The sequence below is a fragment of the Hippoglossus stenolepis genome, chromosome 2 (genome assembly GCF_022539355.2).
Source record: "Hippoglossus stenolepis isolate QCI-W04-F060 chromosome 2, HSTE1.2, whole genome shotgun sequence".
Lineage (NCBI taxonomy): Eukaryota > Metazoa > Chordata > Actinopteri > Pleuronectiformes > Pleuronectidae > Hippoglossus > Hippoglossus stenolepis.
Genome location: NC_061484.1, coordinates 4,938,605 through 5,079,151, shown reverse-complemented (window position 1 = coordinate 5,079,151; position 140,547 = coordinate 4,938,605). Strand labels below are relative to the sequence as shown.

Genomic DNA, 140,547 nt, shown 5'->3' with positions numbered 1-140,547 from the left:
GCAATTGTTATATTTCCATTCATTGGTTGTCAGCACTGAAACTGGGAGTGTGCAGGATTTTGAGACAGGGGAGGGACCAACTGAATTTAACACTAAAACAGCCGTTAAGTAGCAAGCTAGAGTCACAAGCATGAATCTTGGCCCTGTATCTACACCTGAGCTGACAAGCCAGAGCCCACTGACCACCTAACCAGGCAAAAGACTGGAGAAAATATGAACAAAATATTTATTGCATTTTCATTTCACCTCCACATCAAGACTACATTCTATTATGTTTTTGTTTAAAAAACGGCGTTTTCAAAAATAATGTATTCAAACTTATCACTCAAGTGTTTTGGCTCAGTATTAGTATTCAATCCCTGTCCATGCTAATATGCCTGAAAACACATATCCTGTGACACCTTACGCACACTGGGCATGCACATGCTGGTGTACATAGGAAGCATCTGGTTATTAATTGCAGAATTGTCGCAGATTGCTCAAATAATACAATAAGCATTGTAAAATGTATAATTTAACAGTAAAACAGCTGTTAGCAAAGACAACAGAAACACTTGGAATGGATTACCCATGTTGCATTCTACACTGGTAGCCGAGGGAAATGCCAGTGTTGTCGTCCGGGGTCATGTAATATGAGCCTGACGAATCAGCGAAGGCAACGGAGTGACCGAAAAGACCAAATCAGCAAGCGGTTGTGAGTGTCTATGTTATCGTTTCCAAACTTCTCTGTTTTAGCATCTCTAAAGCCGTTTTCAGACATTATCTGCGGGTAAAGTCCGGAGAATTGGTTCCAGTCTTTAATCGCAGTTTGCTTTTCACACATGCACAACACAGTGGGAGGTTTTCTGCACAGACACGATCAGGACAGCATCAAATCCTTTGCATTATTCAGGCGAGAGGTGGAGCAGCCGGGTGCAGCAGACAGAGGCAGGAAGTGACGTATTAACTCCGCTGCAGGGATCACGTGATTTTCTTGACAACACACAGACACCTGTGTCAGCATTATCACCACAAACTCTCTTGACATCTTTGTCAGTGTGTCAACGTGTGTGTCACTGCTTTTTCACCGGGAGATTTTTTATTTTTAAATTTTTTGTCTGTCGCATGTTAGAAGGGTCATCCACAGCGAGTGAGTGGGGATCTCTCATTGGATTCTCCTGACTCTCTATGGACTTTATACTAGGAGGCCAGGCGGAGAAACTAAATAATCTGGAGCTTCTCACCTGGACTTTTGCGTTCACACATGAACCTCCTCCAGAAAAAATATGGAGGATCCTCGTTCAGTGGATGTCTGAAAGTAGCTTAAAACTCCAGAGTAGAGTAAACGTAAGGCGCATTCGTAGCAGTTGAGTTTCAAACTAAAACGTAAAAGTGTGGTTGTAGCCTTATTACTAGGGAGAGAGAGTGAGTCAGAGTAGACCCTCTCTCTCTCTCTCTCTCTCTCTCTCTCTCTCTCTCTCTCTCTCTCTCTCTCTCTCTCTCTCTCTCTCTCTCACATACACACACACTCCTGCAGACAGGAGAGAAGTTCTTCTCGTAGATTATCTCACAGTTCGGTGTTCTTATTTGCATGCAAGCATTGTCCAGCTGATCCAGGAGCACAAATATAAATTCAGCAGGTTATTACAAAGATCAGTTCTACATGTGAGTGATGAGAAAAGAGCAGAGGAGCAGAGTCTCTTGTTGACCGATGCAGACTAATGCGCCTCAGTGGGGTTGCAGATGGGGGCCAGGCAGGGTCCGCCTGATACAATAACACCCAGGCCAGACTGGCTGCGTGAGCTGCGCATGTGCAACGCAGAACGTCTTTCTTTTTATTTCTGAAATGCAGATCGTCCACAATGCTCCTGTGGACAAAGATTGTTTTAGTCTGAAAAAGCCTTTTTTCAAAAACCCAGTTTTCAAATGAAAACACAGTAGTATGGATGTAGCCTAAAACAAAGCTATATGGAGTCTGAGAGATTAACATTAACTTCTTGTCTGTGCATGTGACTCTGAAGGTTACTGTAAACTTAAAATATGGGTTTCCCACCATGAAGAAAACAGCTACAGCTTGGATATGATGCATCATAACTGTGTTTCCTTCAGTATCCATGAAAACATAGTAACATAGTAATATACAGTACTGTATACTTTACTGAGCAAATGTATAATAGTACTGTCAAAGAACTTTAACACTCTCAGACAGCCAATGGTGCCTATTAATAGAGTAAAGTTGTTTGGAGAAGTTAAGTGACCATTAAGAGAAGTTAATAGCTGTTTTCACTGGATCTGCCTCTTTGTGGTTCAGATACACAAAAGCACAAAGGATAATTTGTTGTTTCCTTTGAACAAGGTAGAGACATACTTCTTTTCTTCTGTCACTGTCATGCTGGTTTGTCTGCTCACGACTTCAAGTGTGGGAGGTAAAGAACGAGTTTACACAAAAGGTACGGACACACACACAGATAGACACACACTCAGGGTTGTGAAATAAGAGCTGGGATGAAGCAATGAGCAGGGCAAACAGTGATGTCTGTGTACCTGTCTGACTGCTCTGTTTGTTACTTCAACCAGATTCAGACCAAGCACACAAGGATAAGAGAAATGTGTTTCACCTAATTTGAGGATTTCCTCCCACACTGACACCACATATCTCCTCTTCCACTTACTTTTCTCTGCACACGCCACATCGACTTCCACGGCTTTGACATTCAGACCGCACTGCTCACCCTGCGATGACCCCCAACACATGCTCAGCAATACCCAAGGGGGAGAAAGGGGGCTCCCCTACCCTTTCCGGCTCTTCCGGAGACTCCCCTCCCTGGAGTGGCAGAGAGGAAGAGAGAGAGAGAGAGAGAGAGAGAGAGAGAGAGAGAGAGAGAGAGAGAGAGAGAGAGAGAGAGAGAGAGAGAGGGTCCACCCTGACTCACTATTTCTCCCTCTCCCTCAGTGGAGGTTGCCGGGCTGTTGCACTAGACTGTCTGTCTCTAAATATTTAATGCACACGGCACTGTCTCGGAGAGTGAGATAAAGAGAGAATCAGGGAGGTTGATATATTGATGAGCCACAGGGAGGGCAGAGGATTGAATGGGAGGATGGAGGAGGGTGGAGAAATGGAGGAATAAAAGGACGAGGGAGGACAGAAGGATGGGAGAGACAACCTTGTCAAGGACACACTGATGGTAGTTATTAAGAAAGTGGAGAGAATCATTTTTTTGTCGTTCACTCCCGGATTTATATAATAGTTTAATTTATATAATAGTTATAGCACCTTTACAACAATTTTAAAATGCTGCAAACACATTTCAACTTAACTGTTTCTGCACTTTTATCTAAACCATGAAGTGAAGAGATATTTCAAACTCCACTGGGTAACGTGACCAAACAACAGACAAGAGACAAGAGACAAGACTTTGACAAAATAATATAAATTGATTCATTTAAATGTCATTCAAGCCAGGACCATGAATGTCTCGATGATATTTCATGGCAATACAACCAATGTCTGTCAAGATCCTTCAGTCTTAACAGCAGTGGATCCATACCAGTAGCGCTGCCTTAAATCCATCCTGAACCATTAGTCTGCAGCCAGAGGACGACAGCTCAAGGCTGCAATGCACTGTACTGTCTGCATTTCAGTTGCATTTTGGGTGATGTAGGCTCCAGATTTGGAATAATATGAATAAGGAAGAATAATTTGTCGAATAAAAAAGATGGCATCAATTGATCTGTTGCATTTGTTTTGATTGTAACTGTCCATTATGAGACTGACTGTGTTGGGAATGCAGTTCTGAATCAATGGAGTACTTTCTGGTATTTTATTCAGTCGGAAGATGAGGCCTCATACACATTAGCTTCACCTTCACAGCATGTTCTCTCAAAATGAATACAATAATTGTATTTCTAATAACAATATAATATAAATAGCCTAGGCTATAATATTAAATGGTGAATTTAGTATATCAGGTATCCACACAGCCGGTCATTGTACCTGTACTTGTTGATCTTTTGTGTTATACTTTGCTCTTACTGTATTACTCTACATTTATATTCTGCTCTTGTTCGGATGCTTATTTTCATGTTATTGCATTTCCAACTATATAAGTGCTGTGCTGTGCGTGTTGCCGGTTCATTAGAAACAAGTCCGAGCGTGTCTGGTCTGAGACGACTACAGAGGACAATCAATGACTGTAAATAGAAGCAAGCCGGCACACAACACAATACAGAGTATAGAGGTCATTCTCACAAATATTATTTTACCTTCTTCAGAGAGATTCGTCCTTTCCAGAGCAAATGTGATAATTAGACAGCACCAGCAGGCCAAGACTTTCTGAAATGGAAACACATCTCAAGAGAATTATGTTACTCCTGCGTCACCATTTGTTGATTAGATCCTTTTCCCTTTAGGGAGGTGGAACTCACAAAGATTAAATAACCGACTGAGATGTAAGACGTGCAACTCAACTAATAAATTTGCTTTTAAAGTTCCAGTAGTCATCGAATCATGTTTCTACAGTAGCCTACAATGGACAAACCAAACACTAGCTCTCTTATGTTACTTGAAGGCAAATGTATAGGTTCTCCTCATTGACTGTTAATAATGATGGACAATGTGACAGCTCCTAAAAAGTGAAGCTAAAGCATTTTGATTAGCCCCCTAGTAGCTGGCTTAAGTATAAGTATGTCCAAGTACTCATTCTCTGGTAAGTTTGGTTTTAATTAGTAATTTGATGCTATGAAAACGGGGTGAGATCAATAAAAATTATATTACAACTGTATGGCATTTATCATTCACTGTTGGCTCTGGAATTAGCACTGGATTATAATTTTCCTGCGTGTGATCAGTGACCATATGAAGTTTTCTCTCTTACCTCTCAGCCAACACGACTAAAGCTGCTTTCAGACGTGCACTGAAGTCCGGACATTCCCGGAAAGAGTCAGATGCTCCGGACATTTTTTCATAACTTTTCCTGTCAGCCCACTCGCAAATTGTCTGGAAAATGTCAAAGTAAGCAAATGTGAGAATACAGCAGGAACATTTTTGGAAAATTTACAGTGAGCGAGCGTGTTGATGATTTTTGTAACACGTGATATCTCAGGAGGAAAAAGAGGTGGTCTACACGGTGACTAACATGTCAACTTGGAAAGACAACAAGCTTTTGGTGATAAGGACCGACGCTGGTGCCGATGAGTTGTAAACAAGAACACTTCTGCAGCGGACACTATATGTACAGTTATATATGCATGTCCTGCCCATGGGACCTGCCTCTGACATGCAGTATCCTGGCACAGCCCCCTCACCTGAATGTTCCAAACATTTTCCTGTGTATGTGTCTGACAAATTCTCTGAACACTTTCATGTCTGAAAATAGAATAAGGCTGATTTTCAGACTCCATCCTCCAAACTAGACAAGTCTTTGTCTGTATATCATTATGACAGCCTTGCAGGTCTCATCTTAGGTCTGATATCTTCATGTCTTCATGTCATGTTGCTCGTGGACTCATGGGAAATGGTGAAAAAGATCAGGATAACGTCAACAAAAAGAAATCCCTCAGAAATCAATTGGGTGACAGTTCATTGAGTCTGTGAGTTGGACTCTGACATGCTGCAATAACCGAAACTTAGGAATGCTATTGTTACCCAGACATACACACACAGTTACCACAATGTTTACTTCTTTTGCACGGTGCCGCGACAGTTGAAGAACTCGGGCTGGGAGAGGGGAGGAGGCGACCGCACTCGCTGTGAGGGCTGGAGATGAGATTGTTTTCTACCTAATCAGCTGTTTGAGAGGGGTCAAGAAGCAAAACAGAAAGGATTTGTTCGCTGAAAAATACAAAGTCACCGGAGAGTGTCTCTTTTTTTTTATCGTTACTGCTGATTATGGTGTGAGGACGTGGGGGTGGACTGTTAATGACAAGAAAGAGGCAGAGAAAAATTATCTCCCCAGTAAATACAAACACACACACAAATACGCACTTCCACTTGTGTGTGTCATGATGACAAAGGATGCTGGGTAATTATGCTAATGATGCCATAATGAGATGCATATGCCCTCACTCATTAAGAAATGACATCTTCTTTCCTTTCAAAATATGTAAATTTCTTAAGTACCATGTACATGCCACTGAGACATGCAAGGACACACACAGACAGACACACACACACACACACACACACACACACACACACACACACTACCGACACATCTCTTTTGGTAGTTGCCTGCATCTTAGCCCTGTATATATGCACATACACAAAAATAAAGTGCCTACACCTTTACAAACACAGAGATACTGTATAAACAAGAAGCACTATTTGCACATGAGAATGATACACTGATGGACACATGGAGTCAATGGGTTTGCAAGGATGTAACATTGGAGTTTTGTGAAAAGCACAGAAACAGACACGCACACACACACACACCCATACTTAAAAATCAATGGATAAAATTGAATTTACAATAAATTTCACTGATAACTTTTTTATTCGACAAAGTCTGTGAAAAACCTAAGGTGTCCTGTCTGGGTCAAAACAACCAGGATTTCTGAGACACACAATTACACACATGCTGACACATGACGATGATGATGTCAGACTCCTCTATTTAGATCATAATATCTGTTTATGACCTCACGGTGCGTTTATGACTTTGTGACACCATCGAGACATTCCGTGTCTACATAGGTCAGCTGAAGCAAAGCCGCTACTGACTGATGTCAATAACTCAACCACAGGCACACACACACACACACACATTGACTACCCAAATGCTCCCAGAATATCCCCTAATCACTGTTATTTGGCACTTTCTTGCTATGTCACGATGACACAACGTGGGGAGAACAATAAAATACGACTGCTCAGTCTTTGCAAAACAGAAAAACAGAGAGGTGGGTCACACTGTGCAGCACTGAGGCCAAGATGAATCATTCATCATTTCTTTTTTATTCCAGATTTAATGATTTCAAACACAATTTTTTGACAGTGTTGAACCTTACATTTAATCGCACAGCATGAAAAAGACAGGTGTAAACAGATGACTGCAAAATGTCGTCAAATAGAATCACATTTTCTGGAGGTTTGAAAGAGCAGCTGTTTGTGTGTTCTTGTGTGTTCTTCTCAAAGTCACACAGGTGTCACCATAAAACAAGGAAAGTGGGTTGATGGTGAAGGAACTAGGATCAATGAGAGTAAAGTGCCAAACCCTTCTACCTGCTAAATGCTTGAAGAATCTGAAATTAACAATTTTGTAATAACAATTAACCCTTGTGTTGTTCCTGGGTCGAATTGACCCAGAGTGTGTGTGTCTGTGTGATCATCTGCAAGCCCTGGCCAGTCAAGGTTAGGGTTAGGGTGACCCAAGGATTGTCATTATCCAATTCTCCTGGGGTAATTGAGACCAATAGATTGTCATTCTCGATTCTCCTGGGGGGTCATTTAGACCCCCAGAGAGGGCGCTGTGGTGCTCTGTGGGGTCATTTAGACACACACCTGATTCCAATTGCAATCTAGGGGGGTACATTAGACCCACACTGAAGCCGGTGTGCCATTCTCCGTGTGCCACCCTCCCTGACCATGTCACGATGTCACGTCAGGCGCATTTCACCAGAGAACAGGTTCTCCAACAGCCATTCTCCCAGAAACCATCATCTGAACCCAAAGAGGACGCGAAAGAGCCAGACCGAGAAGCGGACGGACAAGCAGATGGAGAAGCAGACCGAGAAGAAGACAGAGACAACGGCGACGACGACGACGACGGTGACGAAGACTACGACCCAGTGGGTGATGCTTCTGCAGATTCGTCATCCTTGGAAGAAGAAGAAGAAGGACAAGACCATGGCAGCACCACCACCACCACCGGACTCGTGGAAAGAGAGACCTTCCCGTCAAGAAACGGGGAAATAACATGGTCGCTGCTCCTCCTCCTCCTCCTCTGCTGCGGCTCAAAGCGGGGTCCCCCCAGGCCCCACGATGCACGCGACATCCCGCGCCGGTGACCTAGCCTCGACGTTCGCGCCGACGGTAGAGAACATCATCCTGGAGATGACGAATCGGGAGGGTCGTCGAAAATACGGCGACGAATGGAAAGGGATGGACGAGACCGACCTGCGCGCCTTTGTAGGGCTGCTGATCTTAGTGGGCATGTACAGGTCCCTGGGACGCCGAGAGCAGCCGGGCGATATTTCGTGCCACGATGCCCCTAAAACTCTTCCAAACGTACTCCAGACTGCTGCGCTTCGACGACCGCGAGACTAGACGAGCCACGGACAAATTCGCCTCTACAACCCGGGGCCCGAAGTGACCGTGGACGAGCAACTGGTTCCGTTCAGAGGTTAGTCTTTTTTTTCGTTTTTTTCAATATTATTATTATGTTATGTTATTATGTTATGTAGATAGCGGCTGCTAGTCCTCGTCCTCATCTCCTCTCCTCTCCTCTCTTCTCCTCCTCTTCTTCTCCCTAGGCCGGTGTCCTTTCCGACAGTACATGCTCAGCAAGCCGGCGAAATACGGGATCAAGTCGTGGGTGGCCTGCGATGCAAAATCCAGCTACGCTTGGAAGATGCAAGTGTACACCGGAAAGCCGAGCGGCGGACGCCCAGAACGGAACCAGGGGTTGCGGGTAGTGCTCGATGTAACGGAGGGACTGCACGGTCGTAACGTCACGTGCAACAATTACTTCACCTCCTACGAACTCGCGCGGCAGCTCCTAGAGAGGAAGCTCACCGTGGTCGCACTGTTCGGAAGAACAAGCCTGAACAAGCCCGAGAAAAACAGGAATGTGGTGCTCCTGAGCACACGGCACGCCGAGGCCGACGTCAGCGACCGCGAGGACGGGAAACCGGTCATCGTCCTGGACTACAACCGCAACAAAGGTGGCATGGACAACCTAGACAAGGTGATCGGAACGTACAGCTGCAGGAGGATGACCGCACGCGGGCCCCTGGTCGTCTTCCACAACATCCTCATCGTCTCTTCGTACAACGCCTTCGTGATATGGAGAGAGATCAACCCCGACTGGATGCCGGGCAAGCGGAACAAGCGGAGGGTGTTCCTCAGGCAGCTGGGAAAGGCTCTCGTGACTCCGTTCATCACACGAAGGGAGCGCATCCCCCGCACGGAAGCGTCCGCCGCGGTTGTGAAGGTTGTGAAAGCCGCTGCCGCCGCCGCACGGAGAGCTTTTGACCACGACGACGACGACGCTCGACCCGAGTGTCTGGCCTCCTCCATAGCCCTAGCAACAGCCCCACTCGGGGCAGAGGAAGAGGTGTCAGATATGCCCCAGGAAAAAGGACTGTAAAACTCACACCGTGTGCCGCGGGTGTAACAAATACATCTGCAAGGGCTGCTCACTTGTCTATTGCCCTACGTGTGCGTCCTAATATGGGGTGGGCTATGTGAGGGGGCCAACAGCCGGGGGAAGCAGGGACAACACAAGGGTTATATAAATGACAATATGTGAGAACTTATTCACCTTATGTTGAGGTTTTATTGTAGCTATTTGTATTGTTTATGTGCGAGATGCATGTTTGTTTCATGTTTCATATTCTTTTTCATATAGGTGATAGATATTGTTCAGTGTTGTTAGGAAATACATACAGTATTCGCTGTTGGCTATTCCCAGGCTCCCCCTACAGGTGGGATTCACCATCGTAAATACGAGTTGTGGTCTGAGCCTCCCCTTTGTCTTGACTGGCTCAAAGCCATAATAAAAGACGGGAGAGGACGCAAAAAGTTGGCGTGGTCAAGTGTGGCTGTCACGACAATCAGTAGTGTCAAAATGTCAAAATGTCTGTATGAGTGACAGGATGGTGTGTGGAGTGTTGCATGAGATAAAGGAAAGACAAAGATAAACTCGAGGAGTGTGGAACACTAGAGGCAGAGTTCCCTCTTGAAATCTCTCCCCCCATCACAGCACAAATATACTGGGCAACGTATTACTACTACTATTGCCCTAGGTGTTCTCAATAATGTCTTGACAACACCGACTAGGCCAACTGATCAAAAGTGGAGATTTCACACATATATGACAGGTTTGAAATGTCTTTACCTGGGTTCTGATAATAAACTTGAGTCGACAAATTCTCTTACACAGCCTAATGTCAAGCAGAACAGCACAACAATGCCATGTCTGCATCTTTTGGCCTAGAGTGAAATATGCTCAGATATTGAGTCTTGTTCGGTTTCTTACTCAGTCACTTCCTCTTTTCCTCTTCTTCCAACAACGTCCCATTTTCTTTGGTGCCTCTGCCATGATGTCCACTATGAGAATGGTGAGTTACTTATAGCTAGCTACTAGCTCCGGCCTTGGTTGTTGGTGGGTGGCATTTGTTTTAAAGCAGATCCTTAAGTTCTAGCACGGTGAGTTATATAGTGCAAATCCGGGTGTCCAGGGGGCGCTGTGGCACTGGTGGTTTGTGTACCATCACAATATTTTTGAAGTTTTTGTTATTTTAAGGTATACAAACTACCTAGAGTTGCTTTGATGTATATTCCTTTTATATATCATGCAACACTGACCACTGATTTTTCTCATGCATCTCAAGTGCATTCACAACACCTGCTTGGCCTTGATCACCCTGAACCGACTGAAACACCTGTAAGTAAAATACTTTTAGATACGTTTATAGACAGGACAGTTTTGACCCAGTCACACTCTGAGATACAGTTGTAGTCATTCAACACCATGCAGCTAATGGTGGTGGATGGATAAAAGCCCTGGCCCCTGAATCTTAGGGGCCCTACATGCATCTGTTGTCTTTGTGGAAACCTTTGTGGTTTCTAAATGTCACCTTTTTAAGCAATGAGATAAACAGTCTTGTTTTTTTAGCTCATCAAACATGTCTGATTAAGTTCACTCCTGGGTTCTGAGGGAGCTCAGTGAGTCAAAGTATCATTAACAAGTCTTCCACCAAAAAGAAGGTATGAGAGTTGTCTTATTCAGTTGAAGGTATAACATGAGATCTGTCAGTGATGTTGCAGTGAACAGAAAGATGATATTGTGGACAGTTGTGCTGTTGACTTTATAGTATTTACTTTATCTTTATTTGATATTAATTGGGAACAAGGAAAAACTCCACTTTAAATTTCCAAATCAATTACTTCCCACAAGTTGTATCAAAAATAACCTGTGGTTTTAACCCTAACCCTTTTTGTGAAAGTAAAATACTAACATGCTATTCTTCAATTTGGTGTAATTTGAATAAAAGCCATTACTGGGTTCAAAACTTTCCAACAAGTCCTCTAAATTAAACAACAACCTACCTACATCATTGTCCATGCCCTGTGGAATAATACAGCTTCTTATCTGATGCATCAGTGGGATAATATCAATATCATTTGTCTGTGCCTGCAAAAATCGAATGTTCCACATCAATAAAAGAACAACTGTTGGGTTAGTTTAGGTGCAAAACAACTTGTTAGGTTTTAGTAAGATCGTGGTTTGAGTTTTAATAAGTATTTTTACAGAATCCACACAAAGTTGGCGAAATAGGATGAACAAGAAAACAGCCATAGTAACAACATTGTACTAAAGCTGTTCAAAATAGTTAGCCCTAGAGCTAACCTCACACTATATAAAGAGAACACATGCATATCTTTTGTTGCATTTTATTTGTAGCAATATAAACCAAGTGAATCAAACAGCTTATGGCCCTCATAAACTGAGCTGAATGGATTTTTATTAATGTTGATAATGGATTTGATTTTGATGTGAGTTTTAAGTGTGCTGCATTTGCCATTCTGCCATCAATTTGTTGATGTGTGTAAATTTTTTAAACAACTCAGACATATCTGTCAGAACTTAATTATCTTCAACTCAGAATTACAAGTGCAGAGGTTGACACATCAGATTTTTGCTCTTGGCTGTGAAGGTAGCATTTTGTTTCAAGTTGTATAAGTTAGGGTACCTTTTAGGACAATGCTTTCTTGTTTGGTTCAGTAAAATAATGAGGAGGGGTCTTACATTAATGGAAATAGAGAAGGATCTCTGTCGACAAGAAATTACCATCAACTTCTTTTCACTTCCGTTTTTGCACTTGTCCTAACTTCTACAGCCACTAGAGGGCTCTGTCCTTTGAATATAATGTGAACTTATTGCATATGGACCAATGTCACGGTTTTTTCTCAATATGAGAGGAACACAAAAAAAGAACAAAAAGTTTCTAAAACATCAGTACTGCATCTTACACTCTTTCATTACTTCTATGGAAAATCTGTTTGTTATGTGTTACTGTGAAATGAATGCTGATTATACAGTATGTGTGTGTGTGTGTGTTTGTGGTCCAGGTATTACTCTTGTTGTGGGGACCTGGATCTGCTTTAACAGTCACATTATGGGGACTTGTCTTCCTTCTGGGGACAAAAAGTAATTCGCCATAGGTTTGGCAAGCAGTAGTTAAAGTTAAGGTTAAAGTAAATCTTTAGGAAATGAATGTAAGTCATTGTTAGGTCCTCTGAAGTCATGGAGACGTGTGTGTGTGTGTGTGTGTGTGTGTGTGTGTGTTTGTGTGTGTGTGTGATTGTGTGTGCTCCCCCAGCAGAGTGTGTGAGTGAGATGAGATTCGGGCAGGGAGAATAGAATGAGGGAGAAGGGGGGAGAGGGGAGGTGAAGGGGAGGAAGCATGTATGGTGGAGATCATAAACCAACACTGTAGCCTCTCATGGCTGCCTGCAAAGCCTGGAGGGGACTTTTACTGGAACAGGATTGATAGTAAAATAACTATTTATCTTTAGGATTTATGACACTACATATAATATACTATGAAAATGGTTATATTTTTAAGTGATGAATATGTGAATGCATATGTTTAAACACCAGTCAGAAAAAATTATGCAATAGTCAGCCAGATTTACTTTGCTACATGAAAGTCCTCGGCAACTCAAAAAACTTGCATCATGAGTTGAGAACTGACATTAGAGTTGATCATATTTCTGCTCAAATCCACACTGATCCTACATCTTTGTGTGGAAATGTCAATACACCAACATTTTCTGTTGTATGTTAGTTTTGTACACGACGGCCAAGATATATTAGACAACATCTGCTGTTTCGGAGGAAAAAAAAATTTGATAATGAAAACAATATGCCATTATATATCCTCACAGAGTAATCTGCCCCTGCAAAACTCCTTCTCATTGATCCTGACAAAGGCCAGACTGTAGACTGCATTTAAAGATCAACGACACATCTCCACTTCCTCCCACTAACTAGAAATGAGACCAAAATCTCCAGTATATGAGCACTGTCATCTTATGCCGATGAAATCATTTGGAGCTAGAGTCTGTGCAGTATGGATCAGAGGGATGGAGCCGCAGTATTGAGTTCCTGCACACGCTCAACCAATCAGGAGTCAGTCTCAGCTGTCAATCATGTTTTTATGACAACAAATGCATAATTAAAACCCCACTTACATGAAAAATGAACACTCTGACATACAAATACATATATCAATGTGATAAGAACTACCTAAAATGACAGAATAGCATCTTTGAGCAAAATCTATTTGATACTGTGCTTTTTTAATTGGTTCCATGTCCAACCCACTAACACGGTTTAGGCAGGATTTATGGTGTATGGCAGCTAGCGACCAGGTGGCGTTTGAGCTCTTTGGTTTCACTTTGGGGAACTGTCATGTCATCCTTTTTTATAAACAGTCAATGGGCCAGGCTGTCATCTCTGTACATTAACTATCTCAGCATGGCCGTAACATCTTTCTGAGTGAGTCAGTTGACAACTTGTCCTTGAATGTAACACCCCCTCTTCAGACCAAAACACAAGGATAACTGTCCAGTAAAAAAAATGAATAATGTTTTTGTTTACTTCATGGTGTGTCTCTTCATTTTTCATCCATCCAATCTTTCTGTTGTGTACTTATTATCACAACCTCATGAAGCTGCTATGGTGTCTATAGAGTTCTAGTTGCTGAGCCTTGTGGAAAGAAGATGGCAGAAGAATGAACATTCTCTGTAACAGAACACGAGAGAGGCCTATTTGTTAGAACATACTTAAAAGTTACATTTTACCTAAACTAATTCGTTCAAGTTTTCACTAAAAAAGAGAATGTTAGAGAGGAGGCAATGACACACGACTGATAAGCAGCTGTAAAGCAACATATCCAAACACATACAACAGTATATTAAGTCATAACAGACCAATCTGATGCGTGTAGTATTGTATTGCAGTTAACTTGTGGCAGTCATGTGCGCCTAACATGATAGAGGTAAACACAGTGTAATGGCAAGGTGCTCTGACATATGTGTTCTGCATTCATTCAAATTCAAATAACTTATAACTAATTATTTATCCATTAGGAACTTACATGGTACACATACTGTATATTGCAACAACATGCATCATACTGCATACCCTGTACTACTACATCCAGAGGGCAGTCAACAGTGGCAAGTTCAGCTTGTAACTGTAAAAGTAATAAACAATAAATAGTATTAAAATGAACAGTGTTCAAATGAATAGATCACCCATTGATGAGTGTGATGGGTGAAGGCACAAAGCTTGATATGGTTCTCTTACTCCTGAATGTGAGGGATCTGTATCTCCAACCTGAGAGTGAGTGGCTGTCTTGGCTGTGTGATACTGTATGTGTGTGGTGCCCGAGGCTTTTCCATACAGTTGCTGTCTCTTCTGTCGTAACCTGAACCATCTCCTCATTATGAATCAGAAGAAAATGAAATGAATATATCAGCAGGTAGCAGCTTTTTGAAAGTGTCACATCTCACAAGTCTCTCCTGATGAAAAGAGGAACAACTGTTTCAAAAACAACCAGCAAATCAGTGAAAAGAGGAACAATTATTATTTATCACTCTCTGTAGAATGTTGTGCTTGTATTGCTGAAGTTAACCCTTAGGGCACTATGGGGACAGTTTTATAATAAAGGGCAGATATCCAGTATCCAGAGGTAGAAAACTCAGATTAATAATATTGTGCGATGTTATAATTCTCAGACAAACATGCATGTGCACATGTGAACTCAATGCGATATTACAAATGAAACCCCAATTTTGCTGTGAATTTTCTGAGCATGCAAAGCTCTCAGTGTGTGTGTGTGTGTGTGTGTGTGTGTGTGTGTGTGTGTGTGTGTGTGTGTGTGTGTGTGTGTGTGTGTGTGTTGCTAATCAGTGACATATACAAGGCTGTGATAATCTCGAAAATACAATATACATATTTCCCCCTAGTATTTGTGTTTGTTTTTCATATGGGGGGGATTTGAACACAACATTTTTGGGCAAACTGAGGGCTAATTTGGATGATGTTCTCAGTCACAAACAGACAAGGCTGCTCGCTTACTGTTGTGTTTTTACTTTAATGCTATCTACAGAGTACAATACCATTTTAGGTGACAAAGCCTACCCTTAAAACCCTGTTCAATGTAGGCCCCCAAGGTCCCTTTTGCCTGGGGTCCCTAAAGTGACAGCTGCCCTTAACTGTAAAAAGGGAACAAAAGTTGTCGCTAATGTGGGACAGACACAAACAGAAACCTAAGATGAGACAGTTAATGCACCGAAACACAATTCAATTCAAAGATTTGGACAGGGAAGGGATTATTCTTACGTCATAACTAGTTTAATGATCTCAGTTTTCATAAATACATTTAGTTATTGGACAATTTGTGTGTGTTTGTGTGCGTGTGTGTGTATTTATGCAAAGAAATGTCTTCCATATGCAATGAACTCCAAAAACACAGCGATGTGGATTCATTTAGAGTTACACCTCAGTCTTGTCACAACACACCCACATAACCACTCTGCTTTTCCCGACTGCTCAGTGACATACTTTAACTGTCCGTCACATGTGCTGTGGCTGGCAACAGCAAAGTACAGTAACATGATGAGTTGGATTACAACCTGAGATATTTTTACTGTAGAGAACAATGGCCACTTTACACCTGAAGAGCTTGTTCCATATTTACAAAGGTGTTTTTAACTATGAGCATGTGTATAGATCTTTCCAGAGGGAGTTAGATGTGAAGGAAAGTCTCAGTCTTGGTCTTTAGAGATTCTATTTAAAGTTTGTTCAACATTCTGACTGGTGAAACCTCTACACTGAGCAGTTGAATAAATGAGGCTTGATCCAAATGAAAAGAAGATACTACTTTGGAAAAATGAAGGTAGAAAAGGGATAAGTGTGGAAACATAATTGCTGAACAGTCCCTTGAGGTTTTACCTGTGTTGTCTGCCAGAGAGATGTTAGTGACTATCCCATCATCCTCGTCTACGGCAGCCTCCATGTTCTGACTACCCTTGTCTTCCTCCAGCTTGGTTTCCTTTTGTCTTATTTTCGATGTCGTGTTTCGATTTTCTTGCCTTTGCTACTTTCCCTCTGTTTTTGTTTAAACTTGGCCCTTGCTCCTTCACTCTGTCTCTCCTGTCATTCCTTTGGCCCTGCCTCCTCACAAAAGCAAAACACAAGATGAACTGCCCCAGCAGAAAGGGGGTCAAAGTTTATACTCCAGTAAAGTCACGTGAAAATGAAGGCCTCAAAGACACACACACACACACACACACACACACACACACACACATACACACACACACACTCACTGTAGTTTGCTGTTCAAACCAAAAGGCTTCAGTGCAGAGTTGACCTACAATGGCCGTGAAAATGAAAAACTGCAGTCATTGTTTGTGTGGGAGCAGGCTGCCCTCTTGTGGTTACTGTTGAACACTGCAGACAATGACAGCCACAGGCCTCAGGAGCTCCATTATGTTTCAACTCTGAGTCGCCTGCACTGACAAACACAGCAATGAAGAAAACCTCTGTTTGCTCTCATAAAAATCTGTCCCCTAAACTTGCACGAATCACAGCAGAATGTGCTGTTGTGGTCTGTTTGTGTTTCTCTGTGCAGGTTATGTTTTTATTTATGGATTCTTGTACATGCACACTGAGATCTGCAAGAGCATCCTCAGAGTCCACAGCTTTAGTCGTCACTATGGTTCTTCATACTATGTCGGCCATTGTAAAACTGATCTGAGATCAGCAGCAGTGCTCAGAGGGAGCTGATTGGCCTGCAGAGGGAAGGTTTGGATTACCAGCAAACTGTTATGTGTCCCTTCTCTGTGATATTGTTAACATAAATGTTGGGTTCACCCTGTGTTTATGAGGCAGGTGAATCCTGTGCAAACACACAGACACACAACTGACCATAAGCACAGACAATCACATATGAACAAGCAAACAGAAAAGAGCACAAATGCCCCAAAGATTAAACCTGTGGTGTCATTGTCTGCAGTGTTTAGCAGTAACCACCAGGGTGCAGCCTGCTCCCACACAAACAATGACAGCAGTATTTCATTCACAGCCATTGTAGGTCAACTCTGCACTGAAGCCTTTTGGTTTGAACAGCAAACTACAGTGTGTGTGTGTGTGTGTGTGTGTGTGTGTGTGTGTGTGTGTGTGTGTGTGTGTGTGTGTGTGTGTGTGTGTGTGTGTGTGTGTGTGTGTGTGTGTGTGTGTGTGTGTGTGTCAGTGTCTTTAAGGCCCTCGTTTTCACGTGACTTTACTGGAGCATAAACTTTGACCCCTGATAGTGCTGGGGCAGTGCGTCTTATGTTTTGGTCCAGCTGTCACCATGGTGACCAATTCCCATGACGACTCAATAACCTGAGGCACCAGACAGGTAGGGCAGGTAAACGTGACGATGTGAATTATTCAGGCAGCAGGTTTGTGAGGAGGCAGGGCCAAAGGGATGACAGGAGAGACAGAGTGAAGGAGCAAGGGCAAAGTTTAAACAAAGAAAGAGGGAAAGTAGCAAAGGCAAGAAAATCGAAACACGACTGAGCGACACTGGGAGGTTAAAAGAAGACAAAAGGAAACCAAGCTGGAGGAAGACAAGGGGAGTCAGAACATGGAGGCTGCCGTAGACGAGGATAATGGGACATTCACTAACATCTCTCTGACAGACAAAACAGGTAAAACCTCAAGGGACTATTCATCAATTATTTTTCGCCACTTCTCCCTTATAAAGTGGCCATTGTTCTCTACAGTAAAAATATCTCAGGTTGTAATCAAACTCATCATTTTATTGTACTTTTAGCTGTTGTCAGCCACAGCACACATGACAGACAGTTAAAGTATGTGACTGTGCAGCCGGGAAAAGCAGAGTGGTTATGTGGGTGTGTTGTGACAGGACTGAGGTGTGGCTCCGATTTAATTCACATCGCTGTGTTTGCATAAATACACACACACATACACACACAGATAAATTGTCCTTAAACGAAATCTGTTTATGAGAACTGAGAGCATTTAACTAGTAAGTTATGACCTTGGAACATCCTTTCCCTGTATGTTAGCACATACACACTTTTCAGTCTTTGTCTCTGTTTATTACCGTCCAACATGAGTGACACACTGAAACAAACAGGTACAAGTATGAGGTGATGTTAAGGTGAGTTCAGGTTGGTGGTACAGGTTCTAAAATGTGTCTGTTCATGAGCCTGGTTATTAAATTCCAGCTGACCACAGGCACAAATATGTTAACTTATCACTAACAGACCTATAGACCTTATTGACACGGCAGTCGTCTTTTTCCTCTGACGTCATGGTCAGGGTGGGAAGCTCAAATTCAGTTGTGAACAGAGTAATGTTGTGCTGCAGTGATGTTTATAAGTCATGTTACCACAAAGAATTTGTCAAACAGTTTTCATTTCACTGATTTTAGTCAAGATTTGTAAATGTCCAATGTCTTTTCAGCAGCTGATCAGATTGGAAACAGTGAAATAAAAGCAGTTTGTCCGATTCTCTGTGTGTGATCACAGCAGTGCAACATTACTCTGTCCATAACAGAATTTGAGCTTCCCACCCTGACCAGGATGTCAAAGGAAAATGGCCGCCAAGTGAATATGGTCAATTGAGCCATCACAAATTAAGTTCACAGATAATGAACATACATAGTTGAGAGATTTATTTGCCCAGACTGGCAGGAATCGTGACAATGGGATGTCTTTTCTAAGCATATAAATCAGCATATATATGAAAAAACAAGATGATATTGCCAAAGTCACCTTATGCATTTGGACTTGAGTGATGCAAATATTCCCTCTCAAATTCACAGTTATTTCAATGATAAACCGAAACCAGTTAACACAGTAAATGTTTGGAACATCAGGGTCACGGGGCCCTTGGGCAGACTGCATGGTGATAGCAACAACCACATGTCTTATTAGAGCTTGTTGAATTCATACATTGTTACTCCATGTTCTTCTGCATTGTCCAGAGCCTGCAGTCTTTCAGTAACAGGCATCTGTATTTTCAGGTTGGCACAAAGAAAACTACAAAAATGTCAGGCAGTAAATACATGTAAAAGCTGGGAACATGACAAGACCAAAGAGGACTGAACTGAACCAACACGGAGGCACAGGTGTGACATGTTAAGGTGCAACAAAGAAGCAGGAGACAACAGGAAGTGAAGTGTCCAGTGATGACACACATGAGAAACAGGAAGTTAAGATCAAAATAAAATAGGAAATGACACAACATGAGGCATCACAAGAAAGTAACTAAACAGGCAGAGACACACAAGGAAGGGTAACATTTAGACACAGATTATACATCCAAAACACAAACATTCAAAGCAAACTACAAACACAAATCCATAGCATCAATCAAACGTGCAAAAAGTCTATCAAAAGTTCACAGGAGCATAATCATTAAGGGGCCTTTGAAGACATGATGGAAAGTTCTGTCTGTCGCTCAAGAATCAGAATGAACCCTTCATACTCCAACACTGGACAATTTCCACCAAGGTAGAAGATATGATGACTCCTGTAGAAGTGACAGATCAATATCATGATCCTGTTCATTTTAGGCAATTGTACCTTGTCTTACATGAGTAACATTTAACAAATGTTTGTTGAAAGAAGACAAATAAAAAGTTTCGCTTACAAATAAAAGTAAAACACACTTTTGCTCAATTTTATTCAGTCAAGGATTTTGCCTCCCCAGCTTCACCTGGTCTGGTATAACTTTAGCTTTTGGGTGTGAATGCTAGCTACGTTAGCTAGATACAGACTTAATTATTCTTCGCCACTTCTGCTACCGTTAACTGAGCCTATATTTTGATATGTATCATTAAAGAGAAAAATCACAAAACACGTTTCTCTACATCTCTCTACGTCTTCTCTCACAGCTTTGCCATTACGAACATGTCTAACAGAAAGGCCTGCAGAGCCCATACAGTATTTAGAAATGTTAGCAGTTGGGCGCAGCACTGTTTTCACAGTTTTAGCCAGCGACATCTCACAGGGTTTGGGAATCAGACAGGAAAGGGAAAGATAGGCTGAGAGAAAGATGGAGGCGGAATAGTCTGGGCATGGAAGTGTGTTCGCTGAAACAGCAGCGTCTCAAGGGTTTGGTTTGGCTAAGGAGAGGAAGGAGCATATGGACGCCTTGAGCTGAGACAGTGCATGCGCGAACACACACACACACACACACACAAAAACAAACACACACACACACACACACACACACACACACACACACACACACACACACACACACACACACACACACACACACACAAGTCGAGGGACTTACATTGACTTACATTGATTTCCTGAAGACTTATAACCTTAAAGGGATAGTTCACTGAAAATTGAAAATTCACTCATTCAAATAAAACAACAGAAAAAAAGCATTAAATTCCTCCATACTGCTCCTGTGGTCATCAAAGTGTCTGTAATCCCCGACATTCATATTCGACTCGAAACAGCGTCATTTGCACCATGTTTTTAGCCTAAATGTCCACCATTATTCTGTTATTGGTACCATCAATAGATCTGCTGATGAAGACCGTAGGGGGAGAGAGGGAGTGTAAGTCCATGTGTAGGAGGTATGTGAGGTAACTTGGTGATAAATTATCAGTGGCTTTAAAAGATAACAGAAGGATTTTGAAGTTGATGCGTTGTGATACGGGGAGCCACTGTAATTGAACAAGCAGAGGATTGACATGTTCAGTGGATTTTGTACATGTAATGATCCGTGCTGCAGAGTTTTGGATGAGTTGGAGTTGGTGAATGAGTTTGTTGGGGATGCCAGTAAGGATTATCAATGCGTGATTTGACCAGGACATAAACAAGAACTTCTGTAGAGTGCTGTGTTGAGGCTGGGCGTAATCTGGAGATGTTTCGTAAATGGAAAAAGGCAGTCCGCGATACATTATTTATATGGCCGGAGAAGGAAATAGTACTGTCCATGATAACACCAAGGCTCCTAACCTGTGTGGAGATGGGTATGAGGGCTTCAGCTATGGGGAGTGAGTGGATATTCGTTTTTGAAAGTGTGGATTTGGAACCAATGAGGACTAGCTCAATTTAGTTACTATTGAGTTTTAGATGGTTGTTTGTCATCCATGTCTGTGGGTCCTTGAGACAAGCAGTGAGGGTACTTGGGGGGAGAGTAGATGTGGGCTAAGTGGACACATATCATCAGCACAGGAATGAAAATGGATACCATGAAGATGTTGCCAAGAGAACCTTGCGGAACTCCGTGGTGGACTATAGAGCTTTCTGATCAGTAGTTCAAAATTTGTACGTACTGTGTCCTGTCTGTAGGAGACTAACCATTTAAACACAGTGACCCTGATTCCAAGGCTGGCAAGATGGGATATGAGGAGCTGATGGGATATGACATCGAAGGTGGCGGTGAGGTCAACAAGGATGAGGAGGGAGAGTTGACTAAAATCAGCTGCATGGAGGAGATCGTTGGTGATCTTAGCCAGGGCAGTTTCTGTGCTAGGTTTGGTGGGGAAGCCTGATTGTAATTGTTTGAAGAGGTTATTGCTCTGGAGTTACCTTTGGAGTTGAAATGTGACTACTGTCTCAAGGATTTTGGAGATAAATGGTAGATTGGAAATAGGCTAGTAGTTGTTTTGGTTGTTGGAGTCTAGTCCAGGTTTATTTAGGGTTGGTTTGATAATGGCAACTTTGATTAAACCTTGGTCTTAGTGTCGAGTCGAATTTGAATGTCTGGGCTTTAGGACACTTGGTAGTACGGAGCAGTGTGGAGGCATTTTATGTTTTTTTCCTGTTGTTTTATTACGTTTGAAGTTTTGATCACCAGTTACTTCAATTGTCTCTGCAACACTGTTGTTACCCCTAAAACTCCAAAAGTGTTTTGTGGACTCAAACACTTCACCCACCCCTCCATCGGCACGGTGGTGAATAGATGAGTTAATTTTCCATTTAAGTCAATGAGTGTCTTCACAAGCATAGAAAGACAAACGTGTGTGTGTGTGTGTTGCGCCCCCTGTCGGTGAGTGTGCTGACGTGCTCTCAGTGAGGTCGTGATGACGACATCGACGGTGCAGTCCAGCTAACATCAGCCCCTCGGAGCCTTCGGTTCGTTTACTGGGTCATTTCTTACCTTAGGTGAGTTGAAACGGGTCACTTGTGTTGTTGTTGTTGTGTGCACTTCTAAATGCTGTGTAGTTAACCTCCAACCAGCTTCTCTGATCAAATTTAAAGCTAAACGTAGCTAGCTAACAGCAGCACCGTTAGCTTGTGGGCGTTAGCAACGAGTCCCCGGCCTATGTCGTTTTTTAATTGTAATTTAGTCAATGAGTTGCTTTTGAATATGAGCCTAAGTACGCTAACTAGTTGTAGTTACTGCTAGTGAGACACAAACCTCACACTTGGTGTTGTTATTGTTCTGTTTAGCTAACGAGAGAGCTGGGTTACGCGTCCATTATCGGACACCCCCGCGTGTGATCCGCTATTGATCATTAGGTTTGATAGATGTTTTCTGACAGTCTCCCCGCCGATCGACCCATGATCTCCTTCTACGTGTGACAGTGTATTTTCAAGTGTAGCATGGATGCTTGCGTGTTTCCATGGTGTAACATGGGAGTCTGTTTACGGATATCGCACAGTGGGAGGCTTGTTAAGCCGAGATGAAGATGGATCAGTAATCGGTCATCAAGATGATCTAAATCCTCAGTAGTAAGAGATCACTGACAGAGACACTGGCTGCATGATGTGGAAATGTGTGAGTTTATTAGGTGCAGGGATAGCGCCTCAGCACTGGGCAACAGCATCATCACAGCCTGGGTGCGGTGCCTGCTTCCAGCCAGACACCACGCACGCGCACAGACAGACACAGAGGCAGGACTTCCACATCTGGACAAATTCTCGGTCGCATTCTGAAAATACTGGAGCGAGGACACAGCCAGAATCCGCCCAGATGTGGAAGTGTATGGGTTTGACTGGGGCTGAGAACACAGGTGCCTGAAGCTTTCACTAGAATAATCATGCCATCTGATTTAGCTTAGAATCAACAACGTGTCACCTCTGCTAACATAAGAAAACAGATACACTTATATGGAAGTAATCTTTAAATATATGTAAAAAAGGCCTCTTTCACACAATTCCCTGTATCGGCTCTCTACTTAATTCATTGGTCATAATTTACAACATCTGTCTGGACCAGAGTGGCACACTTTTTCAAAACAAGCAATGATGGAGAAATCCTCAAGTTCCTGTATTTGTGTCTTACGTAATTCCATCTTATCATCACTGCTATAGCTGCTTTAATGGAGCTCTTCCACTTTTTTTTCAGAGGACGGTGAATCTGCAGTCCTGTATACTAAACAGGAGAACGAGCTTTCCATCATGAACTGCGACATAGATGGTACGTCGGCTCACATGTGCAAAACAGTATGAGAACATGAGATATGTGTTGTATTTGTGTCTAAATGTTTGTCACACCGTTTGTGTGTATTTTAGGAGACATGGAGAACCAGGTGGAGATGGAGGAGAAGACGAGGTTAATAAACCAAGTTTTGGAGCTTCAGCACACACTTGAAGGTAAAACACACACATCACTCTGTATCTGTGTCTTCTTTGGGGTGGTTTGTTAAAGGCTCCAGAATACAACAGATCTAACTGGGGGGTCTGACTTGTTAACAGTCAGACCCTATTTTAATCATTTGACATCAGAGGGAGCACTGTGTGATATGAAGAAAATCACATACCCTGATGGAGGTCATTTCATATCCAGACCTCGTAAAATTTGGGATTTGTGACAATGAAATAAATGAGAATAATAGGAAACAATATACATTTCCTGTTGTCTCACCATATACATCATCATCATATCTCACCTGATGAGAAATCTCTGAAAGTCTCTCTACTCTCGACCTTAGTATGTAAAGTGCCTTGAGATGATGTATATTATGAATTGGCGCAATACAAATAAAATTGAATTGAAAGTCTTAAATGTAACTTGTAGAAAACTGTGCTTGGATGATACAACTTTCACGTCCCAGTTCTACACAGACGACCTCAAACACTGTTTCAGCATTGATGTTTGAAAATGCTGCACGTTTCACTCTGTGCTGCTGCTCTGCTCTCTTGATATAATCATCAGTGCTAATGCACTCACCGCACTTCTGCTTTGCTCGGTCTCATCCCTCGTTCACACACAGAAAATACCACGGAGATAAGCACGTGGTTTTGTTCAGTAGATGACAGACAATCTCAGTTCAAGTGATGATAGTTTGAATGTGATGGAAATCTTTTTCACACAACAGTCAACATCATTTAATGTTTAGTGTTGTGACAAGAAAACATTGAGTAAACTATTGTCTGTACTAGTGGCTGTTTACTCCCTTACTTTACTTTAGTTTATAGGGTTATTGGTAAAGCTTACCTCACGTATGCCCACTGTTGCTTTGTTTATGTCATTGCACTTGTGTGCCAGAAAGGACTTTCTTGGATAAGGTGACAAAACAGATGTCAAATAACTATAAGACGAGATATAAGTGAAGAAAAAGATGAGCTACTTTTGTTTCGAAGTTACTACGGCCAATAAGCTCACTGAACGTGCTCATTAAGTTCTTCTCTGGTGACAAATGGTTGATGTACACTTTATGGCCACCTACTGGCTCGGCATGCTTGTTTGCGCTTTTGCAGTCGTTTCTTTGTGGTCTCGTCTGGATGAAATATTTAGTTTAATAAAAACGTTTGTGGTTGGGGATAGTTTTTTGAAACTGAGGGGAATATATCCTTTCAAAAAGATATCCACAGTAGTGTAGACAAGGCCTTTGGAAGATTTATCAGCCACACTTATTGTAGAATCAGCCAGTGAAGCTAAAAAAAACTCTAAAATGTAGAATAAACTTAAATGTTGACATGAGTCATCTATTGGTTGAGTAGCTTCAGAATGCTCTCTCATACTTCTTTCTCTTTTCTACTGTAAACTGAGCCTAAGAGAGGGCAAGTAGATAGCACCCGTGTTACAGTTTCCTGTTGTCAATTTCTGTTCCAGACCTGTCGGCACGAGTCGACGCAGTCAAGGAGGAAAACCTGAAGTTGAAGTCTGAGAACCAGGTCCTCGGTCAGTACATCGAGAACCTCATGTCGGCCTCCAGCGTCTTCCAGACCACCGACACTAAGAGCAAACGGAAGTGAGCTGTGAGCCGATATAAAACCTGAGGTCCCAGGTCCGCGGCTGGGAGAGGAAACCCAAGACATGGAGAGGGGTTTGTTTTCTCAGCGGACCTGACTGTTTCCTGTAAACTCTCTTACCTGAGTCCAAACTAACTAAATCATTCAAAACATTAACTGACTTTATCGCCTGTCCAGTGGCTCAGAAATTGATAAATATCATGTTTGTGTGGCCCCAGGTCTTTTTGGCAGACAAGGTAGTTTTTAAGTGTTTTAACGTGTTTAAGGATCATTTGTACCATGAGTTTCTTCTTCGTCTGTAAAATAATTCTTAGCTTTGTTTCGCCTGCTTGGTTTTCAGTTTGAGGACAACTCTGACATTTCTGTGGTTTTTCCCCAACATTCTCAGTGTTCTCGTCCCGGCTGATCTGTGAGTGGGCTTAAACAAACCATTAAAATTACAAGTAACTGTTGGACCACCAACCTCACTTTCAACACTGATTTATTTAATTTATTATTGTACAGTATTTTCTACGTCAGCTGGAACTGAGTTTGTAGTAGCTCTCAGATGTCATGGTGTCTGTGTAAAGCATGACCGTATTCCTCCAATTAAAAGCTGAGAAACTGGACAGTGTTACTGAAAATGAAAAAAAACCTTATATGGCATGTGTGAGTCATACAACTCTGAAATGGTTTTAATGGTTTAGCATATCTAATGAAATTGCATTAAAATAATAGTCATTGAAATTAACTTGTTAACAAATAGTATGTGGATACAACTGTACATACACGGAGAGCTCTGCATCAGTGAAAGTAAAAGCACAGTGAAACTAAAGGTTTTGTTAAAAAGCACTCGTTAAAGGTGTAAAGCTTGACTAACATCAGTGATGGTTTGAATTGTTAGTGATGGAGTTTGAAATCACCAAGACACTGTTCAGACCTGGTGTTAATATCCGTCCTCAGAGATCTGATCAGAAGTAGACAGCTTAAAATACGTGTTTCACACCTGAAATTAAGATGCGTCCTGAATGTGTCTCACTTCCCTGCTCTATACACAAATAATCATGCACGTCATTTATGCTCATGAAGTCGAAATAATGTCATTTTAACCCAGTCTGAGTTTACAGATGTGTCTGGTGTCGGTATGAGAGACACTGAGTTAGCAGCGATTGAGTGATGTTCGTGGTGTTGGAATAATTGGAAAAATTTGTTCCCAACTGGGAAATTTCATGCTAAAGGGGACATAGCATGTCCATTTTACCACAAGTTGATATGGTTCCTTGGGGTCTTAATGAAATGTCTGTAACATACTTTGGTCAAAATACCACAAGGATCATTTAAAACAGCACCCTTTTTACCCTGTATAAAACAGCCCTCCACAGAGTGACCTGTTTTGAGTGTTCCTTTAAATGCTAATGAGCCAGCTCCCCCCTCTCCCCCCATGATTTTAAACGATATAAATTACATATTTTATATGATATAAATGATCAAATATGCATCCCATACTTTGTATTCCCCTTCTGTTGTCCTGGAGTTTTAATTTCCCCAATCACATAATTAAATGTCCCCCTCTGCCCATCCACTACAAGCACACAAGCAGACAGACAGAGAGAAAGAGAGGGGTGGGGGCTATGAAGACCATCATTTACCCCCGAACCCCGACATTCAACGGGTACAACAACAAGCGGAGAAAGCAGAATCGCGGGCTGACCTTATATATACAGTCTATGGGGCTGACCAGCGGAGAAATGCACGTCCCGTGTGAACAGCCAGGCGGCTGCGTGCTTGGGGGTGAGGTGGGGGGTGGGCCAAGACCATGTAGGGAGACTTCCAGTTCCTTGTTACGACACAAAACCCAGGAAGCTCAATCGAGTCACTCAAGCATGACGTTTCTGACTTAGAGGAACCATAACAAAATGCGCGAGTGTTTTTTTCCCAGAGTTTTTGGGTTGGTAGACATGCCAGATACCCACATTAATGTGTGGAAGCACTAACAAAGTGGAATTTGCATGCTATGTCCCCTTTAATGCCACCTCAAGTCAACCTGGAGAGTCCCTGAATAATTTTGGGATACAAGTTGTGTACTTCATCATAAACTAATGAACATAATTTTACAATCAGCTGTAAGTAGTAGCTTTTAATGTGAACTACCTGTCCATCCATTACACTACATTTTTTTAGTCAATACAGATGTTCTTATGATTAATGTTCAGACGTTTTAAAGTATTTAAATATGCCTGTCTCACCTGATCCTTTTTTTGCTCTTCGTTGCTATGAAAATATTGGAAAGAGGTGTCACTGTTTTGTTTAAATGCGCGAAACACATTTAGTTTTACACCGTTAATGTTTTTCTACATTCTGACTTGGAAACACAAGTCAGGACAACAACGCAACAACTCACAAAATGGGAACCTCTGATGAGCATGTGAATGCACAGTAACTCAATTAACTGTGTGCAGCTCTGCTACGGAATAATATTTCTAAAATAAAAGAAATCAATGTGGTCAACGTTTGAGCACTGAGAATAAAAATACTGACAGTTCATTGTAAAACTGGAGCAGGTCAGAGGTAGACCGGTTAGTAGGCTCCTTTCACGATCCTTCATTTGTGGTCCAGGATGCATTTGTGCAGACACAAAATAATGTGGTCACACCTCGGAATGTGATCAGATCTAAGGACAGGGTTAGGACGTTTGGCTACGTTCACACATGTACTAAAAGCTGACCACTGGATCACTGAGGACAGATATTAACACCAGGTCTGAACAGGGTCCATGACAAAAGACTTTGTCTGAGCTTCAAAGTATCTGCAACCCTTTAAAATGATCAAGTCATACATTCATACGTGACTTTAATGCAAAATTAATGGAGTCAGTGATTAGGTCACAAAGACAAACTCTGTATGTTAGTTTGTGTCCTTCTGCTGATATAGTGACAGGGAGGAGGAGATTAGGAGCAAAAAGAAAAAAATAACCAGATACTTCCTCCTTTAATATCAAGAACAAAAGCAGTAAAGAGGCCTTGAGTGCTTATTGATCCACTAAGTCAGGTCTGGAAAACATCTCCTGCTAGAGGATGGGTCTGACCGTAAAAATGTGATAATGTCCTGACTGTACAGCAGAGGAGGGTGTGTCCTTTGCTGCCTCAGTTAGAAACATAAAAGGGATAAATGGTCGTCAGAGATGAAAAAAAACATAATCTGGACAAGCTTTTTATTCCCTTTAAACTGAAGTATCCAGTAGAATAACATCTAGAAATCAGTGATCTGTTTGTAAACATCCAGGGACTGAGGAGCTGTTTGAAAGTGATGTTACAGGAGGCTTTAAACAATGTATATGCTGTAATCTATTAAGGTTATTTACGTTTTTTTAACAGTTGTACAGTAGTTCATTCATTTGTCTGATGTGCTGAATATGTCCTGGCTGCACACACCCTGGTACCATCTTGTCTTGTGTGTAGACACCCTGCACCTTAGCATTTTAAATATTTGTTTCTGTTTTAATAAAAACCTAAGATCACCTCATTCCCTGGGTCTTTTGTCACCTACGCAATCCAACATTTTACAGAAATGTGAAGAAATTCGACACATTTGATCAGACGATGTCTTTGTATTAAATTGTTTTTATTTTCAAGAGCAATGTACAATTTGCAAACAAATGTAAACAGAGTTCTGCCAGATGCTTCTGGTAAGAATGAACTACAAAAGCGTGAGACAATAATATAAAACAAATAAATTAGCATCAACTTCCCTTCCAACATCTATCTAGATCCTAACTCCAACCAGTCTAGATATTATGGGAAAGCACTGCTGTGTGCTGACTGAATGAGACATGTCCATCCAGAAACCCCCATATTCATTCTGTCTTTGACAAAATGATCTATTTCTTCTACAAGCGATGATAAACATTTCAAACAAGCTGAAGCTCAGAATAAGGTCATCAGTGGCATCTTCAGAACACTGCCTCGAGTCATTCAAAACACTGCATTAATAAAACGAAGTTTAAACAAAACCAATAAATAGGGTTATCTGTGCTAAAACTCGATTCTTGAACAGCTATAACTCAGTAAAAAACACATAAAAGAAACTGATGCTCCTGACAAACTCGCTAAAATCTAAACAGAACATCCACTTTTAAAGAGGTAATAATATATGAAACCTAAGCTGAAGCGACTTCACAGAGACGCTCTGACACTGCAGTGACATCTCACACAGCCTGGCATCCTCTTGCCTGTTCACGTAACCCGAACTATTTCAAATAATGAAGGAACTTGGTCAAACCGTGTCCTCCCACAAGTTCATTATAAAGAAAGGGCACCAGAATAAAGTCTAACGTCTGAGATGTAGCCCCTACGATATGCTGTGAAATGGTACAAAAGACTGGAGTCGGCAGCAGAGCACACACTGTGTGCTGCCTTCCCTCTCAGAGGAGACAGATCTATGACGGTGCATGTTCAGAGAGAAGACTGACGGCAAACACGGGGGGTAGGCTGACAGGCATTTTGACAGCAATGGCTTATAGAGGGGGGGGGTGAAGAAAGCGTGGAAGCTCAGAGGGCAGGAGGGGAAAACAGCTAAACGCACAAAATCTCTATGGGATACATGTGATGGTGGACTGAGTAGACGAGGAGTTAAAGGATGTGGTGTGGGAGACTGTGGACCTGTGGTGGGTGAAGCAGAGGGATAAGCGAGACGTGGATGGGGCAGCCAGGATGACTGCAGGCTACCAAGTGGGTTTTGAGGAATTACATGCTGCTCCGCTCAGAGAGCGGCGGCCATCTCCACCCCTTTAGGGGGAGCGAGGAGACAGTAGGCGTGACCTTCATCTCTTCAGTCTTTCCGTACCCGCCTCTTTCTCACAGCTTGTTTGTGGCTCTCCTCGCCGACATCTTCACCCTCCTTCTGCTGGTGGAGAGAAAAAAGAAAGAAAAAGCTAAACGGATGAGACATTAACATCATCCTAGTTTTATCAATGGAAATTTGTATCGAGTCAAGCCTTATTTTGAAAAGACTGTACATGTCGAGTAGAGTGAAATGCATGATAAGTTACTGAAAATGAAAACAAGCTGCTCAGGGACTCGCTGCACTTTTCTCACTAGGACAAGGACACTGTCAGAGACGTGAAGCAGTCTAAACAGAAAGGAGGCGAGTGAGTGATCCTGTTCTGCATGTCGTCTGCAGGACAGTCCTCAATTAGACAATATCAGTGACTGTGTCTACGTGGACACCAATATTGATCATGTTGTTAACATGAGTTGCTGATAGAATATTCCATTCATATTCTTGTATATATGTTACAGAGTATTGCCCCAATAATGACTCGCGTCATAATGTCAGATGTTATTCCAGTTTTAAAGCCCCAACCGGAAATAGTTTCATGTACAATGCTACCATTTAGCATTTAGGGTATTTTCAATGCAAAGCTACAACTCCTTTTATTTTTCCATTTTGTTTACACTCAGGGAATGTGGTAACTGTTGTACTTGGCAGTGTCTTATTCAGACTATTGGCTTAATCATGTCAATTACAGAATATTGGTGTCCATGGAAACGTAGTCAATGACTGAATTCATTTATGTGACAAATGAGGTGCTAGTGAAGACATTATTAGATCTCTTGTCTAAACAATTGATATTAAAATATATGACACATTATTTGACATCTTAGCCACTAGGTGGGAGTACAAACAAGTTGTGAACAAAACAATATTATAGCACATTTTAAATTTATCTTGTTAAGAAAAGCAGACATGCAGCAACATTCGTTTAGTATGGAGTTTTTAGATCCTCGCGCCACCTCCTAATACAAGGAAACTTAATACAAAACATGATGTTCTGACCTTGAGCTTAAAACTTAAACACATCACCATGAATAAAACTGCGTGTGTTACTTCTGGAACAAACCAGCCACTCAGGCCCTGTTCAGACCTGGTAATTACATCCATCCTGAGAGATCCGATCACAAGTGGTCAGCGCCAAGTAGGACTGTTCACCACTGCTATTAAAATGTGTTTCCTGTGACCACTTCCTGTGACCACTTCTGATCAGAGCTCACTTCCCTGCTCTATATGTAAATAATCTTGAACATAATTTGTGTTAACAAAGGCAAGAAGACAAGTTGCTTTTACCCAGTCGGACTCTACAGATGTGGCCGATGTTTGTGTATGTGTGTCGCAGAGAGCGAGAGAAAGAGCAAGCAGAGTTGTAAAATTTATGAATGAAAGATTTTATCAATATAAAAATTGTGGTGGCTGCAAACAAATCAGTGTATTGACACTGTGAAGCACAACAAAAGTGTTTAAACTGTAACAGGTCAGAGGAGGTCAGCTGAGTGGGTGGTCCTTCATATGTGGCCCAGGATGCATTTGCATTCACACAGCGAAAAGAATGTGGCCAGATGCCTCCCAGACCACCTCTGAATGTGGTCAGTGATTGGATCAAAGACCCATTGAGGAAGCGTTCGTTTGAGTTCAGATCTGAAATTTGTGCTTAGCCAGATGAATAACGGATGATGTGCAACCTTTTCAAAATGAAAGAAATGTGGAATAAAAACAAAGTAGTATCAGTACATCCTGCTGTGCAGTTAACAACTTAAAGCAACACCAACCTTGTCTTCTAATGTTCTCTCTGGAGCTTGGCTTCCCTCTTCTCCATCCTCCTCCTCCTCCTCCTCCTCCTCCTCATCTTCATCATCATCCCCCTCTAGATTGTCCCCTCCTACATCTGCATCCTCCTCCTCCTCCTCTTCTTCTTCCTCCTCCTCCTCCTCCTCCTCTTCCTCCTCCTCTTCAGCCTCTTCTGTTGCTTTAGAGCAGAGTAAAGATCAAGACAATGAGGATCAAGAAATACGATCTAGAACAATGTAGCAGTCAAAGTAAAATCCTGTGGAAAGTACAGCAGCAGATGTCTGACCTGCAGCTGCTGCTCCTTCTGCAGCCTCGGCAGCTTTGTCTTCCTCATCTGCAGCTGCCTCCTCCTCTTCCTCCTCCTCTTCTACATCAGCCTGGGGCACATCCACCTTCTTGTACACGTAGTCATCCTCTGGTTTCTGGGACAGAGAGAGAGAATTTAGAGGCATTTCTGGTGAACTTGTGCATTACACAGATATATGATCAGAACTATACAATACATTATTTACACAGCAGGTTCATAGTACCTTTGGCCAGCAGAAGAGCACAGCCAGTCCTACTGGCAAGCCTACTGTCAGTATGTAGACCACCCAGAGCCACGGTCGCTCCTCTGCAGCCAACATCAGCTGGGCAAAAATCCCCGGCTGGTGAGATGGAGAGACAAGAGGCCAGAGAGCAAAGGCAGTGAGCACTTTCAGTTACAGTGACAGACAGCTTTGTGGGAAATGATATGAACACAGTGTGAAAGTTAAGTACGTGTACTGTTGCCCTAACAAAACAGCCCGCTGACCTCATTAGCACTAGCAACCAGTTTCTTCAGCCCCCAGCTGTCAGAGGCCCAGCGGTCGGCCACCTCCTTGTGAGAGGTGATAATGAAGTTGTCAAAGTAGATATCCGAGGTCATGGACCACAACTCCAAGCCCAGGGCATTGAAAGGTGCCATCCTGAACGGCAGCAGGTCTTCAAAATAGTCAGGGTTATCAATCTTACGTGGCTTCCACACTCCCTTGGGAGAAGAAAAAGAATTTCAAGCAAGAGGGTTAGGTGGAATGACAAGACCATGAGTTTTAGCACAAACATACAGCATGTTCATGTGATTATAATACATTATTACACTAACACATGACTGTTCATGTTAATTTTCATTAACCCAATAACCAAGATGCTGAGTAAAAACATATTCCAAAACCTAAGCATTGTTTAACTAGAATCACGCACTGGGGTTGTATGCCTCTGCCAACCAGTGCAGTTTCTGTGTACATATTTCTACATCCTTTTTTTAAACCCAGATTCATATAAAAGGTCACTGTAACCTTTACCTTTGACAAGTGAAACATAATCACTTATCTTTGAGTCCAAGTGACCACTGACCAAGAATTTCCCTTAAGCAGTCTTGAGATATCATGTTCAAGAAAAACATAAACATACTTTGTGAGGCCACTGTGACCTTGACCTCTTTGAAGGAATTCCCTCAAGACATTCTTGAGATATATAGCATTGACAGGAATGGGACGGATGGACAACCCAAAAACATGCCTCCAGCCACTGGCTGTCGCCAGCTCGGAGGCATAAAAACCCGGAACAGTAAATGTCAGATCAGTTATCACCGTCTATGTTTGATTTTATGGATCCATACAGAAATTTTAAGAAGTCAAAAGCAGCCATTACCTGATAGTTGGAGTTGTCCACTAGTGGGGCTTTCCACTTGCCCTTGTATTGAGGGTTGTTGATCATGGGGCGCTTCCATTCGCCACAGCCAGGGGCAGTCTCACAGGCTGGATTAGGAATCTGTGGTGCCTCCCACTCTCCATCCATCTCCTCATCCCTACACACAGCCAGAGGAGGACACAATTCAAAGGCTTGTTGTGGGTTTGTTTTTGTGTAACTTTTGTGAATGAGCATAGTTACCAGTCTTCGGGTTTCTCAGCATTTGGGTCAGGAACAAACTCTGCTTCATCGTCCAGCCAACCCTCCGGCTTCAAAGCATCAGGGTCATCAATCTTAGCAGGTGCATCCTCATCCCTGAGACAAACACATCAATGTTTTTATCCCCACTAACATCACCTCTACACTTAAACATGTTAAATCTGTCTATGAGAGCGGGGGGTGGCAGTCACCAGTCATCAGGCTTGACAGCCTCAGGGTCGGGGAGCTTGGTCCTCTCGTCCCAGTCGTCGGGCTTGGAGTCATTTGGGTCATCTATCTCCTTGGGAGGGTTGACTGGAGGCACCACATCGTGCAGCAGGTTCCCACGGCTCACACTGGACTGATCGATGAGCATCTCATAGCTGTTGTCTGGGTTCAGGACTAACAATGTGGGGAGAAAACCCTCAGCATTTGAGAATATGTGAAAACAATAATAAAAGCACAGAAAACATGCAGCAACGCAGGTAAGATTGACATTTTTTTATGGAGGTACATGGGCTCTGCATAGCACAAACACAACAGATAAATACACAGACACTTCCAATAAGCTTCATACCCAATGTATAGAGGTGAGTCTTCTTGTCTGTGTAGAACTTCTTGAGGTCCACGTCAGCCCTCTTAGCGTGCTTCTCCTCCAAATCTTTGGTCAGAGGATTCTGGTGGCGGAAGATTAAGTGCAGCTTGTAGTCCTCGCCACATTTGTCGGGTCCGAACATAATGGTGTAGGGTGTATGGTCATGGAACTCCTCCTACAGAGCAAATCATACAAGATTTCAATTTAATCAAGAAATCGTGAGTATTTTGTCGAAATCCAGACAGATTTTACTCAGAAAGTAAAGCAAAATAAAATATGTATACTAACCAGATTGAAATCACCAGCATCTGAGAGCAGTTTGATGTATGCTCCACCACAATCGATACCATTCTGGAAATTCACCTCATACCTACAAACAGAACACAACAAAAAAATTCAACAAGTCATGTTCATCAAGTGCTTCAGTTTTGTTACTTGTTAAGTGCAAATTACAGATTTCAAATAGATACTTGTATATCCACTGACCACTGCACCTCCAGGAAAAAGTCCACTGGCTAGACACTGGACGCAGATTGTATGTATGTGAATGCACGTTTGAACTCACTGTATGACCAGAGGCTCATCCTGGAAGACGAAGGGTTTGTCCAGCAATGCAGAAATCGCGTGGTGTTTGGCGCGGGACTTGAGCACCAGGCCCTGGTCTCCAGGAACCTTGTTCTCCTTCAGCTGCTCCACAGCCCACTTCCCTACAGCAGAGAGGAGCGGGTCGGACAGTCAGGCTTTTTATTTACATGGCCACAGCTATCATGACAGTGGGTTATGATAATATTCTACTACTACTTTATTTCAACTACTATGTATGGTTGCACACGCTCTGCTTGAAATAGCTTTATTGTAGTCAACAGAACATCACAAATACTTTTAGAATCTCCAGCAGAGGTGTTGTGATCTCATGTGACAGTAATTGTGTTGCTCAGTGAAGTGTTGTTATAAGTAAAGTCCAAAACTATAAAAAATAACACCCATGCAGTGTTTCCCCTACATGCATTTAGCGAGCTGAATTATGACCTTTTTTTTTTTTAACAACAATGATCATAACAACAAGTAACGAGGAGTGACGCGATAATTTCCATATCGAGTTATCGTATGATATATAAACATTAACTCAATAATTTGGCTGACCTGGATAATTTGGCATTGTGTTTACATGCGCGTCTATTTACATAAGAATGTCACCAACATTTAGCGAGTTGCACCGCTTCTCTGTGTCTGAGAGTGAGGCAGAGTTTACACTCACACACCCACAAACATGCCCTGGGCTGGCCCTGCCCACACTCACTCACACAGAGCGAAACACACAGTGAAACAGTCGGAGGTGTAGTAAAAACATTGTGGGTTTACGCTGGGTGAGAGAGGAGAACCCATTAATGGGGATCTAGGTATGGCAACATCATATTGGGGGCAGCACAGGATGCTAGGAACGCACATGTTAAGGAACGTTAACATGTGCGTATCGTTTGCATGTCACGTCATGTTAATGATATCATGTCCCTGTGTGTATCAGTTAACCTTGTCAGAGTGGGCATCCAGTTTCCAGTTTGTGAGCAGAGAACAGAGAAGCTGAGGTGTCACACACTCAAAAGGAGATGGGGAGGGGGGAAGGCTGAGAAAGGGGTAGCCGGTGAATCTATCAAATAGTGCACCTTTAACTTTGTACGGTACTAATGCAATCAGTAAAATCAGTCCCGCTGCAAAATGCTACCAAATTAACAACAATTCATTAATAATACTATGAATGTAGCTTCAAAGACATATTGTTAAATCTTTTCGTAAGATCGTTAAGAATAATATAAAACCAGACAGTAGCTGAAGCAGAGAGGAGCCTCTCCAGGCTGAAGCTCATCAAGTCCAACCTGAGGTCAACCATGTCACAGGAACGCCTCAGTGGACTTTCTCTGATAAGTATTAACCAGGCAGTTGCTGGGCAGAATGATGTGATTGATGACTTTGCATCAAGGAAGTATAGAAAGGTCAGGATTTAGCAGTTATGCAATCTAGTTGCATATAAGGGTGCAATAGTGTGTTGTTCTATTTGTGTATGTGTGATACACAAGGATTTGTGCAATTTAGTTTTATTTGTGTGTTCTTTGCTGGCAATATGTTGTAATGTATAGGTAATAATTTGATTCTCTACTTCTTTTGTATCTATTCACTATATTTCCTGTTATTTCACTTAATCTTTGGTATTAATGATTGTTGTGACTGTACATAGTTTTGAAAGTAAATAATTTCATATTTCTATAATTTTATATTTCTGTAATTGTATAGACATGAGATGTGATCGTATGGTAGGTAGAGAATATCTACAAACCGTCATATTTGGCCGTTTCTTCATCTGCATCCCCCTTCACCATCTTTGACAGCTGCCATCTGTGAAGATCAACATCACAAAACACTTTCATACAAGTGAAAGTAGAACACACAAACAAACTTAGAGCACTAATTCTTTAAGTTGATCCTGGTCACTCCAATGAAAATGTCCCAAAAAATTTAGCAGCGTGTGGCAGTAAAATTCTTAAGCAATACCTTCCCAGCAATCCGTCATCAAACGTTTCTGCAAAGTACACATCTCCCGTGGGAACAGGAGTCACATATTTTACCTGGGGAACAAAAAACCCACAATAGTTAAATATTGTCATACAGGAAACAATTTCCCCCAATTACCAAGCTTTCCAACTATCTCCAAGGTTTCATTTACTGAAATCTACTTTTTTTAAATTGCGCTTATGACCTTTGGTTGACTGATGATCAATTCCTAACCTGGAAAGAGACATTTTCATCCATTTCAGCCTTCCCACTTGCTGTGTCCTTGCCATCGGTTTCATCAGACAACTCCTCATCCATCACCATTGCCGCCTCCTCTTCTTCTTCTTCTTCTTCTGCCATCAGAACCTTTAATTCCTCGTCAAGGCCCATATCTTCATCGACGTCTGCTACGTCAGCCTCTGACAGCTCCTCCTGGGCCACAACCATGGCCACAGCCAGGGAGGACAGGAGCAGCAAATGCCACATCCAACCCCTGTCTAACTTCATCTGTTGAGGGGGAGCAAACATCAGAGTGTGAGATTAGGAGTGAGGAGCATGGTGTGAACAACAGACTGAGGAGAGAGCAGGGAGGGCATGAATGATAAAAATAGAGAATATAAGTGGTAGCGATGAGAGGGTGAGGGGTAGAGATGAGGTCACATGAACACGAACACAGTGACATTTAATGTGGGGGGCTTCTTTATCTCACATTCCTAATACCCTTTCCTTTAAATTTACCTCTTCTCTGTGGTGATGAATTTCCACCAATTAAAATACAAAGAGCAGACTCCTTCTGGCAATGACATCTGTGTGGTCAAATATAACAAACAACTAGCGTCTTTGAAATTACGTTTTTTTCTCCACTTCATTGCAAATCCTAAATAATCCTAAATTGTAGCAGTTTGTACATGCATGCGATTACAAACACACACTTGTCTGTGTACTAATACCCCTTTTAACACCTAAAAACATCCTGCTGACATTTAAGTGATCCGTTCAACCAAACAACAGGTTCAATGACCTCCTATTGATCAGGCCACAGCTGCTCACTCTTGTTGTGAGCAGCAGGAAATGAAAAGCATCACCGCAGACAGCCCAGCAGCACACTTTCCTTAATTCCTAATTAGCTTTAATTCCCACACTGGCGTTGTCCTATTTGCCAACATCAGGGCTCAGGAGGATCAAAAGGATTCATTGCAGAAATCTTGGCCACATCATATGCAAGAAGAGGTGGATGAAAAAAAAATGGATTTAGATGTGAGAATATACAAAAACATGCATACACTCAGAAGTCTGATGCAGTTCAATCAACCTAATTTCTCAGATATAGATAAAGAAAAATGGGTTGAGGCGGTGATTCTCAACAAGCAACATTAGTAGTTTAAACCAGATCTGTGTCTTTCTATTCTAACCATTACATTTTATTGCTGCCATAAAAGAGACAACCGCTCTCTGGCATATCTCAGCTACTTTGACCTATACTTCATAGACGTAATCATGGTTTTTCAATGTGCACAACATGATGACCTCAAAAGTGAAATTAACCCTTTTGAGGCAAATCCTTTCCTGGCTGAAAACCCTAAACCCCACAGCCTTCTCCTTCCACATGCCATGGTCATAAAGAATGGCATGAAGAGTGACCTGGGCCAAGGGTTAAAACTTAAGGTTAATAACAATTTCTGATACAACTAATGCAAATTGTACACATGCAGACAACAGAAATGTGAAGCTCATACACTCCCAGCATTCAGACAAGACACGTCTGCTATCCTTGATTAAATCAAATTGAACTGATGTCAGATGTCAATAGAAATGAATTTAGTCGTTTCAACTGGTACTTATAAACAGTCCCCAACCCCACATGCATCATAACCAGCCAAGTGTGAGCCAAGAAGCTTACTTGTTTATGTATCTACACTGTGAACTATTAAAGACAAGCAGGTCCCATCCCCCCTGCTTATCTCAAAGGAACAGATTCTGAGTCTGGACGGCAGCTACACCAGTTAATTCTGTTTCCCATTAAGCGCCAGTCCTCCCAACTCACAGAGTTGTGCTGTGCTGCGGCAGCGTCCCTTCCCAGCCTCTGGTTGAGGGACAACGTTGCCACAAAGCTCTTATTTCATTATCATAACCAGATAAGAATAACGTGACGCTGAAAATATCTGAGAACTACAGTGAGAGGGTCAGAGGACGGGGCTGTGGAGCCAACATGGCTGCCATCGAACACGTCAACGTCCAAACACTTTTGGATAAGTGGCTCAGACTGCAGCACCTGCTCTGCTAGCTGATGCTAGCTAACTGCACGGCTCGCCAATCACAATCAACAGCAAACGTTAGCATAACAGTAGCTTAGCTAGCTGGATGTCGGGTTGAAACAAATAGCCTAATAGCTGAACGTGCTTTGGTGGTACATAATAAAAACAGAAACTGAGAAAAATGTTTTCCGTAGTGTCTGACCGAAACGTTTTATGAGACCACAGGAATGAGTGGATAGCAACCGTTAGCTCGCTACATTAGCAGTGATGTCGCACGGGTCGGGATGAGAGAATGAATGAACACACATACAAACCTTGAGCCTTCTTGTAACTCGCGGAGGAAAATGTCCTGATAAGCGGTGTTTTCTCGGGGGACGTGTCTTGTGCGTTTGCTCCGCTCAAATACAACCAGAGCCCCGATGTGCGGCGCGGAATCACACGGTAGCTCGCTGGAGAAACTGGACCCACAGTGACAGCTCGGCCCGGAGGACGGTTGACAAGTGCGAGGCTCGGCTGGTGCGCATGCGCACTGTAGCAGATGGAGAGCGTGACTGATGCATTCACGTGCCCCCGTTATAGTAACCAATAGTAAGTGGGGGTGAGCTGAGCTGGTGATCACAACTGACAGAGATTTGTATGAGGCATTTTGGTAATGTTATACTATATTATGTGTATTTAAAAGTCTCATTCATACGTCCTGTATAAGATAAGATAAGATAAGATGAGTTGTAGTTGAGTTAAGATAAACTCGAGATAAACTTTATTGATCCCACACCGGGGGATGTCCCTTGTTACAGCAGCAGAATGAGGTAGACAAGAGAACACCCGTAAAAGAAAACAACCTGCAATAATAAAGTAAATTTAAAAATGTAATAAAGATAATATTCACCTTTCACTACAGACAGAAATATTAATTGTAGCGGAAAAATTACTGCATAAATCCGTTCTGTCCATTATTTTATACTGAAACAAGCATTATAATGAGTGATGTGCGTTCACATGTTTAGAAATCCTGTAAAAACATTTTTTTTACAACCATAAAAGATACAAATTACAGCTTTACGATGAGTCATTGAATGCACCGGAAACTCACGGTGTACAGCCGTACACCGTGAGTTTCCGGTGAATTTCAAAAGTAGAATTTCAAAGTAAAAGCTTATTATCAGTAAATACTACAGTAATAGTATAATAATAACAACAACAATAATAATCTGCACGTTAAGAACGTAACCTGGCTCATACTGAATATACACACGCAGGTTAACTCAACAGTAATTCACCACAGTTGAAAACGAGTCCAATGAAACAAAACAACTCAGAATTAGTTTCCCGTCACAAATGACCAGTGGGGTTTTTGATGGACTTCGGGACAAGAGAAACAGCAGTACAGAAATAAAAACGCATTTTCCAGGTTTTATTATCTCTTTAGTACACAATCATTTCCATGCTTTTACTTTACCGCGGTCATGTGGTCCGTCGTTGTGCGTCTATTTGTGGTTTTACGGTAGAGGCGTTCAGAGGGTAAAAATAGGCCGAAAACAAACGTCACTTATTTTGGACATTTGATAACATAAGTAAAAAAGATTTTTCTTTCCAACCAAAACATTGACAAGTATAATTAAATGTGATGTTACATTCATGTTTTAACAAAAATGTGGTAAAACCAGGCTTGCTCTTATTTAATATTATAATAAATTATTTTAAGGTGACAAATAATTTTGACCTCACTCTCGTTCACAGTAGTAGTTCCCACTACCTGCCTGCCAAGTTTCAGAAGTTTTTGTCTGCAGAAATCTTGAGAAACCTAGAGGTAAAGTCAGCTCAATTTGTTTTATAGCACTCATTACTTGCTCTTATTAAATATTATTTCTAAAGAAACATTAAGAGGTGACAATTAATGTTCATCTAATTTGCTGCAGAAAATTAAAGGGGAAAGTCGGCTCTATTTTCATTTTAGCACTAATAACTTGCTCCTATTAAATATATATATATTTTTCAAATACTTAGGAGGGGACAGCGATTTTCCTCTTCACTCTCATTCATGGTGACTCCCACTGTCTGTTTGTCAAGTTTCCAAAGACTTTACTCTGGAAAGTTTAGAAAATTAAAGGGTAGGTCGGCTCAATTTTCATTATGGCTTTGATAGCTTGCTTCTATTAATTTATCATTTTTAAAAATCCTTAAGAGATGACAAAGATATTTCACCTCCCTATTGTTCAAGATGACCTCCACCATCTGCATGTTTAAGTTTCAAGAGATTTTACGGTAGAAATTTGAGAATTTGAGAAATTGAAAGGGAAAGTCAGCCCAGTTTTCACTATGGCATTCATAAATCTAATGAAATCTAATCTCTCTTCCACTCTTTGTGGGAAAGCTCCTGGTCAGATATTTACTTGAGTCCTAAAAAACCTTGAAAATAACTCAAATGTCACCTGGACTAATTCTAACCCTTGTGTTAATTATTGCCAAGCATGATCAAATACAATAAATGAAACAGATTCAGTGTGACAGCTGTTGCCTGTGGTACCATGCAGAGTGTCAGGAGATGGACCCTGCAGAGGGTTGGAATGTTTTTTACAGTAGCCCAAACTGGACAAACTAAACACCTTTTGAGTTTTTATGACAACTGAAGTCTACAACAGGTTTCAAGTTTTAGGGTCTTATTCAGAATCTTCTGAAGCAACACCATGAACAAGAGAGAGGTGAAAAGTCTTCATCACCTTTAAAGATTAGTTATGGATGCCATAATGAAAATTGAGACGACTCTCTTTTTAATTTGTTTAAGTTTCTACCGTAACATCTCTTGAAACTTGACACACAGACAGTGGGGGTCACCATGAACAAGAAAGATTGTAGTTTAGTGGTTTATTGTGACCACCATATTTAAATAATATTAAATATGAGAAAATTATGAATTTCATAATACGAATGCAGCCGACTTGTCCTTTATTAGTTAAAAAAAAAACACACAAATAATAATCCAAACCCAAAATCATTTTTACTTATTAAATAAAGCGTCAATGATAGGTGACATTAAACATTCAACGTGTTTTCGGCCTTTTTTCCACTTTCTTCCCGCCTGTACCGTAACACCACGAATAGACGAGCATCACTTTGCAAACGGCGGCTGGCGTTACCGGCTTTTGCACTTCCGGGTTAGAGTTGAGAAAACATTGATGGCTGCTCCATGCTTGTTGGAGCCATAGACAGGTTGAAGCAGTGCTGTGGCGAATAAGATTGTTTGAATACAGGTCGAGCCACTGCAGTCAGGATGAAGGACACACCTCTGTCCAACTGTGAGCGGGACTTCCTGCTGAAAGCCATCCAGGAGAAGAAGGTGAGCAGTTTTCACTACGTCTCTTCTCACTGGTCCTGTTTACTACAAACTGAACCAGTTGACTTGTGCACGCCATACATTTACTTCTTTGAATCTACAAAAGTCAGTTTTCTTCCACAAATACACTTAATTAGAAACTGTTGACTATTTTTATTCTATTCTCAATAAAGTTTAGTCTCATCTTATCGCTCTGATCTTATTATCTTGAGGATAGCAAAGACATTAATTCTAAGAAGATGTTTGTGTTTTAATCACTCAGATGCACACAGCCACCAGATTTGTACTATAGCTTTGAGAAAACTCAGCTAATAAAGTTTTATATTCACCTGGGAATGTGATACAATGAAATTCTCTTGCTCTTGCACAGAGACAGAGGATTGTTGCTGTTCACACTGAAGAACAACAGGCTCAGGCGACAGAAGGACTGTGTTTAATACTTGAGAAATTAAAAAACTCTTAAAAGCTATAAATGCAACTTGTCTTTACTATGCAGATATGAACTCTGTGTGCACAACTTATTTATCTTGTGCACAAAAGATAGTAACTTGTTCCCATAGGATAACAACTTTGCGCACATGATTAAAGAAAACAACACAACTTTTGAGAAGCCCCAGTTGTCATTGACCCATACTCTCATAGTGTGTATACTTTCATGGTGTTGGTCATTAGTGGATCCAGTAAACTGTATACTCTCTCACTTTTTTCTCACATGCTATTGTACAGTACAGTTCAGACTATCTACCACAATAACATGTAGTGTTTATTTTGTACCATTCTTTCTATTGTTCTCTATTCTGTTCTTTTTTATGTAAGTACACTGAGAGCAATGTAAAACCAGAGACAGAGTCCTTGTATGTGCAAACAATCTTGGGCAATAAAGCTGATTCTGATGTCCCGTGCTTCATTTAGTGCCTCTTCTCTGCATTGTTCTCAGACTTTGAGTCATGTTGGGGGAAGACTTGTCAATCTCACTTACAAAGTGATAGTCTTTTTTTTTCTTTTTCTATACCACTGAACTTGTCCTGTTGTCTCTCTGCAGCGCCTGGATGGAAGACAGACCTACGACTACAGAAAGATAAAGATCACGTTTGGCACAGACTATGGATGCTGCTTTGTGGATCTGGGGAAAACCAGGTACATAGGATCACATCTTTTAAACGATTTTTGTTAAAGGTCGAACTTTCATGGGTTTCAAAATGAACAATCTCCATTTCCAATTCATATAGAGACTTCAGTCTTTATTAAAAACACTGTATTATATCTATATAACATAATGTGATGGTGGAGTATCAATGTGCTACACAGGGTCATGGGTCAGGTGTCCTGTGAGCTGGTGGCTCCAAAGGAGAATCGACCAAATGAGGGAATCATGTTCTTCAACATCGAGCTGTCACCCATGGCCTCACCAGCATTTGAACAGGGCAGGTTAGGAAAAACTACAGAGATTGTGTTTGTACTTTTGTACACTTCATGCTGTATAGGACTTGTACTGTCAGATGGAGCTGTTACTGCAGGAAGTGCCCATCACGTGTGTTTTTTCTTTCCCTCCAGACAGTCAGAGTTATCGGTGAAGCTGAACAGACAGCTGGAGAGATGCCTGAGGAACTCCAAGTGCATTGATACTGAGTCCCTGTGTGTGGTGTCTGGAGAAAAGGTAAAACACACACAGACACACAGTATGTTACATTTTAAGGAAATACATTATAACATCCAGCCTAAACCAGATAGAGTGATCAACCGTTCATATGGATCAAAAAGCTTGGGACAGAATCGTTCCTATACAAATACCGTTTAACTAATTCGGCTCTGTCAGTGACTCACTGCTCCTCTCTGTGTCTGTGACAACCAAGTCGAGCCAAACCGAGCGCGCCCCTCCATCTCCTCTGGCTCTCCATACTTTGTCCAAGTTTACATTCTGTTGTTTTCACCCAGTCTGAGTTAACACATATGTTCGATGACATTGTTTATGGTAGTGAGTTTGTGTTTCGGTGTGTGTGTGTGTGTGCGTCAGTGAAAGAGAGCGACTGGAATCAGGACGAGTGTGTGTGCATACGTGAGTGTGCTATGTGATATATCCCATATATTCAAAACTGCCGTTATCTTTCCCTCAAATCCTGGGATTATCATTCAGAAGCTCCACAATTTGGTTATAGTAATCAACTGCTTATAGTCATGAATTTGGCCCGGGACAAACGTGATAACAACAAATACTTTTCCATTCAATCTTTTTGTCAACACATGCACACAAACAAAACAAGAGAGATGTGGTGATGATTTTGTGTGTGTGTGTGTGTGTGTGTGTGTGTGTGTGTGTGTGTGTGTGTGTGTGTGTGTGTGTGTGTGTGTGTGTGTGTGTGTGAGATTAGGTGTGGCAGATCCGAGTGGACGTTCACCTGTTGAATCATGATGGGAACCTGATGGACGCTGCCAGCATTGCAGCCATCAGCGCTCTGAGCCACTTCAGACGCCCTGATGTCAGCATCCAGGGAGATGAAGTCACAGTGGTGAGTCAGCAGCAGCAGCAGACAGTGTCCCTACTTTCCTTCCCCAAACTGCTCTGTCATGTGATGTACTGACGGTACTTACAGTGGTACCACAGATAACCAGTGATCAATCATGAACTCTGCTTGTTTACACATCTTTTTATGGCCAAAACAAACAAACAACACAAACAGATTTAACGTGAGAACAGTTTTCTTTTCACAGACATCTTGTGTCCTTCTCTGACCTTGTTGTAATTTTTGTATTTGTTCTGTATTGTGCTCCATCAGTACAGTCAAGAGGAGAGAGACCCTATTCCTCTGAGTATCTACCACATGCCCATAAGTGTCAGCTTCTCCTTCTTCCAGCAAGGGTGAGGTGCTTCAGACAATTTAAATTCCACACTGTTCAGTGATATCATCAAGAATAATATCTCCAAGTTCAAATTGAAATGAAGTAAAAAATAAAGTGTATTCTCCTGCGCTATTTCATCATAAGTGCTCTACATTCTCACTCACCGCCCCTCCGGAGAATGACGGAGTTCAGTGCAGGTCATAAATCGGCTATATGGAGCTAACTGGTCACTGCTTCCTCAAAATGCAATTAGTGCAACTACAGCCATTTCCACCAGATCCTCGTATATTGAATGGAGTAATTTCCACTGGGACATTCTCCCTCCTCACTTTTATCTCTTAAAATATTTTTCTGACTGTCGAGATGAGTGAAAGATCTGTGTTGCTCCACTGTTGTGTCCTGCAGTTAACACCATGTGCTTAAAGTAATATGTGTCGTTCAGCTAGCAGCAGTAAGTGGGTCTTTGAGAATACTTACAGGCAACTTTACTTTTATTGGTGGATGATGTTGGGGTGTATGATGCCTAAATATTAATACCTGCAGACACAACACAGACCTGAAAATGCTTGCTGCATTCTTAGAAAAATATAACCGTCGTTTAAAAATTTAAATGATGATTTAATTCTACAGAACATACTTGCTGGTGGACCCCTGTGAGCGAGAGGAGCGGGTGATGGATGGCTTGCTGATGATCGCTATGAACAAACACAGAGAAATCTGCTCCATCCAGTCCAGCGGGGGCATCATGCTGCTAAAGGACCAGGTGAACAGACTCTGAATATTAGTATTGTGTTGTCATCATAGAAGCTGAAGTCAAGAAGATCCTATGTGTTCGAGGGGAGTTTTACTAACTCCTATAATTCCAGGAAAAGCAGCTCTCCAACACACACTTCATGCCATGTCAATATTTGTATTTGGTGTTAAAGGTTATGAGATGCAGTAAAATCGCCAGCGTCAAAGTGTCTGAAATCACAGAGCTCATCGGCAAAGCCCTGGAGAATGACAAGAAAGCCAGGTGAGCAGTAGCATCACCTCTCTGACTAAAGAATGAAACGCTGGACACTCCAGATAATAACTCTGAATTTTAAACATTTCTAGGAAGGCGGGTGGTAGGTGTGGTTATGCAGAGTCTATTCCTCTGGAGCGAATCACAGCTTTGAAAATGGACGAGACTCCGATGGAAATGATGGACGTGACAGAGAGGGCCAATGACATCGTCCAGAAAGCCGAGGTCCCACCTCAGATGTATCCTAAACTGAGTCTGAATATCAACTGAAGTATATCAAGCACGGAAATGTGTCATTATTCTTTTCCCCCCTGATACTTTGCCTGAATCCACTGCTGCTCCTTAACCACACGTACCAGGGTACCATCCCCGGTTGTGCCCGTCCCAGGTGTGGGGCAGGTGGGGCAGGGGCTGCAGAACACCTGGGGCCTAGAGGAGGAGGAGGAGGAGGAGGAGGAGGAAGAGGAGGAAGAGGAGGAGGAGGAGGAGGAGAGGAGGAGGAGGAGAAAATGGGGGAAGTGACAACAGTGGTGAAGAACAGGAGGGAAGGGTATCACAGATGGAAGAGGAAAAGTATGAAAAAGAAGAGCGCAAAGGAGGTAATTATTTTTTAAATCAGATTTTCATGTAAACATAGATAAACAAGAAAAGAACATTTACGCTCACAAAAGTTAAGAAAGCAAAGCAAAACTTATAGAAATGTTTCAAAAACAAGTGTCTCCCAAACATATTTAAATATTATGTATGTTAGCTAATAATAAATAATTATTCGGTATGTTTTGTTTTCATGAACATGAAAACATAAGTTGTGAATTCGTTATATCTTATAGGAGATGTGGTTGAAATATCTGACAGCGAAGAGGAGGAAGTGGTCATACTTCATCCAGAGAAACCTGACAAAGCTCCTAAGTAAGTCAAGCAACCTATACTGTATATATTTAAACACTGTATTTGGTTACTAAGAAAGGTCACATGTTTTTTTTTCCAGAAAAACCGAATCCAGTTTGCACCAGAAGGGGGCAGCATCAACCAAGAAAAGACAAAAATAATGAATTAAGGAGCCATTTGTGCTCATTGTACTCATGTGTTCATGTGCAGCAGTGACTCTGCAATACGGAGGCTGAGACGGCTCACACAACTACATCACTGGGAAAACAGATGTTGACAATGAAACCAGTTACTTCCTGCGGTCAAGTCATGGATGTATGGGTCAAGTGAGCTGTCATTATGGTATTCACAACTGACGGCTCTCTTGACTGTAGTAAGGAACTCTTTCATGTTTACTGATAATACGCTGGTGTGAGACGTCTCGGCCACCGTACTGCAGCACCTCCTCATGATGAAGACCATCCTGGTTTGAAATGATCCGTCTGCTGTAACAGAGAACTGGACTCAAATACATATACATCACAATGTTGGATTGTTAACATGAGAACAAGTTAACTTCTGTTTGAAGCCGTTTGGTTCAAAAGCAGATTTCCTTTACAAAAAACACTTACGATTTCTTACTCCTTTTTTTTAAACTCATGAAACCATGTAAAAAGTTATATTTCAAATAGGGATAATTAAAGAAAATACTCTCCACTTTGATGTGTTGTAACTTTTCTGTAGCATTTGTTAAGTGGTGTATTTGGTAAGAAAAATATTGTCTGAGGTTCGGATTGGGAATCGAGAGAAAAAAGAAAATAAATAAATCTTGTTTTTTGTAAGAGTTTTGATTTTGCTCTCTTCTTTACTATGATGAGTTTGTTTCCAGAAAGCCCAATTAGTGGCTGGAATGTAAAATATTGACAGCATTAATACAGGACTTAACCTTAAAGGGATAGTTCACCCAAAAATGAAAATTCACTCTATCTACTCACCACTATGCCGATGGAGGGGTGGGTGAAGTGTTTGAGTCCACGTAACACTTTACTGCACAGTAACTGCTGTTTGTCTCACAAGTATGTTGAGAAAGGGAATATAATATTGACAGTTAGGTTTTCATCACAGTATTAACATCTGAAACAGCAACATTTTTTTGTTACCTGAAAATGAGTTGATCCTAAGCATGATGTAGATACCATGCTCTGCAGTTTCTGCATTAGAAACTAGGAGGAGGATCACAGAGGACATTGTTCAAACACGGTGTAAATGATGCTGTTTTGAGTCTAGTATGAACATCGGGGCTCTCGGACACTGGAGCCACGGTATGGAGGCATTTTATTTTTTTCTGTCGTTTTTTTTGCAATTGAAGAATTGGTCACCAGTTACTTCAAATGTATTGATGTTTAAAGTGAACTTTAACAACAGAACTGTTTTGTGTTAAATAGTATTAAAGGATATTTAGCCCAGATATTCACCACTGTTCCACTGTTCCGAGATGGGTAAAAGGTCTAAAGGGCATGTGGGGAGTCTCAGGGGCAAATTCAATACAATTGAGTAAAGTGACACGTGAACACTTCTTTAAAGTCGTCGTTTAAATGAGGTCCTTCACCAAAGAAAATTTAGGTTCCACCGAGATTTGAACTCGGATCGCTGGATTCAGAGTCCAGAGTGCTAACCATTACACCATGGAACCCATGTAACACTACATTGATGATCAAGTCTATTAAATATCTGCCTCTCATTCACAGTTGGTTGATGTTGATATGTGATATGTTTCACTAGCACTGTGCTGAACATGTGACGCTGAAAACACAAGGGACAAAGTATCTCTCGATGGGAACATTAACACGTTCTCATCGGTGGACTGTGCTGTTAGCATGTTAGATTCCGTCCACCAGAAGAACTGTGCGGAGGAAAACACAAACTGATGCGCATCGGTCAGTTGTTTCCGCATGATCCAATAACGTTGAGTCAGACGTTAAAACGAACAGTTGGCCAGTACGGGGATCGAACCCGCGACCTTGGCGTTATTAGCACCACGCTCTAACCAGCTGAGCTAACCGGCCTTAAGCGCACAGGGTAGGTGACATTCTTTATATAGTGCACATATGTTATTTATTTTTGTCGTCTCAAGCTGATGTTGTGTGCAGATATAATTAGTACCTCACCTGCACGTCACATGTCCTTATCACAGTGTATCCACCGTGAAAGAAAATGCCCATAATCCACTTCTCAGCTAGACTCTCCACTGACTTTATTTAGGTTAAACTCATCATCGTTTGGTGTCAAGCTTCCTGATGTCATTGTTGATAAACGATGGGCTGTCTGATGAGCCGTGATTTATGATCCTTGTCGAACTGTCCTTTTCTGTACTTTGATGATTTGGATGAGGAGCACATTAGTCCATTCAGTCTTTGAGGAAACATTTGCCCTGTGGACATGTTGGGACATATTCAAAAACATAGAAAAATATGCTGAACTTATCGCAATAATTTTTCACTTTATTAATTTTGCCACAGTTCCTGACTCCTGCTTTTTCTTCTTATGTAATGAATATTTGCTCTGGCTCAGGGTGACATCCAGAAAACAAAATGATCTTATACTCTAAGCAGCTCCTGAACAACTGATATCTTGGCTATGGTTCATATCAACTAAAGACATTTTTTATTCATGTAAACTACAGTGGTGGAGAAATTATTCAAACATTTTACTTGTAGAATTACAAATAGACAAGAATGTATTCGAGTAAAAGTAAAAATACCAGATTAACCTTTCTTCTTGAGCAAAAGCATTTGATTTTAAATATACCTAAAAGTAAAAGTCCCTAATGTAAATCCATTTTGGGTGAGTGCACCTGCTACAGGTTCACTCTGACTGAAGTAGGCGGGATCTAATGTTACTTGCCCTCTCTTTATTGATGACTTTTAATGACATTAAAGAACTGGGATGTCACTCAGGAGAGTACACACCTCCACCAAGGCCCAACGGTCCCCGTATGAAACAGCATTTAAATTCACTAGATCTGGATTTCATAAATCTCATAAAAACTCATAGTTATCATTCCCCTAAACATTACAGATTTCTTCCAGAGACATGAATTCAAATCTTACAAATCAATGAAAACATTGAAAAACACCCTCTCACAATGTTAAAGAAAGTGAAAACAAAAAACCTGGATACACACAAAAACTGTATGGTTTCTTCTCTTACAAACAAACAAACAAACAAATGGAAACAAAAACAGATAATGTGAACATATTCGTAAATATAAATGGAAATAAGAAATATATTTAATGAAATGTACCCTACTTTATAACATCCAAATAAGTAAAATAATTATATTGCTGCTGGGTTTTAAATATTGTGTCCATCTGCCTCTTAGTATTCAGTCACCTGGATGGTGTGCACAACATATCCTTTTCTTGAAGTAGGTAACCTTCAGATCATTGAAGCAATAACCCACATCAACTTGTAGTTAGTCAAAGAAAATGAATTGCCAACTCAACAGGATCCAGATCTACCGGTAGAAATGCTCATAGAGTCAACACTTATGGCATCCAAAACGTTGAGGCCCCTCCTCTCAGCTTCACTATCACCTCTGCAAGGCTCTCTGCAAGCACTGCGGTGATCACCAGAAACCAGCAGAGGGCAGCAGAGCCCAGCCAGGAGCCAGAGGCCTGTACCTACATCAATTGGACTCAAGGGTTCTCTGAGTTCAGTTTTCTCTATAAACCCTCTTGTTGAAGGTTAAGGACAGAGGATGGCACACCTTGTTGAGGCCTATGAGACAAATTGTGGTTTGTGAATATGGGCTATGCAAATAAAATATGATTGATTTGATTGATTGACATGCTGGTTTTATAAGGTTTAACTAGACAAGATGTGTGTACTATCATAGGAACCTGGATATTGAAATGGTTTAGAAACTTCCTCCAAGGCTAAACTTTCCTTTTCCATTATTTGGAGAAAAGAGAGAAAAGAAAGAGCTTTCCAAAAGATGCGGCTCACTTTTTGAAATGGAAAAAAACTAGGAAGGAGTCTTGTTCATGAAACTCAGAATTTCCTCATGCCAAAGTCAACATCACACCAGGTCCACTCTCTGAGAATCTTGACAGTTTAGAGACAGTTGCGGTTCTGACCATTCATATGCTGTAATTGGTTGATATATGACATGATGTATGACACAGACTCACCTCATGTCTTTATCTAAAATCAGTGAACCACGATAAAAGCTTTTAAACAGCAAGTGTTGTATGACTGTTTACTCAGGCTGCCTCCATCTGAGCAGTTAGTGCCAGCTGTACCAGTCACTCTCAGCTTCACTTCACAGATCGAACACACACACCCAACCTCACAATGATTGATCTGTGAGGGTGAACAGGATGCATAACTGTAAGACCATGCAGAGATATCTCAAGGATACAATGGAATCATGTGATACACTGGCCTCCAACTGAGTCTCCAAGATATGTAATTAAGCAATTTGAATTATTATAAACAGCAAGGAGGTTTTGTTTTCACTCCTGTCGGTTGGTTTTTTGTTTGTTTTCTCGTCTTCACCGTTTCCCCAGGGAACAATTCATGTATCTTGATGAAAAATATAAGGCACCTCTAGGGAACTGAAATCTCTTAGTATATGTGTAATTTGATTGAACATAATGGGACTGTTGGGTCGTTGTGGAGATATATGCTCTACTGAGTGCCATTCTAGTGATATGTGCTGTGGAAGCGGTGATTTATTGCTCTACTCTCATTTTAAACCATTATACAATCAGCAACACCATAAAATCAAAAATTGACAGTGATTCTAGGTGCAAAATCCTGACCTCTAATGCTGTCTCCCTCTTTAACTGTTGTGCGAACACATCTTTTACTCTCTAGCTGTAGTATTTGCTTTGCCATCGTTGACTGTCAATCAGCTGTGTTTAACCTCTGACTCCAGAAAACGGTGACTCCTGTCAGCGGTCCCTCAACCAAAGCTATATAGCTTAAAGTAAACAAGGAATGGCTTAAATGTGCACCTTACTGAATCAGGAACTGTGATGGATATTGGACATAAAATTGGCCTAAATCCTAGATCCACCACTGCTTTGTGGAAACCCAGGTGAGGAGGTTTCAAAACTCTCAAAATTGGCTAAACCGCTGATATTTTATTCCACAGTTACTTGACTGGTTGGCAAAAGCTGGAAAAGTAATAAACAGTCATGCAATAAAATCTATACCAACCTTGCGGATGATGTGGATGTCGTATTTTTACTTTGACCTACACGTCATACTTTGCTCTGTGTCTTCATACAACAGTATGTTCATACTCTGCTAGTAAACACATTCTCTGGCCCGCTCAAGGCATCCCTCTGCCCCGGGGTGAGAGGAATGAACACGACTGATCTCCCCTCTCAGTGAGTCAGGAAAAAAAAACTTCTTCCTTTTAGATGAATCCTGAACACTCAACCACTTCTAACTCAATGTTGCTCTTTATTTCTTTTCTCCTTTTGAATAAATTTGATCAATCCTTTAGCCTAGCATTGTGTGGATTCTCTCTTCTGAGATGGTAAGGATGGTCTGGGTTAATATTGCTCTTTTCTAGTCTTGATGACCACTCAAAGCTCTTTCTAGAACAGTTTTGCCCTTGACGCATTCACACACTCATTCATACAGGGTATCTATGTGCAGCACTTTTTCTATAACACTCATACACTCCTGGTACAGCCATGGGGAGATATGGGGATCAGTGTCTTGCCAAAAAACACTTTTGTACACAGAACGGAGTAGCTGGGGATGGAAACACCAATCTGATCAGTCCAGATATTCTCTGGAGTTCAGTGCATGTATGAAAGCAGTTTAGGTAAATAACTATCCATGTTAATGGTCTCAATCTCAGTTCCTCCTGGCCTCTTAGTGCTACCCTCAACTAAGAATGTTCTGCTCAAAGTATTTGTAGCACCATGTCATGTCCAGGAACATACAGTATACTGTATTACAATTTTTGTCATTTCTCTGGAGCCTCAGTCTCTTGCTCAGGAACGGCTTCCTACCGGTGGAACTTTCTCCCACCAAAAACAACAGCCACACATTCTTTCTCAGTTTTAAGCATGGTCTCTTTAAATGCTGGAGGGTTTCCACTTTGTGTCAGAGCAGCTCCTAATCCTGTCTTTGGGTCTGTAGTTTCAGCTCCTCCTGAGGGCTGTACTATTTCTTCACTGCTGCTTTGACTACAGTATATTGTCCTTCTGCCTGAGAGACGCTCCCTTATGCATTTCAATCCTCACATCATGTTACTGTTGCAAAAAACCGTGTCCTTGTGTTTCTGTTGTTGCATATCTCATAAGCACTTTCTCCACCGCAATTCCAAGGTTCAGATAGTCTCCTGTGACAACTTGGCGAACTTGCACAACTCTTCTCAAGGCACTTTACACAGTAAGGTCCAGACCATACAATCTCGTAGAGAAACCCACCCGTTCCAACATGATTAAAACCAGCTGTTGCTCTTCTCTGTGGTCATAAACCTTTCATTTACCTTCTGCTAATTTAAAGCCAGCTACCAGCCTGAAAGTGGTAATAGCCACACTTCGAAGCAGAGTGTCCTTTTCAAGAGGGGGTCAAAGCAGATGTGACAGTTAGATCACAAGCTGATCAATGGTGGACTTCAGCAGGAGTGAGAGTGGTAATAAAACCTGAACACAACTAGAAGGGCATTCAGAGAGAGCATGCGTCCACCAAGCCTTATTGGCCACATTGCATATTGCGATCAGATACATCTAGGCTACAATCTGCACGAAAATGTTCTGCAAACTGCTCACATTAAACCCAGGCAAAATACGCATTCAGCTATATTTGTTGCTGTGCACTGTACAGTAACTGAATAAAGAACACCACTTAATTTGATTAACAGAATCCAGATCATTATTCAGATCCACATCAAATTTGACCTGTTCATAGATATTAGCAGTCTACACAAGCCAGATTTCTTTTCATAATGTTCATCAGATTATATCTTTAGTAATTCACAATTTTTTTTTAAAACAACCAATTTCAAAATGCTAAAGAAAACGAAACAATCTCTAATAAATAAGCATAAAACCATGACATAATGACTAATGAGTTTTTGGCAGTGGTGTACTGCCAGGACAAACCACTGCTTGACTTGTTATAAACACCAATTAATTAAGCATGACAGCTGTCATGCTATTGTGAAATATTCACAGGAGCAGATTATGCACGGCTTCATACTGTATAGTACTGGTATATATTTGAGTACACAACTGCCTTTCTTTGTGTATATTTATGCAGCCTTTAACAGAAATTGCAAAAAATAATAAATATGACTCTCCTAAGTGGATTTTTTGGTAGATATCAGGGTGGTAGATCTCGGCTTACGTTTGGTATTAAAAAGTTATCTCGGGCTCGAAAAGGTTGGTGACCACTGCCCTACAGGCATCATAAAGTAGAATGTGCAGCTTTGGGATCATCTTGTGAAATAAACTCCTTTTCCCTGAAGTAAGATAAAAAATCTCTGCCTGCCGCTGGCCTGTGAAATGCTCTATACCATCATCCTCTCTGCATAAAGATAATAATGAACGCCCGAGGGTGACATTTTGTTATACAATACAAATCTGTTAAAGATTGTAACTTATTCCTAATGTGGCACTCCTACGTTTTGATTACGCTTCACTTGCCATCTGAAAGGCTTCTTTAGTTCTCTATCTAATCTAAATGAAAAAACATGTGTCACAGTCTGGTGCTGTGTGTGAAACAGTGTGTCTGTGGTTGCCTGAAGAAGAGGAGTGGCATTGCAGTGTTTTTTTTTTAGTGTGTTTTATTGTCTCTATAACTTGGGACTCCTGTTTACTTACAGGTGGAGCAAAACACAACCAGAAGAGTACAAACAGTAAAAATCTTTACAGCAGTTGTTGGAAATCTGATACAGAAGATATGCAAATCAACACACCGCCCAGGTACAGAATGTCTCTGTGCACATACAAACAGAGAAGGTTGCAGCTATTGAGCCACACTTCAGACAATGTAACGTGTGCATGAATCAGAGCTCTGGCATGTTCATATGTTAGCTGCTGCGTTCAGTTCAGATTTGTCATGTTTTCTCTGCACCCGAGGGAGACACATACCCCTGCTCAGCCGCACCTTTGTGTAATGGGAGCTGTGTGAAGCACACATTGAGGTGCCGGTGTCTGCAGTGCTGCCCCCTCATAACATAATACACACGACTTACTGCTATGTAGTGCTCATGGTGGATGACTGATTTTGTAATCCTGCCTAAAAATCATTCTCCTCCCCAAGAGTTCAGCACTGCATCAAAAGATAGATGTTTTTTTTCTTTCTTTTTTTTGTTTGGCTGATAAGGTTGAGCAAGAGCAGCTGTGTTTTCTTCAAACATGCACACACACACACACACACACACACACACACACACACACACACACACCCCACACCCACACACACACCCACACCCACACCCACACCCACATACAGTGGAAAAGTACTGGACAAAGCACAGACTGTGACTGCGCACCAACCCTCATCACTGCCATCAACAGTCCCACACACAAAGCCACAGTTGCCTGCTCACTCAGTTTATTAAATTACACACAGGCATACTGTGCGAGATCAAACTCACTATTTGACAACTCAGTGCATAATAAGTGTTACAGCCATAACAACCATTACAGTGCACAATTTAATAGCTACTACAGTGTAGCGAGGGATTTTAAGGCTGTGGTTAAATTAGTGTACATAAATTGTATATTCTAGGCTGGCTGTCTTACATTTTATCTGTATATCTCTATATGTGTTCAAACCATAGACTGTAGGTTTAAACAAACATAAGATTGTTTTAAAATTGAAAGTTGATCCGACTGAAACAGTTCAAGTGTCATTTTCCTTTAATGGTGGACAAAGATAGTCATTGTTTTGAAGGAATGGGTGGTAATGTGATTTAGTTTCAGTGATGGTTTAGTGGTTTTAGTGTAGTTAGCACACGTAAATGTCTCGTCTGAAGAACAGACCATTACTTTTTATAGCAATATGTTTATAACGTGCATGTAAATACAAGCAGGTTTAAATGATTATAACTGTTTTCTTTTTTTGTATTTTCAGCCCATTTAGTGCTGAACTGTAGCGGAATTGCAGGAGCAGACAGTTTGCATTCAGTGGTGGAAAGTAACCAAGTACATTTACCCATGTACTGTTGGTTTCCAATTTATGCATTTAGAAAAGCTATTACAACCTACTTTTATTGTCTAAGGGACACAGGAAGTTACATAACAAGAGAAGGGTGCAGACACTTTAGATACATTTATTTACAGGAAAATGTAAAGTAAATATCGTCCAAACAGAAAAACTAAACAGAAAAATAGAAGCCACTTATATTGTCCGATATAAATGGCAGAGAACCCCTACCAGAGCAGAACTGTGCCCATTCCCTATACAATATTTTTGATACCTCTAGTACATTTAGCTGATAACACATCTTTAACCTGAATAACATCTAAATGCATTATTTACTGTCACTTTTGTGTAAGTTGTAATTACTATATTATTCATATAGTATTGATTTTGATCATGCCTGAGTGGGATGGTGGTTATCAAAAATCGACTGTACATGTGTTATTGAAGATCTCATATAGACCACTATCCTATATTTGTGTGTTGGATTCCACGTCATATTTCTTGTCATATCATTTTTTTTATTGTCAAGTTAGCAAAATACCATTCAGCTAACTTGACAACTTGGCATTTCAACATTCTTCATCACACAGTAGGACATCAGACTGTTTTATGGCTGTCAGATTAACAGATTAATCGAAAATAATACCTTCAAGCCTCTGCCCATGCACACAGGTATTTATAACCACTCACTGATTAGACCTGGTCAGGATCATGGATTGTGTATTAAAATGGATGACGTGTCTTCACTTCCATACAGTAGGTTGTTCAAAAATGAAGCTTAAGTATTCGGGTGCTGCCATGTTGCATCTTAATGTCATTTGGAGCCAGAGTCTGTGCAGTAGTGATCGTGGAGTTGAGCTGGGGTAGTGAGGTCCCTGCGATACACATGCTCGACCAATTGCAATTCAGTCTCAGCTGTCAATCATGATGTTTCACCCTGTTTTTAGAGCATCAAATAACTAATGAAAAACTATACTAACCTCAGAAATGGATGAGAACTACCGAAAATGACAGAAACCCTATTTGAGAAAACATGATTTAACATGCACTTTTGGTCAATGCCAACATGGAGGAGGTAAAGTACATATACAGCACCTTACTGCTTCCAGCCACTAGGGGGTGAACTAGATGATTTGGCTTCACTATCTTCTTTGAGAGTGCAGCTGTCAATCAAACCCAATTTGTCCAGCGAAGAGGTCAAGAGGCTTTAACCTTGAGAGCTACATACATTCATCGCACGAAGGGAGCGCATCCCCCGCACGGACGCGTCCGCCGCGGTTGTGAAGGCTGTAAAAGCCGCCGCCGCCGCACAGAGAGCTCTTGACTACGACGCCCGACCCGAGTGTCCGGCCTCCTCCATAGCCCTAGCAGCAGCCCCGCTCGGGGCGAGTAAGAGGAAGAGGTGTCAGATATGCCCCAGGAAAAAGGACTGTAAAACTCACAACACAAGGGTTAAACCTCACAACATTGACAGTGTCTAGGAAAAGAATATTCTGATAAAGTGTTGTGACATTTGTTTTTCAGGGAAACCTTATCCCAATTAGTTAGGGAGCAGCTATAATTAAAAGCAACAGTATCCTTTGCTTTGGAAGAGGAGTTCCTCTTCCTAATAAGAGGAGTTTGGTGTTTGCATCCACTTGTTATAAATAGCACTAGAACGCAGTAAGAGCATGGTGCATTCCCCTAACTGCTTTGCTTTTTGTTTTCTCAAGAGGTCCCTTCTTCACTTCTTCTTTTACTTAACACCAAAGCTTTCCAGATTCTTAATGTACCCTTTGTTTCATTGAGTCACACCAAATCTTAAAAAAAAAAAAACATTTCAATCATTTGTACCAAACTAAAGCATTACATTAATCTAAAGATCTACCAGGTATATTTTATACCTCTCTTAATTAATTGTTGGTGAAAGAATCCACAGTCCACTTATCTGTCAAGCCAGATATAAGTATATAGTTTTGAAGGATGCTGCCACACAGGGGAAGAACGCAGAAACACAAACACAGTAAGGACCAGGCTCAGTTTATCAAACTATTTCCTTCAACTTTCCAGTCATGTAGGCAATGCATGCTGAGGACCTAACCTCAATGGTTAGGTCTTTGCTAAAGCTCAAATGTCGTCAATATGGCAAAACTTTGGACCAGAAGTGATAAATGAGATGAGAGCATTTGCACTGAAGTAGTCTGTAATAATAGTTCTATTTTAGGTGTTGATGGGCATCAGTGAAAGTGCTGGTCTTTCTGTCATGCATGGATCGTTGCTTTGTCCTTGGTTCTTTTGTCAATGTCAGCTGTTTAATGTCCAGCTCTAGTTTATTCATATACTTAAAAGATAGGACAAGATGTTGAATATCCCCTGTATATTTTAAGGTCTTCCAAACTGTAATGATGATAAATTGCCAACCAGCAGCCGTTAGAGTTAGCTAAGCTGCTTTTAGATTGTAATGTGTACTGTAGAAACCCCATATCTATTAGCAGAGGTCTAAATAGATCAGCCTGTGCCCTTAATGAATTGGTCATTAATCAACAAAACAAATCTACTTCGTGTGATTACAATATTATGTAGACGGATATTATTGACTGATCTAAAAGTAGATTATGAGATGTAAATTATTTTGTGTTACAGTAGAAGCAAAAAGAGGATGATTTGTCAAAATCTACTACAAAAATTGTACAGCATGTAGTGTAAATGATAAAATAACAAAGGTCCATGTAATAATATTAATATATATGAAATAGGAAAAAGTAAAACAGAAACTATCTTGGTATCTTAAGTTGTAAAACTAAAGCCAACTTAAATTTTTATTAAACAATCTTTTTTTAATCAACTGCGAAGGTAAACTGATGATCAGTTTACCTTCGATCTGCTCCATCATCTAGGTGGAGTTGCCATAGGAGCACGATTCAGTTGCAAATCTAGGATTTTTCTAAATCTGGGGCCATAAAGGGGCCACAATTTACACAGAGGGGCCAATTGCAGTATATGTCCAACGTTCATCACAATTCCCGATTCAGTAAGGTGATCATTTAGGTCAGTCCTTGTTTACTTTTAGCTCTATAGCTTTGAGCAATAACACACATCATTGAATTTATTTTGAAAATGGTTTCTTGGTCAAGCACATTGTGTTCTTCAAAAAACTTCAGGGGCCAGTGCCCCCCCCTGGATCCACCCCTGGATCCGACCCTCATGTGATTTAACAAGGATATCTCTATAATCAACTTAGAATTAGCTAACTAAACCAAAGCTAAACTTTTGATTTCAATGTTGACATTGCTGGATTTTTTTGTAGTGAGAGAAAAAAGTGCAAGTCTGTTGAAATGATGCCTCTGGTCATGTTTCATTCAACCTTAGAAAAATAAGCCAGTAGTGGTTTAATCCATGAAAAACAAACTTTACATAGAGCCAGGATAGTAGTTTCCCTTGTTTCCCATTCTATAAGCAGAGCTAACCAGCTTCATTTTATCATGCAGCCATTACAGAAATATCAGTCTCAGCCTCCCCAGAATGTTGAACTAACTGATCCTGCACCTTAACCTTATTCGCTCTTTTCATTTTACTTCAATGTGCTGAAGATCAGAGCTACGACACTGGCTCATCATCGCTGCTGACTGCTCTGTGTGTTTAAACAAGTAGACAAAGGCACCAATTGTTTAGAGCAAGACACCATTGCAGTTTTGCTTGTGGGCGACGGTGTTGCCAGATTACACAGTCGCAAAGGTGACATTAAAGCTGTGCCCTGGACCATGCACCTTCACAGTGAGGAATTCACACCAGCCTCTGAAATGTGGTGTATGGACTCTGCTCTGGTGTGCACCACAGTTTATATTTGTACGTAGAGTGCCACAGAGCTCAATTCTGAAAATAGTGCCTAAATTAAACACAGGACTTCTAGAAGCTGTTACTCTCCTGGGGTTTGCGTGGTGAGGCAGCTCCTCCCCCTCACATGTTGTGTCAAACTCGCACTCCAGCTTGGCTGGGAAATATCAGAGCAGCTAAGCTAGGTGCTAATGTCAATTTAAACCCACTAAATGGCTGGAGCACTAATAGTATGTTGCATTTTTACTGTGTTAAATATTACTGCAATGCCTGCAGCTCTCGAGACATTGAGCAACCTAAAAGACACAAACTGACTAGGAAAAGATGCAAAACTGAACAGGCTGCAGGCTGAACTCTGGCACAGTGGTGCCAAAGGTCAGCCTGCAGCTCTTTCAGGCTGAACTCTGGCACAGTGGTGCCAAATGTCGGCCTGCAGCCTGTTCAGTTTTGCATCTTTTCCTGGTCAGTTTGTGTCTTTTAGGTTGCTCAATGTCTCGAGAGCTGCTTGCAGACATGCACTGAACTCTGTAAAAGCTCTGGACAGTCTCCGGAGGGGGTGTATGCGAGAACCCCAATGCGCAAGTTTCTCTGGAGTTTCCCCGACCATCCCCCTTATTAAAACTAAAGAGAGAGAGCGCCTCCACAGGAATCACCCGATCAAATGGGTGTGTTGAAGACGTATCTATCGTCTTGTCACTAATCCATCCATGATACTACATGAACTTATCACCTTGTGACCTGGTAGGGGGCACCAGGGGTGGCCGGTCAGGGGGTACACCCTTGGCTACAATTCAGACCCCACTCCTGCGTGTGCTGTTGGTTCTGCTATGTGGTTGATACTGTCAGGTTTGATGGCTCTGAATGGTTGATCTAGGGTCGAGAAAAATGTACCATTTTCGGATGATAATATTTAAACCAACTACAAACTGAGATTTAATTCATAGAGTGATTAAATAAAGCTCTTTAAAAAACTCCCAAATTGTCTTTAGTTTAAGTTTTATAGTGTACGTCTTGTGTATTTAGCTCCACCAAGGAGGTTGTGTTTTCCCCCGTCCATTTGTTTGCTGGTTTGTTTGTTTGTGAGCAAGATTATACAACAACGACTGGATGGTGTGGGTCAGGGAAGAACCCAATACATTTAGATACACATACGGATTAGGGGTAAGATACAGCGTCTTTTTTTTCACTTTTACTGTTTTCCCAGAGAATAGTTAATGGATCTTAATAAAAGAAATCAAGGGTGTTAACAGAACTGATTTCTATGGGTGTTTGAAAGTTAGTCCAGCTTGATTGAATTTAAGGGGACTGTTGGGCTTTGGCAGAGGTATGCACTAACTATGTTGTTCTGGGTTCTATTTTCTTTTTTCGGCTCAGCCAGTCTCTTAGCAATCTGCTTTGTCCAGGGAGATTGCACAACATTTTAGTAGGAATTACTAGGACTATACAGTGTACGCAATTTGGAAATCTTCAAATATCAGAAAAACAATTACTGGAAATGCTCATGTGTGTTGCGTGACTCAATGAGACGAAGGAATGGTCGCTTGATTTCAGCTTTTATTCCGAGAGAACATCACCCCATGGGGATTGACATTGATTACAAAGTAGGACCTTACCAAGTGGCAAGAGGAAACAGCCTTCACAAAAGTTCAGTATACAAACAACACTGTTAATGACAAACAACATGCATAAAAGTATAAAACCAAATCCATATAAGGGGAAAATACAATGTAGAACTCACTACTTACCTCATATTATAAAACTAACAGAACTGTCCAGTACTTTTATAGATGTCCTTTGACTAGCTTAACATGGGAAAAACAATCAATTCTGCTCAAAGATTAATAAAACGCTCAGATAACATACGTATGCTCCACTATTAAGGCGTGGCCATCTATCACTATATTGTGGACGGCTTACTTTCCTCCATCAAATCATGTCTTGACACATTATCCTATAAGGGGTGTTCATTCTAATTCACTTCTTCCTTAGACTCACAGGCATGCAACAGGTTTTTTCCTGTTAGAATTTGCGCTGACACAGATGACAGGTGGAGGTAAAAATACTTTGAACTGAAGTTAAAACTTTATGTTGGTTACTCGAGATAAAATACATTTATGTTTCTCGTCTACTTAATGCATAGCAATCAACTTTGATAAAAAGTGTAAATAAACAAATCATGATCAGACTGTACAAGAATATAATACAGGTAGAAATCACAATCACACGTATAAAAAGATGCATGTGTTGTGTTCTGCATGCGTCATGTTTTCAGACAGTTTGTCCTCAGCCATTATTCTTTGAAAAATTACATTCATATGATATGCTTAGGATACTGTAGACGTCAGAATCATAGGTTGAAGTTTGTATACAAGCCAACCGTTCCATGAGGTATTTGAGCAGTGACTGAACATGTTACGATGTGCAGCAAATAAGTGTTGACAGTGGAGTGAAACCAGTTTCCAGTGATATTCAAAATGTAACAGTATGATAAGAGGACGGCTTTGTGGCAGTCACTCATTAGTAGAAATTTCACTTCTATCGAAGCTCAGGACAACAAAACATTTAACATTAAAAACCACACTGACGAATTAAATAGTCAGTTCTCTAATAAATGTCCAATCATCAAAAGAGGGTTAAAATTTGAACTTGTGAAACTTGATTTCAAATGATTAGAAACTGCTTCAGAGGAAAAACTGATCTCACTTTAAACTACAGCTTTGCATACAAGTAAAACAACAAAACAACAGCAGCAGCTATACAATTAAAAAAACACTGAACTGAAAGGCTCATACTGACTGACGGTTAGAAAAAAACAAGGAGGAAGATGTCTGACACTCACTTTCCACATTCAGTTTTCTATCATGAGAGTAAAACGCAGCTGAGGGGAATGGGCTTACAGTGAGTGTGGCTTGCTGGGGGTTTTTTTCACAATAAAATGGGTTAAATTAAATAGTAATAGGTGGAGTTGGAACAAACCTAACCCATCAAACAAACCGACTGTGAGCTTTTGGTCACCATTTGTGATTTTTATTGTTGCTTCCACAATAAAGCCAAACACCATTGTACTGCAACCCAACTCAGAGCAGTTTGACGGGGCAGAAGTCATCCGTGGTTTTAAATGTTGTCACAGTACGGTAGAAACAAATCTGTCTCTAACATGTTTGTGTTTACTGAACAGTATTTGCAAGATGGAGGTAAAGGTTTCACTGCAAAAAATGTACATGGAAATATAGTTTTTATATAATATAGTTGAATCTGCTCTGATTACTCTCTCCTTCCATTTATTCAGATTCATTTTTGTGAAATCCAAGAAGCACTGTCAGGACAGTGGGCTGTTGCTAAGGAAAGATTTATGATAAAAACATAGCTTGGTGATCAGGGACCAGTACATTTACATTTGAAATAAAATCACAGTTACGAAGCAATGCTACTTTGTTTATATGAGTAACATTGTCAATGTCAAAATGGTCTTATTTTAACCAATATGCTGAGAATAATTACTGTTGCTGTGTAGTACAGCTGAAGGTAGAAGATCCAGTAGAGAAAATAAGAAAACATCCTTCTCAGACGCGTCATGGAACAGTGCATACAAGTATGGATTCATTCTTTGTTCGTTGAGGAGCATTTCTTTGTTCTGGTTTGAAAGAGAGCCCTGTCTTGCTTGTCAAATCATTTGCAGAGGATCACACAGAGAGAAGTACACAAGAACAATGATTGCGTCATCACGAGACATTTCTCCTACCAGCCACACCCGAGTCAAGCTAATCAATGATTCCTTTAATAAAGGATGGAGAGGATGGCTTGAATTCCTTTTTTTCTGAGAAGACGTGACTTGAGTCTAACTCACTCTCTCTTGCGAAAGAAAAATCTGATGCAAACAGATTTTTACTCTGTAAACTATTTTATCATGATTGTGCTGGACTGATTTCTTAGTCATGAAGTCCATTTCTTGTGCGGGTGACCTTAAAGCAAGTCCACCACGGTCAAAAAGGAGCCCTTCTTGGTGTTAGGCTGGTCTCAATTAGTGTGGTTGTGCAATCTTTATTTAAGAATATCTAATGAATGGGGAGGTATATGTTGCATCATTGTGAATATTTAACTCAAAATCTTGTTTTTGGAAATTCATTTAAATGGTTTTATGGTTGAATTTGCCTTTGGTTTCAATTTGTGGACTGCTTCTATTACAGGGATTGTATGATGATCTGGTATTTTATTTGGGCCTTTATCTATGTTATAATCTTTGCTCTGTGTTATAGCTCGTGTGCGAGTGTAACCTACCCAGGGTGTCTGTTTTGACTGCATTCTGTGTAGAAGACCATGAGACAATGGATTAGGTAAGGAACCAGAGAGCTCAGCACACACTCCACTGATGTATATGTCATCGTCACAAATTCACTGTGATACTGTAAAGAGTCTGTACTCAATGTCCCGTCTTTGCCATTGTTCCCTCTGTGAACTCTTGCTTGCCAGACAAACAAACATGTCTGCCTCCACCCAGTGCCCACCTTCCCTCCATTTTTGTGAGCCTCCTTAGAAGCTGGTGGTGTCCAGAAGCTGCTTTGCCGTGGAGGCCTCTTCGTTATCCGAGTTGGTCCTCTTGTCGTCTGTGGCTATGGTCACAGGTTTCTGCTTGCGTTTGATCTTAAACAAATCCCATTTCTCGGAAAGCAGGTCCTTGTTGAAAATGATGGACGCCAACCAGGAGAACAGCAGAATGGACACAAGTGACATGATCATGATGGTGGTGCGGAAGGGAAAGTACTGGGTTAACTTTCCTTCGGCATCCAGCCGACAGCCGGGGAACTTGATTGCGGGTGGCAGGCCGATGAGGGGCTCGCCACTCAGGAGCCTCATGATTATTCCAATCATGTAGCCCACGCTGGCGCCATAACCGTTAGAAACCTTGAAGAAGAGGATGCAGACTAGCTGAGGGAACATGATTGTGTAGGACATGTCCACACCCACGAGCCAGAAGACCAGGACGCTGCTGTCCAGGAAGGTAAGCGAGGTGCCAGCAATACCCACCACCACCACTGAGATACGGATCACCCACTGCATCTCACGGTCTGAAGCCTGAAGGAGTGAAAAGAATGACAATGAGTTGCGGTTCACATTACTCCTCGTTAGAAAATGTAAAAGATCTAAGGATCATCTGGACTTAAGGCCTCCTTGGCAAACAGATCCTCTTACAAAGACAGTATCCATAAGTTACAGCAGTGTAAAAGAGCAGCAATGAATTGACTCATTATATGTAACATTCCTCGGGGGCGAAATCATGAAACACATCATTGTTTGAAGAGAGCAAATACCACTCAAATATTGCTCAGCAAATAACACTCTCAGTCTGAAACAGAGTGCACAGTGTACAGTATGTACATTTTTCTAAAGTCAATAGCTACTTTCTTGTCACCCCCAGCTTGTGAGCACAGTATAATCATCAGAGATACAGACTCTGGAATGTAAATTTATTGTGGCGACCCGCACAAGACTCTTTACATTGATGGCCATTATAGGCATTTCACTTTCCCTTAAGTAATACTGCAAATTGTGATGGATTTAAACCCCTAAAAGAGACATAATGTAATATTATCAAAAGTGGTACTGCAGCAATTTTGAATCTTGAATCTTACGGTGTCTTTGAGCATATAAAAATTAGGATGCTATAGACATGTGAAGTTAAAAACAGCATGCAAAATACAAAACTACAATAAAACAGGTAAAAACCAGGCACGGCTAGTTGGTGAGATAGAGTGATGTCATGTGCACTAAACCATTCAGAATGCAGTCTCCCATTCAGTTCAAAAGCCAGGTGTGCTTGCACCTTGGCGAATTGTTATTATATTGGCAGATATTGTATATTTGTAGAAAAAAATGGACGTAGGTGTGGAAAGTGAAGCCAATGCAGAAAGGCCTGAAACCTCTTTTCCCTTGAATGACCAGTAGAGATTGCCTCCACTGGTTGCAAGAAAAGTCTGTTTCTATAGAAGTCTATGACTCTCCTCCTCACTTGATTTATACTGGAACGTCAGTTGACATTTCCATACTGAGTTTATGGTCTAAATCTCTAGTTTCAAGCCTTATTCAATACAGCATGATGTTCATTTTATAAATTATGGTCCAAGATTCAAATAGATGATGAAGCCCTATATGCATTGGGGCATCGATACTGTGTGATTGACAGCTACACTCATCAACTGGGTGCAGGAAACAGATGTTTTGCCACTTTGTAACAAGAAAGTTATAATTTCAAAAACCAATGGGTGATGTCACGGTGGGTTGCCACTTTGTAACAAGAAGAGTAAATGTGCTCTGTGCACTTGCCTATATAGGTACTGTATATATTACTATCTTGATTATGCTCCCCTAAAATAACAGTGAAAAACTGTGCCTTTGACCAGGAGTGTAGGTCACTGACCAGGAGTGTAGGTCACTGACCAGGAGTGTAGGTCTCTCCCTTTCTGCTGCCTCAAGATAGCAAAGTGCAAAGGATACACCTGACCAGATATCATTTTAAGACCAACCATGGGTGCTAAAATGGGCACAACTTAAAAACATTGGCACTGTATGGGAAAACGACAACTGTGTTGGTCTGAAAATAGCAAAGACACTTGCATCCCCCTTGGCACAACTGTTTGCTTTACTTTGTGCCAGGTATGTGATAGGGCTACCACTATGCTAGCAGAACTGTGAGGCTATACTCTGAGCTAAAGGACAACACTAGCATGTCACCATACTATGACAAAGCTAACATCCAAGTGTTAAGCAGTTCTAATGTTATGTTTATGTTAGCATCCTAATAGATGCTAATTAGCAATTCACACGTATAGTAAAGTTGAGGCTGATGAGAAGGTTATTAGCTTTGCTAGAATTTGTTTAAAAAGTAAAAGGGATTTTTACCTTATGTTGGTGCAGGAATAAAAATAATTGGGATCCATTGTCTGAGAATAGTTAATGTCAGAACAAGATGTTCTGCCAGTCTGCCTGGTAGAGGTTGAGATATTTCACCACTATAAGTGTAAAATTTGACCTCCAACACAAGGCATAACCAGTAGGGGTCAAAGCATAACCAAAGTCATTAGAATACTTCCACTGGGCACCATGAACAATTTCATAGCAACCCTGTTAATTTGTCAAGATATATATTAAAAAAAAGGCAAAAATGCCAACCATCTCGTTCTGAAGGAATCATCGATCATCAAGGTCTGTCAGATTTAGGGATGCACCAATTGATCGGCCAGTGACCAGCATTGGCCGATTTTTTGCCTGATCAGTGTCAGTGAACCGATTGTGTGCCGGTAAATTTACAGTTATGCGCCGCACACGGCCGAGGTCCAGTGTGCACCCGCTTTGATAGCAAGTGCAAGCAAAAATATTTCAAGTGCGACTAAAAATGTTCCTTTGTCGCTTGTTGATTGTTGTCGATTTAAGATAAGAGCAGAAGTAACGGTTGGTTTATACAATGTCAGAGTCTCCTGTCTGAGTGTCCTCCCTCCACACCAACACTAGTCACAAGTTATTAGGACCTGAACAGTCCTGAAGTTAACTTTGCATTTGTTTATGAGAAAAAAAAAAAGACATGACGCGATGTAACGGGCACAGCCAGAATAGTGACTGGAACGATCCGGATTCATGACCCGACACCATCGATAAATAACTATATAAAAGTGATCGTCTGTTTGTGAGTGAAGAGTGACAGAGATAAGCATGTGCATGTACACACACACACACACACACACACACATTTTCAATTAAAGAAAAGTTTGAAAAAAATGTATGCTGTCAGTTATAGTTCTTAAAGAAAATCTGGAATTGGAATAAAGTTAAGGTTACATATTGAAATTATGTAAATATTTAAAACTTCAGATTAGGTCAAGGACATACTGTACGCACAATTTACATCTTTCTCCAAAATTCTCACCTGCTTCCTGAGGATGTTCTTGTAAATATTTGAGGACAACAATGAGGCGGAGGACAGAAGCGCTGAGTCCATGGAGGACATGACAGCGGCAGCGACAGCTCCAATGCCGATGACAGAGATGTAGGTGGGCGTGAGGTACTGCAGGGCGATAGGGAGGATAGAGCCTGCCTGGTTACGCTCATATGGGGTGGGCAATCCATAGCTGGTTGAGTTCCAGTCTGGAAGGAAGGATTGGTGATTACTTTGGATTAAAATCAAAGGGCAAGGGGGGGAATAAATAAATGAAACAAGAAACTGGGGTTAAATCTGATCAATAGAGCTTTATTCAGTTTTATTCAAGGTGTAAGGCCAATGTAGACACTGAGCTAAAATGTTTTTTCCCAAATTTGTTTAATATGTACCTGTAGATGCAGCCACAGCTCCCACCAGCACAGAGGGGATACCCAGCACCAGGCAGAAGGCTGAGGAGGCAAAGCAGGTCACTTGAGCCTGGGTGTAAGATGAGGCTGACAGGATTCTTTGGTAGAACGCCTGGTAGGCCAAGCCCCCTAGAGCCTGGCACAAACAACATGAAATTGAGACATGACAGGAATTAGTTTGTGAAGCATTGCAGGACAAGGGGAACAATCCTCCCATGACTTGCTGTTGTATGCTTGGCAAATAGCTCATCTAATGAAATAAGACGATTTAATTTTACCGCTGCTTTCAATTTATTTTAACTGCTGTGATGGCAGGAGTTATGTAAATGCTGCATGAGCTGTGTATCAGAAAACATCCAGAGCTGTCTGTAGATGTATATATTGTCTCACACTCCACTCACCAGCAGCATGAAGTCGTCAAACCACTTTCCGGCCTCGTCGAGCTTCACCGTTCCGACCCAGGGAGCCTGGAATGTCTGGTTGTAGGCCGTCAGTGAGATGTCCAGAGAGTGAGGGTTGGTCAACAGGAAAGGAACACACACCCACTGTATACACAAACACAAGGACACAACTAATCTGATTATGGGTCCAAGGGGGGTGTTTTCAGTCAGACACTGGGAATTAGGAATCTGAAAGTAGAGCTAGAGTTGAAGCTCCTGTTTGTAAGAGGCTATACAAAACTATGTCTCACTGTGGTTAAATGTACATACATCTCATCTGTCCATAATTCCATACATATACACATACATTCGTACAAAACAAACAGAAAAATTTACAAACATGAAGAAAAAAACAATCAAAATAAAAGAGAAAAAATACACACACACACACACACACACACACACACACACACACACACACACACACACACACACACACACACACACACACACACACACACACACACACACACACACACACACACACACACACACACACACACACACCTTATTGAGGCCACTCATTGACACAATGCATTCTGTAGCCCCTTACCCTAACCATCCAAAAATGCCTAACCCTAACCCTTAACCTAACTCTTACCCTAACCCTAAAACCAAGTCTTAACCCCTAAATAGTCTGTTAGGTCCTCACTTTCCCAAAATGTCCTCACTCCGTAGGTTGTAAGCTCAAACTGGTCCGCACAAAGATAGCTGTACAAGGACACGCACACACACACGCCTAGCAGCAAAAGACCTGTGTTCAAATGGTTGATCCCTTTTAGAGTAATATAGATATCCTCCCCTTTTTTTATTTCAAAATAATTGTATTTATGGGCAATACCAAAAAATATGGATAATATTAGCGCAGGCTGCCAGATGCCAATCGATGCTGTAGTTAATCTAAGGACATAGAATAAGATTCAACTCGGTCCATAGACAGAAGGCACACTGACCCGCCCCCACTGACAGCTACAGTGCACCGGAGGTCTGTTCATCCCATTTTTTATTGTTGTTTCACTTATCTCGTGTCCAAGTCATGCAAAAATTGAAACTGGGCTTTCTCTGGCTATTTATAAAAGACATGCCAAGTGTGAAGTTGATAAGATTATAGGTTCAAGAGATACAGGTTCCACATACAGACAGACATTTGTGGAATTAGTAGGTAGATAGTGTTGCAATACATTGTAGTTTGTGTCTTGTGTGTACGTATGTAACGTTTCATACAGTGTATAGTTGTTTAACTTTAGTGTTGTCAGTGACATGGTACAGAACTTTCTAGCCGGCCCCGAGCTAACACTATACTGTGATTTTAAAACCTTTGGACTTTCTCTACTCATCTCTAAAAAACGCAGCTTGCTAGAAAGTGAAATCATGTCTGTTCTGTAGTAATTGCTCCACCAATCAGAGATGTTGCAATTATTCCTGAGGATTGTGGGTAGTGTGGTCCTTCTCCTTGACATTTTGACTAAAACATGTTACTCTTAAAATGCAGTTGATATCATATGGACTTATGGCTTCTTCAGGAGAATATAACACAATAGTGTTATATTCACAGTCTCGTAGCTTGTGGTAAGTCTACAACATCGATATCAAATTCCTTATTCAAAAAATTATTGGGATTCTTAGTGTTTACGCACCAGGCTGAAAAAGATGAGGATGAGCTGGATAACGTCTGTGTAAGCCACAGAGTAGAGCCCCCCCAGCAGAGTGTAGATTATGGCCACCACTGAGGAGATGACGATGGAGTAGACGTAGGACAGATCCAGGATCACGCTCATAGTTCCCCCTGGAACAACACAACAGCGTGGTGAGTGCAGGAGGACTGACAGAGCCAGCAACTCTTGTGATGTACAGATGATGGTAGCAACAGATTCATGCAACTTCTTACATAATATTTTCTTTAAGTGTTTCATTAGGTTCTCAGTCTCACTTCTGCTTTTAAGTCTTTTCTCTCACACACAAACACACTAATATACATGCATCCACTCTTATGTACTTTGACTTAGGATTTAAGAAGCTATGCAATGACATTGTCTTGTTGCCTTAATGTTGTATTTTCCAAAAAAAAAAGCATTGACAAACAAACTTTTACCAACAAATAGCAAAACCTTACATTTCTAGAAGTCTGAGTTATGAGTAAAGTTACACTCAAACATGTGTGGCAAAGCATCAGATTGCTTAGATAAAGTAACCAGGCAACACAACCATACAGAAACATAATAGAAGCAGCCTATTGATTGTGACTCCAAAATATTCCTTGTTCACACACTTAGGTGTAGTATCTCACTTTAAATAGTGACAGATGTTGATTAAAGTAAGAAAACTGAAGATCAATGTACAGAGAAGTGTCTTCAAGTGCAAGAAATGTAACTATTGGTAAATGTAAACAAGTTAATCAAAAAAATATCTTGTTACTCAAACAAGGCAAGCAAAACGTCACTACCTTCACCGTCTCTTCTGCCACATTGCCAGGGTCCCCCCAGCCGCAGCCTGCAGCCACACCACAACAATGCCCTTAAACAGAGAAGTGTCAGATCGGCACCATCGCTCGCCACTCACCACCCCTGCTGACCTGTTATCTCCCTGCGGACCCCGCCACCCTCTAAACCACCCCACCACTGCTGTCTGTCTCACCCACTATAGCTTTGCATCATCTTGATGATATATGCATGACCTTTTCAGTTTGACCTTTGGCTCAGTGACACTTTTAAAAAATATGATCTGTTTTTTTTATTAATTCTGCTTGATTATCTAAAAGAGATAATAATTTCTTCATTACCCTTAAAACAAAAAGATACTACAGATAGTAAACTGTTCTCACTTGGCACTGAAACGCATCTGGTCACGTGAGCTCTAAATACAAATGTGAATGAACCTAAACACACACCTTTTTACTGAGACCACAATGACGATGCACAGTGTTAACTTTGTATGACCAACCACTTATGCCACCAAGGCAAGTTACTGCAACTCATTAAACATTTTTTAGATAACCCTCAGTTTTCTTTTGGATCTGGAGTTATTCTGTGCATTTTCCAGTTTTTATGAGCCGACAGGTTTTCAGAGGAGTAAAATCTGAACCACATGTGGTCACATGCTTTCTGATGCCATGTGTGAACTGAAATCCATCTCAACCAGATCTAAACTTGATCTAGATATGTGTAGACACACATCCAGATCAAACAGTTGCTTTTTGTTGTTGTTTGTCCAGTAATTTACTTTATGACAAGGCATGTATTGTTAATAATATCTGGGTGGTCTGTTTTCCATAGCTCTAGATTCTCTTATCTGTTCTGTGCTGAGCTATGCTGTACCCCTCTGTGCTAAATTTAGGAGTAGAAGAATTCAGGGGGCTCTGGGGCTTAATGGGCAGCACCAAGGATTGACAGAGGCAAAGAGCTGCCTGAATAGACCCTGTGTTGTTTTTAGCTCCTTGTCCCACCCAAAACTCATGCCTGGGGTGTGCACATAGAGACACAGAGACACAGAGACACACACATACAGACGCACTCCCATTGCAACCTTTCGGTCCTGTACCTAATTTCTTCCTGGCAGAAATTTGACCATGATTGTGTTGTTAATACATCACTATGGCGCATGGAGGGGGTGTGTGTTTTAAAAGTTAAATCCTCTCTGGCACTGGCACTGACCCGCATGCACGCACAGACACCACACGCACACGCACCACACACACGCACACGCACACGCAGTCTCCCAGCAACAACGCCCCTGCGGGTCAAATGCTCAGTGCACTCGCTATGGAGTGTCAAGTGTTTTTGTGTGTGCGTGTGATGCCACGCACACATCAGTCATGTATCCATAACTGTCCAAGAAACAACGTCAGGAGGTTTTACTGATGAGTGAGGGTAACCCTGTTTCTATATTAGTTTAACAGGTTTGGATAAAAACGTCCCAGGAACATTCCTGCCTCTCTACCAGTCCTTTTGTGGTGTGTCAACACAGTGACTCAGACACGGTCAATGGATTTCACAGCTCCCCTCTTTAAAACTTTGACTGATTAAAACTATAGTGGAAGCATGAAGCCCTCGTCAGTCATTGAGAATCTTGGAACAAACAATGGAAAGAAGTTTGTAATGACACAACAATCTATTATTGATCACCTTTCACAATCAACAGGCTGCTCGATCTTTAACCCCCTTTTTCAAATAACACTGGAAAAGAAAACAACGTTAAAAACACACACTCTAAAAAACATTTTGTACACACAAATTTTCTCTGCCACACACACACACACACACACACACACACACACACACACACACACACACACACACACACACACACACACACACACACACACACACACACACACACACACACACACACACACACACACACACACACACACACACACACACACACACACACACACACACACACACACACACACACACACAGAGATTAGAGAGTGAATAGGGAAAACACATGTAGTAACTTTTATAGAACAGCACAGGTGGATCGCATCACGAGGAGACACTTAAATCTTAAGTCCCCTAGTCCACGAAATAATAGTCAGTCAGTTATTTTAGTGACTGACCCTCATTGAGCTTATAAAGCTGAGGATCAATATTTGTGATTTGATTTGATTTCATCTCAGCAAGAACGAGCATCCACAGCGTTGTCATGTAACGTGTGTGTGGCAAATATATTGCAGTAATTACTGCTTTTCCACCCGGAGCTTGGTTCCATCAGACATTTAAGACTAAATCCAGTATTTTCTTTCTGCCCGGCATCATACAGCTCTCTTTTTTTCTGAACTGTTCAGTTTTTGTTATTAAGTTAAGTGACTGTTCACTAAGCTGCACCCACTTATTGTGCTTTAAAGTGTTTGTGCACATTGTGTAACTAGACCTGTGGGGGGCCTGCGTGATTGCACAAGTACATGTGTGTAAACGATTCAGTGCCAGACAGTTTTACAGAGTGAGCTAACTCACCCAAGCTGATGAGTGTGCCATGTGTGCACAACTATTATTATTTAAAGGTGTCGTTCTGACGTCACAGTCCATCAAGCACCAATGCAGCTCAAGTCTTGATGGTTAGTGGTTTATTTATTTTGTGCACATTGTGTACCTAGATCTGTTGGTGCCTGCATGATTGCTTAAGTAGGTATGTGCATACGATATACTGACAGACAGAGTTTGAGCTAACTTACCCAGGCTGACGAGTGTGCGTGCCACCCACAGGACATCAGCCACTAGTGCGGGAAAGATTAGCAGAACGCTCAGGACATTCCCATACTTCTGCTGGAAGGGGTCCATCATTGTCACATACTTGTTCTCTCTCATGGGCTTGGCAAAGAAAAAGCCACCTGTGTGATTAAATCAGAAATATAAAGTCAGAGACTCTCTCGATGAGGCAATCAGGCTCAAAACATGGCAGCCCTTTTAAAAACACTGAATGAGAGCGAGAGGAAGAAGAGGAAGAGGGTGAGCGCGAGAGTCAAAGTACAAGTGCGTATGAACAATAAGAGAAACAAATGTTCCCTCCAGATAACTCAATAAACAACTTCAGCTGAACTCTAGGGTCCACTTGGTCAACAATGGACAACAACAGAAGCGGAATGTTAGATTTCCTGATCAGGGACTTTGGGGTTTCCATTTCCCATAATCCCCCCCTCCCCCACACACACACACAAACACACACATACAAGCTATTGTGACAATAAGGCCAAGGAAGTGATCATTTCACTTGTTTCAAATGTTTACAGACGAATAACTGAGTTTGTCAGTTTGGTGAAATCAGGAGCAGGAAATCCAAGTCTCTTTGCACCTGTTGCCTCAACATTATTTCTCATGGTCCTATTTTTAAAGTGAGCGACACTTTTATTGGAGTGTGGAGTCTGTGGGGGGTTGGGGGTATGGGAGCAGCGTTGGTGGCCAACAACACTTGAGAGACGGAATCAGTTCAGTTTGATATCACACCTAATAATCTGTGTGTACAGGCTTTAGGAAACTTTATTTTATTGTTATCTAAAACTAGCTGGTATACCCATTTAAAGTAAATATCCTTTACAATTACTGCATATACTTATACTGTAAAATACATTGTTTTTTCATCCCACAGGACTTTTAATAGCTGCTGAGGGTTAAACAAAGGAAACAATAATGACGATAACCTTCCCTCTTCCAAACCTGACCACATAATCTTCAAGTCAGAGATGTGAAGAAGATGGGATAGAAGACAGACCAATTCAAATGGCAGTATTCACATGTTATCAGCGTTTATCGCAGTTTACTTTCCCAACCACTAGTACCACTGGCATTTACTGCAGGTACTCATTTCAGACCTTGCATGCACGACCTTAGGTCATGTGTAACAAGACTACGTTAGGCTGCATAAAGTACATACCTACTTTTGTGTCTATTTAAATCTGTGATACTGCAGTGCGTGAATAACATGGACTCTTAGATCAGTTTCACTCACAAAGTTGTATCCAATTAAATTTGACCGCAGACTTCAATCAGCTGACATGATTCGTAAAAAACAACAAGAAGAGGGTGAAAGGGGAGGTCAGGGCCAGGTTTATGGTTCAGGGTTTTATTGGCTTGAGGATCAATTGTGCCACTCACCTAAGAAGAAGGTCAGTACATAGGGCACAGGCATGAGGGCCCACACTGCGCCCAGTGTTGGGTTGTATGTTGCCTCAGCTATACCAAGGATGAAGCCTCCACCCACCCACGTAGCTGCCGAGAAACAAACACACGTTATAGGAGAAACATGACATACAGTGTGTGCATTACCATCATTTTACACATAACCGACAGCAATTTAAGACGACTGTTATCACTTGATACTTTGTTTATTCAATCGTAAATTTCATGTATGCAATATGCCTACTCATACACTACCATTACAGCTGTCACTTTATCTGTCAGACATTTTCTTTTGTATAAATACTTGATACACCTCTCCATTTATGTTAGACACTGTCTTTTCTCATCAATGTTGTAAATGTATAATATATGCGTGACATCTATTGCACCTCTGTCTGTCCCGAGCTCTCTTTGCTTTACCTGTAAGAGTGAAGATGCCGACGAGCAAGTTGATGTTACGCCCGGCCAATAGCGTCATCTCCATGCCGTCTCCCTTGAAATTCTTCTCCTCCTTTTTGGAACGCAGGGACGCCCAGATGCCCGTGCCCAAGATCAAAAGGTAGAACACTGCCATCACCGCCAGGCCGGGCACATTGAGAGCCATCCGGAACTACTGCTGTGTGCGTTCTCTGTTGGATAGAGAGACAGAAAGGGACAAACATGAAGATTTGAGTGGCTACAAAATACAAAAGATCATATAACAATACAGCTTGCAATGATTGTTTAAATCATTAAAGCAAATAATACAAAATGCACAAACAAAAATCACATATTCACATTTACTATGTGTGTTAAAATATTTGTAGGACTGCAGGACAGGAGGGTGGGGGAGGCAAGTCTGCAAATATTCAGATGTCATCTAAGATGATTCTGACAAACAAAAAGGTACATTCATCATGTGCAGAAAGCTATTAAGCACAAATGATAAACAACAATGAACAGAAACAGTAGGCTTTATTCAAATGACTGAAGAGAGTAAGGTGAGCAAGGTAAAAAGATGTCGTCTCAAAGAAAGAATGAATAAAAAGGTTGCAGTGGGAGCAAAAAAGACAGGAGCGGCAGCATCTCGGATGACCTGACTCTACTTGCTTGGCAGACGGAGTGATGGGGTGGAGAAAGGTGGAGTGGAGGAGGAGAAAACAGAAGGCAAGGGAAGGGAGGGATGAAGATACGGAGAGCAAAAGGGGTCTCACCATAATACTTGGCAGCACTGACAAAGATGGCGGACAGATGTTGTCCCCCGTCTTCAGTGGTTGGGCGGGACGAGTTTCGACCCCATACATTGGGAAGTAAACACAACTCAGAGCCAAGTTAGTGTGTACGTGTGTGTGTGTGTGTGTGTGTGTGTGTGTGTGTGTGTTTTGATACTGTAACTGTGTGATGAGCAGATGGTTTCTTAAAAAAGGATTAATATATGAGAAAAGTCTTTGCACCTATAAAAAAAGCGTTAAACTTTAGGTGCTGGTTTGCACCTACTTGCCCCTGCTTCTCTGCACATCAACATGGCTTATATCAAGTACACCCCATCAACTGTGTTAATGCAAGGTAGGAAAGTTGAAGGACCACTTTGATAAATATCACAGTAAGGCAGTTTCTTAGAGAACCCTTTCCTTTATTAAAGACAAATGTATTTGTAATAAAACACAGCCATTCTTTTCATGGCGAAAAAAACAAGACATGGCTCCCTCCCAACAGGGTGAAACACATCTGGTATACAGAAAGCTTTGGCTCCAATCATAAAACTCGAGAAAGAATGAAGGCATGTATATCCACATGGAAGAATAGAGAAAGGAGAAGAAGGATATGCTTGTGAAAAGAAAGGAGCGAAGAAAATACCAGTAGGAGGTAAGTGTGTGTGTGTGTGTGTGTGTGTGTGTGTGTGTGTGTGTGTGTGTGTGTGTGTGTGTGTGTGTGTGTGTGTGTGTGTGTGTGTGTGTGTGTGTGTGTGTGTGTGTGTGTGTGTGTGTGTGTGTGTGTGTGTGTGTGTGTGTGTGTGTGTGTGTGTGTGTGTGTATGGAAGGAATGGGTAAGGGACTGGGGGGCTGGAGGAGTTGGTTCTGTGCCAAAATCAACAAAAGCCTGAGAAGCTCACTGACGTGGCTCATAACAGCTATGTATGTGTTTGCGCACACTGTTACAGCCCATACGTACCAGACATTACACAGCTCAAACCCATATCATCAAAGATAAAAAAGAAAAAAAATACATAGAAATATAGTGTCATTTTCGAAACTATATATTTTGTAAACAGACATTCCGAGCTACATTGTGAACTTCTTACCTCAGTACAATGAGTTACAAGGGAAACACAAAACATCAAGTATGAATCCAATAAATATACAGCATTATTTTAGTCAATGTGAACACTATGGCTTCAAAGCATTATTATAAAAAACTAAAACAAACAACATTCTTCTCAAGCAGTATTCAAAGTTGTAAAAAAAAAAAAACTTGATTCTCAGTTGGTCTGGCAGTACAAGCAGCTCAGCTGCAAACAAACAAGTATGGAGTCTGAGACCTCAACAATGCTTAGCCAAGTAATTGCTCTAGTAATTGGTGCTAGCCACCACTAAAATCAACAGCATTAACATCTGAGAGAATGTTTGCAATCTTTCCAAGGGCTTGTAAAACTTTTTAACGGGGCTTCATGCAACCGCAGAGGTGGCAGATTTCCCTGTAGGCTGCTGGTATTTTGCTGCTTGTAAAACAAAAGAACATTGGGGAAGGAATCGTGAGGAAGCCTTGTACCAGTGCCATGAATTTCTTACATAACTGACACATTTATGGATAAAACCTACAAACCTTTATTGTTACATGTTGAAAGACATGTATGTGTTGATGTGACTTTAAAGCTACACTTATAAATGTTTCATACACCTGGTAGTGGAAGATCTCCAACACACTCTTATCAGGCTGTATATGAAGATGGACTACATGACTGCCACCCATAGGTGACGCCAAAGGGTCTCAATCGCCACCTGGTGGCCGACTTTCTAATTGGGTCCATGTACAATCCACATAACATGGAGGAGGCAGGATTTATGACCTATACTGCTTCCAAAAAACACGTCAAATAATTGTTTCACAAAGATAGTTTTTGTCATTTTAGCGTAGTTCTTATCACACTGATGCGTGTTCAAGGGCTAATATTTCTAGATAGCTGCTATAAAAACGAGGTGAAGCTTGACAGCTCCGACCAATAACGTTTGGTCAATCACGTGTATTCACTGCTCCTAGTGACCGTTTCATATTCAATATAGCTTGATTCCTCCTTCAGCTAGTGGCTAACTTTGTCTTTGATACTATAGGTGATGGGATTCAGTGAGTTCTTAGGTATTTGGCTTCATACAACTACCAGTCGCTGCAGGAAATGAGGCAAGCAAAAGCAGTGACTCTAAAATGTAAAGTAAATGTACCGAAAAGCCAGAACTAAAAGAGGCTCCGGCTTTCTTACTGGAGCGACCCATTTGACATTAATAGCATATGAGGTCAGTTGATTTATTGGTATGGTACAATGTTGATTGGTGGAGCTTTATAATATTAGTGAGTTTCAGTTTGTATCAGCCTTTCTTAAGCTTTTACGCAGGGTTAGCACGGCCTAGACTAGTTTAGAGTTCAGAGCAGAGAGAGATCTGGGGTCCCTCTATAGAGATGTGCACGCTTGTTGACCTATTTTGGAGTTGAAAAAACTCCCTTATACGCCCCCTCCCTCACTACACACACTTGGCCCTCTTCTTTCAGTGCGATGCGTTTGATGTCCATAAGGACCTTGTTGGTGAATGTGGCTAATCTGCCTTTCCTGTGAGGCAGGATGTGCTCATGTTACCGACTCTGGTCCAAATGCAAAACAGGGGAAACGCATATTTCAGATACTTAAACTGATCCGGTCACACTTCATTTACTTTGCCATATTTTTTGCAGTTATTCAATGTCTGGATTCAGTGAGAGTTGAATCAAGAGCATGTCTGGCTGAAAAGGATGCCAAGCTAATTTTTAACTTATGTATGCCGTAGGCAACTTCTAACCTGGCAACAAACTCTCGTTGCAATGGAGCACAACTATAGAGTCAATAATGATGTTTTCCTTTAAAGACAATCCAAACAGGTTGGCTAATGTATTGACATTCACTGATTTGGTCAGAATAATTCATGTCAGGTAACATATGAATGTAATTAAGTCTCAGACCTTAAAGCCCCTGGCCCTCCCTTTTGGAAGCCAGATGCAGGATTCACAAATGCTTATTGTTACTAATCTCATAGAAAGTCAACTTCATGCCAAATATCAAATATTGGCAAATAAAGTTTCACTACTGAGGTGAAATGTACCTTCATCAAGCTGGGTGATAAAACAATAATATATGGCAAAATAAAAATGTCCTAAACAGCAATATCATACAATTTTTGATTTATAATGCTTATGGATTGTGCAAGCATGGTGGGAGGCATGACCATAATCAATTCTCAATGATCTCCCTGAAGACTAGTAAAATGTTTTGCTGTTCACCAAGTGTTTGTTATTTGATTCCCAGTTTAAAACCACAATTAATTGTCTGGTGTCTTCAACTTTGACTAAGCCACAACTCTGAGTCTTGACAGCTGAAAGAAATAATGTTTAGACATATCTGGTGAAAATTATCATTATATAAACATTTTTATCGTGTTAACATTTTTAGCCATGAAGGCTAGCCTTAATCCTCCGTTCATAAGAATTTGCGAATGGGAATCATTCATTTCTATCAATTGAGTATAGAAACAGTTACCAGTTAAGAGTTTTATTCTCTGCTGTCCCCGAGTGTTTCTCTCTATAATAGTAAGTCTCGAACTTATTATATTAAACACACATACATGCATTATCCCTTAACTTGAGAAAATGTATGTTGTGATTTGGTGCTATACAAATAAAATGAATTGAATACTGACAGAATGCACCGAGCAAGGTCGTAAGTATGAATAAATTAAGATTTGTTTTCTTTCTCCTACGCTCTTAATGTTATGCAAATTATTTGCCCCACCTTCTTTAAATATTCTGTGAGTGGCTGGGAGCTCCCTCACAAGCTGCTCTGTATGTGTGTGTGGGTGTGTGTACATGTCACTTCCGCAGCTTTCTTACTCAGCACCTGGTATCTTTCCATAACTCTTGTTACACAACTCAATCGTCAACACAATGCAGGCACATTTAGAGATGGAACTTTCAAAAGGGGTAGGACCCACTTTTCTATATATATCTGAATGGTTATTTTTACTTTGAGACCTGTGCCACTTCTTTTAAGGCATTGGTAATTTTCACAATGAGTTATTTCTTAAGGCAATAAAGTCTGCTGACAATCATTTTTATAAAAGCATAGAAAACATGTTCTTCTGATTTCACTGTGAAGATGAATTATCAGGGGGGTTTTTTTGTGGTGAAAACCAAAGGAACAATAATGCTTCTGAGAAAACTCTCAAGGCAAAAAGCATTGACAGCAATGACTGTATAAAGAAACTGTACTGGCACTGATGCTGTCAGGGTGTGGTGGTATAATCCTATAATTAGTTTACTGAATCATGGATTTAATCATTAAAATAATCAATGTAATGCAATGTATCTGCCTTGCACAGTTAGTAATAGACAGCATGGTGCCACTCAAGGGTACCAATGACACTCAAGCAAGTTTGTTGAGGTTCCTTTAGACTGTTGGCAACTAGGGTGAAAAAAGGGTTCATAATTTGATCATTCTGGACGTTCCTATGGTGGATCCACATGTACAGTATAGGGCCTCAAACAAACGTTCGTTAATTAGCCAAAGCAAACATTTACCAGCAGTCACGAAGAAGATCCTGTTTCTATTCAAGTAGGACTTTGGAAGTTTATTGATCCTTTTGTGTTTTGCTGTGAGTTAAAAATTGCATTTGAACTTTGCAGATGATTCACTCTTCATTGTCACAAGAGTTTCAAACTCACTATTGTGTCCTTAATCTTTCTCATCCGATCAGAAATCGCTGCTGTAAACCTCTAAAATCATGCATTAAAGAAAGATATAGATTTAGGATTGTGAACAAAATGTCACCTTCAAGGCACTGGGGTTTTGGAAGAAGACAGGTATCCTCAACCTCTGCTGTACAAGGATATACTGCAGGTTTGACATGGCCTAATGACATCTGGAGGCTGTGCGCAACAGGTTGAATGTGACGTTTGGCTCTGTGAGAGAAAGCAGGCGGAGGATTGTTAACCTCTGTGAGAGAGTGTCGTTGGACTTCTTTCCTGTCTAAATAACGTGTGTCTTGGAATGTGCGCAGCTACACTGTTTCTAGGAATACCTGTCCTCACACACCTCCTGTTCCTCTCAGTACTTTTCCGTTCAGAACGACTCTTGTTCCAACCGAGAGTTTGCCACATGCGTCATCACCATCTTCCCCCCCTGTAGTTATGTGGAATTATGCGGACATAATTGTCTGCTACAATTGACATTGACAATGAACAAAGATGGCAGCTTTCACAACCAGCCAGCACACGTGTGTGCCTTCGTGCACGTTCACACATGAAACTTCAGGTCGATGCTGAGAGCCAATGAAATATGACCTTGCCACGGTCCAGACACAAGCGTGTCATCTTTCACAGAAAGGGAAAGGAAGAGAGTGAGATGACCAACAGCGAGATCCTTAAAAATGCCTGCTACCTCTTATTTTCTCTGTAGTAGCTCTCCTCTGAATCTTAATATGAAAAATGTCACTTTTATGTCCCACATCACCTCAGGGATCAGTTCTGTGGAACAGATCATCTCTCATCCATCACAGCTCACAAGCAGAGCAAGAACCAAGGTATGAAGGTATCAAACTACTAAATATACAAAGAAATCTAACATTCAAAACAATCTCTGCACAATTTAAACTAAAACCACGAGGCCACAAGGTTATATTGAGTATATGTTATCTTGATATCTGCTTTTAAAGACAGAGACACAGAGGACAACCTTTACACAAAAGATGAACACACGTTCACCGTCTGTGACAAGTTGCTAATTCACTGATGGTACAAACAGGTGATTTCATCAAAAGCTTAAGCAGGGAACAATTAATGTCCGGCTGAAGTCTATACAATCAGTTTGGGGACAAATGGAAGCTAATCTCTAAAGTCTTTTGAAGAGAGCCAGTCACTTTGTCAGTTCACCAATGTGCTGCTTGTAAAGCATGTTAACAAGTAAATTAAGAAATTAAGAAAATAAATACAAACTTGAGGATTTCTTACTGAAATAAATGAAAACAATCTCTCTTCGTCCTGCACATACAGGCACTCTGAAAATATGGAGTCAATAAAATAAATATTTCTTCCTTTTTAAGAATTTTTTTTTTTTTTTTTTAAATGCCTTAAATAAATATTCAAATACTGAAAAGAATATCTTTTCATTGGTTTAATTATATTGTCTTTAGTCTGATACACATACGTGGTGGTTTCAGCCTCTGTTTTCAGACGAGGTGCAGTGGAAATTTACAGCTGATCAAAACAAGTGATAGGAAACAGAGAGAGGGATGGATTAGTTGTAGTCACAGAAGACAAACCACAAGAGCCAATTTATCTCTGCAGCTGAGCCCCTCGGTGCTATAACTGTGACAGACGCCCAGTGTCCCAAATGGACCGAGCGCAAACAGCTGTCTCACAGAAAAGAACTGAAAGAAACAACAAAATAATGTACATAGACAAAAATAAAAAATAAAACTTTCAACGGGCAAAAGAGATTGGCTAAACACCGTGAGGGGATGATGGAACACATACCTGGGGTCGACGGTACGTGTCAAGTGATGTGACGCTGACGTGCAGAGGAAACAGAAGCTACTGTGACAGCTGATAGATTCAGTCCAGGTGGCGAAAGATCCACTCATCCACAGTGCTGAGGCAGTGAGGGCGCGTCTGCCAGACAGATGGAGGCAACACACACAAACAGTAGCTGTCCTTCACTGTCTGATTCCCAAAAGAGTCTGCTTGAGAACTTTTGTCAAACAAAGTGAAAGAGTCGTCAGAGCTGATGCTGAGAGATCGTGAGGGGTGGTGGTGGAGGGAGTGAGTACGGAACTCTCTGGAATCGACACTTCGCATCAAGTTTATAGCTCGCGCGATGGGCGGGGTCACAAAGGCGACAGAAGCAGAGGGACGCTGCCGCTACTTCAACCTGATTGGGTGGCTGCCTTGGTTCCCCCCTGGCCTGCAGCCAATACGTGCGTCGGGGCGTAGGAGGGCGGGGCAGAGCAGTCCCCGGTTGAGCTGCTTCAGGTCCACACGAGCATGACTTTGACTGAGGGGCACGCACACACGAGTTTAGTTTTCGGCGCTTCCTTCAAGTGCTCTCTAAAAACAAAAATACAGAAACTGTTTGCATATTTTAAATTAATGACACCAATCTTCATCGTTGTGTTTAATTGCAGCTCACTCCGTATAAAGTTAACGTACTTGGTCAGATAGCGCTATATAGTTAACTATTTGTAAAGTCTACATTAGGCTATGATATTTTCCTGATAGTCATCTCTCTAATTGAAAGAATGATGATTATTATAATAATTATGTGTGCAGTAATGCAATGGATTGCACATATATTATTATTATTATTATTATTATTTATTATTATTATTATTATTATTATTATTATACCACAGCTTTGTTGAATTTTCTATCTTCTTTAAAACTTGGAAAAACGCTCAAAATTAAGTCTACCTTGTGAAAGGGTACCCACCCCAAATGTCTGATTGCCCGCCCCCAAACTGAGCAGTCGAGATCCGGGCCTGAATCTCTGCAGCAGAATTATTGCATTATGTGGTTGGGTTTCAAAATTTGCTGTGGTGTTCAATTATGACGATTTGTTTTCCTCACGGATGAAGATCTGGTCAGGAGTTGATTTTTTTTCTTTGTTTTTTTACCATCCGTAGACAGGATACAAGGGTTTTGATCTCATGATCTACTACATGCAGATGGTTATACTACTGGTCTTCACTGTATATACTTGTTGACCTTTAGAACAAGGTAAGAATTCACACATACTGTATGTCAAGTTTGTTGAATGGGTTTTTCTTTCCTCACTAGTATGAAAATATGTAAAAAATGTATGAAAATATTTTTCCATTTGGCTTCAACTGGAGCATACAAAGACCCCTTTATACACACTCTGATCTGTGTGCATTAAACACACTTAAGTTCAAAATTATATTATTATATTCTATGATGAGATGGGAGCTCCTCCACAAACATGATCCCAGAACTTAAAATTTTTCGGGTTCTTTTAACTAGCTCTCCAGCTTGTTTCTTTGCTGCAGCCCCTTTTATTTTCTGTGTCACTCATCCCATGTGATTTACTAAATGCTACACTAAACCATATGGACAGAACAAGCAAGGCTTTGTAGAAGTCCAGGGTAAGTGCGGCTATACTTACACTTGAGCACACACTCATAAAAGTGAAAGAAAAGTGACTGCCTGGAGGAGGGTTTTCTCCATGTACTGTGTATAAAAAGGACCCTGGTGGCATCTCCCACCCTGGCTGTACAGTCACTGTGAAACACAGCAGGTAGGTGAGAGATAGAGAGGAGCAATGAGTCGTGTCAGATAAAGTTTTCAGTCTGGGTCAAGTGGAGGGAAAAAGTAGAGCAGAAAGTGTAGCATTTTGGCGGGTCCTCGCTTTTTCAATGGGCTATTTGAGGGTTAAGACTTGGTTTTAGGGTTATAATTAGGTTAGGCATTTAGTTTGGATGGTTAAGGTCAGGGTAAGGGGCTAGGGAATGTATTATGCCAATGAGTGTCCTTACTCAGATTGAAGTAAAAACGTGTCTGTCTGTCTGTCTGTCTGTCTGTCTGTCTGTCTGTCTGTCTGTCTGGATGTGACACGACCCACTGAAATGCTAAAACCCAGCCCTATGTTCAACCAGCAATTCAGAAATCAGGAAATTCTGACGGGTGGATGAAATAAACTTATCAAATGGAATTGGCCCTTATCACCAAAGGCACCTGTTCTTCATCTTGAGATCTTTATATTCTTTTAGTTTTTTGTTTCAGTTTGCGTCCATTACTCGCTGTGAAACCTCTGGATAATCTCCTGATGTTTCCTCACTTGGGCTCATTTGGACATTAGAGTTATTCCTATAGGGGCTGGCAGGAGAAGCTCATGTAGGATATCCAGAGCCGCTGAATCGTCTAACACTAGATTCACTAGAGAAGATTAGAGATGCCTTTAACCCCTCTGACTCTGCAGGATTTTCGTTCAACAAATGGTTGGCTGACAAACTTGGACCCTGGGGTGCGATGCTAGTTCAACTGTTAATTCCTGTACTACTTACCTTTGGCATTATTTTATGCTTTTGTTCGTGCACCCTTACATGCATGAAGGCCCTTATGTATAGGTGAGTTGGTGATACGGTGACCGGCCACGTTGGTGCATATATGCAACTGTCCCGTGATGACCTTGCTAATGAGCCCCGAGATGTGTTTCCCCTCCCTGACTGGTTCCCTCCCCAGAGCCCTTTTTGATAGTGATGAAGAATGTGATGTTGTTGTATTGGTTGTTTAGTCTGCTCTTATTAGTCCTTACTCCCTTCTGCGACGATATACCTGTATACACAACAATGGCAGTTTGCTTTGCCCTACAATATTGATGATGATGCATTTTGAATCCTTGTGAATTTATGTATTTGATGTTTTACTGTAGTAGTGCATTCTCCTATATTGTCATAAATGACAAACAGGAGGGAAATGTATTGGAAAAATGAACTAAGTGTGGTTGAAACCTATTTTATAGTTGAAGAGTAACTTTTTGCATACCTGTCTAAGATTCCATGACCTGAAATGTTTATGACCTGGAACCTGTATGACCTTTCTATATACCTGTTTGACCTTTCCATTACTTATTGACTGTCCAAAGAACCCAATGGAAATGTATGCAAATCAGTTTCCTGTGCATTAATTCCTGTCTCAAACTGCGCCTACAGAACCAGTCTGAACTGGTTCTGAGAGACAGCCTTAGTCCTCCTATATAAGATCCTTGTATTTGACTGTTCTCCATCCTCACTCTGAGATCCTTGTGACTCTCTGTGTTGATCCTTTCTGCAGAAAGCCCCTATTAAAATACACGTAGATAACTTTGGTGTTTCCAGCCTCTTGTATTTCCAGATTTCCATCACAATTTGGTGTCAGAAGTGGGATCGCATGACTGGACGCATCTGGACTCGGTGTCTACGGTTGAGTGATCTTCTTGGGAAAAAAGTTTCCGACCTTAACCTCCCCATTAGGACGGGTGAGATGCAGGGACCGAGACCCGAGCCCGGATTGTCTCAGCGCTGCGATCTATCTGGTGAGGATCTGAGATTTCAAGTGTATTTTTATTTATTATTTTTTACCAGCAAACATAGTGTTACGAAGAAGTTGGTCTAAGGGGATTGGATCTCCAGACGGTTGAAAGCCCCGTAAATTTTTAACCAAGGTTTAGAAGAAACCTGGAAGGTAGACTGACGAGGTACCTTAAAAGAGTTTGTTAAGAGCACAACCACAGAAAAGGACATAATACTGAGTTGTATTTGCATTGTTGAAACAAGACTCCAAAAGTGCAGAGAACTGTAGAGAACTTCTTTAAGGCACTATGATTCATGTTCAGATAAAGGCAGGATATTTGAATGTGTATTAAATAAAAAAAATTAAAAAAAATAGATAAAATTGAGAAATTACCAAAGACCAAGTAAGTAAAAGGAAATTACTATTGGTTATATTATATAGGGGATATTACAATATTTTGAGGATATTAATATTACTGAGTTTCCTATTTTGTTCCTTACGATAGCGTTTTGGAGATTGATTGAAGACTTAAGGTAACTAATACTTAAAATAAAAAAATGTCTTTACATAGGTAAATGAAAAATTTGATGATTTGGATAATGGAACTGATCGGAGTAATCCTAATATGAACTTTATGTGGAGGAACTATGGTGACACAGCACTAAGTCTGATACAAGTGTGAATGAAAGAATGTGGGTTTCCAACTGGGGGAAGTTTTAGTATAAGACAGGCTAAAACAGCTGAGACTGAAGCTAAAGGAGAAAGAAAAAAGTAAGTCAGGCCAGAAAAGTAAAATCTTACATTTCAGGCAGATAGGAAGGTATGTGGAATGTGGTTAGAAGAATTGCATCAAAGGGACAGAAAACACACACTGGCAGGGACAGATAACACCTCACAAATGTCTCAGTGTCTCAAAATGTAGGTTTCCGACCTCGACTCTTCCCCGCCGAGAAGACGACAACCAGAACAACACCAAGCTCCACTAGAAGCGTTTGTTCCACAGGCAGGAGCCCAGGCTCCACAACAACCTTTTCCACCTAATAAAGTTCCAGACCCGCAACTCCTCTCTTCCCTCGCACCAGACAAGCGGGCAATGTGGACTGGGACAGGATCCAGCCCAAATCGCGATGGTTGAAGTGACCTGATGTTGCCAGCCTGTTAAAACGTACAGGCATCAAGTGGGACTCGGGAAGAGCTTAATAAAAGCACATGCCGTTGATGCGAAGAAGATAATTAAACATGAAGAAGAAGAAGAAGAAAAGAGAGACTGATCTGCATAAAGGCTCAGTGACAATGTTCAGAGGTACACCGCGGATGCAAAAGAAGAGGATTTCAAGGAAGGAGGGGAGACGCGTGTGGAATGATGATTGGGACATTTGTTTTCACTGTGGAGAGAGGGGACATTGGGCAAAAAATTGCCGAAGACACAACAACTTTACAAGGCTGATTGAACCGAGGCGGGGATGGAGGAGAGGGAGGAACCAGCAACTTTGAACAGAGAACGAGACCGTGAGGAACACCTCACACATCAAGAGGGTGAATGCACCACACCAACACAAACACTTGTCACAGACGTAAACGATTTTTCAGAAAAGAAAGATAAACTACTGATAGGAACATATGTTAAATATCAATGAGATGTATATGCTAATATGCCAACGCACTCACTCACAGTGCTAAGGAAAGAGATTATATTCCTTTTAGATGTAGGAGCAACACATTCAGTCATCAAGAATGATATGTTTGACAGACATCCTAAAATGAGCGAATGAGTTGTTAGATCTGTGTTAGATTCAGGAAGCACCGTGGTTGAAAAATTCACGACTCCCTTAATATGAGGTGATATTATAATATAATATAATATGAGGCATCACTGTAAAATTCAAGTTTTCATTTTTGCTATCCTCATGTTGTCCAATTAATTTGATGGGAAGTGATGTAATTTGTCTTGTGGATATTTTTATCATTTCCACCCCATCAGGAGTCATAGTGAAAGCTTTCACTGACTTGAAACTGACCTTACAAACGACCCCGACTTTAGGACTACCCAACCCTGACCGACCTTTCACACAGGCAGTTGACGAGAAGGGGGGCTACATGACATCAGTGCTACTCCCAGACCATGGGGGCAAACAGAGACCTGTGGCATTTTTCTCAGCAAAACTTGATCCTGTTGATACAGGCCTCCTTACTTGTCTCAGAGCTGTAGCAGCTTCAGATAAGACTGTCATGGCATCCAGGGATTTAGCAGGATACTCCCCACTCACCCTGCTGACCCCAAATGCTGTGTCTATGATGCTATCGATAACATGCTGTTCTGTTGGAAATGCTTAACATCACTGTGAAAAGATGTAATGTTCTAAACCCAGCTACTCTTCTTCCAACAGAAGGAGATGGTGAACAACACAACTGTGTAGTAAGAATAACTGAGGTTTGTTCCCCCAGACCAGATTTACAGGAAACACCTTTGCAGAATCCAGACTTTCAAGTTGGTTTCTCTGTGGTAACAGCACATGATACATTGATTGCACGACCTCTCCCTGCTTCTCTGTCTGCACAAGCAGCAGAGCTCACTGCTCTCATTGAAGCATGCAAATTGGCTAAGGGGAAAAGGGGGAATATCTACACTGACAGTAGATATGCATTTGGTGTAGTACATGAATTTGGCACGATTTGGAAACACAGAGAATTCCTTACATCATCAGGCAAACCAATTGCACATCATGCTCTAGTGTCTCAGATGCTTGATGCTGTCCTCCTCCCCAAACAGGTTGCAGTATGTAAATGTGATGCTCACACTTCTAATAATGACCCAGTATCACAAGGAAATGCCAGGGGGGATGCAGCAGCGAAAGCAGCTGCTCGCCAGCCACTATCTGCTTCACACATTCTCTTACAGGTCGACCCCACCACCCCCACGGCTGACCTGCAGGAACTCCAACTTAGAGCAACAGCGGATGAGCGTGCACTTTGGAGGAAAAAACGGCTGTACATACACAGATGGGGTTAAAGACGCACTCCCTACCCCGGCGACTGGACCACTTCATAACCTGAAGCCCGGCGACTGGGTGGTAGTGAAAGACCTAAGGCGGAAAAGTTGGCGACACAGACGCTGGACAGGACCGTTCCAGATCCTGTTAACAACCCAACATTCCAGCAACAGGGTTTTATTCAAAAATTCCTTCTGGCTACAGAAGCAGGGACCTCGGGCAGACACCCAGGGAGTCCATGCAGGGATCCTCTCCTATCAGTGTCGGCAAAAACACCAAGAGGCAGAGGCCGCTCTGCTCTGCTACCTTTATGCTAACAGCCACTAATCAGTTTGCTATGATTGCACAATACAAAGTACCTGACATCTGTTCTGGGAAGGAGTCTTAAGCGCTGCCTTCCCCAGGGGCAATGTCCTGAAACTGCACACTGAGCCTGATTGAACTCAAACACAAGAAAAAAAATGCTCATTAAATTGTGACACATCAAACACAAGTCAGATTGAATAGAGCAGGTATGATCGTTCTCGCTGCAGGTCTCATAACATGTTCGCCAGGAAGGGACCAGGTCAGTCATGTGACCCTCACACTGTGCAGCAGTACAGGACTGCGGTCAAGCCAGCCTCCACTCTGAAACACAGGGTCAAACTAGCCCCCACTCATTTCATGGTGCACTTTGTTTATAAGCATGAAGTTACAAGCGTGTTAGAGTGTTTCAAAAGGGGGCTCAAGTGAGAAAAAGGGCACATCTCAGAATTATTTATATACAAAAATGTTCTAAACCTAAAATATGTCTGTATGTGAGGGGGGTTCAAATTATTGCTTGATGAGTGAGACCTTCATGTTGAATTTACACTGTGTTTTATCCATTGTATTGAACAGCTTTCGTCATTCCTCTGGAGAACTGATGTCCCACAGTAATTATTGTGATAGTAGGGTTTGGCATACAGACATACTTTAGTTTTAGAACATTTTTTCTGGCCACAGACAGCTAGCTCTGTCTTGTTTCCTCTAAGTGGTGAGGCAAGCTGCAAGTCGGGTGCAGTAGACTTGCTTCAACTCCACAGAGGAAAAGGTCAAATCAGTCAAATGCTCCATGTAGGTTCTCCATTGACCATATTGACTTCAACTGCGCCTACAGAACCAGTCTGCAGTGGCTCAGACACACAGCCTTAGTTCTCCTATACAAGGTGTTTGCATTTGACAGTTCTCCATCAACACTCTGAGATCCCTGTGACTCTCTGTGTTTATCCTTCTGCAGAAAGCTCTCAATAAAATACACAAAGACAAATTTGGTAATCCAGCCTCTTGTGTTTTCAGATTTCCATCACAAGCCAGAGAGAGAAAGTATGATTGACTTATGTGATACCTCTATGATTAGCATTTGGGAATGTGGTAGAAAATTGGTGACATGTTCCTTCAGGGTTCAATTGGGAACTGAGTGACCCAGATAGGAAATGTTAGGGATGAGTTGCAGTGCGTTGCTGATAAGTTTATTCTTCTGCATTGATATCATATGGATTCTAATGAACTATGTTCAGTTGTTCAGGTCTGTGGGTTAGCTGGGAATCTCTCAAGGTCAGAGGAAATGCTGATAGTTGATGTGCGTCAGACACTAACAGACACCCTATCACTGAAGGGACAACAAGAAGAGAGTCTTGACTTTTTATAAAGTCACAAAACAAAAACTTTCAAACGACTGGCGTGAGTTATGTTAGCTGTGTCTTTATCCAGGTTGAGAAGAGTGCAGGTTGAAAGAAACAGTATTGCACTTGTGGTTGTTTACCACATTTGCAATAGTGTTTGTATTGTGACATTGCCACATTGTGCCACCTCCTTACAGATGTCAATCTGATAAGCATGTCCACTTGCAAAGCTCACTATGTAAATTCGTCTGAAAGAGGCTTTGACACCCAGGGATGTGCACAGACATTTTGGAGGGAAGTTTCTCAAGTGAGAAAAAAGGCCACTTCTCATAGTTATTTATACAAAAAAAATGTTCTAAAACCAAAAGTTAAATATAGTATCAGATCTCTAGCTTAACACTTAATTATAATACCTCACACTCACACAATTGTTAAATACTTAACAGTAGTAGGGTGAATTATATTTGTTTTTGTCTTTAGGCTAATTAGCTGTAAACTCGAGGCACTGGTAGCTTAGTCCTTTGGTTGTCACCACTCACCACCACACAAGAGAAGAAAAACCAGTACAACAGGGACAGGAGCTGGGAGGTGGGAGGAGCTGCCAGTCTCGGGTGACTGTGATGACTGTGTACTCACTCGTGCACCTTCACTAGTCTCACGATTCAATTACTATTCAATCGTCAACGATTCGAATGCACATCAATGCATCTTGTACTGAGACGCATTACTCCGCAGGTCAACAAGTGACTCTGCTCCTCTGATGTTTTCTAATCACTTACACGTAGAAGTGATCTTTATAAAAACCTGATGAATTCATATTTATGTTCCTGGATAAACGGGGCGTCGCTACTCCCGCAACAACGAAGTTAATATTAATATTAACCTGTCACGTCTTGTGTTGTGTAGCAGGTTTAAACGTGTGTCTCATAGACTCTGGAGAATCAAACACTCACACAAAGTACACGTCAGTCCTGTACGAGTCCTAATAACTTGTGATCAGTGCTGGTGTTTATAGTTAAAGTGTAAAGTGAGCGCAGGTCAGAGGAGGAGTGAGGAGGAAGCAGACTCGGACAGAGACTCAGACACAGGACGGCCGCACCTTTAATTAGCGTCTGTCCTGGAGCAGCGGTGTGATAATTATTCAGTGGCGGGACATCGCTAAATACAACATGAATCGATTATGTTCTTTCTCTGTCTCATCGATACAGAGTCGTCCACATCGATAAAAATATGACTTCATTTTTTTTAAAAGCACCCCAGAAAAAGGGCACTTATATTGAGGAAATTCAAAGTAAAAGCCCTTGAAATATCATATTTTCACTGTTTTCACTGTTTTTAAAAATAAATTACCTCAGATTAATTTCACTTGACAAGTTCTCCACCTCAGTTGGAGTCCGAAGTTGAAAGCAGGAAACGATTAGCAATTGTTGCTTCTTCTCTGCAATTGTTGATCGACACCCTTGTAATCCCACTCCTGTAATCAGAACACAGACAAACACAAAGAGGGAGAGAGAGATGCTGTTGACCAGGATAACAAATATTATGTATGACAAATATGTATGTAATTCTAAAAACGACATTTTATAATCATGATATTAAGACTTTAAGGTAATGATAATACATTGTGATAATAATTATATAAACAGTTTACTCATACTATTGAAACTATCTCATAATTATCTTGTTTCCCAACACATCATACCATTGAGCTTAATTTTCCAACCACTATAACCAATAAACAATGAAAAGTTGAAATTCGGTGACTCACAGGTGACATTCAATATAAACCTAGCAGAGACTGCGTGTGCAGACATGAGGAGGGAGGAAAGAATATCACACCATCTGGGTTAAAGACGGTGATGTTATTCTCAGAATTCAGAAGCAACTAACTCCTACACCAATGAAGCTTTCTGACAGTTCTACTTCTCAACTGTAAAAGACATGGAAGCAGCATTAAGATCAACAGAAATGATTGTGGGAAGCATTAGTGGTGCCAAATTCAATCAGTCTTATCCTTTGTGTGATGGTATGCAATAACAGTCTGCACATTCCCATCACATTCAGAGGAGACCAAATAAGACAAACAAGTACAAACACATCTGTGGAGTTATGGTTTCTGTGAAGGGGCTTGAAATCTCACCATATAAACAATTGTCTGTGTCAAACATTCTCACATGTAAGACCAGGTTTTGTCTGAAAAAATGGCTTGAATGGGCACATGTTCAGAAATCAGGAATAGTGGTTAATGTTGGCATTAAACACTAACCCCTCTAACCCCTCACACAAAAAACACACCCATGTCCTCCTGGCATGCTGCACTATGGAATACCATAGAGGAACAGTCATCGTTGCAGTTTGTGACCGCCACCTACTCAAAGTATTTGCACATTTCTTCATCTGGGTGTGCTTGAGAGCCCTTTCAATTTTGCACACGTGCAAGCAAAGAAAACCAACAAAACAAGTTTAGTCTGGGTTTCAGTTTTTTCTGCATGAAGCAATTTCACTTTCATTTCATAATTTGCTGTGTTGTGTATTTATGCCTGACAAGAAGTTATCAGCAAAACAAGTCAGCTCACAAACATCATCATGTTGCTATCTTGTAATTTGTGAGCATGCTAACATGCTGTTGGCTTAAAGTACCACTATGTCAGAACAGACTCACAGAAAATTGTAGATATGTGGTATTACCTTCGCCAAGGAGGCAATGTTTTCGTCTGCATTTATTGGTTTGTTTGTTATTTATTTAGCAGAATTACGCAAAAAACATTGGATGGATATCAATGAAACTTGGTGAAGGGATGCGATGCTTAAGGGAAGAACCCATTACACATGGATCCGGATCAAGGGGCAGACCCAGAATTTATTTTTTCCTCTTCCTCAACATTGCAAGATTTTTCCACATTTTTGTGAATTTCCTTAAAAATATTGCAGAGATCTTTAAGAAAAAAATAAGGCATGTGTAGAGTGCTTACCCCAATCATAATCAGTGAAAACCCAAAACCTTCTATTATTAAAGACATAAAAGCTCAAATTGCAAGAGAAATGCTTGGGATGGGATGAGACAGTGATATGTTATTGACTACGTTCAACTGCCTGTGGAGTGTTTAGCAACAACTGTCTGTGTCTCTGGCTGAAGGCTGAACAATCAAACACTACAGGTGTTATATTCATGATCAAATGGCACCAGCTCACTGATTATCTTTGTGTGATGCCAACATCACTTTCAATGCTGGTGATCATTATGATTACATAACAGTAACCTGCCTGACTGTCTGCTGGCCAGTAGCAGCAACAACTACTTTACATCATGAGCTATTACGGAGAAGAAACAATAAATCTTTCAAATCTTTAAATTGAACAGTATGATAAAAGCATAACATATTCAATTGTGTGATAACTGAATGGCTAAATATGACACAGAGAAAAAGTATTATAATTATGAGACCCTGCCTACACATAATTCACACTCTTTAATAGGACACACTTAAATAATGTATAGCCAAAGTTTTGGGAAAACACATATGTTAAATGGAGATTACAAATGTGTAATCAAGGGATTGACAAGGGACTGTACTGTATCAGTCTGTTAGTATTTTCCCAAAAAATATTTTCTCCATGAAGACAAAGAAACACCCCAAGTAGCTGTAATGGAAATGTTGTCTTTTGTGTCTGTGATATTGCATGAGCAGACTTGTACGTGGAAGATTAACCAAATAGATTATCTAAAAGGGCAACTTTAGGTTTACAGTTATTGCTCAGAGATTTTAACTTTATGGCCTCTTTGAAGCCTCAACATTATGGTATCTCTTTGTATATGGTTGGAATCTCACATCTGGGGTCGTCCACAGAGACGTGAAGGCAGAATGTCTTACTGATACGACACCAGGAGGGTAATAAATACCTTTACATACCTAATGGGAGGGGGCTGTTGGTTATAAGAACACAGACCTCACCTCTGTGATTGTACTGTGAGTTCTGCAGATGCTGAATTAAACTTACAGAAAGACAAATGTTTGGCTTTGTGCTTGATTCACAGAAATTGCCACCACATAGCTTACTGAAATTGTGGAAGTAAAGTCCAGCTCTAAAAGCTCAAGTCAGGGGATGGATGCAAGAAAATTTCAGACAGAGACCATTCCCTTGAGTCTAGTCATTAAATGGAAAGAGTATGGCACAGCTGTAAATCTGCCCAGAACACAGTGTCCTCAAAACTGATTGAGTGTGCAAGAAGGAGTCTAATGTGGAGTCTACTTTAAACAACTTAAATCAACCCTGGAGACGTTTCAGAGGCTGAGAGTAGAAGGACTGGGCACAGCAACAACTGGCTGGGTGTCCGGTTTAAGGGAGAGCGGCAAAGGGAAAGCCACTGTAACAAAAAACTCACATAGGTTTTTAGCCAGAGGGCACATGTGAGTTTTCTGTGGTTTAATACAACCAACATTTATCTATTTGGCCATCAGACTTAAGAACATGCTTGGTATAAACCAGAGGTGTCTGACATAGTACATCCAGTGAGAAGGAGAAAATTGAGACAACTGCGCTTGCTGGAGGCGTTAAATCAGTCTCAGCCATCATAGTAATGGAGTGAAGTAATCTGCAGGTATACTGTAACAAGGCCATCTCTATGTTTTCCTCATAACATGGCACCAGCACGGTTGTCTCATGCCTGGCAATTCTAAGATGTCATTAAACATTTCATCTCCATGGTGCTAGAACTTGAAACCACAACAAAAATACAATGAGTGCCATTGTGAGCATAACAGAGATATTTGCTACTTCAAGTATAGCTGATAGGCCTATCATGTATTTGTCAACACCAGTGATGGAAGCATCTTTGTTATGGCAAGGGTCGGTGAAAACTGAGCCCAGTGGTATTATGTAAAAAAAAAAATGTAATAAAATTTTATTTGTATGCCCATATTCTAAAATCACAATTTGACAAGGTGCAACATCCTCTGCCCTTAACCCTTAATCAGGAAACAGGAAGAAAAAAATTTAGAAACCACAGAGAGAGCCAGATGTAAGGGATTCCTCTCCCAGGACGGACAGAAGTGCAATAGATGCCGCTTGTAACTGAACACAACAACAAAATAACAGTATTTTCAACATTGATTAGAAGAAATGGTTTGTAACATAATAGGAAAGTATGTCAATGTTTAAAGTATTTACACATAATAAAATGTCTGATAGAGATGAAGGGAGCAGCAATTATAAATTAATTGAGGAGTAATTGTCAGTAAAACACAAGGACTCCGGGGAAGAAGTTAAGTCAGTAACAAGTATTGATGCAAGATTTATGTGATATTGAGGGAGAAGAGGAAAGAGAAGCTCCATGTGTCATGCGTTCTCCCAACATTCTAGACCTCATAGCAGCATAACTAAGAGCTGGTCCCAGACAGAACCTACACTGCTCCAAAACGTTTTGGGAACACCTAAATCAGACATCAGATCTTGATGAACGAATTATTCAAGTTAAAATTCTTTACTGATTGTCATTGTTTAATTTGTTGAAAACAAAATGACAAAACAACAGTCAATGGAAACCAAAATCCTCAACCCATCGTCACCTTCCTAAAATAATGGCCCAAGTAATTTTTTGACAGAAATGATTTTTTTTGACGAAATCATCTCCTCATGATGCTGGCCACCTCTGGTAAAATTGCCTACATCCTCAGTTGAACAGATCATGCGATTCTACCCCTGTATAATAATGGCCTATGTCAAGAGTGTGACTTAGGCCGTTTTATTTTGCCTAAGTCAAAAGACAATGTGACTTAGGCAATTTTACAAGCTTTTCAAGATGGCGGCTGCATCAAGAAGAACGAACGTCTACCTAGCTGCTGAAGTTATTTCCATGATTCAGGACTCGTCCCCTATTGGTAAGTGATGAGGTTTACTATAATATAGGCTAGGCTATAAATATTGCATAGTTATTTAGTCTTTTTATTCAGTCTTTTTAGTCAGCATTTTAGTCAGTAAAATAGCTAAGTCCATGAAGCTAGCATTTAGCAAAGAGTGGAAAGGCTCCACAATCTGTGGCTGTTACAAGTGATAGGCTTTCTGTTAACTCTTTTCTGTCTTTTCAAACAATATTTCATCTACAGTTTTTGTCTAATTTTTTCCACATTACATGATCTAATTAAGAAAGATTTGAATACCATATTGTAATCTAACAGCTAGAAATTATGTATATAACTAAAAAATTACAAAGGATCCTCTTTACTTTTGTGTTTTTATTTAATGAAAACCTCACTTGAACATAATATTAGTAATCATAACATAATTTGACCGGTATTATAGTATGCCTGTTGTGCAGTGTCTAGAGGCAGCTTGTGCACCCCTAGGGGTGCATGCAAACCACTTTGGGAATCCCTGATGTAGCTTAATACAAGTGACCACAAGGCAATGAATGTTTTTCAGAATGATCACACATTTGTGACTGTACACCTCAAAAGGTTGAAATGTTTTTCCTTTTTGGTGGGAGATGCACTTGACAATTCTGACACCGATCATGTCTCATCCACTGAAAATGACAACGAGACCGTCGTTGAAGAGATGAAGCAGCATGTACCAGGCCAAGACTCTGCTTTAGATGGAGCAGACAATACCTTAAACACTCCCGTTGATGTTGTTGAAGATTCCAAGCAGACACATCCACACCATGAAGGGGACATATCTGATAATGATGATGTCATAAGCGATCCAGACTATACCCCATCCTATGATGAGTCCTTTGAAGTTGTGATCAAAGACCATCCAGAACTCAAGGAGATCATAGTGTGGAGCGACGGTTGCGTTTATCAGAATGGCGAATGCATTCTCTGAGCTTGCAAGGAAATATGGGGTACTAATAACACAGAAATACCTTGTTGCAGGGCACACACAAACGGAGTGTGACAGCATGCATAGTACTATTGAACGCAAAATAGTTACGCATATCTTCACCCCGAGAGACTACGTCATCATACTCCAGAAAGTTTAAAATTGCTTAAGTCCAAAGGCAAGTTCAAAAATTTGCCTAAGTAATTTATTCCTCTTATGTTACATAATTGACAGACATTGTTATTAGTATGTCAATAGTCATCAATTGTCATAACCTTTTTGAGTGAAATTATTAATAAATATCATATATTCAATATTTGGTTAATTTTTTTTGTGTTTTCTGAAAAACCTGAAAAAAGGACTTGGGCCATTAGTTTAAGAGGGTGACGATATTGAAATCACAGGCTAATCCAATTTGCGTGAATTTTACTAGTATACACTAGTGCAGTCATTCCCAAATAGATAAAAAAGTTTCAGATTTGTAAGTAAGCGTTGATTACCACAAAAAATGTATGATTGATACATTTTAAACGCCTTAAGTATATTTGGTTGCGCCTCAAATGTGTTTTTCTTCTCCCGGATATTCTTGTTGTGCTCTGTTATACAAACAGCAAGAATATATTTTTAACAATCCACTATTTGCACTTCATGTTTTTTTACATTGGTTGCTTTGCAAATTGTTACGCTTAAATGTGGATGTTATTGGATTTGCACTGCATATGCCTACGTTCATATACAATTATTTTAGCTATAAAATGAATAATATGTATGTAATAGTTGATTCTAGTCCTGTGTGTGGATTATATAGTTGTGATTAAAGGTGTGGGTGGGCCGCACAAATTTTTCAGTTTTCAAATTGGGCCGCAGCATTCTTAAGTTTGGGAATGGCTGCACTAGTGTATATGGCCACCGCGTGCCTGTATACACTCCCAGCAACGTCCCCTGATGAGTCGGCGGATGGTGTCCTGGGGGATCTCCTCCCAGACCCAGATCAGGGCATCATTGAGCTCCTGGGCAGTCTGTTCAGCTCAATTGGATTTAGGTCAGGGGAACGTGAGGGCCAGTAAATGACATCAGTGCCTTCGTCATCCAGGAACTGCCTACACACTCTGCTCACATGAGGCCACATTTTCCTGCACCAGGAGGAACCCAGGGCCCACTGCACCAGCGTAAGGTCTGACAACCGCTCTGAGGATTTCATCCCGGTACCTAACAGCAGTCAAGGTACTGCTGGCTATGACATGGAAATCTGTGCGACCCTCCAAGGACATGCCTCCCCAGACCATCACTGACCCACTGCCAAACCCGTCATGCTGGATGATGTTACAGACAGCATTACATTCACCACGATGTCTCCAGATGCCTATCACATGTGCTCAGTGTGAACCTGCTCTCATCTGTGAAGAGAATTGGGCGCCTGCCCCGTGGTGGACCTGCGAATTCTGGTGTTCTCTGGCAATTGCTAATCGAGCTGCACAGTGCTGGGCTGTAAGCACAGGTCCCACTAGAGGATGCCGGGCCCTCATGCCCCCCACATGACAGTTTGGTCAGAAACATGCACGCCAGTAGCCTGCTGGAGGTTATTTTGTTGGGCTCTGGCAGTGCTCCTCCTGTTCCTCCTCTCACAAAGTAGCAGATACCGGTCCTGGTGCTTGGTTGATGTCATGGTGCGCAAAATGGCAAACGTATTCCACCCACAGGAGCTGCTTGGACCAGGAGGAAGGATTGTGGGAGACAACGCACCGCAAAGCAGTCTCCATCTCCTGATTCACCCTCTCGGACTGCCCATTTGATTGAGGATGGAACCCAGAGGACAGGCTTACCTTGGCCCCCTACAGACTGCAGAACTCTGTCCAAAATTGTGAATTGTGGCCCCCGGTCAGAGACAATGTCACTGGGGAGGCCATGCAGATGGAAAATGTGGTGCAGCATAAGTTCAGCCGGCACTGGGTGATCAGCCTGACCCTGCTTCACCTTATATTCAATGTCCCAGGTTATAACGCCGATGACCACCTTGGAGGGGAGGATACTTTCTGGTAATGTGGGACAACTGTCTGAATGGAACTGACAGGACAGGGCATCAGGCTTGACATTCTTCGATCCTGGGCGGTAAGAGAGGGAAAAGTCAAAACAATTGAAGAATAATGCCCACCTGGCTTGACGGGAACTTTTTTTTGTTTTTGCAAACAAACGCGCAATAAAGTCCCAAGTCCACAACATGTGGGGGGAGATCCATTGCGTTTCGCTGCCCCTTTGATTTCGAATCGCACGCCAAACCCGCGAACCATTTCCTGACTCAGTCACGTGGTACGGCCGGCTCGCGAGGCTTTGAACGTCACCACATACGTCATCAACACAAGCCTCAATATGCGCTTCACACAAGTCTTCCTGGATTGCTCGACACATCACTACTTGACAACAACTCTCGATTCCCAATATCATAATGTTGTTCGGCTGGTGACAATTTGCGGGAGAAAAAAGCACACGGGTGCATCTTCTGGTCCTCAGCTGACCGCTGGGAGAGGACTGCTCCCACCCCGGAGTCCGATGCGTCCACCTCCACAATAAACTGGCACTCTGGGTCTGGAAAGACAAGGATGGGAGCAGACGAGAACCATAGCCTGAAAGACAGCAGGAGCATTAGTAAGTCCAAAACGCATAACCAGATACTCATAGTGACCACTAGGGGCGTTGAATGCAGTCTTCCATTCATCCCCCTCCCTGATACGAACAAGGTGATAGGCGTTCCGGAGGTCAAGCTTGGTAAACACTGTAGCCCCTTGCAACAGTTCGAATGCAGAAGAGATTAGTGGGAGGGGTACCTGTTTTTAATGGTGATGTTGTTCAGACCTCGGTAATCAATGCAGGGTCGGAGGGTCTTGTCCTTTTTATCCACAAAAAAGAACCCAGCTCCAGCAGGGGATGAAGAAGGACGGGTAATGCCGGCAGCCAGTGAGTCATTTATGTACCTCTCCATGGCCTTGGTCTCAGGAGTAGACAGGGAGAAGAGTCGCCCCCTGGGTGGTGAGGTACCAGGGAGGAGATCGATGGTCGCAGTCATACGGGCGGTGTGGGGGAAGCGAAGTGGCCCTCGGAATTCCTGGTGAGCCCGGTCTTTTACTGGACAAGATGACACATAGTGGCCCCCCTGTCCACAGTACATGCAGCAGTTGTCCCTCGGCGGCGCTGTCGTTCAGCTGATGACAGCCGGGTCCTGCCGAGTTACATGGGCTCCGCTGGTTCGCTCGGACAGCTCGTGTTCGATGCAAACGAGGAGTCCGGAGGTGAAGAAGGTAGAAGACTACGATGACTACTTGTCACCGCCCTCTCTCGCCTCCGTTCCTGGAGACGTCCGTCGATGCGGATAGCCGTAGCTATGAGCGTGTCCAAATCAGCCGGAGGATCCCGTGCCGCCAGCTCATCCTTGATGACGTCAGAGAGACCATTGTAGAAAGCGTCCGTCAGCGAGGAGTAACGCCGGGTTCACACAGGACGCGGAAGCCAAGGAAAGCCAGGCGCCTCCTTTCTGCCCCCCTGCCGCGCAGCGCCAAGGGCACCTCGCGCCCTGCACCGATGGTTTCGGCGTCGAGTCTATTTTTTCCGCTTGCCGCGAGCGTGTCGCGCCAGGAAACACACTGAAAAATGATTTTAAACGATATAAATGACATATTTTATATGACATAAATTATCAAATATGCATTCCCATACTTTGTATTCCCCTTCTGTTGTCCTGGAGTTTCTCTCCGGAGAATCTCAGAGTCGGCTGGGTTAATTTTTGGCCAGATCGTACTGTCAGGGTGCGCAAAATCCAGCTCTCCCCTGTGTAACGTCCATGTTTGTTTAATTGTGATTAAACACAAAATTCAACTGAAGCTGATTGGAAATGTTTTCAGTTTTGCAGGTACAGTTGTTTTAAAGGGGACATAGCATGCAAATTCCACTTTGTTAGTGCTTCTACATGTTAATGTGGGTATCTAGCATGTCTACCAACCCAAAAACTCTGGGAAAAAAACACTCGCGCGTTTTGTTATGGTTCCTCTAAGTCAGAAACGTCATGCTTGAGTGACTCGATTGAGCTTCCTGGGTTTTGTGTCGTAACAAGGAACTGGAAGTCTCCCTACATGGCCTTGGCCCCCCACACTCGTTACGCCGGGTTTACACCGGAGGCAGCGAGGCTGCGAGGCAGCGCAGCGCCGTTCCCAAGCACGCAGCCGCCTGGCTGTTCACACGGGACGAGCATTTCTCCGCACTGGTCAGCCCGCGATTCACTCACATGTGGCATTTGTCTGGATCGTTGGGACTGGGAGGCTGCAGCAGTTGCTCAGGCGCGACCGCTCGCTCTCCCAATGCGTGAGTTGGAATTTGTGTCAGCGCCACACAGCCAGCAGTGTGGAAGACTTCCGCGGTGTTCAGCACTACTGTAACACTGGCACAAACAGAGCCCCCACTCGTTACGCCGGGTTTACACCGACGCGAAGCGCCGCTGCAGGCAGCGCAGCGCCGTTCTCAGCGCGCAGCCGCCTGGCTGTTCACACGGGACGTGCATTTCTCCACGCTGGTCAGCCCCATAGACTGTATATATAAGGTCAGCCCGCGATTCTGCTTTCTCCGCTTGTTGTTGTACCCGTTGAATGTCGGGGTTCGGGGGTAAATGATGGTCTTCATAGCCCCCCCTCTTTCTCTCTCTGTCTGTCTGCTTGTGTGCTTGTAGTGGATGGGCAGAGGGGACATTTAATTATGTGATTGGGAAATTAAAACTCCAGGACAACAGAAGGGTAATACAAAGTATGGGATGCATATTTGATAATTTATATCATATAAAATATGTAATTTATATCGTTTAAAATCATGGGGGGAGAGGGGGAGGGGGGAGCTGGCTCATTAGCATTTAAAGGAACAGGCACTCAAAACAGGTCACTCTGTGGAGGGCTGTTTTATACAGGGTAAAAAGGGTGCTGTTTTATATGATCCTTGTGGTATTTTGACCAAAGTATGTTACAGACATTTCATTAAGACCCCAAGGAACCATATCAACTTGTGGTAAAATGGGCATGCTATGTCCCCTTTAAATGGATTTTTTTTACATTAAATATTTGCATTTTTCTAGATATTATTACTATTACTAATCAAGACGAGAGTGAGAGGAAGGTAGAGGGGCTCTGGCTAACTGCCGAACAAAAGTAATTAGCAGAGCTGAATAATAATCGTGGAATTGTGTAAGAAACTTGGATTAGTTGTTAGAAGAAGGAGGGAGCGGTTTGCATTTGAACAAACTAGTGGTTTAATGAGAAGAAAATAGCAAAGTTAACTGAGTTGTGATAGAGCAGCAAACCACATTACCAGTAACACACAAGCATTGCCAACCTGAATTGAGACGATCTGTGTACTGCAGCACATTAGCTCATAACCACAGCAGCAGAATATCTGTTTCAAATGCTGCCCTCCCAAACTGTCTTGTTATTAAGAGCTACAAATTGTCAAATATGTAACTGATTTGTATAATGAAACTGGAGTAGATAATTAGAATTTCGTATGACTTGACTTATGACTTACTTGAGTTGACTTAATTGTCTTGCTTGACTTACAGCTTATAAAACTTTAGACTTGCTTGTGATTTGCACATGTGTGACTTCCTACTACCTCTGACAGTACCTCAGGAGAAACCTGAAAAAAACATGAGGTGTGAAATGAAGTTGGCTACACAGCACACTCAAAGAAACATCTGTATATGTATACTAAACAGCAATTCTGAAGAACAGACGCACTGTTATACAAATCCACATCTCAATGCAAGGAGAAAGAGGAAGGAGGCTGATATGACAAGAGAGAAAGCTGAAGTATAAATTATAGACATAAAGGGAGTGAGTGTGTGTACAATCCTGTGTTAAAAGGTGGGGAGGCGGTATCCCGAGGGGTTGCTACTTCGAGTCAAGGGGAAATACTTTCAGAAGAGAACGAGTCAAAACACAATTCTTGACCTCACAATATCTTTCAAGGGAAGATAAAACAATCCAGGGACATTTTGTCAAAACAGAGCATGTGACCAGTGAGCTAATTATGTTTTTCCTCTATCCATGTTTACCTTTGCCCTAGATAAGCTGTGTATCAGCTTGTGTCATCCTTCTCAGCTCTGCCTCATTCAAGGATCTTTATTAAAGTTCAAGCAATGTATCAATATGTCATAAGTCTACATTAAGCACCTCCTTTTTTCCTTTTCAGGGAAAAGTGTGAAAGTTTTATACTAGTGCAGTACTTCTAAACCTCCCTTTTTGGGATGGGCTGTTTTCTTGTCCTGTGTAAATGCTCTGGAGCTATTTCTGTATTATTCTTTGTCATTAGTGAGTCCTCTTCAAACAGTTCTACAACAAACTGTCACTTTTTATTGTTTGTGTGCTGGGCGTTGTGTGCAGAACAGTCTATGGTGCAGATTGAAGTTGGAAAACTTTGAGTGTATCCTACCTGGGTTAATCTGGAACGAAGATTTGATGATCAATGTTCATGTATTCGGCTTCAACAAAGTCACATTATAACCTAACCTTGTGATGGTTGCTTTTCTCAGACCAAAACAGTGTCATGCTCTGGTTCTATTTTGGAACTTCTTGCCTGACCTCTGTTTATAGTTTCCTGTTTTATTTTGTAATTACTTTTCCTATTTGTCTGTCTTTTTTCCTGTCTTCCGGTTTACTTCCTGTCTTCATGTTTTTCCTGCCGTTTTTGTGTTTCACCTCTGCCTCATAAGTAATTAGTTCCCAGTGGATTTATTGCCTTGTGTTTGCAGAATGTTTTGTTTAGTCAGAGTTTGCTTCATGACCTGGATCCTTTTTTTCCTCCATTGCTTTTATGTTTCCCCTCGCCTGTTTTTCCACAGACAATTGAATTTATTAAATAAATCATAGAAAAGCATTTGATTTTGTGTTCTATTTCCTGTGTTCCTGGCACCAGCTGTGACACCCACTTCTTCACTTGTGTAAATTATATATTCAACTCACTGATAAAATATTGTGTAGTTTGTGTTGTACTATTCTTATGTGCACCTCCATCTTGAAGATAACAGGCATGCTAGGAGAGCACCCCCACCAAGGCTAACACCCTATCTCGACAACCCCCGAAAAACATAATGTCACCAGCACAAAGGCACGAGAAAGTGTCCACTATGTTTGAAATGAACTAGGTCATATATGACACATCATCTGATCAAGTCTAGAAGCAAAAGTCTTTTAATCCCTGCTATAGCCTGGTGTCAACACGTGCAGACATAGACATCAAAGGGGGCTTGAGCCCCTGCCCCTTTCCTTCCTCGAGAGAAAGTGACCTTTTTCTGGGGTGCTTTTACATTTTTTTTATTCATATTTATATCGATGTGGACGACTCTGTATTGATGAGACAGAGAAAGAACATAATCGATTAATGTTGTATTTAGCGATGTCCCGCCACTGAATAATTATAACACCGCTGCTCCAGGACAGACGCTAATTAAAGGTGCGGCCGTCCTGTGTCTGAGTCTCTGTCCGAGTCTGCTTCCTCCTCACTCCTCATCTGACCTGCGCTCACTTTACACTTTAACTATAAACACCAGCACTGATCACAAGTTATTAGGACTCGTACAGGACTGACGTGTACTTTGTGTGAGTGTTTGATTCTCCAGAGTCTATGAGACAAACGTTTAAACCTGCTACACAACACAAGATGTGACGTGACAGGTTAATATTAATATTAACTTCGTTGTTGCCGAAGTAGCGACGCCCCAGAACGCCCTTAAACAGTAAACAGTCATCACAGTCATGTGATGACTGTGTACACAGTCATCACAGTCATGTGAGACTGGCAGCTCCTCCCACCTCCCAGCTCCTGTCCCTGTTGTACTGGTTTTTCTTCTCTTGTGTGGTGGTGAGTGGTGACAACCAAAGGACTAAGCTACCAGTGCCTAGAGTTTACAGCTAATTAGCCTAAAGACAAAAACAAATATAATTAATATAATTAACTACTACTGTTAAGTATTTAACAATTGTGTGAGTGTGAGGTATTACAATTAAGTGTTAAGCTAGAGATCTGATACTATATTTAACTTGCGGTTTTATAATTTATTTTAATATAAATAATTATGAGAAGTGGCCTTTTTTCTCACTTGAGAAACTTCCCTCCAAAATGTCTGTGCACATCCCTGGGTGTCAAAGCCTCTTTCAGGCTGCACCACTATCCCTCCCTGGTGTCTCTCGATGGGCTAACTTCCTTTGTGTGTCTTTGTAATCTAAACGCAATAAACTGAAGATATTAATGGTGGACACTTTTGTTCTCTCCTCAAAGGCATTCATAAAGTTGTGACAAAAAATAGCCATAGTAATTATGTGACGAATTTACATAGTGAGCTTTGCAAGTGGACATGCTTATCAGATTGACATGTGTAAGGAGGTGGCAAAATGTGGCAATGTCACAATACAAACACTAATGTGGTAAACAACCACAAGGGCAATACTGTTTCTTTCAACCTGGATAAAGAAACAGCTAACATAACTCACGCCAGTCGTTTGAAAGTTTTTGTTTTGTGACTTTATTAAAAGTCAAGACTCTCTTCTTGTTGTTCCTTCAGTGATAGGGTGTCTGTTAGTGTCTGACGCACATCAACTATCAGCATTTCCTCTGACCTTGAGAGATTCCCAGCTAACCCACAGACCTGAACAACTGAACATATTCATTAGAATCCATATGATATGGAAATCTGAAAACACAAGGGCAACTGCACACAACTTGCAGCTTGCCTCACCACCTAGAGGAAACAAGACAGAGCTAGCTCCCTGTGGCTCTGTCTGTATGTCTGGCAATGGGACCTGCACCGTAAAAAATAAATGTTTGAAATAATCTGGCTGACTAGGTCATGATTTTTCAATGAAATGAATAAAGCATATTTATTTTCTTTTTAAAAAAAGCAAAGAACTTGATTAAATTCATGCTTTGTAGTATTGTATTGTAAATTGTCCCTCAATACTGAAGTGGAGGAAAACACAAAACTGTAAAGGGTTTGACTAAAGTGGAGGCCAGGCTACTGATTATTTCTCCAGTGGTTGGTGTCCACATGCCAAGCCACCTCTCATCTCTCTTCAAGGCAAATGTGACGTAGGTCTTTTGGATGAAAAATAGCATCGAAATTCTGGCTCTGTTGTAATTACGCATTTAAAATGTCATGGTCGGAGAAAAATGTAAAGGTCGGAGATTAGGTGATTAGGCAGGTAAGCAAGTCACTCTCAACCAGGTGCGGATCTAGGGGTCAGGGGGTTACTCAGCCAGCTGAATTCTAAAGTGCCCTTGTTCTGTCAGTAGTCTTTTTTAAATTTATCTTTATAAATTAGTGCCTTACTAACAATACTAAGACATAAATAACTGTAATAACTCATAAATAACTCTTAATTAGACATGATGATCATTGGTGCTTCAACATTAGCCATTTGGAACACAACATACTGAGATTGTGTTTTTTTTCAACAAATAGAAAACATGTGACACTATTGTTCACTTACATAACACAAACATGCATACAGAGTAAAATAAAAAAAAAGAATAATTAAACTGTCCCCTCATGAAACCAGATTTTAATCAATTTTTAAGTCCCTTAATATGCCTGATGTTTTGCATCAAGATGCATGAGTTATTATCTGAGAAAACAACAAAAAAGTTGTATAATGCCCTATCTCACAATGTTGAAAGTGGGAAAAAAATCCAGGATCTGCACCAACATTTTATAGGGTATTTAAAACAACAGATGGGTTGATTGGTGAGAACTTTAGGGCAAGTTAAACCGAAAACATTGCTTTATACAATTCAATAAATGAGGGGAAATGGTCCATATTTGTTGCTGCAGGAGTATGTCTGAGGATAATGAGGAGAATAGGTATTAAATGTACAATGTCCTTTCTATGTTCAATGTCCCTCATTGTACAGTTGTAAAAGATTGGTTGCAGCACCCTCCATGTAAATCCTCTCCAAGAAAGGCCCTTTATTTACTTGAGTTTGTGTGGATAAATAAATGTCAATATGATGCAGCTGTACTGCTCCAAACGGACTCTTTTAGCAGTGGGTCTTTTTCAGCTGTGGTTCACAAAACTGAGATGTTCAGGTATGACATGCACACACGGATGTAGGTATGTGTCAGGAAACAATACTAATACCTGTTATGCTGACAGACAGACATCTGACATGTGGAGCTCCAGAACACACTGTGCCAGAACAGCTTCCTGTTCAAACTTGTCCATCCACACCTGCGAATTCACAGAATCAGGGTGGGCCTGATGCTCAGATGGACGTGGGATAAGAGCAGTTCTACATGTTATCATAAATAATGGCATCTGATACAATCACATATAGAGGAGTCACCCATAAATAATGCATCATTAAATAAATGAATGGAATACCTTAAATGAAACAGCAGTTATCTTGGCCGAAATCATAATCCAGTACATGGAGTTTATTTTTTTCCAATGAGTTCATTTTCATTAACCTGTGTTGACAATGATTTAGGTTGATTGATTTATCAGCCAAGATAAAGTTGCCACCAGTAAAAAGATATTTCTTTTGCCTGGCTCCTGTTGTTCCAATAAAACAATGGGTTTAGGGGTAAATTAAAACAGAAGATATTTCTGTGTGAATACCTTCCCAGTATGATTTAAATTTTCGACGATCGCCCCTAAAAATGTGTGTGTGATCTCCAATCAGTTTTTAACATATAGCTGTTAGTAATCTTCCTTGGTGTCTGCAGTGGTGGAGTCTTTGTGACTGTCGTTTTTTGAAAGTCCATGTAATGTTATTTAGACAATTACCAAAGAGATAGAGGTACAGATGCACAACGGCACACAGCGACACAACGCAACAGACCTGTGTGATTTCCTCCATAAAATGCCAGGTCATGACTCCCATCTAAATAACGACAGTTTTACAATTCAAATAAAGACACTAAATAAACAAACTCCCACCTCCTGTCCCAGTTGTTCTGGTTATTCTTGTGTGGAGCTGAGTGGTGATGAACAAAGGACTAAGCTACCAGTGCCTCTAGCTTACAGCTAAATAGCCGAAAGACAAAAACAAGTATAGGTAACTTGTGTCTTGCTAAAGTACACGCATGAGCTACTAATGTCATATGTTATGTCATCCAGGTTTAGGGGAGACACTACAGGTGAATACAGTCAATTATAGGCCAATAAACAATTTAATGAAAGCCAAAACTGTTACATTTCAATATGAACATTCTTATACACTTTATTGTAAACTAAATATGCAATCTCAACTGGTATAGTTGAAGATTTAAATAATGACAATAATTGATGAAAGGGCGTAAATTTAATGGTAATTTTGTACATTTGGTCAATGCATTAGTAAATTAAATTACTGTTGTCCATTAAAGACTTGTTTTTTTGTTTGAACATATTATGCATTTGGTTAAAAGGTGTGTTTATATTTTCTAGGACAACCGGACCTTCATTTGTGAGTACACATGGTCTGAGGAAGTTCTAAATTAGATTTTGAGTATGATGTTTTTTTCATGGTTGTTTTTCATGCATGTTCTTGAAAATGAGTCATTGAGAAATAGTGTATGAAATGTTTTACTTGTCAGTTCATGAAGCTGGGTTGAAAGCCAATTATGTATAGAAGTTATAGAAGTTGTGTGACGATTAGAGCTTGACATGTGACTCAAAGCCTCACAGGAGTTTATAATAGCTGCAGCAGCAGCAGCAGCGTTGTCTGTGGTGATTACACAGAACCAGCTGGCTCACTCTGCCATGCTACAAGAGAGAGTAAAACACTCACAGTGGAGTGTTTTTCCATGACGTCTCTCGTGAGTGTGTGTGTGCAGTGTGTGTGTAGTGTGTTTCCTCTGTTACAACAGAACACTACATAACCTGTTGCCTTTTTGCTTTGAGAAAGCCTCTAGGAATTTGCAAAATATTTAAATAGATTTGCAGAAAGATGTTTAGATCATAGACTCATATGTAAAACTACACAGAAACAAAACTGCACATTGAACACATGAGGAGATTCTAAATCTATTAGTATTGTAAGGGAGCAGATGGTCATGGATAAGTAGGATGTGAAACATTGAAATAAACACCAAAGGTTACAATGGAATGCCCAGAACTTTAGTTTTAGTTTGGACAAGTCACAGTTTCAAGTGATATATACTGTGGTCTACACGGGCTGTGTGGTTCCTTAAAAAATTACGCAATATTGTCTGTGTTCCGTGACAGTGTGATCATGACATCCTTGTCCACCGCAGAGCTGTGGTAATGAGGAAGCATTTACAGCATGCAAAAGTAGAATGTGTCAAGGTAAACACGCGATGAGACCCAATCTTATAGATATTGTAGCAATTTGAACATGCAAACGTTTGTAATACATGATTCAATTAGTCTTTTTTTTTTTTATGTTTTCCAGACTAATGTAACAGAACACCTTTATATGAAAAACAATCCCCAAAACACACCAGCCTTTAGTCTAATCTCTCTTTTGAATAAGAGAAAAGGAAGTGTGAAATTTGGCTAAAACCTCTGTTGGCAACTCGACACAGTTATGATTTTGCTGTTTGAGATGGACCATTGCAACTTTAAAGTTCTGCTTCCTCATAAATCCCTTTGATAAAGAACAATTGAAATAAACTAGAATTACCATTGAATGACTCCAGCAACCAGTGCAGTATCTTGTGTCTTTTATGTTTTTATAAAAGAGAATCAGCTTTTACTAGAACACAAGTAACACAAATGTATCTGTCCGAGATACAAGAGTGGACTAACCCTAACCCAAGATTGGATACAGATTACTGAAGCTCATTAAACTTGTCATGAAATGTTAAGTCAGAGAACATGGGGAAAACAAACTGAATGACTAAAATAAGTAAGTGGGACACATTACATTGTTATTCTTTATAGACTGATTTATTTTTAGCTGCCTAACCCTAACCCTGGAGGTATCATACATCACACATGGGACATAGTGTATTATTTATCAATATTTTTATCACTTTCCTTTGTTATAATTATGTTATATTTTTAATTTGTTCTCCATTATAATAACTTATATACATATTTGAAATATCCTCTTATTTTTTATATTATAATTTCATATGTTTAGGCATTATTGTTGCACCTGATGGTAGTGGCAGTGTGTAATTTATGTGTGATAGAGAGAGTGCTGCACAAAGTCCATTGTTGTATGAAAATGTGCTACATGAATATACCTGACTTGACTCATCAAGCAATAGTCCACAGCCCATATCACACTGTTCCCAATCTGAAAACATCAGTATGTTGATAGAGAACATAAAACATGATACAACAAACACAGGCAGTCCAGTATAGACTTGTCAGAGCAAACCTCACCACTGTACTTCTGAATTCTTGATCGAGTTAACAAATCACAACTCTCTTTCAGGAGTATGATGAGATGTCAGTCACTTCTTTCACCGACTGAAATATGATTCTTCTATATGACTATTTCTTTCAACTTTCTTTAAACTAAAATTTGCTTGTGGCATCCACAGAGCCTAATGTCTGAATCCTACTGTAGTGGGGAATTTGTGTTATCTGGGACATTGGGTAATGCGGCACACCTAAGCTCTAGTCGGTTTATTTCCTGTTTTAACAAATTCTAGTCAACAGGAATTTTACTATAAATTAGCATGGATATCATATGACTGAAATCACAGGACTTTATGGGGTGATTTCACAGAAAGGGGCAGGACAAATGTCAATTAGAAGCTCCCCCTTGGATTTCCATGACAAGGTGAGTTACATAAGATTCTGATAAGATTAATGTTAAGGATATAAATCTGTCATAGATAAGACAATGTTCCTGGTTGTTATCCAATTATCTTTGTGATGTGTTCAAGTAAAAAAATATGTTGTTTTTTAGGTTTGTTTTTTTTCAACATTTTTTAGTTGTCCCATAATGTGGGACAGCATGCTTTGGGCAATTTGGGTAATTAAGTGCTCTAAATAGGAGAAATATGCATTTAGGAAAAATAGATGTCTGTTTAAACTGACAGGCACAGACATTTGGTTAGCTAACTAGCACATAATCAGTTAGCCCTCTCGGACAGAGATGATCCCAAAAGCACATATTTGTCTGTCCTGAGGTCTGCAGCCATTGGTTTCATCAAATGTGGAGAAGAAGATGAGGTGTCTCTCACCTACAAGGACTCTTTTTTAACTGAGTAGCCCCAATAGAATGGCAAATACCTGAATGAATAAACTATTATTGTTTTTTCTGCTTGCTGTTGATTTTTTTTAATGTGATAAACCTTTAATAGAATGTTTTCAATAAATTGTATGGTTTCTATATTTTTGCCAGGGTTCTCATCCATATGAATTAATAACATTTCTATGAATAATATACATTTTCTTATAAATTGTCACAATGCTTGTTAAAAATCGGTAATATTGAGCTTGACATGTATAAAGCATGGTGACTTATCGTTTTTGGAGAAGAACACTAAAAGCTGTGTCATGTCTTCTCTGAGTATGATATCTCCATTCTTTCTCCTGGTGTGGTTAGAAAACAAATTAATAATTACAGAAAGGTATAATTTTGTTGATCTAATGTATAAAACAGATATCGGAATAAGTCGCAGAATTAAAAATTGCAATAAATGTCCCACATTACCTGAAGTCACCTTACCTGTTTTAGGATCAAATGCTATATTCTATTCAATTTCATTTGTACAGTGCCAAATCACAACGTAAATTATAATAAGGCACTTTACATACTAAGGAAAAGACCTTAAAATTCCCCTCAGTCTCAGCCGTTATTTGTTTTTAGAGCTAATTACTAAATAATTGCATGCTAACATGCTAAGCTATGACGATTGCATCTACTAAAAACACATAAAGATTTTAGTATGGATACTTTGAGGTGTGTAAGGCTTTAAAATAAAATTGTCAACTGCAGGTAATAGGATAAAGTACCTTTTAACTTTGGTTATGGCATAGCACTAACTAGGTCAAAGGTTGCATGTATATCCACAGGGCTGTTAAAATAGACTTGAGCAGGTTTAAATTCAGTGTGTGCCCCTCACCAAGGGGTCAGTCACAAAACACATTAAAACCCAGGGTGACAGCTGTGGCATCATAGTTAGTGTTGGGACCTTCATGACGACGGTCATCACAATGAGACATCTGTGTCAGGGATTGTCATCTAAATTTACGAAGCAAGTCTGTAAAGTCTTCCTGTTCCAAAATAGATTGGCCCATATCCTAAGTTATTGTCCTTTTTAGGCTCTATACAACCCCGTCCATCTGTGACAGAAGCATATGGTGACAACCCCATGCTAACAAAAGGTCAACTCTAAACATGCCATTAAATAAGTCAGTCTCTGTGAAGCTTATATAAAACATTCTGTTTATCCAACTAAACCAATGGGGCATCACTGAAGTGTTTATTACTGCAGGTACAGAGTTGTAATCTACAGCTGGGGTTGTTTTGTCAAACGAATTGGGCCTGTTTAAAATCACAGGCCCAACAGTTGTAGAAGGCCATCTGCTGAACATTATCTGCCCTTCAAGGCTCATGTTACACTAATGTTGGAGCAAATTTAGCTCACTGCAATCATGTGCTGGGAGTACAAAAATTATTACATAACCCTAAGAAGAGTATTTATGCCTTCTCTACTATTACTTTATAGCAACAACGAAAATAATATGTTTTTTAAACAAGATGACATTTTAGAATAAAAATCTATTTTAGTCTTGATGCACAGCAACAGTCTGAAGGTTTAGGGACAAAGTGCCAATACAAACACCTAAATACAAATACTTTATACTAAAATAGAGTACAACAAACAGCTTAAATATGAACTTAATTATATGTGTAAAAAGTAAAAAAATCTGTTATTATACTGGCTTAATTTATTAAATACCTATTTCAAACTGTGAACATTCACAGTATCAAAGAAAACATCAGAATCACACTGGAAAGCAGCAGAAACAGTTGATCAGCCATGTGGGATAAATGTCCACTTTATGGAGCGACGCCTGCGAACTAGTTCAGGCAGCCAACTCGAGCTGCGCTGCTCCAATCATGTGACATACATCATGTGACATACATCATGTGACATACCTCACTCTCCACAACCATCTATAATACACACCCACCTTATCAGGTGGTCTATTTAAGCAGAGACAAATTCCCCATCATTCCCTTTGCTCGCACTGCTGCTGCAGTATTGCTACCAGTTGCTTCAGCCCCTCCACCACCCCAGCATCAACCTGTAGGCTCTGAGGGGGGGGGGGGTTACAAGTATTTGCTCACCACTCCCATCATTCCTGTGTAATCATATGGGGGAGTGATTAAGTTGGAGCCTAGATGCCAAACACTAAACAAGTTCTACTGCTGCCATAAACATTTGAACGTGAGTTGTCTGACTGAACTACTATGATAGAAAACCTTATACAGGCACATTCATATGTACAATATGGTGAACTGACATGAGTACAAGTCATACTAATAATAACAACCGGTCAAACCGTTTTTGAAAAAAACTTGTGATTCCTTTGACTGTATAATCTGATCTATTCTAATCTTGTGTAATTATGAGATTTGAAATTTTATAAAAATTGTTCAGTTCAGTATGACAGTAGGACAACATAAAACAGATACAAGTAGTATTTATCACAAGGATGTTTTCTAGGTAAAAGGTATTTGATAATTACATCTGTTTAATACCGAACAAACTGTCTGTGAGTGATTGTGTGATAAGAAATATTTTAGGGTAATTTATCAAACAATATTCACAGAGAAATCCCAGAAATTAGGTGTTGTGATGTCTTGATTTAGTTCGGACCCCAAAGCAGAGACTGAATACAGGAGTAGATAAATAGAAGAGATTATTTGTCTCAAAAAGAAGCAACATAGAGCAGGCAGTGGAGGCAGAGAGCAGGCTGGCTGGATCTCAAGGACAGCACGAGGGTAGAGCACATGGAAGGAAAAAACCCAGCACTGCAGACACAGTGAAGGCAACAGCAAGGCACAGGATAACCTGAGTAAAAGGGAGAAAAAACAATGGTGAGGTTCTACAAAAGAATATCAACACTGAAGCATTTATAAGGAACAAACACGCATAACCACTACGGAACTAGACGGCATTATCTTGGCAGAGTAGGGAAGTCCAGACCAGGCTTTTATGGAGAGGTTGATGCATTGAGTGAGAGCAGGTGTGCCTTGTCTGCTGCAGAGGAAGAGAAGCCATCCACTCCTCCTGCCAAACACATGCCCTGCAGGAGAAAGAACAGAAAGGGGAGCGGGAGAGAGAACAAAAATATAAATAATAAAATCTAAAATAAACACAGAATCATCACAGTTGTATCAACTGGAAATCTGTGTTTGTGCAGCTACTGGAAACACCCAAGTAGGAAGGGTGAGCTAACTCCCACCTGTGGAGGCAGCGACAGCCCCAACCAAGACAAGAGGATTCCCAGTATGCCAAAACTGGGCCTTATGTGATGGGGAGGCAGACAGCACCCTCTGGTGGAAGCACTGAAATGAAACACTGCCAAGACCCTAGAAGCAGAGGGAGAGGAGGAAGCTGCACGATGAGGATGTGGAAAGATGAAATGAAAAGACAAACTGATAACAGCCTTTCTCTGAGAAAGACTGAGGAGATATATCAGTCAAGTTGAAGAATAAACGAGGCTGTAAAGTTTTCTACCACTGCTCGGATGTATAATATTTGCTCCCTGTGATCCATTTATTCCCTCTATACTGAGAGACACAGTCAACACTTAGGTCTGAATAACATTGATCACCTTAGTTACATTGTGTGAAGTGCGGGAGGAAAGCAGAGCGACCGCAGACTGACTCAGGAGTCAGACCACAGACCTCAGCTGTGTGAGCCAACAGTTCAACCACTGAACCACTGCTTCGTTCCACATTTCAAGTTGCACAAAGAACAGTAAATACAGGCTAATATCAACATGTTAGCCAACTAATGCTAAGCTAACATTACCTTTTGATTGTACAGCAATAATCAGTGTTGCCTGTTCTCTCCTCCACTTGTACTTCAGGTCGAACAGGATGACAAATCGGTTTCTATTGTTACGCTCTACAATCTGCTAATGTTACAGCAGATAAATAGTAACATAGCATTGCTATTATATAATATATCATCTGATTATTATTATTACACTTGCAGGATTTTACTGTTGTTGAGCAGGGGCTCATCTTAAAGTGTACAATATATTGTATAGAATATATATAGTATATTGTATAGAACAGTAACTAATTACATAAACATTCAAATTATTAAAAGTAAAATCAGTCAAAAGCAATAATCTTGCTCTCACAAATTATTTTTAAAAAGCCTTAATTATCTCTGTAAATATGAAGAAGCAATGGAACTTTTACTGAGCAACAGCACCCTCTGCAGCCACACCTGGTGATGAATTCTATTGGACTTGGTGTCTGAACGATGAAGGATTTTCACGAAGAGCAAATACAAAGTCTATAAATCTGTTGACTAAATCTCTAACTGTGTTGTCCCACTGAACTGAAACACTACTGAAAAGTGGCTATTTCTCATGAATGTGAAGATCTGCTGCTGTATCAAACAAACCTTTCCTCACTCAATATTGGGTTACAAACGTTGATATTGAATGACTTCTTTTTTACTGATTTACAGTTCAGCATTACTCTTGAACGTACTGGGCCTGATTCTGGCAATTTAAGCCGAGACTCTCAGTCAGTTATACCATTGTCACAAGAGATCTACCTGCTCACCAAAGTTACATAGAACAAGAACAGACGGCGGGTGAGGAGTGGGAATAAAAGCAGCACTATTCTCCATATTCCGAGTCATTGACCATTATAGCTACAGTTCTAACTGCAGAGGTTGGACAATAGGCCCAGTCGACTTGGGTGATTTAAATTGCAAAGTCCCTTGCAACTGTCTTCTACATATTCAGGGTGGCACTGTGGCTCATGGGTTAAGATGCAAACCATTAACTGCAGCATTTCAGGTATGATGACTCCAATGGTCTCTGGTCACATCCTTTTTTATCTTGTATTTAATTACCTTCATGTATTAAATTTGTTTTGCTTTGTGCCATTGTTCAGTTTCCAGACTATTTTACTCATCACCTGCTCTTAGTTATATACTTGGGCCTTAACGTATTTATACTTGTAGCTGTATTCACAGTCTGTTTGCTGGACAGTCTAAGTTCTTCATGCAGACAAGCTTTCCAGCCATGATTTATTTCTTAGTTGTTTGCTACTATATGACCTCCTTTTTTTTGTTGTGATTCCTGCCTGATCTAGTGAAAGTCTTAACTAACTTTGGCTATTGTACTGTTTTTGGCCTCTTTCTACTTGTTGCTTGCTTTGTTTGCTCCATAGAATGAATACATCTTTGAGTCCTGCCCATCACTTCTGTTTCAGATTCAGCCAGGGCTTTCTATTGCTGTCTAATAAAATAAATAAAGTGCCCTACAACTAACATAAAAAATGTTTTAAACATTATAGAGTGCTTTGCATTCTTGAAGCCCGAGCTGCATGAAGGTCTCGCAGTCACCCTGTCATGAAGGCAGAGAGTGAGCTGGAGAAAACAGATGCTGAGGTTATTGGCGGCAACATGGCGGCGCTCTTGTAGGCCTCTCAGCAGTACAAGTAGGTCCAGGAATTGGGCCAAACGAATCCGCCTGGTGTGGGATTACTCTGAGCATCAGATTTGTGCTGTCGATGCAGAAGAAGGGTCAGATAGAGCCACTTCAGTGTGTCTCTGTCCCAGACACTGGACACGGCAAGTGTGGGAGTACCTCCAGTCCCTTTTTGAGTGTCAAATAATCAACGATAATTATTGGGTTCCTTTCTCTCAGAGAACATATATAGGTTTGATATATTTGTGTTGGTTTTAGCTTTAGTATGGGCACATTAATGTTGTAGTACCAAAAGAATATAACATGAGGCTGAATTAAATTAGTAAATTATAATTTACTAAAGGAAATACAAACAGCTGATCAATGAAAATACTTAAGAGCATGTGGGTTAATTTTGTGAAAACACAGATGCACTCATGTCTGACCAATGTTAATGTAAATCTTCAGCAGAATTACTTGTTGTAATGAAAACCTTATTGTTGTTATTTGTGGATATGAGTGTAATTTGTTACACATTTTGATTAAAAAAGCAGAAATCCAATGAAACAAGTTGTTTTTAGTGATTTGTTTGTAAGAACATGCAATGACTTGTCGACACAGGTTGCATTTTTCAATTGCCTCATCATTTGTTTTTGCGGTTTGTGTGTGGCACATTCAGCAAGGCACCACTAGGCAACCTCTGTGAGTGGACAGCATCTACAAGAATATCCGCTCTCATGTTATCTGTTATCCAGAAGTTACTGTGAGACTTTAATGAGGACTTAAATAAAACTGTATGTTACAAATCAAAATGCCATCCTGCCTCTGGCTATCAGTCAGAGTGTCACATTTACAAAACTGTCTCTCCCTACAACTAAGATCACAGAAGGCTTTCGTATAACACTCCAGTGTGTTGACTAACAATTCAAAAAAAGTTGACGATGTTATGCTACAACAGATGACACGTCCCAGATGTGATGTCACGTCTCCTGTATCTTCTATTTGCAGTGTGGTGGTGGTGTCCATCATCAGTTAGCAAAGCTGGGGGCTGCTGCAGTGAGGGAGTGGCATCCGATGGGCAGGTGAGACCTTCACAGCCTCCTAATACAGCGAGAAGAGGAGGATTTGGCAGCTGGAAGTAAAAGAAGCTCTTGTAGATGCAGGACGTCAAACCTGTTGACCAGTGGGAGGTGGCGAGAGAAGCAGACAGGTTTGTACCTTTGCGTATGATAGCCCAGTGCTCTAGATCACGTGGAGTTCTTTTTACATCAGCAGGCTTTTCTTCAACTTATAGACCGATCCACTCTCAGATCTAGACTCAGTAAGATGGTCTGTATGAAATTCTAAATGCTAAAATCTTCAGTAAAATCTAAACAAATCAAAACAGCCCAGTAAGCTTAATCCAGCTGGACAGCTCTTTAAAAATTGCTTTGCAATTGGGCAGTGACAGTTCTCCAGAAGTGAAGCCAAAGCGTCTCAATTGCCACCTGGTGGCTGGCTGCAATACATCCTGTGTAGTGTAACCTGCATCCTCCATGTTAGTGGATGGGACATGACCCTAATTAAAAAGTCTGAGATATGTCAAAGTGCTCAAATAAATGTTAACTGTTTTATTCAAGGTCCTACAAGGAACTTTTTATTTCTGTGGATTTTGGCGCCTCTGTGGACAAAAGCGGTAGTGTTTCCACTGTCACCTGTCGTAAAAACCTCAGTCCAGACAGCAGGTGCAGGAGTAAAAAAAGACACATGTAGCAAGTTCAGGACACACACCAAGAAAACACCATGACACTGCAGCTCTCTTTGTTTAGTTTTTATTGTAATGATATAACATGAAACAAGGACTACATCAGTTTACATCCTCTTGTCAGATCACTCTCTCTCTCTGCTCCAAGTGCAGACTGAGAGAAAAATACTCAACACATTAACATAAATGTAAAGATACATATAATAAATACCCATTTTTCAGTAAAGACAATCTTCTAACAATATTTAGATTAAGATCTTCCCCCACCTCCGTTTCCTCTCCCTATGTCTATACATCTTTGCTCTGACCTCGCGGGTAATCCAACCCAACCACAAACATTAAATAAAGTTTATAGAAAAATAAAAAAATTCTCCCTAAATATCTCATTTGCTGTTGTAGGTCATAAAGAGGCAGCAATATTAAAATAAGACCATTTCATAACCAGTTAAAAACTCCTGGTAGGGGCTTTAAAAGTCAATACTGAGAAAGTTTCTTTAGTTGTTACCTTCACAAAACTAAAACAACTGATTACAGTAAGTAGGTTTTTCAGTGTGAGTTTGGAACGATGAGAGGAGGAGACAGCATGTATTTATTTAGTGTCTCTAACACTGCTCAGTATTACATATATGCTTTGCTACAGCTTTCCCACATGGGTTTTTCAGACATTTGAACTTTACACAGTGGTTTGAACAGTTTCATTCACAACTTATGTTTCAAATCAAACATCCCTTTTGTTATTTTAATATTGATATCTGGAGGGTATTTGTCAGTTTTTGTACCCTAGGTCATGTCCCAGTTGATGGGCTTTGTGATCAGTATCAGTAGCATGGTGCTCTCTGTGGTCACCTGGGGGAAATTAGAACAAGTAGGCTTTATCATCATGGGTATCAAGAGACTTGCTTCTGAGTTCTGTCTGTTTATAATGGCACCCCAGTCTGTTTGCTGATTTAGCTTCCTATAAGCATGCCTTTGAATTGTTATCTCTTTTCCAACGACAGGTAGTTTGCATTGGCAGTGGTTTGTCGTTAACCTGTGATTCCCTCATATCTCGGACAGTTTCTTCGACAAAAGCTGTTCCATCCCAATAAAAGCAGCTCAGCTATGAGGTTTCGTGTCAGGTTTGTTTTCTTAACCCAAACATACCCTTGCTTGTGGCGGTGTGGTGTATTTTCTCATTCCACATCTTGATCCGTCTGCCTGTTTCATGCAGACTTATGGGAGCGGAAACTTGCGTGGGTGTGATTCGTCAGAGTGGGTTTTCTTTTTATTCTGCTGATGACCTGTTTCTTCTACGGGGTCATCCTCACCAACACTGAACCTCTTTCTGTCAAGCAGAGTCCAGAGGTAGCCAGGTCTCAGTGGAATACGAGGCTAGGGTCTGTGGGTGCATTGCAAACAGCTTGATCAGAAACAGCATGTTGTGTGCTCCTCCTTGTGTTTTTCTTCTCCTGCTTTTCCTCTCTGATTTTCTCCCTCTCAGGTACAGTATACGTAATGACTGATTATGGGGAGGGAGATCTAAGGAAGGCTGGAGAGAAGGAGCTCTCTCTCTCTCCTCCTGTCAAGATGATGAATTCTCTGTCTTTTTAGATAGTTCCTTTTGTTTCTTTTTGTTTGTTTCCTTTTGAGTTGGGGGTCTGGTAGTCCAGATTTTCTCCATGTTTTGTTCTTTTTGGCCATCCTTCACATTCCTACAGTTTTATTAAATGACATTTATTTTTCTGTTGATTAAATAATTTAGCTTGAACCGTGACTCTGGCACGGGTTCCTCCTTATGTGTTGTTATCACTGGGTTGAGTTAAGTGAAATTATCAGATCATGGCTGTAATACAGCTATATCTTGTCTTTTATGGCTCTTCAATTGTGGTGATGCACACTCATTAAAAACTTTAAGACGTCCCTTTGCTTTTGATACAGCCTCAGTTCTTTGAAAATGTTCTTCTAAAAATGTTGCAATTCCTTTGAGAATTGGTGACTGGGCCTGATGATGTTGAACTCTGGCCATCAAGGGATATGGTCACCAATAATACTTTGGCCGGAAAACATTAACCAATACAACAATGACAAGCCTGGAACAGTCCAAGCTTAGCAACAGTCCAAATTAACGAAACAAAACAGCAAAGGTTTGCTTAAATAGCTTAAAGGATTATTGTTTAGAATTTCTAGTGGTGAAGTTGAATGTTGCACCAAAATTGTCAACACTTAAATCATTAAGCAGATTGAATATTGAGCAGATGTTACAAATCCATCCTTAAAACGCATTTACCATCAGTCTCATAACAAACATAGTGTTTCTGCTCTCAGTCATATTGGTTATCAGGGCAGGCAATGGACTCAACTTTTAGTGCCACACCAATCCTTGGGTTTATAAAATTACTTTATTGTTGCTGTAGACACCAGGTATTAGATTTGTACCTGGTAAAATGGCACAACCCTTTGGTTAAGCATGCGTTCTTGCAGAGTGGCGCATCACTTACATCTTTAGGCTAGCCGCTAGTGTGATAAGATACAGCTCCCGATCACAGATGCTTTATTGCAGTTCTAAAGATAAAATCTGAGAAGTGGTAATTTCCATTTCCTCACTGTGTAAGTCTGACTGTAGATCTCTAGATCTCTAGATCCCTGCTATCCCCTCCTTTTACCCACATATCAAATCACCATTTGGTACTAATCCTATTTAGCTACATAGCCATGTATGCATATTTATTTTCAATCTGTATTAGTATATTCTTAAGACTGTCACACTAACTGTGTTTGCACGCAGACAGACACAGTCACACTCACATTCACACTCATAAGTAGCAATTTAGAGTTTCACATTCACCTAACCTTATTATCTTTGGAATATAGAAGGAACAGGGAGGAAAACCTTTGGCACAATTTTGTGTCCTTTAGTTACCGTCCATGTGACATAATCGGCTTGATTTCAAAATGTTTTCCACACTGTTGTTTATTAACTAAGCTCATCATGTTCATACTCACGTACACGCACTTCTCTGGGATTTTTTAATGAGACTCTTTTATGCTTTCAGGTCTTTCAGTTAATTAATGGTAATGCTGCGTTTAACAATGTGAGTACAGTTGCTCATCCCATTTTACCAGTCTACCAAAGAGATTACTTTCAATTTTATTACCCAACTGGATAAGTAAGTTAACGTTTTTTGTTTTTTTTTTACCTCTGCCAAGGAGGTTATGTCCATGTTTAAGCCGAAAAGTCCACCAGAAGTGGCTAAGCTAGCGGATGATAGCATTTCCAACGGTCCCTGAATACACCGTGTCGGAGTATTTCAGCGGACAATTCAGCTAAAAACATGGTGTTAAAGCACGCCGTTTCGAATATGACTGTCGGGCTCATGAACACTTGGATGACACCACAGGAGCAGTATGGAGGCATGTTATGGTTTTTCTGTTGTTTTATTGTGTCTTAAGAAGGACTCACCATTGACTTCAATTGTATTGGATTCTGCTCTAACAAAGTTTACCCCTGAAACTCCAGCAGTGTTTTGTGGAGTCAAACACTTCAACCTTCCCCTCAATCCGCATAGTGGTGAGTAGATAATGAGTGAATTTTCATTTTTTGGATGAACTATCCCTTTAAGAAGGCTATCCTATAGACTTGTTTTATATGTCCTGGTCAAACATAGATCCAAGGATCCTCACAGTGGAGCTGGGGGCCAAACTTATACCATCCAAAGGGGACGAGGTTAAGCATAACATCTCAAAGCCATGCTGAACACACAAATGTTGTGGTGGAGACAGGGGCTGACTGGGACAATAATTCAGGCCGGGAATTCGACTTGTTTCCAGGCCAAACTGCGAGCAAAGGACCAGACCTCTAATTTTGTAGGCTAACCCAATTTGGGTTAAATCACTGCCCTCTGCCATCTTTTCAGTGATGTCATCTTTGCCAAGTGCCATAAGAATCTCCATTTCTGTTGCTACAACCAAAACAGTGAAAATATGATAATTCCAAGCGCTTTTACTTTAAAAATGTAGATTGTCCTGATAATGTCTGGGTGGAAATCTGAGGTGGTGAACCGTCATTGTGAAGTGAAATTAGTCTGTGGAAACAGGTCGTTTCTCAATTACAGTCTGTCATTTTGTTGCTTGAATCAAGTTTTTCCTTCATTATAAAGTTAATTCACACAGTGGTAATGAGAAATCAAAATAGTTTAGTGTGACTTCTTTAAAATGAAATATTTATTTAGAAAAATATCACTATGCATCACGGACATTAAAGTCTAGCAATTGGAAAACACACAAGACATTGTCTTTTTGCTCCACAGGCTCATGGGTCAGGTGCCTCGTAGGAGACTCAGCAGTGCTCACCGAGAGAGGAGGAAGAGGAGACTCAGGAGGAAGAGGATGCTCAGGAGGAAGAGGAGGAGGAGGGGGAGGAGGAGGAGGAGGAGGAATATGAAGAGGAAGAGGAAGACAATCCTCCCATTCCCATGAAGTCCAGGCTCAGGAAGCAAGTTGAGAGGGAGCGAGAGAGGGAGAGAACAAAGGATGCCAGAAACAAGCAGTGTTTCTGACGGAGAGGAAGACGTCGGCCGTCCGTCCCAGTGGAACGTGCAATAAGTGCTTTCTTAAATCAACTCTCTGCCAGGTACTGATGTGGCTCTACTTTGTCACTGAGGATATTGATACACAATTTTACGAAAACCCTGAACAATCAAGCCCCTTCATATATCAAAGAGCTCATAACCCCATATTATCCAAATAGATCCCTCCGCTCCCAAAACACAGGATCTCTTGCGGTTCCAAGAATCTGTAAGAGTTGATTCGGAGGTAGAGCCTTCAGCTACCGGGCTCCTCTCCTGTGGAACCAGCTCCCACTCTGGGTTCATGAGTCAGACACCATCTCTACATTTAAGGTTAAACTTAAAACGTTCCTTTTTGATAAAGCCTAGAGTTAGTTCTGGATCAGGTGAGTGCTGAACCATCCCTTTGTTATGTTCCTTTAGGTCTAGACAGCTGGGGGAACTCCATGCACTGAGCACTTCTCCCCTTCTCTCTGTCTCTCTGCCCCACATTCATTTATTTATTTTACTACATGTCACTAACTGTGTCTTTTTCCTCCCATAGTCTCTCTTTCTCTCTCTCTTTCTCTCTCTCTTTGCAGGTATCTCTGACTCCAGAGCTGTAGGCTATGTGTGTGTCTGGCTGTCTCTGCCACTCACAAGAACTGATAATCCCATGTTATCAGTTATTAAACGATGGGGTCGGATCATGAAATCCAGATTGTTTCGGTCAGTTTAACCCTGACTGTGCGTGTCTTGAGTTGTGTGTAGCATATTCACGGTGTGCATGTGTTTAAATACATGCCTTATTTACTCTAAAGCGAATCAACAAACGCAAAGTAAACATCAGTACTGTTCAGGTCCAACTCCTGATTATTGTGGGTGTTTATAGTTAAAGTGTAAAGTGAGCGCAGGTCAGTGGGAGAGTGGGGGGAGGACACTCAGACAGGAAACTCTGACACAGTAAAAGACGATTGGACCTTAAATGTACATCTATCCTGATCCTGAAGCAATGGTGGATATAATAATGCAGCGGTGGGACATCAAAAAAAAAAATAGTAATGTAGCGGAAAACCTGAATCGATAATGTTCTGTTTCTGCATCGATGCAGAGTCATCCATCGATATCACGAAGCATTAAAAATTGTATAAATTTCCCCACTCCTAGATTCAGGTATCTTATGCTGCTAATGTAACAATTGGTTTCAAGCTGAGAAGAAGGTGAGTTATCTCCACATTGTTTACTTTTGGACTTGATTGGTTGGGGTTGATGTGTTCCACACACAGTCTGTTTCTTTCCTGGGCTACATCGTTGAGAAGGGCAAATCAGGGCAGATCCCATATTCAGGAAACATCTACAACGCTTCCTGGGATTCGCAAACTTCTACCGCCGATTTATCAGGGACTACAGTAAGGTAGTCACACCGCTCACAAGACTCACCTCACCTACAGTTCCTTTCACCTGGTCTCCTGACATTGACAAAGCATTCATAAAGACTCTGTTCCCTTCAGTTCATGGTAGAGGTTGATGCTTCGGACACCGGGGTTGGGGCCATCCTCTCCTAACGCTCTCCAGAGGATGGCAAATGACACCCGTGCGCCTTCTTCTCTCATCGCCTTTCCCCAGCCATCCAGGAGTCTAACGCACATTAGAATTTATCAGACGACGTTTCTGTTGGCCTACCATCGCCCAGGACACCCAGTCCTTCGTCACCGCCTGCTCGGTCTGCGCCCGAGGTAAGAGCTCCCACCAACCTCCCTCTGGACTGCTTCTACCATTGCCCATCCCCAGCTGTCCATGGTCCCATATCACTGTGGACTTTGTCACTGGCCTCCCCCAATTGCCTCCCGCCATCGCCGCCGACGCACCCCCGCTCCCACATACACACCAGGACAGAAGGTATGGCTGTCCTCCCGGGACCTTCCACTCCAGGTGGAGTCACGCGAGTTGGTCCCCCAATTCGTTGGCCCCTATGAGTTAGAGAAGGTCATCAACCCAGTCACTGGACGCCTCAAGCTTCCATCTGCCCTCAAGATACACCCCACCTTTCACATGTCCCTCATCAAGCTTGTCTCCACCAGTCCTCTATTTACACTGCTTTATTGACACCAGTTTGTTTAATGTGGTTCACCTATGAGCCATCTACACTGTCAGACCTCTGATGATTGAATTCATTTAAAGGTAATGGTGCAAGCTCATACAACAATAACAAGCCTATTTGAATTCTTTGAAACTTTCAGAACTCAATAGATTATGTTTTTCCAAAATATAATTTATTTATAATAAAAGTGTTTTTCATGGATTTCTCGAGTGATTCTATTGATTTAAGTGTTGTCTCATGTGTAAACTAACCTGGTGAACGAATAAAATTTAATAGTATTTGACGCCCCTTTTCTCGTGATTATTAAAGTAGTAAATAAAGCAATGAGAGACGTTACTATTGCCTTGGGGCAGTGCTTAAATATTTGACAGCACTAAGACCTCCGCTATATGTTTTTAGTAGGGCTGTCAAACGATTAAAATGTTTAATCAGATTAATCACAGGGTAGCTGTGATTAATCACGATTAATCACCATTTCTAAATGCCCAAAAAATCCCCATTTTCTATGTATATTGTTGTGGGAACAGACAGATAAATGACAGAAAGCTGATATATACATTTAACATTTGTTTTAAAGTCCGAATGATAGTTTTTAAGATTGAAAAATAAAATCAAACTAAAACATACCACGCCATAATTAAATTTGTCTGTCTCTTTGCTATGCCTCTGAGCAAACATAGGATGATGTTATTTAGAGCATTTTTTTTTAATCACACTCAAAGATGACCTTTATCCTAAACAATTGGTGCCTTTTCTCTTCTTTTTTTGGTTGAATAAAACCTTTTTCTTTTCTTTTTTAAATCAAACAAACAACCAAACCTTCACACAATTAAATGTGAGTGTGAAATCTGAATCTGAGCCCATCTGTAGAAACAGTGTTGTTCCAGTTCACACTTAAAAAGAACAAGTTCAAAGTTCAGTTCATGCAGATGAAAATGAACTAATTCCCGTTCATAGTTAATTTTTTATTGGGATGATTTAGATGTCAAACGAACGGTCATGTGTTTGTTTATGAGTCGACGGTGTCGGATCATGTCTGTGTGTTGCTCTCACTGAGTCCTGACTGAGCATCACGTCTTGTGTTGTACTGAGCACTAAATGTTGACGAGTCATTTTCATGATGTTTAAATGCAGCCTCATAAACTCTAGAGCGAATCAAACAAGTTACTTCATGTACTGCTCAGATCCTGATAACTAGGGATGAGTGTTTATTAGTTCAAGTGAGAGCAGGTCAGAGTGGAGGAGGAAACAGAAACTCCAGCTCGGTACAAACCAGCTGCAGCTGCTGCTCTGATCATGACGCAGCTGATCATGACGCAGCTGTGACCAGAGAAACTCTGTGTTTCATTATTCTTCTACAAAGTAACTGACCGGCTGCTTCACGTGAACGAACTCTGATCTCACTGCGTGTGTCGCTCTGAGCGAGTGAGTGGGGGCGGGTATGGGTACATGGAGCGGGTCATCCAAAACCTATTTAAAATGTTAGGTTATGGACAAACTATAGATTAGGAGCAAATGCCCCTGCCTCTAGGATCCCAACTTTTCTCAGGCCATTCTGCATTAACAGAACTATTCATTCAAGACTTTAACCTTTGACCTATGGAGCACAGAGGATCAAATGACAATGAACAAAACCACACGTCCTGTTATTTGCTGTAGTGGAAATTGGTTGGATTTGTATGTCTTCCAGAAATATCTACCCCAAATTCTGTAATGTCTTGTACAGTTGCAGTTTCCACTATAAACACTTCCATGCCTCTGATTATAAACCATGTATTCAAAATATATATGTAATTAAAGTATCGCTGAAAATAAAAGATGGTTGCACCTTGAGGAAAAGTTTAAAAACTAATTTGTCCCTGTTGCCATTGGCATTTAAAATTAGCCTTTGAGATTTATATTTTGTATTTATATACATTGTAGTTATTGATTGTTTTTGTCATGCTCTGACTGCTGGCTGTACAGCAAATTGCCCATGGAGGATAATAGAGATTTCTTGACTTGACTTGACCAGACAGTCTTTTCTCATCAATGTTTTAAATATTGTTATTTTGTTGACATGCTCTGCTACTTGCATCATCTATTAAACTTCTGTAATGATCCCTCCTGGTAGAGAGATCCTTCACATGTGACTCTCTCTGAGGGTTCTATGTTTCTCTTTTCTTCCTGTTAGGGTTTTTTTGGGGTAGTTTTTTTTTCACACCTTGTTGAGCCCCATGACACAGATTGACATTTGTGAATATGGGTTATACAAATAACAATAAATTGATGACATTTGTGGTAAAATGGCATCTATTGGTAGAGTAAACTGTAAATCTGTTATGTATGGTATTTGCATAGAAAAATAAACCCACCTATAATTTTATGTTGTTGACTGTTTTTATCTTTTACTGATCATGAGGAGATCCTACTCCGACTACTTTCTCTTTGTCAGAATTTTTTTCTGTGCCACTGTAACTGCTCTGCTGGCTCAGTCTGGTCCAGTTTTCCTTGAACATCAGAAACACACAGGTTATCATACCCTCACACGCAAGTGGATGGCTGCAGTCATGAAACACTGCAGAGAGTTGTATACTGCACACGACGAGTCTAAAGACAGTGAATGCAGCACCATGTGTTCTTAATGACGCTGCAGCATGATTGGCTCAGAAGACGCTCCCCAGCCCCTCCCCTGACCCCTCCCACCACACAACTGCCTCCTGTCATATAACCGGTGGTTATGATGAGTGCAGCCAACACTGAAGCTTTGTTAAATTATGGACGCGACTGCCCCAACGCATGTGAAAAACACTGGAAAGGTGGAGGAAGATTTACAAGAAGGCAACGTGACGGCGCATGTAGAAGGATCCGGTGAAGCATGGGGCTGCTGCCCGAAGCGCCTGCGCGGCTTCATCACACCGGAGTACCGACATGAGCTGGTTCAACTCTGCAAACTAGCGGGACCAGTGGTAAGAATGAAGCAGCATGCTCCTCTTTGTGTATTCACTGTAATAATAAGAATCATCATAGGCATGATCATGATCATAATAATAATAATAATAATAAAACAATATTTCAAAACCAGAGTAACAGGGTAAAATAAAATAAAATAAAATATAATTGCAAAGAGAGACAATCCTCTAAAGCCACATCAATTCAATAAAAGATATAATAAGAATAATACAATAAATATAAAAATGATAACAATGCTCGTCTATGTGAGTTTTTAACCAAAACTTCAGATTCTGCTGGTCTCATGTTGAGGAGGAGTATATTCCACAGTGCGTTGTCTACCTGTACTGTTTATATTAGTGCAGGGGTTCTCACAGTGGGGTCCTGGAATCCCCAAGGGTCCTTGAGGGGTTGCAGGGGGTCCCTTGTAAAAGGGTAATCATTTATTCTCACTATAGTTTCACCCACATGTTACACACTGGCAGAATGTTTGACTGTTTTGGTCCTGAATTTCATACTTGTCAAATGAGGGTCTGTGTTCTAGTTTATGTCAGTGAAGGGGTCAGTCCAGTAGCCCAGCACAGTGAATTTTAAAAAGAGCTGAGACATGCACTGATCTCTAGAAAACCTCTGGAATTTCTCCACTGGGGATGTATGTGTGAACGCAAATGCCCGAGAGAGAGCCTCTAGAGTTTCAGCACACTTTCTCCATCTGGCCCCCTATACTTCACAGATGTGCTGTAAGTAAAAACATGTGATCTCCACAGCAGAATTAATACGTTAAATCCTTCCTCCGCCTGCTGCTTCACCTGAATCCTGCAGAGGATTTGCTGTTGTGGTTAATGCGTCTGAGCAGAGAATCTCCCATTGTTTTGTACATGTATAAAAATAAATTCTGAAGACATTTCTTCACATTTCCTCCGCAGGACTTTTGTGAATACCGCTTAAGTTGAAATTTGTTTGACGGTGCTCATGTTGCATTGTCTGACCATTGTGTATGTATTAGTTAGTGATTAAATGGGGATGACTTGACAAAGAAAAAGGTCATCTTCACAGGGGACTTATCACCCATTACAGTAGAAAGGCCCTGGTGCTCCTGATAACATTACCAATGTGTCTATTCAAGAGTCCCAGAATTAATTTCACTATGTACACCTATGCTTTTTTTTTTATTTGTCATTTATGTCTTCTGTGAAAAACTAGAACATAAATTTGTTTCCCGGACTCATATGACGTTACCATGACCATTGACCTTTGCAAAGTGACAACTGGTCAAAATTTGAAGAAATCCCCTACGGTCAAGAGACCAAAACATATGATGTATGAGGTCACATGACCTTGAACTTTGACCCCCCACATCTAATCAGTTAATCTGTGAGTCTAAGTGAACATCTGTGCCAAATGTACCAGTTTCATATCTGATTGATAAATTATGTGTAATAATGTGTAGGGCAAAACACTATCTTCACTTTCAACTCTCTATATTTTCTTTAACAATACATGCAAATAATATTGAGTTCAAAATGTTCACTGAAGCAACATCATGCCCTTCATAGTGTTAACAAATAACACTTATAAATAAACCTTTTTTTACATCATCTATGACACACAAGGAGATTGTATCGAACTGAATATTCTGGTCGGATTAGTGAAAACCTTAAGAACAATTTGATTGCTCACATGTGCAATGCTACCTTCACCTTCTCCGGAGGCCTGATGTGATCTCCTGTCCAAAACAAGCAGAACACAACAGTGATAAGGAAGTGATGATCTAGGAAAAAAAAAGTTTTATATTTCTTCGAGTGTTTTCCATCCTGGAGCAACACTACTAAACTCAACAGGAAGTTTTGAATTTACTGTGCATTATTTATGCAGATTTGCCTTTTAAAGGTGTCATACTGAAACTCCTCTTAGAGAATTGATAACAGTGACATCATATTGGATCAGTCTAATCTAAAGACCTTCAGATGCAAAATCGTAAACCGTTTGAGACTTCGCTGAACACTGTTGCCCTGGTGGGTGACAAATGTCATGCTTTACCATAAAATAGGAAGTGTTTGTAACTCAAACGTCTGTTGTTCAATCTGTTCCAAACGTCCCATGTTGGAGACATAGTCTGTGTTTGGAAAGTCAATTTTGCTTAAGAACCTTCCTAACTGAGTGAAATGACCCGGAAGTATTTCAGCGGCCGCCATAACAAGAGCTGTTTGAACTCTCTAAAGGACAAGGAAAGTAGCTTCAATGCTTCCTCACTTTTCTCCTTTAGCATAGGTATGTATAGGTGTATATGCCACTATATATTATGGATATAATGTATATTACATTATATCTGTACAGGAGAATAGTGCCTGTCTAAATTCCACAGATACTCCCTTCTCTCTCTAAGTAGTGCCCATGGTCAGGTTATAGATTAATGACCAACCAACAGTACATTGTGTCTACGCTCATTGACTATCTAACTCAGATGCTCCAGACAGAGAGGCATCATCTTTAACTCTTTTATGTATTTCACCAGTGGCAAGACGTGAGGACACAACATGATTTAGGAATGCATATTTAGACTTAACTATCCAATAGGATGCGAACACCTACATGTAACATAGAGTGACAGCAATTCTAGCCATTCATGGATGTGCTGTTAGAATGGGTGATACAAGTAGAGGGAGATATACTGGGAAGCTGTGGGAGACATCTTCAGACTTGGGGGTGACAATTGCTCTTGTTACTCTGTTAGCGTTTGTATATTGTTCCACCTTCTGGTCTCCTTGATGCATCAAGTCTACATTAAAATCTTCTGCATAATATATCAGCAGCTGCCTGAGTTCTCCTTTCACCAGCTTCCAGAAAACTTCCATAACAGGAAACACTGGACCATTCTTTATGAAAGGAAAGGCTAAAATGCCGTCCCACACAACCCCATAGTTGCCCCTGGACACACCCACGTAAATATGAAAAGCAGAACATCAGTTTTATTCTCCTGCCACAATCCAGAACTGATGTGAATCATCACATGATCGTCTGAGCTCTTGATTTCTTCTGTCACATCTGTTCAGTCAACAACAAACATATTAAACTAATATGTTCAGTTCAAAATATCATCATCATAAAACAAAAATAAGTCATTTTTAATCCCCCGATTGTGGAATGCACACAAAAAAGATTTTTCTCCAAATATATTCCTGACATTAATATATTATTTCATCATTTCAGTTCTCTTGTTTCATTTTCATTGAAATCTGTGTTATTGTTATATGAGTAGGTGATGATTAAATGTTCCCTTGTAAGTGTATGTGGAGTCGGATTTTTCTCCGAACAGTAGTTCTCCTTTCTCCTTACACCCTGTATCACATCTTTCCTTGACCCTGTGACATATTACAATGGGGTAGAGCAGGGGTATTCAACTAAAATTTAAAGAGGTCCAGTTAGAGAAAATTTCTTGAAGCAAAGGTCCGGAAGATCATAATGTCTAACTATTTAGTGTGATATATATTTAAGTAGCCTAGTAGTTCTATCAACATCTGCATGTACTAAATACCTGACTGTCAAATCAAATGAATTCAGTACGATTCAAAAACTTTTTGACAATATTTATTGTCACGTAACATAGAACTGAACATATATGTATGATTGCAGATATGTATAATGTTCTCTCATTAACTAAATAAAAGTAGGGCTGCATTTCAAAATAAGAGAAAATAAATAAAATGTGAAAATTGTGCATGTTCAAATAAAGGGCTTAACTTCAGAAAAATAAAATAAAGGGAGCAAAAGCTTGAATTTCCCTTTTTCTGTTTCACTCCTGTTTCTCCACTTTCTCCGTCTCACTCCTGTTTCTCCACTTTCTCCGTCTCACTCCTGTTTCTCTCCCTTTCTCCGTCTCACTCCTCTGTTTCTCTCCCTTTCTCTGTCTCACTCTTCTGTTTCTCTCCCTTTCTCTGTCTCACTCTTCTGTTTCTCTCCCTTTCTCCGTCTCACTCCTCTGTTTCTCTCCCTTTCTCCGTCTCACTCTTCTGTTTCTCTCCCTTTCTCTGTCTCACTCTTCTGTTTCTCTCCCTTTCTCTGGCTCACTCCTCTGTTTCTCTCCCTTTCTCTGTCTCACTCCTCTGTTTCTCTCCCTTTCTCTGTCTCACTCCTCTGTTTCTCTCCTTTCTCCGTCTCACTCATCTGTATCTCTCCTTTGTTTTCTCTACCTGTATCGCTATCTGTCTTTTTCTTTCTACCGTCTTTTCGTGTGTAACTTGCCTCTAACTCTCTCATCTGTCTGCACTGTAGAGTCGCAATGTTTACTGCCTGGAATGCACAGACTTGATTGGCTGAGTAGTATCACGTGGGATGGCTTAACTTGCATGCAATTGGTCTGTGCGTTTCTCATCCGCTAAACCACTACCATAAAGACTACAAAAGCTGCGCTGATTACAAATAGAAGCGCCCCGTCAGGTTTTAAATCATAACCTTCTGTTTTGGCTGTAGGTCCGGGTCCGTACGGGATGGCTTCTGGGTCCGGACCCGGACCGCGGTCCGCCTGTTAATGACCTCTGGGGTAGAGGAATAGTGGTTAGGAAAGGTGATTATTTGGACTTGCCGAAAGCAGCCATAGCTAACCTTAGTATCGCTATGTCATGCATGTTTGGTGTGTTTCTGGTACGGGCTCTCCAGTGTCACGTGGACACACAAAGTAATAAAAAATGTTTATCACATCTTGCCTTGACAGAGATCAGGACCTGTGACACCCAGGAATATCTGTCAGTCCGATATGGTCAAATAAAATAATCAATATATCACATTTATGTGGTGGGATTGATTTTGTTGACCAAAGGCTGCCAGTTACTAACCGCTGATGTAGTTTATCAAAGGATGTAGAAGAAGACATGTTCAACTCGGGCTATAGACTGAAGGCAATATACAGTATAAATAATATAAATCCCAAGGCAGGCTTTAGACTGTACATCTAAACAGCTAGCAGAGGTCTATACTGGAGGTTAGTCACCGTATAGGGCAGGGGCCTATTCCTTTGGTGTGTGTGTGTGTTTGTGTTTAGAGATTATAGTCTCATGAGGGGTGTACTGAGATATTTACTCCTGGACGCAGAGAGTACTAAACCTGAAGAAGTCAGTCGAGTAATCTGATGAGATCCTGCTTAGATTTCCACAAAATCACTTTTACACTTGTGTGTTTGTTGCATGTTTATGAATGCATCCATTGGCTGGTGACAGCCTCTCAAATGCAAGGATTTTCTTTATTGTGTAAACGTGCATGCATTCACAATGCTCGTATAAGTTATTCATAACTAAGTTAGCATGCTGCTTTGACCAGATCTTGTTTTACATTCTAGTAAGCTCTCCCACAACCGTGTCCATTGCTATTTAGTTTGTTATAGATAATAACTGTTGAATATACACAGCCACCCACCTCCACTAAACTGAATGCTCTGCATAGGTGACCTACTGAGTTGGTTATTAAGAATATGACTCATATTATTACATATTGAATCTAAAATGCTGCACATTGTCTTAAATATGTGTGATATTTTTGAAGGATAATTCTCCGGGCTTTACTTACTGTTCTTGAAAATGTCTATGATGTGTCATGTTGATGTCTTTTTTTTCTATGAATGTATCTGGTATTTAAATTAATAAGCAAATGAACAAAGGGTATCATTTTTGTCTTCCAGGTCATTTCCCAGTTGATGGTTTTCATGATCAGTTTCGTGAGCACAGTGTTTTGTGGTCACATGGGGAAAACTGAACTTGCAGGAGTAGCATTAGCAATTGCGGTGAGGAGACAAACATGTTCTTAAATTCTGCTTTGTCTAAATCTGTGTTTAACCCTGGAATCCAGGACAATTGCTTACGGTTTGTTTTTTTTGTTTTTTTTCCTAAATTATGTTTTGTTGTCATTTGCAGGTGGTTAATGTCACTGGTGTATCCATTGGAAGTGGTTTGTCGTTAACTTGTGATACCCTCATATCTCAGGTACTGTCCTCACCAGAGGTTGTTGCTATCTAACCAAGTCAAACCCAGCCAGTACCGCTAGGTTCCCAGGTTATCCTGGGGTCTCCTTAAAAACAGCTTAACAATGAGCTTTTGTATTGAGTCAGCTCATACCCTTGGTTATTGGCATGATTGTGTGTTTTCCTTCACTGCTTATTTAAGTGTCTGTGTCTACCTGTATGCAGACGTATGGGAGCGGTAACTTGAAGCGTGTGGGTGTGATTCTCCAGAGGGGGGTTTTGATTCTGCTGTTGGCCTGTTTCCCTTGCTGGGCCATCCTCATCAACACTGAACCTCTCCTCCTTGCTGTCAAACAAAGCCCAGAGATCGCCAGGTCAGTCATTATTCAATCCCCCGAACAACACATGCTTTCAGCTTCTTTTTCACTGACATGGCTGGATGGGGATTCTTATCTAGACTGACAATTTACACTTTAAGAAATCTTAAAGAGTGAATGCAACTATGGAGATTACTTGCACTTGACTGACTAAGCCACACGAGAGCAGCAGAAACGAGCTGTAGAATACAACACTGACCTAATGCCTTGTAAATTGATATGGTAAATAACTACTTTCTTATTTATACATTGAACAGATACAGATGAATATTAACTTGCATTAAGCGCCAGGTCTTTTTATTTGCTCCACTGATAACATAAAAGCATCGGATATAGCAGCTTAGAAAAAAACAGCTTTCAGAGAGCTGCTGATTCTGTGGGTGCTCGACCTTTCATGGTAATTCCAACTGCTCTTTTACAAGTTTGTGTATATGATTTCAGGGACTGAAGTATTCATTTAAGGTGAACTGTCTTGTCCGTTGGCTCAAAGTTGACATCCGCCCAAAAGCTGAATCCTAATGATTTATAACCTCTTACTTGATGTACAATCATGAATCTCAGTCACACATGCAGTTTCACATTAAAACATTATTTGTTCTGTTTGTCTTTCTACATAAAGCCTGTCACAGATGTATGTGAAGATCTTCATGCCTGCTCTACCGGTGGGTGTGGTACATTCTAGACATTGATGGATCAAAGTGGTTTTTCAATTTTTAGTCATTTTAAGTCATTCTATGGGTCAGTCCACCAAAATTGATTCAGACCAAAATATCTTAAAAATCATTAGAAATCCTTGGGAAAAAAAACCCATGGAAATCCATTGGATTGATTTCCATGAAACTTGTTGGAGATACTCTGAGAAATGGATTTCATTGTAAGAACCCTACTGACTTTGATGATGTCTTACCTTTTCTTTCAGCACAAGTTCATAAATTGTTCTTAAAATATCTTGACAACCATTGGATTATTTAATCATGACAAGATAATTTAAGATAAGACAAGTTGGGATATTTTCATTGAGCATCATCATCGGATCAACATTTTAAGTTTTAAGAAACTTGATATGTGACTAAATATTTGCAGGATTATAAAATTTGCATGAGCCTCGGCTGTACTTCAGTGCTATTGAGGCTAATATTAGCATGTTAATACATCAAAATAAATGTATCTAGGCTATACAATGACAGTTGTTGATTTTTATAGAGCAACTGTTCGATTAAGCACAAGACTACCCTGTTGAAATTTAGACACTAAGCCAGTGAGTGTACTGTGTACATCGAATTGAGACACAGCTCTAGTCTTATTGCTCAACCAAAACTCTCATGCCCAAACGTTTCTCTTTGCCTGTGCCAGAATAACTGTTGTGATTTCATGTTTTCCTTCTGCAGGCAGCGTTTATGTACCAGCTACAAGGGAGGTATCTTCAAAATCAGGTGACACTTTCTGTCCCTTTCACAAACTTTCTTGACACACTTCCTTCAGTCCATAAAATGAATATTGAGCCAAGCTTGTGTTGTGCTTTACAGGGAATTATATGGCCTCAGGTTATAACTGGAGTGGTTGTAAATGTCTTCAATGCTGTCATCAACTACATTTTCCTCTTTCTTCTGAATTTGGGTGTTGCGTAAGTTTTTTTAAAATTTGCAATCTCCAAAGAAAATTAGGCATTTCTGCTTATAATGACTTAATGATGGATCTTTAGAAATGTTATCAGTCCATCAACACTGAATAGTACAGTCCAATTTAATACTACATATCTGTGAAGAACCAATGCTTTCGACAGTTTTTAATTTCTCTTTACTCGTCTGTTTCTTTTTCTCAAAGTGGATCTGCAGCTGCCAATGCCATCTCTCAGTATTTGTTGGCTGTGTTTTTATACATTTACATCTGCTGTAGGGGTCTGCACAAGGCCACGTGGGGAGGTATGATCTGTTCTTTCTCTTTATATGGTTGACTCTTTGTCTTACTCTGTCTTCTAATTTCATCCTCTTTCATCATTCAAGTGCGTGGACTGTGACGATAATAGTTGTACATTATAAACATTCCTCTATGTAATGTTTGACAAGGTAATAACTGTGTAATACTGTGTAGAGAACAGGTCACAGTGATGACTGGAGTTTCTCTCAGATCTTTATTCCAGAGTGTTTCATTATTTCTTCATTCATGTTCAGATTTTGTAATGTCAAAACCCTGCCCCCCTCAAATAGCCGCTGCTCATGTACAGTTTTCTTCTGCTCCTGCTCCAACCTGTTCTTCACTCGGATTATACGTTGTTGCTGAACTTCACATTGAGTCCTTCTTCTCACACTCAGGCTGCTTCTGTGCGCTCACGAAAGTCCTGCTCTCAGATTTGTGCTCTCATTTTCAGGCATTAGTGACGTAAGACTGTCACAATTCCATAACCAACTGAATGGACGTTGACCATGCTGGCATTTCAAAATCTCAAGTAGCAATATGCTCTTAAATAAAGAAATAAAAAGAACCCCTGTAGATGATGTAGCTGCTCAGAGTTAGGGCTTCTCAGAAGACTGTTGTATAAGACAACTGATCATTTGCTCGTCAAACAGTAATTCAGTTTTTTGTCTGACTTGAAGTAAACATTTGCTTAACTAGTAATGTATTAAGTGAGCACTTTTAACCTGCTCTATTAATCTTTAAGCCCTAAAATACGTATGCAATACAATTACACAATGTCTGACTGTCGGTCTGTGTGTCTTACTTTCTATCTGAGTGTCTGTGTGTCTATCTCTGTGTGTGTGTCTGACTCTCTGTCTGTGTGTGTGTGTGTGTGTGTGTGTGTGTGTGTGTGTGTGTGTGTGTGTGTGTGTGTGTGTGTGTGTGTGTGTGTGTGTGTGTGTGTGTGTGTGTGTGTGTGTGTGTGTGTGTGTGTGTGTGTGTGTGTGTGTTTTTGTTTGTTTGTGTTTGTTTGTTTGTTTGTTTGTGTCTGACTGTATGTCTTTGTATCTATCTGACTGTCTCTGTGTGTGTCTGTTTGACTGTTTATGTGTGTTTGAACTTAAATGGATACATTCTCTTAAGTATAAATCTCACATTAGCATTTGGCCATGCTGCCTCTAACATGAAACAAAAAAATGAAATGAAATAAAAAGGTATTACCATAATTTACTTGCTTGACCTGTGGACCTGTGACTCACAGGTTGGTCACTGGACTGTTTGCAGGAGTGGGGACCCTTCATGCAGTTGGCCATTCCCAGTATGCTCATGCTGTGTCTGGAGTGGTGGATGTTTGAGTTGGGAGGATTCCTGGCCGGATTGATTAGTGACACTGAGCTGGGAGCTCAGTCGATAGCATATGAGCTAGCTGTTTTAGCTTACATGGTAATTATTGATGCTGATTCTCTGCTCCAAGGAGAAGTTTGAATACACTTTGGAGGATTACTTCTCTGTTTTTCCTCAGTTCCCATTGGGATTCTCTGCGGCTGCCAGTGTTCGAGTGGGGAATGCGCTTGGTGCAGGAAACATAGAACAGGTCAAGTTATCATCCAAACTCCCCATCATCTGTGCATGTAAGAACCCAACCATTCCGAACCGAACCAAACCATTCCAAACATTCATGTGAAGAGATCTTAACACAAGTCACATTCCACATAGAGATGTATTGTACTTGAAAACTAGAAGATGGGTTCAGGACTCTAGGAATCATGAACTCTGTAAGATATGATGCTGCCTCACCATCACAGGCTTTGTTGATGAGGAGGATTTTAAAATCTGTTCTAGATTGTACAGGGAACCAAAACACTGAGGATGAATAGAATATATAAAATAAATATGATCTTTGATAGTTCCTGTCAGGATCATCTGGAGTCTTTAGAGACAAATTACAACAATCCAGCACAGAAGAAACAAATGCATTGACTAGTTTATCGGCATATTTTTTAAGCAGAAAGTTACACATGTGAAAAGGGGAGTTCTTAAAATTAGTTTTACGTGGGAGGTAAATAAATCCTGATCAAAGTTAATTAATCATGATATTCCTGGAGGGCAGTGCAATGCCTTCACATGATTACCTTTCTCTCCTCCTGTGATTGCTAACACACTTAACAGTTGCAACTAGAAGCCAAGGTTTGTTAGCTAAGTAAGCTTAGTAAGACTGTGCATGCCTCGCACCTAACTGGCCCAGCATCAAAGAGCGTTGAACGCAGCAATACGAAATAAAAATAAATAAAAAACAGAAAAAAGATATCCATTAAATTCTGTTATGATGAAAAATAATCTTTAATCATAGTGAAGTAGCACTCAAAATTGTCTTTAATTGGTTCAGGAATGGACAGTTTATTTACGTATATTAAATACTTTTTTGTTTCAGGGGCACGAATATACAAATATATTTGACTATCTCGTCAACACAAAAACCCCACTACAACATTTAAGTGTTCACACTGCATGTGTTCACATCATGCCAAATGTCCTCAGTTTTGATCATTTAACAACTGTTGTTATCTAGCTAAACACTGAAACATCATAGTGAAAGTGCCTGGGTTCTTGTCTTCACTTCTTTCCTTTCATTTTAATATGTATACTGATTTAAATATAGTAATCATTCTTGAGGAACATTTTTAACAATATATTTTACTATTTTGTGTCTTTCTCTTGTTACAGTCTTAATTGCATGTGTTGTTGGAGGTAGTCTCAGCATCGCCAGAAATCTCGTTGGATACATTTTCACCTCAGAGCAGTGAGTAACATCTTTTAAACAACTTTTTACTTCCATGAACAGACAGCATAGTTCAGTTATCTTGTCTGTCTCACTTTGCTGTTCAGACTGTCATACATTAACTAATGTCATCATGAGCATGACTTAGAGATGTTGTAGTCCATATTT

The 140,547-nt window shown here is 40.9% G+C and overlaps 5 protein-coding genes and 2 non-coding genes across 11 annotated transcripts in view; 3 read left to right on the top strand and 4 right to left on the bottom strand.

The window, feature by feature from the left end:
• Nucleotides 1-22,257: 22,257 nt before the first annotated feature.
• Nucleotides 22,258-26,131, top strand: scoca (short coiled-coil protein a). Its single transcript, XM_035183652.1, has 4 exons — nucleotides 22,258-22,369; nucleotides 23,556-23,627; nucleotides 23,723-23,803; nucleotides 25,266-26,131. Exons 2-4 carry the CDS (start codon nucleotides 23,609-23,611, stop codon nucleotides 25,406-25,408), a joined length of 243 nt encoding a protein of 80 aa, XP_035039543.1. The 5' UTR covers nucleotides 22,258-22,369; nucleotides 23,556-23,608; the 3' UTR covers nucleotides 25,409-26,131.
• Nucleotides 26,132-28,988: 2,857 nt separating this feature from the next.
• Nucleotides 28,989-39,827, bottom strand: clgn (calmegin). Of its 2 annotated transcripts, none has more exons than XM_035174566.2 (15): nucleotides 39,625-39,827; nucleotides 37,290-37,562; nucleotides 37,056-37,129; nucleotides 36,841-36,899; nucleotides 35,074-35,215; nucleotides 34,797-34,878; nucleotides 34,491-34,683; nucleotides 34,126-34,315; nucleotides 33,917-34,030; nucleotides 33,677-33,833; nucleotides 32,799-33,014; nucleotides 32,536-32,652; nucleotides 32,292-32,427; nucleotides 31,987-32,183; nucleotides 28,989-30,286 (listed from the first exon to the last, which is right to left on the bottom strand). In XM_035174566.2, exons 2-15 carry the CDS (start codon nucleotides 37,560-37,562, stop codon nucleotides 30,212-30,214), a joined length of 2,025 nt encoding a protein of 674 aa, XP_035030457.2. In that variant the 5' UTR covers nucleotides 39,625-39,827; the 3' UTR covers nucleotides 28,989-30,211. The 2 variants fall into 2 exon arrangements, with proteins under 2 accessions (XP_035030457.2, XP_035030466.2); XM_035174575.2 differs by having other exon boundaries at nucleotides 28,989-30,283.
• Nucleotides 39,828-42,452: 2,625 nt separating this feature from the next.
• On the top strand, nucleotides 42,453-48,199 carry exosc9 (exosome component 9). 3 transcript variants are annotated; one of them, XM_047342078.1, is made up of 13 exons: nucleotides 42,453-42,647; nucleotides 43,687-43,781; nucleotides 43,953-44,072; nucleotides 44,199-44,301; nucleotides 45,014-45,151; nucleotides 45,419-45,501; nucleotides 46,113-46,245; nucleotides 46,409-46,497; nucleotides 46,581-46,727; nucleotides 46,848-46,973; nucleotides 47,005-47,087; nucleotides 47,322-47,397; nucleotides 47,477-48,199. In XM_047342078.1, the coding sequence occupies exons 1-13, from the start codon at nucleotides 42,582-42,584 to the stop codon at nucleotides 47,535-47,537; spliced, it is 1,320 nt and encodes a 439-aa protein (XP_047198034.1). In that variant the 5' UTR covers nucleotides 42,453-42,581; the 3' UTR covers nucleotides 47,538-48,199. The 3 variants fall into 3 exon arrangements, 2 of the variants coding, with proteins under 2 accessions (XP_047198034.1, XP_047198028.1); XM_047342072.1 differs by lacking the exons at nucleotides 47,005-47,087; nucleotides 47,477-48,199 and having other exon boundaries at nucleotides 46,848-46,985; nucleotides 47,317-47,401; XR_007034709.1 differs by lacking the exon at nucleotides 47,477-48,199 and having other exon boundaries at nucleotides 42,454-42,647; nucleotides 46,848-47,087; nucleotides 47,319-47,397.
• A 777-nt stretch (nucleotides 48,200-48,976) lies between these two features.
• On the bottom strand, nucleotides 48,977-49,048 carry trnaq-cug. Its single transcript has one exon. It is a non-coding gene; the product is annotated as a tRNA-Gln (tRNA).
• A 299-nt stretch (nucleotides 49,049-49,347) lies between these two features.
• Nucleotides 49,348-49,421, bottom strand: trnai-aau. The gene has a single exon. It is a non-coding gene; the product is annotated as a tRNA-Ile (tRNA).
• Nucleotides 49,422-61,887: 12,466 nt separating this feature from the next.
• LOC118121652 (high affinity choline transporter 1) lies at nucleotides 61,888-83,805 on the bottom strand. 2 transcript variants are annotated; one of them, XM_035177676.2, is made up of 9 exons: nucleotides 83,492-83,805; nucleotides 76,163-76,371; nucleotides 75,719-75,832; nucleotides 74,302-74,457; nucleotides 70,766-70,914; nucleotides 69,090-69,233; nucleotides 68,671-68,824; nucleotides 68,270-68,487; nucleotides 61,888-65,424 (listed from the first exon to the last, which is right to left on the bottom strand). In XM_035177676.2, the coding sequence occupies exons 2-9, from the start codon at nucleotides 76,344-76,346 to the stop codon at nucleotides 64,882-64,884; spliced, it is 1,662 nt and encodes a 553-aa protein (XP_035033567.1). In that variant the 5' UTR covers nucleotides 76,347-76,371; nucleotides 83,492-83,805; the 3' UTR covers nucleotides 61,888-64,881. The 2 variants fall into 2 exon arrangements, with proteins under 2 accessions (XP_035033567.1, XP_035033574.1); XM_035177683.2 differs by lacking the exon at nucleotides 83,492-83,805 and adding an exon at nucleotides 76,936-77,636.
• Nucleotides 83,806-129,135: 45,330 nt separating this feature from the next.
• The window catches only part of LOC118100222 (multidrug and toxin extrusion protein 1), a 14,025-nt gene continuing 2,613 nt past the window's right edge, over nucleotides 129,136-140,547 (top strand). The window contains exons 1-11 of the mRNA XM_035145075.2: nucleotides 129,136-129,394; nucleotides 135,049-135,150; nucleotides 135,281-135,349; nucleotides 135,553-135,701; nucleotides 136,324-136,366; nucleotides 137,093-137,137; nucleotides 137,231-137,328; nucleotides 137,529-137,626; nucleotides 138,862-139,043; nucleotides 139,123-139,231; nucleotides 140,325-140,400. Coding sequence (XP_035000966.2) covers nucleotides 129,203-129,394; nucleotides 135,049-135,150; nucleotides 135,281-135,349; nucleotides 135,553-135,701; nucleotides 136,324-136,366; nucleotides 137,093-137,137; nucleotides 137,231-137,328; nucleotides 137,529-137,626; nucleotides 138,862-139,043; nucleotides 139,123-139,231; nucleotides 140,325-140,400 — 1,163 coding nt within the window. The 5' untranslated portion in view covers nucleotides 129,136-129,202. The remainder of the gene's footprint in view (nucleotides 129,395-135,048; nucleotides 135,151-135,280; nucleotides 135,350-135,552; nucleotides 135,702-136,323; nucleotides 136,367-137,092; nucleotides 137,138-137,230; nucleotides 137,329-137,528; nucleotides 137,627-138,861; nucleotides 139,044-139,122; nucleotides 139,232-140,324; nucleotides 140,401-140,547) is intronic.

Excerpts from the sequence above, each read along its gene's own strand:
- scoca (XM_035183652.1), top strand. Across the intron at positions 23,804-25,265 it reads GCTTCAGCACACACTTGAAG|ACCTGTCGGCACGAGTCGAC; the intron begins GTAAAACACACA and ends TTTCTGTTCCAG.
- clgn (XM_035174566.2), bottom strand. The coding sequence starts at position 37,562 with ATGAAGTTAGACAGGGGTTGGATGTGGCATTTGCTGCTCCTGTCCTCC. Across the intron at positions 37,130-37,289 it reads ATGAAAATGTCTCTTTCCAG|GTAAAATATGTGACTCCTGT; the intron begins GTTAGGAATTGA and ends TTTGTTCCCCAG. Across the intron at positions 33,834-33,916 it reads GCTGAGAAACCCGAAGACTG|GGATGAGGAGATGGATGGAG; the intron begins GTAACTATGCTC and ends GGCTGTGTGTAG.
- exosc9 (XM_047342078.1), top strand. The coding sequence starts at position 42,582 with ATGAAGGACACACCTCTGTCCAACTGTGAGCGGGACTTCCTGCTGAAA. Across the intron at positions 42,648-43,686 it reads AAGCCATCCAGGAGAAGAAG|CGCCTGGATGGAAGACAGAC; the intron begins GTGAGCAGTTTT and ends GTCTCTCTGCAG. Across the intron at positions 45,502-46,112 it reads TTCTCCTTCTTCCAGCAAGG|AACATACTTGCTGGTGGACC; the intron begins GTGAGGTGCTTC and ends TTAATTCTACAG.
- LOC118121652 (XM_035177676.2), bottom strand. The coding sequence starts at position 76,346 with ATGGCTCTCAATGTGCCCGGCCTGGCGGTGATGGCAGTGTTCTACCTT. Across the intron at positions 75,833-76,162 it reads CGGCATCTTCACTCTTACAG|CTACGTGGGTGGGTGGAGGC; the intron begins GTAAAGCAAAGA and ends GTTTCTCGGCAG. Across the intron at positions 65,425-68,269 it reads AGAACATCCTCAGGAAGCAG|GCTTCAGACCGTGAGATGCA; the intron begins GTGAGAATTTTG and ends TCACTCCTTCAG.